At 38.2% G+C, this 116,562-nt stretch overlaps 2 protein-coding genes, 1 long non-coding RNA gene and 1 other non-coding gene across 9 annotated transcripts in view; 1 reads left to right on the forward strand and 3 right to left on the reverse strand.

Annotated features, from left to right (window-relative positions):
* Positions 1-1,617, reverse strand: part of NR1I2 (nuclear receptor subfamily 1 group I member 2) — a 22,824-nt gene extending 21,207 nt beyond the window's left edge. The window contains exons 1-2 of one of the 2 annotated variants that reach the window (XM_086675337.1): positions 1,446-1,617; positions 1,319-1,374 (exon numbers count right to left, since the gene is read on the reverse strand). The gene's annotated coding sequence lies outside the window, so the exon portion shown is untranslated. Of the gene's footprint in view, positions 1-1,318 lie in introns of both variants that reach the window. The other variant, XM_086675336.1, reaches the window with a different exon arrangement.
* Positions 1,618-23,492: 21,875 nt separating this feature from the next.
* CFAP91 (cilia and flagella associated protein 91) lies at positions 23,493-108,257 on the reverse strand. 5 transcript variants are annotated; one of them, XM_086675341.1, is made up of 19 exons: positions 108,146-108,257; positions 105,328-105,386; positions 98,982-99,058; positions 98,314-98,471; positions 96,126-96,209; positions 94,273-94,329; positions 80,561-80,742; positions 66,151-66,328; positions 61,448-61,605; positions 59,025-59,207; positions 57,994-58,136; positions 49,782-49,898; positions 48,363-48,434; positions 46,695-46,841; positions 44,999-45,220; positions 40,466-40,614; positions 39,791-39,882; positions 27,754-27,915; positions 23,493-26,599 (listed from the first exon to the last, which is right to left on the reverse strand). In XM_086675341.1, exons 4-18 carry the CDS (start codon positions 98,445-98,447, stop codon positions 27,755-27,757), a joined length of 2,079 nt encoding a protein of 692 aa, XP_086531467.1. In that variant the 5' UTR covers positions 98,448-98,471; positions 98,982-99,058; positions 105,328-105,386; positions 108,146-108,257; the 3' UTR covers positions 23,493-26,599; position 27,754. The 5 variants fall into 5 exon arrangements, with proteins under 5 accessions (XP_086531467.1, XP_086531464.1, XP_086531465.1 ...); XM_086675338.1 differs by lacking the exons at positions 105,328-105,386; positions 108,146-108,257 and adding an exon at positions 104,206-104,429; XM_086675339.1 differs by lacking the exons at positions 105,328-105,386; positions 108,146-108,257 and adding an exon at positions 104,157-104,378.
* Positions 35,694-35,827, reverse strand: LOC112850592 (small nucleolar RNA SNORA70). The gene has a single exon (XR_003222698.1). It is a non-coding gene; the product is annotated as a small nucleolar RNA SNORA70 (small nucleolar RNA).
* Positions 39,665-50,765, forward strand: LOC147577431 (uncharacterized). Its single transcript, XR_015240287.1, has 3 exons — positions 39,665-41,416; positions 41,945-42,044; positions 50,318-50,765. It is a non-coding gene; the product is annotated as an uncharacterized LOC147577431 (long non-coding RNA).
* Positions 108,258-116,562: the final 8,305 nt, after the last annotated feature.

A 116,562-nucleotide genomic window follows, 5' to 3' on the forward strand; every position in this document is an offset into this window, starting at 1 on the left:
TGTGGTTGTTTATTATGTTTGTTCCATAATAATTGAAGAGTAAGTTGATAGTTTGAGACTAGGAGTTAGCAAACTTTTCCTGTAAAGGGCCAGATAGTTAACATTTTAGGCTTTGGGGGCTATACTGTCTCTTTTGCAACTACTCAATTCTGCCATCCTAAGGCAAAAGCAGCTGTAGGTGATATGTAATTAACGAGCATGGCTGTGTTCTAATAAAACTGTATTTACAAAAATAGTTGGTGGTTCTGATTTGGCTTGTAAGCCATAATTTGCCAATCCCTGGTTTAGACTGTTCATTATACAACTAACACATATTTTTCAAGTATATTTTAAAAATGAGTATTTTCGGTATATGGAAAAATTAATCTTTCCTATTAGATAACTAATTAAGCAGTAGCCTCTGGGGCCTTGCTTAGAATATTTGGACTCTGGTCATATCATTAGAGATCAAAGGCCCATCCCAGTGGAAATAACCCAGTCACCTCGGCTGTCTTGGTGCTGACCGTTGACTTTCCCAGCAGCAGAGCCTCACAACCACCCCACGTAGGAGTGGTATAGTGCCTGTCACAGCTGACTCACTGAATCAAGGTTCAGTGGCCTCAGAGGTGACTCCTGACCATCCCCAGATAAGGTATTGTCTTAAAGCCTCTGACTATAGCCTCAATCAGGATGGGCTGTAGTATGGGAAGAAGGAGGGCTTCTACAAGCACATGTAGGAGAGGTTTTTGTCCTGTGGGACAAGGTGTGTACTCTGGCAAGTAAAGGTAGAAACCTCACTGGCCCAAAGCCAACTAGGCCCTAGGACTGGGTAGGGGTTTGGAAAAGCCCCTGAGGGACCCCTCACTGAGGTGGTGAGGCCCTACGACTCCTGCTGCCGAGTCTCAGCCTGGTCCCAAGGGCTGCCAGTTCCCTCAGCGGCCTACAGGAACAGGGCTGAGTCGTTCCCAGCTCCCACAGTCCCCGCACCTTGGTATTTTCTGGATCTGGAGACTCCAGCCCTGCAACGGAGAGGGGGCTGATTGTATGTGTGACTCATCGTGGCTGATACAAGATTGACGTTTCCACTGTGATTATTTCTTTAGGAGATACTTGCATGATCAGGGAGCATGGTTAATGGAACTCTGTATTAAATGATTATCTTCATGTTTTTTTCCATCCTGGAAATGTGAACAGCAGCAAGGCCAACGGGATATACAACCCTCTCTGATGCTGCTCTCAAATGTTAAGATACAGTTGTGCTCCCACACTGCTTTTGCAGAGAGCTGGGGGGTGGGTGTGCAGTCTGCCCCCAGCAAAAGAGAAAGAAAGAAATCCATACCTGCTTGGTGGCAACTTCTTTGCTGTGACTTCTCCTTTGGGATCCACTTTGAATAACTAGGAACAAAGGATCAATCAAAACCTCTGTACCCCTGAAGTCGCTGCCTTGGTGAAGACTGGAACATTACCTTAAAATTATGCTTTTCGCAGTAGAGCACAATTTGCCTGGGCAGAGGCTGTGGCTCCTGTTGAAGGTAAGGCAGTGCTTCCTCTTCCCTAGTTATGGGTTATTTCCTAGGATGTGAGCCAATCTTGTCTCTCACCTACATTTCAGTCCAGGTCAGATGTAGGCTCTGAATGGCCCCCATCTGGCACTCCTAAGTCCCAAGTCCAGAGCTCCAACTAGCAAATGAACCTACTACCGTATTTACTCTCATTATGTGCCCCTACTTTTTTCTCTCTCATGTCTTCACTGTAAAGCACAGGAGAAGGTGAGGAATGTTGCTAGTGTCTGCTTTGTCTAACTGATTCTGAGGAAGTTCATGCATCTGAGGGTGTCTGTGCTGTACCTCTCGGGGAAAGTTAATTCACAATTAGATCTCCTAATGCTTTGTCCTTTGTCTAAGTAAGCCACCTTCCTGGACATTGTTACTTGGCATGAAAGTGAACCAAGTACTGGATGATGAGTGAGGGCCAGAATGTTTATGTAAGAGAGGGACACACAGGGAGAGAAGAAAAGGGAGGAATGAGGGGTTTGAGCCCATAGCAGGGTGTGTGACCTGCAGCTCCACCTCAGGACTGATGGCCGACCAGGAGCCACAGAACGGCCTCGGAGAAAGGGTCCAAGGCTCTGTCCTCCTCCGGGCTTGGCCAGAGCCAGCAGCTCCTCACCAGTCCACCTTATCTTTCATGTTCCCTGGCAGCAGCCTGATGGCATTCTAGCTCTCAAGGGAAAAGAGCAGACAAAAGCCTAAAGCAGTGGGTTTCACAAGCTATGTTTCTTCTACTTGCTTTGTTTTAAAAGGTGTTTTATGACTGACGTGGAGAGTAGACCAGGTACGTGCTTCTGACAACAGTAAAGCTGGGTCATTGGGGGAGGAAGAAGGGGAGAAAGAGGAGGAAGGAGGGGGAGCTGATCAATTATATGGGTAGGGATAAGAACTGGGGATGTCCAAACAATTATCACAGACTTCCTGGGTAATTTGGACTTCTTTATACTTATTTCTGATTTAAATTATTTTTATCTTGAATTAGATGTTTTAATCAAGCTCTCCTGAGATAAGAAAAGCAAGAATAAGTATGAGTCTGTTTTCGTTTTTTAGTTGGACTGGTTTCTTCTCTTCCACTCAACTTTCCCCTCCCAGGAGTGAAGAGGATTGGAGTCTAGGGTCAACATTCATCAAGGGGTTCCTTGCTTTGCTCTTCCCAAGAAAATGCAGAAATAAGATGGTGCACACATCTCACTGTTAGTGACCTTCAGCCAGCAGTGGTGAATAGGACCCATGGTCCTGGGGACTCCTCTCTTCCACTCCAGTTCCTGTCTCTCCAGGGGATTCAGCTAGGGCTGGGGAGCATTGGATTATAAATCCCACTTCTTAGGAGGTTGACTTGAGTCTTACTTAGACAGGGAGGACCTAGAAGGGCTGAAATACTGGATTGAGTTCCCAGTGGAAGCAGCCTGTCTAGTGTGCCCTGGCAGCTACATTCAGGGCCTGGTATCCTGCAAAGCTATGACCAGTGGGACACAACCACAGTGGGTGGGAAGACTGAAAAGTGTTAGGAACTCATTCCAGGAAACTTTGATCTCCAAGTTTAAAGGAGGCCTTTCTGGGAGCACAGAGTATTTCTAATGCAGTGAAAATACTCTTATATGATGCTATAATGATGTATACATGTCAATGTACATATATCCAAACCTATAAACGCACAACACCAAGAATAACTCTAATGTAAACTATAGACTTTGAGTGATTATGATGTGTCAGTGTCAGTTCATTGATTGTCACAAATGTACCATTCTGGTGGGGGATGTTGATAATGGGGCAGGCTATGAGGCTATGTGTGTGCAGGAACAGAGACTAAATGGGGAATCTCTGTACCTTCCTCTCAATTTTGTTGCGAATCTATACCCTAAAAAAAAAAGTCTTTAAAAAAATAGGCCTTTTTGTAAAAACAGGCATTTCTGTGTTCATGGGAAAAAAAAAAAAAAAAAAAAAAAAAAGGGCAGGATCCCAGCTCAGGTGGGGCAGCTTGCCAGAAGTCCTTGGGTTGTGGGCAAAATACATAGCTTTCATCATCTCTCAAATCTCTCCTGGCTCACAAGGGCCGGCCTTATCTCACTTAGAAAAAATGGTGAATTATTTACAGCAGAAACAGGGAACTAAGAACAGGTTATAAAACCACTGAGGCAAAGAAACTATTCTCAGGTTCTGCAGGGATCTTCTAGAAGGGTCTCTTGTGAGCTCATGGACCAGAAGACAGGAGGAAGGCTGTGGAACTGCCTGGCATCTGCAGTCTGTAAGCACTGCTTCAACATTAGGCATGCCTCTAAGCTAAGAAAACAGCTGGATGAGACACCGTAATTATTAAGGACAGCGTACAGATGCCCCACAACTAGGGTCTGAATCCATCTCAAGCACGGCTGGAAAGTAGGAGAAATTTGAGTCTCTGACCTCCGTTCTACACGTTGTCTGTTGCAGCAACCAGAAACATGGAGCTCCTAAGCCACTCTTCAGAGGAAAACAGATCTGATTAACCTAGGAAGTATCCTTAGTGTGAATTCACGGAATGTGTTACCTGGTCAAGGAATATTTATATTTAGAAAGAACAACAAAGCTAGTCTACTAAAGGAGTGTTTCACTAGAGGAGGAGTCTGAGGACAACAGGTGTTTATCAACCAAGCAAGTGGTCCTTCTCAAAACCTCTTAGGATTTCTCTGGGATGTGCTCAGGTAGGTGGTGAAAGCTTAGGGTTTTCTCAGGTCTTTTCTGAACATGTGTCCTGACCTGGACAAGTATGTTTCTTTCTAAATCTTTCTTTGTATTTCTGTGGTGTTGGTTGTTATTTCTCCTCTTTCATTTCTGGTTTTGTTTGAGCGCTCTCTCTCTCTCTCTCTCTCTCTCGTCTAGTTTATAAATTTTGTTGATTTTTTTTTTCAAAGAAGCAGATCCTGGTTTCATTGATCTATTCTATTTTTTTTAAAGTTTCTATTTGTTTATTTCTGCTCTAATCTTTATTATGTCCTTCCTTCTACTGGTTTGAGGTTTCATTTGTTGTTGTTGTTTTTAACGTTTTTTGTTCTAATTTTTAAAAATATTTTATTATTCATTTTTGAGAAAGAAAGAGAGAGAGCATGAGCAGGAGAGGAGCAGAGAGAGAGGGAGACACAAAATCTGAAGCAGCTCCAGGTTCTGAGCTGTCAGCCCTGAGACCGACATGGGCCTTGAACTCAAACTGCAAGATCATGACCTGAGCTGAAGTCAGACGCTTAACTGACGGAGCCACCCAGGCACCCTTGTTTGTTCTTTTTCTTGGTCCTTTAGGTGTAAGGTTAGGTTGTTGGAGATTTTTCTTGCTTCTTGAGGTAGGCCTGTATTACTCTAAACTTCCCTGTTTTTTTTAAAGTTTTAATTTAAATTCCAGTTAGGTAACATACAGTGTAATATTAGTTTTTGGTATACAATATAGTGACTCAACACTTCCATACAACACAAGGTGCTCATCACAAGTGCAGTCTTTAATCCCCACTACCTAGTTAAGCCATACCCCTGCCCATCTCCCTCTGGTAACCATCATCAGACTAGCAAAGGGGAAAAAAAAGAGAGAGAGGCAAACCAAGAAATGGACTCTTACCCCTTAGAATCTCTTTTGCTGCATCCCAAAGATTTTGGACCATCGTGTTTTTTCATTTTAATTTGTCTCTATGTATTTTAAAAATTTCCTCTTTATTTCTTGGTTGACCCATTCATTGTTTAATAGCATATTATTTAACCTCTATGTATGTGTGTTCTTCCCAGATTTTGCTTGTGGTTGTTTTCTAGTTTCATAGTATTGTAGTTGGAATAGGTGCATAATATGATTTCAAACTTTTTGAATTTTTTGAGATTTGTTTTCTGGTTTAACACGTGATCTCTTCTGGAGACTCTTCCATGTACACTTGAAAAGAATGTGTGTGCCACTATTTGAGAATGTGATGTTTTGAATCTCTCTCTTAAATCCATCTGATCTAATGTGTCCTTAAAAGCCACTCTCCTTATTGATTGTCTGTTTGGATGATCTAACCATTGATGTAAGTGAGATGTTAAATTTCTTGACTATTATTGGGGGGCGCCTGGGTGGCGCAGTCGGTTGAGCGTCCGACTTCAGCCAGGTCACGATCTCGCGGTCCGTGAGTTCGAGCCCCGCGTCGGGCTCTGGGCTGATGGCTCAGAGCCTGGAGCCTGTTTCCGATGCTGTGTCTCCCTCTCTCTCTGCCCCTCCCCCGTTCATGCTCTGTTTCTCTCTGTCCCAAAAATAAAAATAAATAAATAAATAAATAAATTTCTTGACTATTATTGCATTACTATCGATTACTTCCTTTATGTTCATTATTAGCAACTTTGAGTGTTCACATGCTGGGTGTAGAAATATTTACAATTGTTATATATATCTTCTTATTGGATTGTTCCACTTATGATTATGTACTGTCCTTCTTTCTCTTGCTACACTCTTTGTTTTGAAGTCTATTTTGTCTGATAGAAGTATTACTAACCTGGCTTTCTTTTTACTTCCATTTGCATGATAAATGTTTTTCCAACCCTTCACTTTCAATCTGCAGGTGTCTTTAGATCTGAAATGAGTTTCTTGTAGGCAGCATATAGATGGGCCTTTTTTTTTAAGTTATTTTTATTTATTTATTTAAGTAATCTCTACACCCAATGTGGAGTTCAATCTTGCTTCTTTATCCATTCCATCACCCTATGTCTTGTGATTGCAGCATTTAGTCCGTTTACATTCAAAGTAATTATTTATAAGCATGTACTTATTTCCATTTGCTATTTGTTTATGTTTATTTTTGTAGTTCTCTGTTCCTTTCTTTTACTCTTTTCTCTCATGATTTTCCGGTTTTCTTTAATGATGTACTTGGATTCCTTCCTCTTTATTTTTTGCATATCTGTTACTGGTTTTTGATGTTACCGTTAGGTTGATATGTAACATCTATGCATATAACACTCTATTTTAAATTGATGGTTGCTTAAGTTCGAACCCATTCTAAAAGCATTAAAGTTTTACTCCTCTTCCCCCTACATTTTAGGTACATGGTGTCATGCTGTACATCCTTTTTGTGAATCCTTTGACTGAGTTTTTAGATATACTTAATTTTACTTTTGCTTTGGTGCTTCCTACTTTTCTTACTCTTGCTTATGGTGTTTCTTTTCCATTCAAAGAGCCCTCCTTAACATTTCTTGTAAGGCTGGTTTAGTGGTAATGAATTCCTTTTAACTTTTGTTTGTCCAGGAAACTCTCTCTTATTGTGAATGAAAGCCTTGATGGATAGTGTACTCTTGGTTGCAGGTTTCTTTCACTCAGCACTTTGCTTATATCATGTGTCCCTTCTGGTCTGTTTTCTGCTGAAAAATCAACTGATATCTTTATGTGGTTTTCCTTATATGTAACTGTTTTCTTTTGCTGCTTTATCACTACTCTTTGCCATTTTAATTACTTTGTGTCTTAGTGTGGACCTCCTTGGGTTGATTTTTGGTGGAGAGCTCTCTGTGCCCCCTGGACCTGAATTTTTATTTTCTTCCCCAGACACACAAAGTTTTGAGCTATTATTTCTCCAAATAACATTTTCTCCCCCCTTTTTCTTTGTCTTCTCTTTTTTGGATCTCTATAATGTGAATGTTATTATGCTTGATGGTGTAGCTGAGTTCCCCTAACCTATTTTCATTTTTTTTTTTTAATTTTTTTTTCAACGTTTTTATTTATTTTTGGGACAGAGAGAGACAGAGCATGAACAGGGGAGGGGCAGAGAGAGAGGGAGACACAGAATCGGAAACAGGCTCCAGGCTCCAAGCCATCAGCCCAGAGCCTGACGCGGGGCTCGAACTCACGGACCGCGAGATCGTGACCTGGCTGAAGTCGGACGCTTAACCGACTGCGCCACCCAGGCGCCCCCCTATTTTCATTTTTTATTACTTTTTTTTCTCTCTCCTGTTCAGCTTGATTGCTTTCCACTACTCTGCCCTCCAGGTCACTGATCCATTCTTCTGCTTCGTCTAGTCTATTTATTCTACCTAGGGTACTTTTAATTTTAGTTACTGAGTTCTTCATCTCTGATTGGTTCTTTTTTATATTTTCTGTCTCTTTGTTGAAGGTCTTACTGAGGTCCTCCACTCTTTTCTCAAGTCCATTGAGTATCTTTATGGCCATTTCTTTAAAATCTGTCAGAGACGTTACTTATCTCCATTTTGTTTAGCTCTCTTGCTGTGATTTTTGTCTTGTTCTTTCATATGGGATATATTATTCTGTCTCCTCATTTTGTGGTAACTCTCTGCATCTGTTTCTGTTAGTTAGGCAAGTCAGCTATATCTTCTGCTCTTGAAAGTAGTGGCCTTATGAAGAAGTGGTCCTGTAGTGCCCTGCAGTGCAATGCCCTATGTTCACCAGAACCTGGAACTTCAGGGGTGTTTCCTATGTGTGTTTGCATGTGCCCGACTGCTTGTGGCTGACTCATGTTTGCTTCCAGTCCAGTCGTCTACAATGGCTCTCTTTGCCTGTTGTGGGCAGGGTTTGATCCCTGTGTTGTTCATGCACCAGTCTGGCGCTGCTTTGGGCTTGAGTTGAGTCAGACCAGGAGTTTTCCAGAGATGCAATAGGGCAGAACTACAAGGCGCTCTTCCTGTGTTGTCCCCTGAGAAGCTTTCCTTGGTGAGTGGGGCCTGTTGTCAGACCAGATGTCTACCCCAGCCCACTGCTAGGGCTGCAATCAAACTGATATGTGTGGTTTTCTTCCTTTCTCTCTGTGGTGGGAGTCACTTTAGAGTGGACTGCCCTCTGTTGGGCCTGCTTGCATGTTTCCTGGCTTGCGGTGCTGCTTTGAATAGACTCCTGTTAAGGGGATGTTTGATGTGGCAGATCTGCAGGAGAATGTGGTGGTGGTGGTAGTGGTGTGTGTGTAGTGTCAGTGACATCCTACCCAGTCTGCTACATGAGGGGACCTGTGACCACCTGAGAAAACTCCTGCTGAGACTAGGGCTGGAGGAGGCAGTCTACAGAAGTGGGAATTCAGGGTGCATTGTTAGCAAGCTAGGTTAGAGTGTTCACACTGTGTTGGCTCTCACAGGTGTCCTTGTATCTAGGCTAGGGGGCAGGGGATGGGAATTGTGTCCATCAACTCTTTTGTTCTTGCTGAAGTTTCCCATAGGTCCCTGCCCCTGCAGCATACACGCTGAGATTAGTGAACAAATCTCTCTCCTATATATGCCAGGTGTTCTTCAAACTGCTGCGTCTATGCTGTATCTCCATGGGCCTGTTTTTTTGGTGTTTTTTTTTTTTTTTTTTTTATGCTGTCTCTTTAAGGACAGGGATTCAGCTCTTCCAGGAGTAAGTTCCAGGTGGTAAGCCCCACTGATTGTAAGAATGCATAATGTCAGGCCCTATGGTTTTCAAAGCCAAATGTTATGGGGATTCATATTCCCAGTGTGGGTCCCTTGTGCCTGGGTGCCTGGTGTGTGGTCTGCTCCTCTCTTGTCTCCACATCTGTAGGGCCCTTCCTCTCACAGTCTCATGGGTCAGTTTAGTTCCTGATCATGTCTTCTCCCTTTCTACCATTTTCAATGTGGCCTCTTCTCTACATTTAGCTATGGAGAGTCTGTTATGCCAGTCTCTGAGTCATTTTCTGGGTTATTTATACTGTTGTGGGTGTTATCTATGTGTATCTGTGGGATGAGGTGAGCCTAGGATCCTCCTACTCTCCCATCTTCCCCAGAAGTCCTGTGATCACTTTCCTACCATTTTTAAGTTGTCCTTTTCTTGATTCAGCATCTGCTTGGTTGTTATAAACCTTTGACTCTTTTCAAGAGTTCTAGCAAAGTTGGTTCTAACAGTTGGTATTTGTTCTTCAGTGTTTCTGTGGAGGAACAGGAGTTTAGAACTGTCCACTTTGCCATTTTTCTGATATTACCAATGCTAGTGGATGCCTCATTTCATAACTTCTTTGTGTACGTCTCAGTTCCCTTCTCTATACAAGAAAATGACACAGGTCGTTTGTAGCAAGGCTTTCCGTCTGAGAAAAGTGATCAATAAAATAAGAAAAGTCTATTTCAGAAGCCCAAGACCTTGCCATGTTGAGTTTTGTGTCCACATTGGTCATAATGGTGAACAACCTCTCCCAGAGGGAGCTATAGGCATATCTGTCGTTTTTGGTTCCTCTGCAGAGAAGTCATGAAGACATCTATGTTTTATTCAAGGAACTTCATTGTCTAAGCTTTTAATTTAATTCTGAGATCCATCCCAAATTAATTTTTGTGTTTGGTGTGATGTGGGTAACAAGGACTCATTCCCCTGTTTATTTATTCAGTTGTTCTAGCACCATTTGTTGAAAAGACTATCCTTTCCCCATTACATAGCTCTGACATCTTAGTCAAAAATCAATTAACTGTCAATGTATGGGCCTATATCTGGACCCCATATTCTGTAACATTTATCTATTTACCTATCCTCATGCCAACATTATGCTGTCTTTACAAGCAAGTTCTGGAATCAGCTTTATAGCAAATTTTGAATCCAGGTAGAATGGCCTATTAAACTTTGCTCAAAATTGTTTGGACTATTTCTTAGCCCTTTGTTTTACCATGTAAAATTTAAAATCAACTTATCAAAGTTAAAATGCCTGTGTTTTTGGTGATTGCTTTGAATATAGATCTATTTGGGAAGAGTCGACGTTGTAATAATATTGTGTGTTCCAGTTCATGAACATTGTATGTCTCTTCATATATCTCTTCATTCATTATATGTCTCTAATTTTTTTCACAGTGTTTTGTAGTTTTTAGTGCAGACGTCTTCTATGTCCTTTGTTAAATTTATTATGTATTAAGTATTTAGGTCTTTTGATACTATTGTAAATAGAATTTCATTTTATTTGCATCTTCCAATTGTTTGTTGCTAGTATATAGAAATACGTATTTTTCTGTATATTTCCCTGTGTCCTATGACTTTGTTAAATAATTCTAGTAGAAATTTAGTATTTCTTAGGTTATTCTGTGTAAACAATTACGTTTTCTGAAAAATATGTTTTTAGTTTTACTTTTTCCTTTCTAATCTTTATGCTTTTGTCCTCTTGCATTATTGCACCCATTAGAACCATGAATGCAGTGTGGAATAGAATGGGGGGAGGGGTGAATATCTTTGCTTTGTTACCAATCTTGATGTGGGTGGCTTTCAATATTTTACCACTGGCTGTGATGCTAGCTGGAGGATTTTGTATAGATTCTTTTGTTAGATTGAAGAAGTTCCTATTTTTAGTTTTTTGAGAACTTCTAATCCTAAATGAGTATGAGATTTAGAATTTTCTTCAATTATTAAGGTCATAATGCTTTTATCTTTTTTTCTATTAACATGGTGAATTATATTGATTTTTGAATGATGAACCAACCTTTCATCTTTGAAATAAATCCACTGGTCCTGATGTATTTTCCTGGTTTTTGTGTTCCATTTGTGTAGTGCTGGATGTGATTTGGTAACATTTTATTAATGACTTTTGCGTCTATATTCATGAAGTATATAGACCTATAACCTTCTTTTCTGTCTTATTTTCTTTAATTTTTTATAACTTTATTTTTCTTTGTTAGGTTTTGGTATCATGATTTTACTGGCCTCTTTTTTTTTTTAATTTTTTTTTTTCAACGTTTATTTATTTTTGGGACAGAGAGAGACAGAGCATGAACGGGGAGGGGCAGAGAGAGAGGGAGACACAGAATCGGAAACAGGCTCCAGGCTCTGAGCCATCAGGCCAGAGCCCGACGCGGGGCTCGAACTCACGGACCGCGAGATCGTGACCTGGCTGAAGTCGGACGCTTAACCGACTGCGCCACCCAGGGGCCCCTTTACTGGCCTCTTAAAATATAATGGGAAGTGTTTCCTTCTTTCTTTTCTTTTCTTTCTTTCTTTCTTTCTTCTTTTTAAAGTTTATCTATTTAGTTTTGAGAGAGACAGGAGCAGGGCAGAGAGAGAGGGAGACAGAATCGAAAGCAGGCTCCTTGCTGTCAGCATGGAGACTGATGTGGGGCTTAAACCCATGAACTGCAAGATCATGACCTGGGCCGAAATCAAAAGTCAGACACTCAACAAACAGAGCCACCCAGGCACCCCCCTCCCTTTATTTTCTGAGTTTGCATAAAATTGGTATCAGTATCCTTAAATGTTTGGTGAATTTATGTGATTGAATTTATTTATTTGGTTGGTTGAGGAATTCACCACTGAAACTATCTGGTCCTGAAGGTTTCTTTTGTGGAAAACTTTTTGAATAAAAATTCAATTTACTTAGCAGGTACAGAGCTATTCAGATATTATATTCTATTGTTATATCTGTTTTGTTAAGGACTGTTTCAAGGACTTTGCCCATTCCATCTAAGCTCTCAAATTTATTGTTATGTTTTCCAAATATTCCCTTATTCTTTTAATGCCTGTAGGGTCGATAGTGACATTTCTTCTTTCATTGTAGTGATACCCCTTTTCTCATTTTGACATTTGTGTTTTTTCCTTAAAAATTTTAAATGTTTATTTACTTTAGAGAGACAGAGCACGAGTTGGGGAGGGGCAAAGACAGAGGGAGACACAGAATACAAAGCAGGCTCCAGGCTCTGAGTTGTCAGCACCAAGCCCAATGCAGGGCTCAAACCCACGAACCGTGAGATCATGACCTGAGCCAAAGTCAGATGCTTAACCAATGAGCCACCCACATGCCCCAAGAGTTGGACACTCAACGAACTGAGCCACCCAGGCACCTCTTGTGTTTTCTTTTTTAAACTAGTTTTGCTAGAAATTAGTTTTATTAATCTTTTTAAAGAACTAAACTTTGGCTTTGTTATCTCTACTGTTTGTAAGTTTTGTTTCATTGATTTGTTCTTACCTTAAAGTATCTGCCTTACTACTACTTACTCTGGGTTTATTTTTTCTTTTTGTATCTTTCCTATGTGGGAACTTAATTGGTTTTAAACCTCTTTTCTAACAGGAGTATATAAAATTATATATTTCTCTCTAACCCCTGCTTTAGTTGCATCCCATAAATTTCAAAGTCTTATTTTTTCAATCTAAATAACCTTTGATTCAAAGGTCATTTTTCTAACTTTTCTTTTCTTTTTCTTTTTTTGTTTTTGCTCCAATTTCCAATGTAATTATTTCTGTGGCTAGAGAATATATTTCATAAGATATCAATTCTTTGAAATTTTTTGAGACTTTTTTTATGGCACAGGATATGGCCTATCTCAGCAAATATTCTATGTACACTTGAAAATAATATATATATCCTGTAGCAGTTAGGTGTAGTGTTCTAATTAGCATTAGGTCACGGCTGTGAGTAGTGTTCAAATCATCTAAAACTGTACTGAGTTATTGTTTAATTGTTCTATCAACTACTGAGAAGAATGTGCTACCTTTACCATGTAACATCACAAGATTTCTCCCCTTTTTCCCACCCTAAATCAAGCCTTTCTCTGGCTGATGGGTTGGAAGACTGCCATTCATGCTGACTGAGCTGGGTGGGAGTTGCTGTTCTTATCAGAATCTTCAGCAGGTTTTAAATTTGTTGACCATCTCTGATGGATATCTAGTGCCCTAAAACGGGTGTTTTTGACAATTTTGTCTAGGTATAGCTATCTACCTATCTATCTATCTATCATCATCTATCATCAGTAGAGGATATTGTGGAGAATTGCTGACCTCTTCTATCATAATTAGAAGCTGACTTTATGGTTATGTTTTAATATGTCTTTAACTTTTATTAAAAATAGTGAGAACATTTCTGCATCTCCTCTAAAATCTGTTGGAGGTTTCTTAAGTTGTTGAATGTTGTTTGTGCAGATAAACTCCCTTCAGGATGTAGTATAGAAGGCCCCTGCTCCCTTTATGACTTACTTGGTTCGGTCTATGGCCAAAGCACCCTGACTGCCTGATCTGGTCTGATCTCAGAAGCTAAGCAGGGCCGGCCTGCCTAGTTGTTTCCTTCCTAATATTCACCAGTTGAATCACAAAAAGTTAAACCTTTGTTTGCTGGAAATGAATATTACAAATTAAAATTTTGTTTTTGCAAACTGATTTATTTCATACCATAAAATACCAAGACATCACATCATAAATTATTTGCTTTTACAAACATTAAGTATGTAGAATTTCATTCAGTAAATACTTAGAGATTACCATGTGCCAGAGACGGCCAGGTACCAGGAATAAAACAAATGTATTCAGGAGGCACTGCTCCTGCCCTCCCTCCCCTCAGAGCTAACCAGCCAGTTGTTAAGAGAGATGATTATGCAGGTAATTACAATCAAGTGTGATATCTGCTACTGCAGAGGAAGTACAAGTGTTATGGTTGTGCCCAGTGCCTGAGTTTCCTCCCACAATTGTTTCCCCTGTTTTTGGAATTGTTGAGGAGTTAGAAATAAAATATCATTAAAACTAGAGACCTGCCTCCCATGGTAAATTTCTGAATGGTAAATACTTGGGGAGGGACGGTTTCCTTGGGAAAGATTTCTCCTATTCTAAATCTTGAATGTACATTAGATCACTTGGGAAGTTTAAAAAAAAAAACAAAAAAAACACTTGCCTGGCTCCACTTCTAAAGATTCTATCTTAATTGGTCTGGAGAGGTCTAAGAACCAATGGTTTTAAAGTACTCAATGACTTTAGCATGCAGCCATGATTGAGGACTATTATAGCCTGTTTCCAGTTTCCTCAACATTTGACACCTATAACAAAAGAAGCCTCCTTCAATGGTTTTAGTTAAGTTTTCTGGGAAATTCTTCTTCACAATACTTATGGCTTCCCTCTACTGCTCTGATGTCTGGTAGAGACTGAGCCCTTATTGTCAATATTCCAGGACTCTAAAGAACATGGGGGCACTCATTCCTCTCACTCTTCCCCAAGTGAGATGGAGAAATTCATCTAATTGGCTAGTGCTTGATATCCCCTGAGCCACTTTCTGCATAGCAGATGTAGTTACTTTGCTATACCCATTTCTCTTTTGCTTCTATCCTATAGTAATAACAAAAATAGCTAAATGGTACTTATTGAGTGCTTACCATATGCCAGCTGCTGTCCTAAGCCTTTTACATGAATGAATTCATCACATCCTCATACCAACCCCATGATGTACATTCTATGGTTATGCAATTTTAGCTATGAGGAAGCCAAAGCTTAATGAGATCAAGTAACTTGTCTGAGGACACACTGTCATTGGACTGAGATTTCAATCCAGAACACTGGGCTCTTAATCTCTATGCTACTTTACTGCTAAGAGGCTAGCCTAGCCTTTGTTCCACAGCAAAGCCATTTGCTTTCAGATACTCTTGCCACTCAGCATTCTCCATTCCATTGGTGACTGGGTCTGTAAGCCTCTGCAGCTTGCTGCATAAAAGTACTTACAAGTTGTCTTAGTAGGTGCAACTCTCCTCACAAGTGGGCACCACGGTCCACAATTGAGAAGAGAGATGGGTGTTCCCTTGAACCAACATATACTCTAATTTGTCTGGGATCTCTGTACTTAAGGATTTGGAATCTCCAACAATTTTGTGCTTAACAGTTTCTCATCCCAAGGAGATCCTTTATTCACACTACACACTTCTTCCTTGGATTTTACCTTGCCTATTCTTAAAAATGTTGAAAAGAGGCAATGCCTTTGGTAAGTGGCACAAGGATTCACTATCTGATTATGCATCCATGAGAAAAGTTTTTTACCTTAGAATTCAGTTTATGGTGATGTATATTGCTATTGATTGTACTAATCTGGCCCCAAACCACTGCATGGCTCCAGTTGTTATGATCACATAGCTTTAAACATCACTCAAGGTGTTTTATTCTCAAGAGCAAAAGTTATTAAAATTCAGGTGGTTTAACTAAAGCCATTAAAAGTAGAACATCGCTACTAACAGAAAAAAGTTTTCCCCTCCTGGTAAACTTCAGCTAGCTAATGAGAATTCTGTAATACCTTGTATTTTCCTTTTTGTCTAAATACAAATCTTAGTTTTAGAAGACTGCATAAAGATTGTTTTAGAAAATATTCTAAGTTGGGGCACCTGGGTGGCTCAGTCAGTTGAGCGTCTGACTCTTGATTTTGGACCAAGTTGTGATCCCAGGGTCATGGGATCAAGCCCTGCATCAGGCTCTGTGCTGAGTGTGAAGTCTGCTTAAGATTCTCTCTCTCTACCTGCCTGGCTCATGCTCACAGTAAGATAAAATTAAAAAAAAAAAATTCTAAGTTTTATTATATCTTCTTTATTAGAAGCCACTTTAAACCCTTTTTCAAAGTACATATTTATTTTAACTTTAGTTCATTGCTATATAGTACGAATGGGGAAACTATAGCTCATGGGCCAAATCTGGCTGCTGCCAGTTTTTATAAAGTTTTATTGGAATACAGGCATGTTCCCTCATTTATGTGTTATCCAATGCTGCTTTCATCTTATAATGGCAGAGTTGAGTAATTACAACAGGGACTGGCCCACAAAACCTAAAATAGTTACTATATGGCTCTTTACAGAATAAGTTTGCTATTGTCTATTGTATAGCAACCCTCCTCTTCTATTCCATCATGCCTAATTTGCTTCTTCTCATTTTGTCTTGTGTTCCTGATTTTTTTAAAAATTTTACAGGTGAATAACTTTTACCTCATTCAGGTTAGCATTTTTAAGGAACAAAACTCAACTGCCTCCTCACTTGTGCAGTACTTTTCTGTTTGTCAGTGATCCTCAGGGAAAAAAAAACATTACCCTGATCCTGGTTGTCCCCATACAAGTAAACCTTAGCCAGTTTGTATGATCAAGTATTTTTTCAGCTCAGAAAATATTTTATCACAACTTTATTTTTATTTTGTTTTCTTTCTTCTTCAAGAATTCCTACTGCTTGTAGGATTGGTCATCCCAAGCTAACCTCTTTGTCATTTTCATCTCTTTACCCTATACTTCCCAAACCATACTGGATAACTTGACAAATTTGTCAGCAACATCACCTCTTTTATTCTCTGCTGTGTTATTTTTGTTCTTTTAACTGCATCCAAATTGTGTTTCATTGAGTTTTAATCTTTTTGTATTTTTGTTTTCATTTTAGCCAGCTTTTTCTTCTCAGCTTGCATCTGTTGGTGTCTGCTCTTATTCTTCCCTGCTTCGGCTTCCTAACAGTCATTTCTTTTTGCTTCCTTAAAATCACCAAGCAGATAGTTTCTGAAGCTCTTTTTGTTTCCTATAAGTAAGATATTTTCTAAGATAGGCTTTTATTCTGTTTTCAGAGTAACATGCATATGAGGCCCATGTAGGTTTTTTGTTGATGCTTTTAATTTTTTCCTATTTATCAATCTTTAAATGAGGAGGGATCCTGATGTTTGTCAACACACAGGATGGGCAGATTGCTTTTCAACAGCACTCTCTCTATGGGTGTTGCATGAATATTCTTCTTAGCTCTAAAGCTCAATGGTAAGTTGATGTGCTATTGTATGGATATACCACAACTTATTTTTCTATGCCAATGTCAATAGATGTTTGGGTTTCCAGTTTAGGGGCTATAATGAAAAGTACTGCTATGTACATTCTTGTCATGCCTGTTGGTGTACATACTCATATATTTCTATTGAGTATATATTTCTATTGAGTATATATCTAGGAGATGAAATGTCAGGTCTTGGGGTATGCATGCTTTCCAACTTAGTAGGTAGGGCAATGCACTATGAATAGCAAGCCAAAACTATGTAAGAAATATTCAGTAACATTTCTTTGATTCGGCAAGCCAGAATATCCTCCTAGTTAACAAATGTTGAAATGACAAATGAGAAAATTTTCTCTTGAAGTAGAGCATCCGGGAAACACCAAAGAGAAGAAACCTCCTTCATTTGATTATTATTACTGAAAATCATTTAAAATTATTCAAAGTTTATGGAAAATAATTATCTTTTCTCATGAATTACACATTGATAAATCCGTAAGATATGCACATCTTGGGAGAAGTACAGACTATTGGAATTCTTTATGATGATTTGTACAGCTTGTTTTTTAAAAGATCATAATCTGTAAAAACAACCAAACACAAATGTTTATGATTATGTCATCTTTTTTTTTTTTAATTTTTTTTTTTTTAGCGTTTATTTATTTTTGAGACAGAGAGAGATAAAGCATGAATGGGGGAGGGCCAGAGAGAGGGAGACACAGAATCTGAAACAGGCTCCAGGCTCTGAGCTGTCAGTACAGAGCCCAACGCGGGGCTCGAACTCACGGACCGCGAGATCATGACCTGGGCCAAAGTCGGCCGCTTAACCGACTGAGCCACCCAGGCGCCCCGATTATGTCATCTTTTAAGAAACAATCATTATCAGACCAATATACCCAAAAAATTACTGTGATGCAATTACACAGAGCCTTGGCTCAGAAGCTAGACATCCCAAGCATATCCTAGCTCTGCCACATATGAGTTTCATGATCCAAATGTCTCTTAACTCACAGGGTCTCAGTTTTCAAATTACAGCTTAAAAACTTTACATTAATGGAGTTATAATTGAAAACTTAATATGTGTACACTGTAAAAAAAAAATTCACACTACAAAAGGATATTAATAGCAGGAAAGTATGTCTATTTCCCCCCAGTTCCCATGCCTACCAACAAATACTTACCAATTGCTTATTGATCTTTCCAGAAATATTTGTGTATATTGAAGGCATCATGCATGTATATATATGTTTGTGTATATGCAGATATATCTAGCTTTTAATTACAGAATATGATGCATATAGGAAAATAAAGAAAACCAATGTGCAGCTTAGTGAATGTCATGTTAAATACTAATCTGTGTAAATACCATACCGGTCAAAAAATCGTATATGTTCCCACTTACTCCTTCCCAATCACAACCCTCTCCCTAAAAGTTATCACTATTCTGAATTTTATTTGATTTTTATAGTATTCACTTCCTTGCTTTTCTTTATATCTTTGCATCCTAATTATGCATTCTTACATGCCACAGTTTAGTGCTAATTTTGAAATTTACATAAATGGGGGCGCCTGGGTGGCGCAGTCGGTTAAGCGTCCGACTTCAGCCAGGTCACGATCTCGCGGTCCGTGAGTTCGAGCCCCGCGTCGGGCTCTGGGCTGATGGCTCAGAGCCTGGAGCCTGTTTCCGATTCTGTGTCTCCCTCTCTCTCTGCCCCTCCCCCGTTCATGCTCTGTCTTTCTCTGTCCCAAAAATAAATAAATGTTGAAAAAAAAAATTAAAAAAAAAAAAAAAAAGAAATTTACATAAATGGACTCAGTGTAGATTTATTTTTTGGATTTGGCTTCTTTCAATTCTTATTCTATTTGTGAGATTCATCCATGTTGTATTCAGTCTGTTTCATTCATTTTAACTGCTGCATAGTAGGAATTGACAAATTTTTTCTGCAAAGGGCCTGATAATAAATATTTTAGGCTTTGTGGGCCAATAAAATCAAGGATATTATGTCAGTACTCAATGAAACAAAACAAATGTTCACAAATCTCTCACTGATAAAATTCAAAGGACAGTAATAATTGACTATAGTTTTTTTTAATAATTTATTTTGAGAGAGAGAGTGTGCGCATGTGCACAAACAGGGGATGGGCAGAGAGCTAGGGGAGAGAGAATCCCAAGCAAGTTTTACATGGTCAGCACAGAGCTCGATGTGGGGCTTGATCTCACCAATTGTGAGATCATGATCTGAGCCAAAATCAAGTCAAATGCTAAACTGAGCCACCCAGGCGCCTCATGTAGGTTTCTTTTCTTTTTTTTTTTTTTTAACGTTTATTTATTATTTTTGGGACAGAGAGAGACAGAGCATGAACGGGGGAGGGGCAGAGAGAGAGGGAGACACAGAATCGGAAACAGGCTCCAGGCTCCGAGCCGTCAGCCCAGAGCCCGACGCGGGGCTCGAACTCACGGACCGCGAGATCGTGACCTGGTTGAAGTCGGACGCTTAACCGACTGCGCCACCCAGGCGCCCCTTTTTTTTTTTTTTTTTTTTTTTAATACAGGTCTACTAATGAAAAAAAAATGGAAGTCTCATCTAGGGGATAATATTTTGCCTGAGATTCAGATCATCAAAACTGATTACATATCATCATTAGCAGATAAACATTTGCAATGAGGCCCTCCCGCCCCCATCTCAGCTTTGAAAATGTCTGTCACACAGATAGATGCTGCCAATACTGATATCAATCCATGAACATAGGCTTTTATTGTGCATATTTATTGCTTGGAAGGCATTTACAGAACTCAATTAGATTCTTCTCTTGATATTTCCCTCTAAGCATGTCATTCATTACAATGCATTTTAATCACTTCCAGTTGAAGGTTAGGTAGACATCCCTCCATTGCACAGGTAAAGAGACTGTGAAATGGGAAAATTTCCTTTGCACTTGTTTCAAAGTCCAAAAAAATGCTCCTAGAAGTGTATATAAGTAGTATATACAAGTCAGAAATCCATAAATGGATTAAACTGTCCACAGGCACTTGCATTATCTAGGAGGAAGATAAAAGTGTTTTTTAACATTATCTTTGATAACTCAGTAATTTAAACTCAAAACACATTCGCTGCAAATATGTGTGGGAATTAACTTCTTGTTTTAACTTTTGATAGCACAGGAAGCATATAAAGCAGCTTGCCATTACTTTGTGATTCAATGTTAGTTGTCACTGAAAAGACTTTACCATAGTGTTAAGTTCTACATATAAACTCTGTTATGCTTTATGATTTTAGGTTGGACTCATTAAAAAATACTACCAAGTCTACAGCAAAAGCTAATTTCCAAAGCCATTCAGGATTCCATAATAGTGGATAAGGGTAGTTTTCTTAGAAAAATCTCAATCTGAGCTCAAAAACTTACACTGAAACTCACCATTGCTAAGCCATCGAGTATCAGTGAGGTAGGGCAAGTCAAGACATGCAGCTATTTATGACTAAAAAAATTTTTCATGTTGCAATAATTAGCAATGGTTAAATCCATGTGACTGAGTGAGGATCACCATTGAGACAGCTGGTTAAATAACACATGATGGATTCAAACATGTTTTCACCAGTAAAAGTTTTATCCACCAAAAACCTAATGCGGATGTTCTGAGGGGAAATTTGGCCTTACATTTGGTGTTCCTCTCAATTGCAATCCATCATGATAGCCCATATGGATTTTAAGAACCTTCTTGGTTTCTGTTTCCCCTAGTAAATTAAGACCCTTCTGTCTTTGGCAAGCCTGAGCCCCAGCTTATGCCCAAACTTGGCTAATGCCCCAAGGCAAGAAAATGGCCAGCTATCTCAGATCACTTAAGAAGGACTTTTCTCTGTCCTTTTAGTTCTAGTCCCTTCAATTTCCACAGCTCTCCAATGTCTTTAAAAATGATTTTTATAATGTCTTATTTTCTCTAATTGTTGCAGCTACCTACTACATCCTACCTAGAATCAGTAAACATGTCTATTTTCTGTTTTATTAAATTCTGTTATTTTAGTGTATTCTTTCTTTCCTTTTGCTTTTTTGTATCTACTTTGCTGTTATTTTTCTAATTTCTTGAAAAGAATGCTTAGTCTTTATTTTCATCTTTTCAGATAAATGCCTTTAAGACTACAAATTTCTATGTAAGCACCACATTAACTGTGTTCCAGAAGTTTGATACGTACATTTTTGTCATTTTTCAAAATATTTTCTAGTTGTTATGACACTTTCTTTGAACAGATTTATATCTGTAATTTTCAAACATTAGAATTATCTTGTCATTGCATTTTTATCAAAGAATACACTTTGTATGATTTCGACTCTGAAAGGGTTGACACTTGGTTTATGACAGTATACAGTTTTTGTAAATGTTGTGTGTGTTCTTGAAAATAATATGCATTCTGTAGTTGTTAGATGTAATATTCTATAAATGTGCGTTAGGTCAAATTTCTTAATTATGTATTTCAAATCTTCCGTTTTTTACTTTTTTCCCCTTTATTTGCTCCATCAGTTCCTAAGAGAGATTAAAGTTTCCTAGCATTACTTTGGATTTGTCTGTTTCTCCTTGCAGTTCCATTAAAATTTCTTTACATAGGTTGAGGCCATGTTATTAGATACATTCATATTTGTGACTCATACTCTCCCAATGAATTAAAACCTTTATCTTTATGAAGTGACCCTCATTTTATCTAACACAGCTTTATGCCTTAAAGTCTTCTTTGCCTGATATTAATATAGTTGTATCACCTTTCCTGTGGCTGATGTTTTCATGGTATTTTTTTCTCTCCTTGTAAGGATTCTGTATTTTTATATATGCCTCTTACAAACAGCCTTTTTATTCAGTCTGAAAAATTCTGACTTTGAGCATTTATTTACATTTAATATAAATTCGTGATGAATCAGTGATAAATACCTACCATTTTATTTGGTGCTTTCTACTGGTTTTTTTCCTTTCTCTCTCCTATCTTCCTTTTGTATTGAGTGGTGGTGGTGGGGGGGGGGGGGTGGTTAATTCAATTTTCTCCTATTAGTTTCAATGTCCTACATCTTTTTACTATCCTTTAGGATTCACCTTAGAGGTTACAGAATGTTTCCTTGAGTTATCAAAGATAATATTAAGTAACACTTTTATCTTCCTCCTAGATAATGCAAGTGTCCTAGGACAGTTTAATCCATTTATGGATTTCTGACTTATATACTACTTATGTTGTATAACTGTATTGCTATTTTTTATTGTTTTATACAGTCAATAAATATTTATCTACATGTTCTTCATTTACCTCCAACTTTCCAAGTGGGATAAATTTTCTTCTGTTTGAAAAACACCCTTGTGGGGCGCCTGGGTGGCGCAGTCGGTTAAGCGTCCGACTTCAGCCAGGTCACGATCTCGCGGTCCGGGAGTTCGAGCCCCGCGTCAGGCTCTGGGCTGATGGCTCAGGGCCTGGAGCTTGTTTCCGATTCTGTGTCTCCCTCTCTCTCTGCCCCTCCCCCGTTCATGCTGTGTCTCTCTCCGTCCCAAAAATAAATAAACATTGAAAAAAAAAATTTAAAAAAAAAAAAAAAAGAAAAACACCCTTGTGTTTTTCCTGTGGCAATTTCTTCTAGTGACAAATTTTGTTTCATTTATCTGAAAATATCTTTCATTGTCATTCTCAAAGGATATATTTGCAAGGTATAGAATCCTATTTTATTACACTATTTCAGCATTTTGACAATATCATTCCATTATTTTCTAGTTTTGCTTCTGATGAAAAGTCAACTATCAGCTTAATTATTGCTCTTCTGAAGGTAATTCAACTTTTCTTCTAAAAACCTTTAAGATATTTTTTCTTTTGTTTTCAGCAGTCATATTAAAATATATCTAGGTATAGATTTTTAATTTTTTTCTGTTTGGGGTTAAGAAGGGTTCCTAAATATTGAGTCTTTCACTGGTTTTAGAAAATTCACATTTCAGGGGCACCTGCGTGGCTAAGCTGGTTAAGCATCTGACTTCAACTCAGGTCATAATCTCATGGTGAGTTCAAACCCTGCATCAGGCTCTCTGCTGTCACTGTGGAGCCTGCTTCAGATCCTGTCCCTGTCTCTCTCGGCACCTCCTCTTCTCACTATCAAAAATAAACACTTAAAAAAAAAAAGAAAATTCACATTTCATAAGATTTCCCAACATATTTCTTCTTAGCACTCAAATATCTAAAATCAGTGGTCGATGTATGTCTACTATCTTTTTGTCTCTTCCTAAGGATTAAGTTATCCTACATCAATCCTTGCATCTCTTCTGTGGTTTCCATCTCTTTGTTCCTGTATTCTTTCTTAAGTAAGTTCTTCTCATCTATTTTCTAATTTACTGGTTTTCACTTTAGCTGTATTTATCCTGCTCTTAATTCCATGCATTGAATTTCTCATGCTGACTACAGTATTTTTAGATTCTAGAATTATTTTCTGCAAATCTGCTTTATCATTTTTATCATTTACAGTTCTCTTGAAAATTTCAATATTGATTTTTATCTCTTTACACATAATGTCTTAGTTCAGGCTGCCATAACAAAATACCATAGAATGGGTAGCTTAAACAACAGAAATTTATTTTTTTCACAGTTCTGCAGGCTAGGAGTCCAAGATGAAGATGTCAGCATGGTCGGTTTCTGGGGCCAACTTTCTTCTTGGTTTGTAGATCACTGCCTTCTTGCCATGTCCTCATATGGCACGGAAAAAAAGAAAAAAACAAAAAACAGAAAAAACAAGCTCTCTGGTGTCTCTTCTTATTAGGGCATCATTCCCATCATGGGGGACTCACCCTCATGATCTCATCTAATCATAATTATCTCCAACAGTCCTTATCTACACATGTCATCATATTGGAGGTTAGAGCTTCAACATCTGAATTTGGGAGGGACACAAGTCCATAGCACTCCACCCCAGCCCTCCCCTCCCCCAATTCATGTCCTTCTCACATGCAAAATACATTCATTCCATCCCAATAGCCCCCAAAGTCTTAACTCATTAGAGCATCAACTAAATCTCATCTAAATATCCTCTAAATCACAAATCGGGTATAGGTGAGAGTCAAGGTATGTTCATCCTGAGGCAAAATCCTCTCCAGCTGTGAATAAGTCATGTACCTCTAAAATATAATGGCAGAACAAATATAGAATAGATATTCTCATTCCAAAGGGAGAAATCAGAAAGAAGAAAGAAGTAATGGGTCCCAAATAAGTCCAAAGCCTAGCTAGACAAATCCTATCAGATTCTTAAGCTTGAAATTAATCCTCTCTGCCTCAATGTCCTGCCTTCTAGGTCTGTGGGGATGGCAGCATTACTCCCATGGATCAGGAGGATGGCCCAATGCTTTGGTTCTGCTGTGTCCCATTGTCCTGGCTCTTGGTGAGGGTCCTATCATTGCACCTCTGCCTGGATCAGGTCCCACGGTGGTCCCACTCTTAGTGTTCTACATCAAGGCCATCTGACCTGTTGAAACTGTTTGAAGAATTGTGTACTTTTGCCTCATAGTAGCTCTATCGGTTCATCCTGTCAAAGCCAAGAGGTCTGACAGCCTTCCTTCATTTCATCCTGCCTCCATCTCCTTCAGTTCAAACTGGCAGTATTCCTGCTCTTATAATCCAATAAGCTCTTTATCAAATAGCTGTTCAACCACACCCTTAATGTTCTTTTCAGAATACACTTTCTCATTTCTTCGAAATATGGATAGACTGAGAATTTTCCAAACCTTCAAGTTCTTATTCCTTTTTGTTTAATAATTCCTTCTTCATTTCATCTCCCTTCAATATTTTACTATATCAGCAGTCAGGAGTAACCAAGTCACTCCTTCAATACTTTGTTTAGAAGTCTTCTCAGCTAACTATCCAATTTCATAGCTCACAAGTTCTACCTCCCACAAAACACTACAACAAAGTTCAGCCAAGTTCTTTGCCACTTTATAAATGATTGTGTTCCATCTAGTTTCCAGTAACACGTTCCCTATTTCTGTCTGACACCTTACCAGAATTGCCCTTAATATCCATATTTCTAGTATATACTGCACAACTCTCCTGCCTCTGGCCATTCTCTAGTTTCAAAGCTGCTTCCACATTGTTGAACTATTTGTTACAGCAGCTTTCCACTCCTGGCACCAAAATCTGTCTTAGATCAGGTTGCCACAACAACATAGACTGGGTGGCTAAAACAATAGAAATTTATTTTCTCACAATTCTGGAGGCTAGAAGTCCATAGTAGTAAGCATAGTTATTTTTAAATCTAATAATTCCAATAGTTTAGATCCCTTTAGGTTTGTTTCTATTACCTGTAATTTCTGCTACTGCTTGTTCTCATGTACCTGGATATCCTTGATCATACTCTGGAAATTGTATATAAAAACCTGTTTTTGAAAAGAGGTCTAGGATGATGCCATCTTTCTACAAAGAGAATTTAAGTTTTGTTTCTGACAAGTTTTCTGAAGCAACGGGAATCAATGATCTCTTTAATTCAATTTCTGCAACTGAGATTTTTTTGGAGCATTCAGATGACTGGAAGCTAAACTGTAGTCTTTGTGAGGGACAGTTATTTCCAATTAATCCTTACTACTGGCACACAGCCTTGTAGAGTCCAACCTAAATGGAAGAGGCTTACCAGGGCCTCCAGTATGACTCCAGTTTTTGTCCCCTTAGTTTTACAAAGCTGGGGAAAGATTCACTCAGCTTTTCAGCCAAATTTTCTAGAATTTGCACATTCCCTCAGGGGAGAAAAAAAAAGTGGCTCTAAATGCCAGAACCAACTCTCTGAATTTTGCTCCTAGATATTTGCCCAGCAATTCCTCACTATTAGGTCTCCATTGTTTTCAAGCTAATTAAAAATATTTTTAACTCAACAGTCTACGCCTACATCCTTAAGCATTATTAAATAATCTCACATCTGTCCTTCCCTCCTTCTGACAGAGAAGGGAGAGAGAGTAATACATACTATGGGGGCAACTAAACATCATGTTCCAAACATTGTTTTAAGTTTGTTTTTGAGAGAGAAGGGGGGGGGGGGGGGAAGAGAGAAAGAGAGACTGAGCACAAATGGAGGAGGGGCAGATAGAGAATCCCAAGTGGGCTCCTCACCGTCAGTGCCGAGCCTAATGCAGGGCTTGAAATCACGAACTGCGAGATCATGACCTGAGCTGAAATCAAGAGTCCAATACTTAACCGACTGAGCCATCACATGCCCCTTTGTTCTAAACGTGTAATAAAGCAGTAAAGAGATCCTTTATACTCAGAAGTAAATGCACACATATTTAATTTAAATTATGTAAATTATTAATAATATTAAATTTACATGTAAGAAAAATGACTATCCAAACATTAAGGGTAATTTTATAACAATAATAAGATAGGCAAAATGCTATGGTCCTTGAATTTATATTATATAGATGTATGGATAACATTCCATGTAAATACATGGTTTATATCTTCAGTGATTTCAGAGGTTATTATTTATTAAAAACAAAAGGTTTTCTGCTATAATTTACAGCCATAGCTAGGTATTTAAGAGTCCTTTATCTGCTTTCTGTCTGCTTTCATTCTTAACTGCCCCCTCATCTCAACATTCCTTCCATGATCCTCATTGGTTGAAACTTCAGGTCCCAATAGATTGCCCTGCAGATGGTCTGTTGGTCACGTAAGTGCAGGCAAACCTGTAGTGAAGGGAATTATTATATAAGATTATGTTAGTAGCAGAGCTGGCCAACACTCAAACCTTCTGAACGCCAGGCTCAAATGTGCCCCTAAGCCTTGTGCCTTCCCTATCCTGACAGCATGCCCTCAGGCCAAAGTAGCAGATGACATGCTTCCATCAGAGGAGGGTTGAAGAAGGTATAGGCAAAGGGTTCACTTCCTTTCTTATAAAAATTCTCATGAGAATTTTACTTTCAACTGACTCTCTAACACTTCTCCTAGTAATTCGGTAAGACAGTTTGTCTCAAATATGTTACTAAGTAACACTGCTTGACCCCTGATTGGTAACTAGCATCTAACTGGAAGGAATTATAAATGAACTATTAATACCTAATAGGAAACCACAGGTTTGTGTGCTGACTTCTTTGACTAGATGAATCCATCAGGTGGACCCTAGAAACTATGCCTATGGAATCGTTACAAGATATACTGGCCCCTGAGGCATGTAAACCAGGCAGGTCCTGCACCTACCGAATGTGAATTTCTTTTTCTTGCACCTGAGCTTTGTAAGCAGGGGACTAAAGAAAATAGCTAGTGTTCTTCTATGTGGATTTGGCAAGAGCTTCCATAGGAAGAGAAATACTGGATGCTGCCCTGCTTGAAGCTGTGGTTCCTGTCTTGCATCTTTCTGGATAGATAGATACTCAAATCGTATCAAACGATTGCCTTGTGACTAGGAATGCTTAGTTGAGCCTAGACCAACTCCTGGTGGGCTAGAATTGGGTAGGCTCTGCCTAATGCTATGCTTACAACTAGCATGATAGGATAGGTAGTTTGTCTACTCCATAAGGTTTTTTTTTTTTTTTTACACAGACACATTTTACAGCTTATTTATGATGGAATACCATCATATACTATGAGGACTCAAAAAATAAAACAGAATCCTCTTTTCTGGTCACAAGAGTCCAGTTGCTATAATATCAACTCTATTCTCTAATAATTTCAATAGCAGATTCCATAACCTAGATGGAATGGGCCAATTAAAATGGGAGTGTTTCACTTTCTTAAACAGAGGACAATCTTTCCACATTACGGTTTTTAGAGTATAGCAGAAAGCTGAATGATGCTGCCTCTCCTCCTCTCTGCTTCCTTTCAGATGAAAAATCAAACTCACCTTAGTTGTTTTTCTCATTTTGAGTTTCTTCCTCTAGTAACTGGTCAGTGTCTGAGACCTCGTCTTGCTGTTGCTCAACAAAATTCTTTTTGAGCATGGCTTCTGTGTGTCTGTGGATGATCTGATGGGCTGCAAGGATATGCTTCTGCTGTGCGTTCCTCACTGTACCAAAGTGACAAAAATTTTTACTCAGAAAATCTGAACAAAATCATTCCCAGAGACTTTCAAGAAGGCAGTGACAGAAATGACAATTTTGTAAACCACATATTCCCTTACTTAAGGCTGATTGGATTAAGTGAAAATTAACTGCTGTTTTAGAAGTATACCTTCTATAGGTAACCTGACCCAAAGTTTATTTATTTAAAGTTTATTTATTTTGAGAGAGAGAGAACACAGCATGAGTGGGGGAAGGGCAGAGAGAGAATGAGAGAGAGAATCCCATGCAGGCTCTGCACTGACAGCACATGGAGCCTGATGCAGGGCTTGATCTCGCAAATGGCAAGATCATGACATGGGCCGAAATCAAGAGTCAGACGCTTAACCGACTGAGCTACCCAGATGCTCCAAGATCCAAAGTTTATTATTGCTGCCCCTCTGTACCCACCCTCCAGTTCAGTCTCACCATATCCCTCCCCACCAGGCTTGCCTCTATTCCCTTCCTCCTCAGCTTCGCTTATCTGGAATATCTGTGCTCCAAATCCAACCCTTTCTTCAAAGCCCAACTCAGGTCCCAGCTCCTCCATAAGTCTCCTCTGACTGCCAGCCACGTTTACCATTGCCACACTTGAGTTTATACAAATCATGCAGCACTGAAGCACTTGATGTGAGTTCCATTTTGTCTTTTAACTAGATTGTAAATGACTTAGAGGTAGAGCACTTGTCTCATACTTCTCTCTGAACTTTTGTTCCTAATATGGGGGATACCTGTTGAGTGACGATGAGTTTCTAAGCCCATGGCTATATAAGGCGGTCCCAGCTCCATATCTTAAGAATATTTATTATTAAGAATTAGTACATTAAGCATCCCATTTCCCTTAGATGCCAGGCATTGTTTTAAACAGTTGGCATATATTGATTTAAACCACTGCACAACCCTAAAAGAGAGTATTATTAATATCCCCATTTACAGATGAGGAAGCTGAGACACAGAGAGATTAGGTAATTTACCCCAAATCCTACAGCTAGTGAAGGACAGTAAGAAGTACTGTGGATTCTGTGCTATGCAGGTATCAGTGAGTTTACATAGGATAAATCACACAGCAACTTACCCTTCACAGTACTATGGTTGAAAGAATGGGTACTTTGGAGTCACACAGACCATTGTTCAAATCTGTAAGTCATATAATGTCTCTAAGCACTAATTTCTATAATTGAAAAATGAGAATACACCTACAGCTACTGTAGGTGTAAGAAACTGAGATAAGTCACTTAAATAATTAAGCTTCTTTCCCTCAGAGCCTGGAGAAGCTAGGGGAGAGAGTCACAAACTAGTAACTATTAAACACACTATTTCCCTGCCTCTTTCAATTCCCTCAGGTAGAATTGACTTGAAGCAGGCTGACCTTTGGACCTAGGAAAAATAAAAAGGAGTTGCATATTTTCTTAAAGATCTAGAAAACAAATGATCCCTTCTATCAGGTGACACAGAAATATTACTTTATCTGAAAATGAAATATTATCATCACTATTCTACACGGTTGACAGGAATATGAATTAGAACAATCTTTTTGTGGGGGCAATTTGGTAGTATCTAGCAAAATTAAAATGCACATATCCTATTTCCAGTGCTGTACTGCTAGGAATTTACTGTCAGAAGCATGACCAGGATATATGTAAAATATGTTGATTATAGCACTGCTCGTATAGGAAAACACAGTGAAACAAACTAAATGTTTATCACAGAGGGTACTGGTTTAAAAATTATAGTACAATTATGTAATGGGAAAATAAGATATTTTCTTGTTCTCTTCAAATGCACTCCACCATTCCTTTATCCCCATTAGGTGATATGAAATGTTATACCAAAACCTGTACAGAATTTTCCTACACAACACAGAAACATTTGGAGGTGTTATTTCACTTCTTTTTTTTTCATTTTTTTGACTGTAAACATTTGAGGCTTACAAAGATCATTTTACCTTTTTAAAAAAATTCCACCATAATTAATATAGTATTACATTAGTTTCAGGTGTACAATATAGTAATTCAACAATCCTATACATTACTCAGTGCTCATCACGTCATGTACTCTCAATCCCCTTCACCTATTTCACCCATTTGCTCACTAACCTCCCAACTGGTAACCATCAGTTATCTATATTTAGAAATCCATTTACTTCTTTTTTTCTTTGTTCATTTGTTCTGTTCTAATGTAACATATGGTGTTGGTCTTTCTCTGGCTGACATATATCACTTAGCATTATCCCCTCTAGACCATCCATGTTGTTGCAAAATTTCATTCTTTTTTATGGCTGGGTAATATTCCATTGTGGATATACACCATATCTTCTTTATTCATCTATCGATGGACACTTGGGCTGCTTCCATAATTTGGTTATTGTAAATAAGGCTGCAATAAACATAGGGGTGCATATATCTTTTCAAATGAGTGCTTTCATATCCTTTGGGTAAATTCTCAGTAGTGGAATTACTGGATCATATGGTAATTTTTTTTTTATTTTTTTGAGGAACCTCCATACTGTCCTCTACAGTGGCTATACCAGTTTGCATTCCCATCAACAGTACAAGAGGGTTCCTTTTTCTCCACATCCTTGCAAACACTTGTTTCTTGTTTTTTGTTTTTGTTTGTTTTTTAGCCATTCTGACTGGTATGAGGGGATATTTCACCATGGTTTTAATTGCATTTCCAAGATGATTAGTGATGTGAGCATCTTCACGTGTCAATTGACCAACTGTGTATCTTCTTTGGAGAAATGTCTGTTCATGTCTTCTGCCATTTTAAAATTGGATTGTTTTTTGGTGTTGAGTTGTAAAAGTTCTTTAGATATTTTGGATACTAAACCTTTATCAGATATGTTATTTGCAAATATCTTCTCCCATTCAGTTGGTTGGCTTTTAGTTTTGTTGAATATTTCCTTTATGGTGCAGATTTTTTTTTTTTTTTTGATGTAGTCCCAGTAGTTTATTTTTGCTTTTATTTTCTTTGCCTCAGGAGACATATTTAGAAAAATGTTGCTTTGGATGATGTCAGAGAAATTGCTCCCTGTGCTCTCTTCTAGAATTTTTATGGGTTTAGGTCTCACATTTGGGTCCTTAATCCATTTTGAGTGTATTTTTGTATATGGTGTAAGAAAGTGATCTAGTTTCATTCTTTTGCATGTAGCTATCCAGTTTTCCCAGCACCATTTGTTGAAGAGACTTTTTCTTGCCTCCTTTATAAAAAATTAGTTAACCATATAATCATGGGTTTACTTCTGGGCTCTCAATTCTGCTCCATTGATCTATGGGTCTGTTTTTTTGTGCCAGTAACTGACAGTTTTGGGTATCCTGATATCCGGGATTGTGATACCTCCAGTTTTATTCTTTTCCAAGACTGCCTTGGCCATTCAGGGTCTTTTGTGGTTCCATACAAATTTCAGGATTACTTGTTCTACTTATGTGAAAAATGCGATTGGTATTTTGATAGGGATTGCATCAAATATGTAGATTGTTTTGTGTAGTGTGGACATTTTAACAATATTTGTTCTCTCAACCTATGAACATGGGATGTCTTTCCATTTCTTTGTGTCTTCTTCAATTTCTTTCATCAATGTTTTAAGGTGTTTAGGGTATAGGTATTTCACCTCCTTAGTTAAGTTTATTGCTAGATTTTTAATTCTTTTTGGTGCAATTGTAAATGGGATTTTCTTAATTTTTCTTTCTGCTACTTCATTTTTAATAAATATAAAATAATATATTGGGTTTGTATCCTGCAACCTTACCAAATTCATTTATCAGATGTAGTAGGTTTTTGGTGGAGTCTTCAGGCTTTTCTTTATATATTATCATGTCACCTGCAAAAGAAAGTTTTTCTTTTTCTTACTAATTTGGATGCCTTTTCTTTTATTGTCTGACTGCTTGTGGCTAGGACTTCTAGTACTATGTTGAATAAAACTGGTGAAAGTGGACATCCTTGTCTTATTCCTGAATTTATGGGAAAGCTCTCAGTTTTATACCACTAAGTATAATGTCAGCTGTGGATTTTTCATACATGGCCTTTACTATGTTGAGGTATGTTTCCACCCAACCTACTTTGTTGAGGGTTTTTATCATGAATGAATGCCCTACTTCATCAAATGCTTTTTCTGCATCTATTGAAATTATCATATGGCTTTTATACTTTTTCTTGTTGATGGGATGTATCACATTAATTGATTTGCAAATACCAAACCACCACCAAAAAGAAATCCCACTTGATCATGATGAATTTTTAATGTGTCGTTGGATTTGGTTTGCTAATATTTTCTTGAGGACTTTTGCATCTATGTTCATCAGAGATATTGGCCTGTAGTTCTCTTGTTTTGTAGTGTCTTTATCTGGTTTTGGTATCAGGGTACAGCTGGCCTCATAGAATACATGTGAAAACTTTCCTTCCTCTTCTATTTTTTGGAATAGTTTGAGAAAATAGGTATTAACACTTATTTAAATGTTTGCTAGAATTCACCTGTGAAGCCATCTTGTCCTAAACTTTTGTTTGTTGTGGGCTTGTTTGTTTTTATTACTGACTCAATCTACCATGCTGGTGATTAGTCTGTTCAAATTTTTCTTCCTGATCTAGTTTGGGAAGTTTATATATTTCTCAGAATTTATCCATTTCTATGTTGTCCAGTTTGTTGCCATATAATTTTTCATAATATTCTCCTAACTCTTGGTATTTCTGTGGTTTCAGTTGTTATTTCTCTTTTCTGATTTTGAGTCCCCCAGCCACCTTTTTTTTAAGAGAGACAGTGTGGGGAAAGAAGAAAGAGAGAAGGGGAGAGAGGAAATCTTAAGCAGACTCCATGCACAGGGCAGAGCTCAACACATGGCTAGATCTCATGACCCTGAGATCATAACCTGAACCAAAATCAAGAGTTGGATGCTTCACCAACTAAGCCACCCATGTGCACCATTCTCTCTCTCTCTCTCTTTTTTTTTTTTTTTTTTTTTTGTTGTTGATGAGTCTGGCTAAAAGTTTATCAATTTTTTTTTAATTTTTTCAAAGAACAAGTTCCTGGTTTCCTTGATTTCTTCTTTAATCTTTATTATTTCCTTCTGTCTACTGGTTTTGAGTTTTGTTTGTTGTTATTTTTCTAGGTGTAAGGTTAGGTTGAGATTTTGTTGCTTCTTGAGGTAGGCCTGTGTTGCTATAGTCTTCCTTCTTAGAACAGCATTTCCTGAATCCCAATGATTTGGGGTCATTGTGTTTTCATTTCCATTTGTCTCCATGTAGTTTTTAATTTCTTGGCTGATCCATTCATTGTTCAGTAGCATGTTATTTAACCTCTGTCTAGGTGTTCTTTCCAGGTTTTTTCTTGTGATTGATTTCTAGTTTCATAACATTGTAGTTGGACTAGAAGTATGACTTCAAACTTTTTGAATTTTTAAAATTATTTTGTGGCTTAACATGTAATCTATTCTGGACAATGTTCCATGTACACTCGAACGTGTATTCCGCTGTTTTAAGATGAAAAGTTCTGAGTGTCTCTTAGATCCATTTGGCCCAATGTATCATCCAAAGCCCCTGTTTCCTTACTGATTTTGTTTGATGATCTATCCATTGTTGTAAGTGGGGTGTTAAAGTCCCCTACTATTATTTTATTACTATTGATTACTTCCTTTATGTGTGTTAATAGCTTCTTCACATATTTGAGTGCTCTCATGCTGGGTATAGAACTATTTACAATCGTTGTATCTTCTTGTTGGATTATCCCCTTTATGATTATGTAGTGTCTTTCTTTGTAGCTTGTTATAGTCTTTGTTTAAACATTTTTTTAATGTTTATTTATTTTTGAGAGACACAGAGAGACAGAGCATGAGTGGGGGAAGAGCAGGGACAGAGGGAGACACAGAATCCAAAGCAGGTTCCAGGCTCTGAGCTGTCAGAACAGAGCCCAATGCAGGGCTTGAACCCATGAACTGTGAGATCATGACCTGAGTCAAAGTTGGATGCTTTGGCTGGACACCCAGGTGCCCTGGTCTTTCTTTGAAAGTCTTTTTGTCTGATACAAATACTACTAACCTTTCTTTTTACTTCCATTTGCATGATAAATGTTTTTCCATACTTTCACTTTCAATCTGCGTATATCTTTAAGTCTGAAATGAGTCTCTTGTAGGCAGCATATAGATGGGCCTTTTTTTTTTTTTTTAAAGCTATTTGTTTATTTATGTAATCTCTATACCCAATGTGGGGCTCAATCTTGTTTCTTTATCCATTCCATCACCCTTTTGATTGGAATATTTAGTCCATTTACATTCAAAGTAATTATGGATAAGTATGTACTTATTTCCATTTGTTACTTGTTTACAGTTATTTTTATTGTTCTTCTCTGTTCCTTTTTTTTTTTACTCTCTTCTCTCATGGTTTGCTGATTTTCTTTAGAGATGTACTTAGATTCCTTTCTCTTTATTTTTTGCATATTACTGTTTTTTTTATTAAAACATTTTTTTAAATGTTTATTCATTCTTGAGAGAGACAGAGCATGAATGGGGGAAGGGCAGAGAGAGAGAGAGAGAGAGAGAGAGAGAGAGAGACAGGATATGAAGCAGGATCCAGGCTCTGAGCCACCAGCACAGAGCCCGACATGGGGCTTAAACTCAAAAACTGAGATCATGACCTGAGCCAAAGTCAGATGCCTAGCTGACTGAGCCACCCAGGTGCCCCTCTATTACGGATTTTTGATTTGTTGTTACCATTAGGTTGATATACAACATCTATGCATATAACACTCCATATTAAATTGATGGTTACTTAAGTTTGAACCCATTCTAAAAGCATTCTAAAAGCACTCCTCCTCCCCCTACATCATAGGTATATGGTGTCATGTTTTATGTCTGTGAGTCCTTTGACTGATTTTTATAGATGTACTTAATTTTACTGCTTTTGTGCTTCCTACTTTTCTTACTCTTGCTTATGGTGTTTGCTTTCCACTCAAGGAGTCCTCTTTAACGTTTATTTGTCCAGGAAACTCTCTCTCCTATTGTGAATAAAATCCTTGATGGATACAGTATTCTTGGTTGCAGTTTTCTTTCATTCAGCATTTTTCTTATATCATGCCTCCCTTCTGGCCCTTCTTCTGCTGAAAAATTAACTCATATCCCTATTTGATTTCCCTTATATGTAACTGTTTTCTTTTGCTGCTTTATCACTACTTTTTGCATTTTAATTTTTATGTGTTGACCTTCTTTGGGTTGATTTTTGGGGGGAGCTCTATATGCCTCCTGAATTTTTGTTTCCTTCCCCAGATTCAGGAAGTTTTGAGCTATTATTTCTTCAAATAACATTTTCTTCTCCCACCCCCTTTTCTCTGACTTCTCCTTCTTGTATCTCTATAATGTGAATATTATGTTTGGTGGTGTGGCTGAGTTCCCTTAACCTATATTCATTTTTTATCACTCTTTTTTCTCTTTCCTGTTCAGTTTGCTTGCTTTTCATTACTCTGACCTCCAGACCACTAATCTGTTCTTCTGCTTCCTCTAGTCCACTATTTTTCCCCTCTAGTGTACTTTTTATTTCAGTTATTGAGTTCTTCATCTCTGGTTCTTTTTTATATTTTCTCTCCTTGTTGAGGTCCTCCACTCCACTGTGTACCTTTATGACCATTAATTTATTTTTGACAAGTAGTAGGATTTATTGGTGGGCATGAATAAGGAGAGGGCAGTGCTGAGGTTCTCAAGAGTGCTGAGTCTACCATTTTCCCAGGGTCCAAAATTTGGGATGTATTTGATGCTAAAGCCATCTGAGATGTCTTGAAGGTCCCTTAGGGCCACCCATACAATCAACAGGCTATGTAATCACACACTGCCAAGGAGGTACTCTTTGCAGCCATTGTACACTGGGCTCCCATGGGAAAAGAGCACATTATGACCATTACTTTTTTTTTTTTAATATATGAAATTTATTGTCAAATTGGTTTCCATACAACACCCAGTGCTCATCCCAAAAGATGCCCTCTTCAATGCCCATCACCTACCTTCCCCTCCCTCCTACCCCCCATCAGCCCTCAGTTTGTTCTCAGTTTTTAAGAGTCTCTTATGCTTTGGCTCTCTCCCACTCTAACCTCTTTTTTTTTTTTTCCTTCCCCTCCCCCATGGGTTTCTGTTAAGTTTCTCAGGATCCACATAAGAGTGAAACCATATGGTATCTGTCTTTCTCTGTATGGCTTATTTCACTTAACATCACACTCGCCAGTTCCATCCACGTTGCTACAAAGGGCCATATTTCATTCTTTCTCATGGCCACGTAGTACTCCATTGTGTATATAAACCACAATTTCTTTATCCATTCATCAGTTGATGGACATTTAGGCTCTTTCCACAATTTGGCTATTGTTGAGAGTGCTGCTATAAACATTGGGGTCCAAGGGCCCCTATGCATCAGTACTCCTGTATCCCTTGGGTAAATTCCTAGCAGTGCTATTGCTGGGTCATAGGGTAGGTCTATTTTTAATTTTCTGAGGAACCTCCACACTGTTTTCCAGAGTGGCTGCACCAGTTTGCATTCCCACCAACAGTGCAAGAGGGTTCCCATTTCTCCACATCCTCTCCAGCATCTATAGTCTCCTGATTTGTCCATTTTGGCCACTCTGACTGGCATGAGGTGATATCTGAGTGTGGTTTTGATTTGTATTTCCCTGATAAGGAGCGACGTTGAGCATCTCTTCATGTGCCTGCTGGCCATCCAGATGTCTTCTTTAGAGAAGTGTCTATTCATGTTTTCTGCCCATTTCTTCACTGGGTTGTTTTTCGGGTGTGGAGTTTGGTGAGCTCTTTATAGATTTTGGATACTAGCCCTTTGTCTGATATGTCATTTGCAAATATCTTTTCCCATTCCGTTGGTTGCCTTTTAGTTTTGTTGGTTGTTTCCTTTGCTGTGCAGAAGCTTTTTATCTTCATGAGGTCCCAATAGTTCATTTTTGCTTTTAATTCCCTTGCCTTTGGGGATGTGTCGAGTAAGAAATTGCTACAGCTGAGGTCAGAGAGGTCTTTTCCTGCTTTCTCCTCTAGTGTTTTGATGGTTTCCTGTCTCACATTCAGGTCCTTTATCCATTTTGAGTTTATTTTTGTGAATGGTGTAAGAAAGTGGTCTAGTTTCATTCTTCTGCATGTTGCTGTCCAGTTCTCCCAGCACCACTTGTTAAAGAGACTGTCTTTTTCCATTGGATATTCTTTCCTGCTTTGTCAAAGATTAGTTGGCCATACTTTTGTGGGTCTAGTTCTGGGGTTTCTATTCTATTCCATTTAATTGTCTATCAGTCATATTGCTTTTCACCCTTTCCTTTAGCTCACTTGCTGTGATTTTGTCCTGTTCTTTCATTTGGGATATATTCTTTTATCTCCTCATTTTGTCTAACTCTGTGTTTCTCTGTGTTAGGAAAGTCAGCTGTATCTCCTGCTCTTGAAAGTAGTGGCCTTACAAAGAAGAAGCCCTATAGTGCCCTGCAGTGCAATTGTCCCATGTTCACCAGAACCTGGTGCTTCAGGGGTATCTCCTATGTGTGTTGCATGTGCCCTACTTTTGTGTCTGAGTCATGTTTGCCTCTAGTCCAGTCATCTGCAATGGCTCTTTTTGCCTGTTGTGGGCAGGGTTTGGTCCCTCTGTTGTAATTTGGCCAGTCTGATGTTGCTTTGGGCTTGATTTGGGTCAGCTCAGATGTTTGCTGGAGCTGCAGGGTGCTCTCTCTGGGTTGACCCCTGGGGGGGTTTTGTTGGGTGGGTGAGGCCTGCAGTCAGACCACATCTGCCCATTGCTGGGTCCACAATTGAATTGGTGTGTGTGTGGTCATCTTCCCCTCTTTCTGGAGTAGGAGTCAGGTGAGCAGTGCTAGCCCATTGGGGCTGCTTGTACAATGCCAGGTTTGTGGCATTACTCTCGATGGACTCCTGCTGAGTGAAACAGTTTGGAGAAGGTGAATCCACAGGAAAACACAGGGGTGGGGTATGTTGTTAGCAAGCTAAGTGAAGAGTGTGTATGCTGTCCTGGTCCTTATAGGTGTCCATTTATTGAGGAAGGGAATGATTGAGGGAGGGAAATGGCACCCGTCAGCTCTTTTGTTTTCGGATCCTAAAGATCCTTGCCCCCAGCACATGTTCTGAGATTAGTAAATAAATCTTCCCATACATTCAGACTACTGCTTCTATGCTGTATCTCAGTGGGGCTGTATGTTATGCTGTCTCTCTAAGGGTGGGGACTATTTCCTATTGCTCTCTGGCTCTCCTAGAACTAAGCCACTGATTTTTAAAGGTGTTGAGCCCTATTGATTATAAAATGTGTGAAGTTAAGCCCTTCTGGTTTTCAAAGTCAAATGTTACAGGGATTCATTTTCCCACTGTGGGTCCCCCTTCCCTAGGGCACCTGGTATGGGGTCTGCTCCTCTCCTTTCTGCACATTTGCAGTGTCTCGCCTATGGACAGTCTCATGGGTCAGTTTGGTTCCTGACCATGTCTCCACCCTTTCTACCATTTTTGATGTGGTCTCTTCTCCACATTTAGCTGTGGAGAGTCTGTTCTGTCAGTTTTCAGGTCATTTTCTGGGTTATTTACACTGATGGGTGTGTTATCTAGGTGTATCTGTGGGACAGGGTGAGCTTAGGATCTTCCTACCTAGTCATCTTCCCTGTAAGTCATTTCAGATAAATACATGTCTGGTTGCACCCCTCTCTGATAAACTGGCACCAATAGTCTAAAAGCTCCAGAAGAGTATTCTCTTTGTAAGACAAAATTTTTTCCCCTTCTCTATTGACTACAAGCATCAATCTTCAAAACATGCCTCTTTTGACAAATAATAAGATATTTATACTTGGACACAGTCCTGGAAAAAAAGAGAAGACATCTGTAGTACAGGCAGAGCAGCAGAGTAGATTTAGGACCTTCAAGCATCCCAATTTTCCAATACCAACCTTGCATGTGTCCCACCTGCAAATGGCTACTACAGTTTGAAAATCCCATATTGTCAGCATTTGCTTTATGTTTAAATTTATTTATTTTTTTAAATTTTTTAATGTTTTATTTTTGAGAGAGAGAGAGACAGAGTATGAGCAGGGGAGGGGCAAGAGAGAAAGGGAGACGCAGGGCTCAAACTTGCGGACCGTGATATCATGACCTGAGCCAAAGTCAGACTGAGCCACCCAGGCGCCCATTTTATGTTTAAATTTTATTTATTTATTTATTTATTTATTTATTTATTTATTGAGAGAAAGTGCATGCAAGTTGGGGAGGGGTAGAGGGAGAGAGAAAATCTTAAGCAGGCTCCACACCCAATGTGGGGCTCGATCTCACAACCATGAGATCATGACTTGAGCTGAAATAAAGACTTGGCTGCTTAACTGACTGAGCCACCAAGGTACCCCCACATTTGCTTTATGTTTAAAAAAATAAAATCATAAAATACACCTCTTTTGGGAACTTGGGAAGTTCCTCTTAAAGGAAGGTTTGGCTTTTGATGGTCTGTCACACTAACAAGAACTGCACCCCATCTATACTAGAGATGGTTGTCTTCTGGAATCAGACAGCATGAAGAAAACTTGACAAGCTCTAAAATAAGAAAATTCAGTGATACTTATTTTAAATCTCGGGATATTGAAAATAGTTTATATCTTTAAAAAATCATAAAGTGAAGCACTTACAGTGGCTTACCTTTTTCTTAAAAAATTTTTTTAATGAGAGAGAACAAGCAGGGGAGGGGCAAGGATAGAGGGGGAGAAAGAATCCCAAGCAGGCTCCATGCTGTCACCGCAGAGCAAGATGGGGGCTTATCTCACAAAGTGTGAGATCATGATCTGAGCCAGTATCCAGAGTTGGATGCTTAACCGACTGAGCCACCCAATCACCCCTGGCTTACCTTTTTCTTTGACAAAGTCCTTTTGGACCTCTGGGATCAGGAAACTATAAACCAACTCAGCAACAATCTCCTCTGACTGAAGCTGAGTTCGACTAAAAAATTAAAAAAAAAAAAAGAAAAACAACAAATTATTTCCTTTGTTGCCTTACTTGAGCTACTGATTTATACTCAGTTTTTTCTTGCTTGTATAAGAAACTCCACTGTTCAAATCCCATCACTGCCTTTTCCTTGATTAAGTACTCTGAAATCTTACACTCCTGATGGGCTTGTTGACTCCATGCAAATTCAGATTTGACGTTGTCCTCCATTTAGCCTGCTTGCCGGAAAGGGAATGTTAGAGATATAACTTATACAAGAAGCCAAAAACTTTGGGGTGAAGTAATATTGCACATACTTATTCACATTGCTTTCATGCTCTGTGATATTCTGAAAGTAACTAATATGGAAGTGATCCAGACTACAGAGGATAACTGAAAATTCTATTTCTAGCACTCCTGCCATACAAAGGTCCAGGCATGTTGACTTCTGAAGAGTTATGCAGTTAAAACAATGGACACTGAAACAGGAGTTATATACTTGTTTCTCCTTGGTGGTAAAATCATAAGCTCTTGAAGAATATGTATGAGTAACAGCAAATAGACTATCCATTCTGCCATCTGTTCTCTCGGTACAAACCGGCTCTCCATTTCATAAGCAATGTCATTGATTTCCTCAGCCATCTTCTCAATTTCTGCCCTGGCTTGTTCTTCTGCAGTATTCTCTTCGGTATTCAGTATTATGTCTTCCAGATAGGAAGTTACAGTACTTTGGTGAACTTTAACCACCTGCAAAACCAAAAATACCCCCGTTACCGAGAACAGGAATAAGTAAATAAGATCCAAAAAATGCACGAACATTGGTTGACCTTTTTTTTTTTTAATTTTAGCACATCTATTTTGTTCGTTAAGTCAACAGTCCCCTGGTTGATCATTCCTTTTGTTTTGTTTTGTTTTTTTAACTTTCTGGTCAGTCTGTTTCTAGTCCACCTACCTGCCCATTCTTGGCAGCCCCTATCCATCTAGCCCATTTCAGAATTATGGGTCTTACTGAGGGTGGGCAGTACAACACTGCAGAAAGATCATTGGCTTCAGTCAATAACCCCGTTTTGGATCCTGGCTTTATTCTCACCAGCAGTGGCAGTGTGACTTGATCAAACTGCCTGGCTGTGGCAGAGACTAAGAGGTATTTCCCAACGTCCTTTCTCTCCTTCCTCTTACATAACAAAGCCTGTGAGCCAAGAAGTGTCTAGAATAAAGACTATATTTCCTAGTTCCTGTAGTTCTGGTTGAGGGAGTACATGCAGAAATAATTTGTGCACTTTCTAGGAAGGATTCTTAAAGGGAATTTGTTTTTTCTTTTCTCATTTCATGGGGATGTAATGCCGGAGAACCAGGAATCATCTTAAACTGCCATGAAGGCCATGCCTTAAGGACAGAAAAGCAGAAAGCTACAAGGATCCTGGAACTCTGATGAATTTTTGAACTATCATACCCTGGACTGCTGCTGCTTTAAGCTTTCTGAAATTGTGAAATAGAACACACATTTAGAAAAATGCACAGTGATAGATGTACGGTGTAATGAATTAAGGTAAATCCAGTACCCACACAGCCACTGTGAGAATTCTAGGAGGCTGCTATTGGTTCTTCCTGACCACAGCCCCTTTCCACTCATGCTTTTATGGAAAACACTCCCACTTCTCTACAGTTTTGCTCCTTAAGTATGCAACTGTAAACAGTACAGTTCAGTTTTGTCTGTTTTACCGGTAGATGCACAGGAAGTATCATAAGAATCAAGTGTGCCATACTTAGTTTTATATGCATACTGTCTCAACAGATTTTGAGCTTCTTGGGGGAAGGATACCTTTCTATTTTGTGTCTGAATATTTCTTTGCACCTGAGATAATGCTTTGGGACTCAGTAACAACTCAGTCCCTGTTTTTCTTGAGTGGCACTGCAGCAGGACTCTGAGTATGTAATGTTTAGTGTACCTACGCTTGTAAAACACCAAGTCCATAACCTTAAATCCCTAGACCTTCCCTATGGATGAGACCCAATGACCAGTTTAATACAGTATCAACCAAGCAAACAACCAACCAAAATATATTTGCTGTCTTAGGTGCAGAGATCTATGCTGGTGTTGTGGAACAGGCCAAGGGATATACAGTATGCTTGCTCTCATGGAGCTCACAGTCTTCTTCAGGAAGCCAATGATAAAGGTGAGTCTTATAACAGTTCAGAGGTGGCAGGTTTAATGTGGCCCACCTCTAGCAGTATACGCACTTGTGTGTTTACATGTATCTTTATAAATGTGTCAGTTTCTGGACCCGTTTGTGTTTGTATGTGCTTAAATGAAAAAGGAAACATATAGGTGGCTGTATGTGCATTTACATGTGTTTCTCCATGTCTTTGTTAATACTATATACCCTGCATTGTGCTTGTCAATGTCTTTGAATATGTGCATGCAAACATGTGTCTGTGTTTCAATATGAGTCTATGACTTTCTGTATCTACATTTCTCAATATATGTTATTTTTCTGGAAATACTTAATGTATACATTTCTGGGTTTTGGTATATTTATGTGCAAGCATATTTGTCTTTAAAAGGGCCATATGGGGGCGCCTGGGTGGCGCAGTCGGTTAAGCATCCGACTTCAGCCAGGTCACGATCTCGCGGTCCGTGAGTTCGAGCCCCGCGTCGGGCTCTGGGCTGATGGCTCAGAGCCTGGAGCCTGTTTCCGATTCTGTGTCTCCCTCTCTCTCTGCCCCTCCCCCGTTCATGCTCTGTCTCTCTCTGTCCCAAAAATAAATAAACGTTGAAAAAAAAAAATTAAAAAAAAAAAATAATAAATAAATAAAAGGGCCATATGAAGGGAGATTAGGAATTTAAATGATGGATGGTATTTGAATCTGAGGTCCACAAATAGATACACTGTTTACATAAATGGTCTTTAAATCAGGCTGGGTCATCTTAACCCTTCCTAGAAATGGATGACATTTCCTGGGGTCATTCCCACTTAGAACTACCTTCCTTGAAGCTCTTACCTCCTTCTTCCTTTCTGTGTTTTTGAGCATACTGGTTTCTGTACCCCTTTCCTTTTTATTCTCACCCCCAGGTTGATTCTTCTCATCCCAGCTGTTTTTTCCTTAGTGATATTAGGTAGGGGTAGTAAGTTTTGCCGATAATTTCGAAGTCTCAAAAAGCAACTCTTTTTGAAGCAAAATGTGTTAGGATGGTAGGAGGCTAGAATATGGATTATAGGCTCATACACATTATAGATGATCTGCCACTCCAGTTAAAAAGCTGCACTTGACTACATGTAACTCAAAACTTAAGTTGTATAGAAGGAGAGCAATCTGTTTGGTTTAAAAAAAATTGAAATCCACACAGAAAATACTATTCACAAATCAATCCTAATTCTATGAGAATTGGGTAAATCCTGAAAATCTTAGATCAAATAAGATCTCAAACGGATGCATATTTTTTAACTGAGGAGCTCAAAAGTATGCCCACATACAATTCAGACAGTCCTCCTGGACAAGAAATTCTTTATGTTCCAAGTTTGCTCTTTCTCTCTGTCCCATGTGTCCCACATCTAGTCCAAGGGAAACTCTCACACAGCCTTTGCCTTGACATATTCTGGGTGTGCTGGCCACCCATACAGCCTCATCTGTGTCCACCTCCAAAGCATCTGGTTAGCCCAGCTCCCCTCCTCTCCATTCCTAGGGGGTCAGACACCCTAAATGGAAGAATACTTATAAAGCTCTCCAGTGACTACAGAAAAAGAAACCAACCTCTGGCTGTATTTTGGTGTCTGGGTGTGTTGGCAGGGGGATAGCACAGCACAGTCCCTTTTAAAGAAATCTTCCTCGGGGCGCCTGGGTGGCTCAGTGGGTTAAGCGTCCGACTTCAGCTCAGGTCACGATCTCGCGGTCCGCGAGTTCGAGCCCCGCATCGGGCTCTGGGCTGATGGCTCAGAGCCTGGAGCCTGCTTCCGATTCTGTGTCTCCCTCTCTCTCTGCCCCTCCCCCATTCATGCTGTGTCTCTCTGTCTCAAAAATAAATAAACGTTAAAAAAAAAATTAAAAAAAAAAATAAAGAAATCTTCCTCATAAATCCCCTCCAATTTTAACACTTGAGCTTTTATATTTTTTTATGTTTTTTTTTTTTTTTAGAGAGAGCATGAGTCGGGAGGGGCAAGGGTGGAGAGGGAGAGAGAATCTCAAATAGGCTCCATGCTCAGTGCAGAGCCCAAAGCGGGGCTCAATCCCACAACCCTGGGATCATGACCTAAGACAAAATCAATAGTGAGATGCTCAATTGACTTTATATCTTGAATTTATATCTTGCTCATTATGTACTGGTCAGAATTCTAATTTACCAACCTGGTACTCTAGTTTGTCTTTTTTTTCTTTTAAGTTTATTTACTTTTTTTGAGAGAGAGAGAGAGAATGAATCCCATGCAAGCTCCCTGCTATCTGCAGGGAGACTGGCATGGGGTTCAATCTCACAAACCATGAGATTATGACCTGAGTCAAAATCAAGAGTTGGAGGCTCAACCAATTGAGCCACCCAGATGCCCCTCTTGTTTATATCTCTAGCCAAAACCTCTTTTAAATTCCATCTTGTCTATCCACCTGCTGAAATGATACCTCCACTAGAATGTCTCAAACCTAATATAAATCAACTTCCTGTTTCCACCCCTGCCCCTAAACTAATTCCACTCGGAAATAGTACCATCATCTTCCTAGTTACTTAAGCCAGAAACTATACATCTTCCTTGACTTCCTGTTTCTCATTGGCCCAAACTACTTCAAGAGCCTCCTTCCTGATCTCCTGTTCCCACTCTGTCTTCCGTCCAAACTGTTCTCCACACAGCAAGCAGAGTAATGTTTAAAATGCGTCACTGGGCCTCATATGTTTCCTTCATGAAGCTTACTATATTTTCTAATTCTACACATAACTGCATGTTATCTAAGTATTTAAGCCCTAGAAGAAAAAGGACCATGACTGGTTTCCAACTGTGCCTAGCATATTGCAGGAACTCAATACATATTTGTAGAACGCGATGAAAAACAAAAAACAAAAGGCATTTCATATCATGAGTTTCATTTGGTTTGACTCAGCTCCATACACACAAGCAGCTTCCAGACATCCAGCTGCCCCACTTACCTCCTTAAATATCTGGTCCTCCTCCCGCAGGCGCCTTTGCTCCACTTGGCGCCGACCACTCTCCTCAGCTTCTCGCATCCTCCGCTGCCGCTCGGCCAGCATGGCAAAAGCATGGATCCTCCTCTCTTCCTGTAGTCTCACCAGCTCTTTGGACAGGAAGTCAAACATGTCTGCCAGAACCCTTCCTTCCAGTCCAGCCAAATGGTTTTCAACCAGTGACACCTGAAAAACATTTTTAATGATACAAATTCTACTACTCACGATGATTTGTAAGGAGGGTTGCTGGACTAGCCAGATCTCTTGGTCACTTCACTTTCAGAATGCACTCAGTGTTTATTATCACTAGGACAGCCCCATCCCAAGTGTTCTTACTATGAAAACTTAGGATACAAACTAAGACATGAGAAAGTGGATTGCTCAGTCCGTCACTGATAGATTATAGTCCTCAAATTATGAGGAGGACTTAGCAAAACATTTCTATTAGTATCCACACAAATTGGTTTTTTTTGTCTTTCACTTTTATCCAGAAGGTAAAGTGCTTCTATCTTCCCAGACATGAAAGGAAATGTTAAGGTTTTTATTTAAAAAATTTTTTGGGAGTTCAATAAAATAGTGTCCCCTAGAAATTCACTCAGATACCTTTTAATTTTTTAATGCTTCATCCTTTGACACAAGTTTGGGGAATTTTAAGATCCTGAATAACATGAAAGTAGAAAACTGTGGTACTTTTTATTCTTTTAAATAACTTGAAAGTCATTAAGAACGATCTTTGAAACAGAGTAGGAAAAAGCCTACAGGGCACTTTTCCATCCAGTTCCTGGGTCTTCCAGGACATTGTGTTCCCATCTGAACAGAAGTGCATCCCAGCTCTATCATTTGCAGGGCTCTTCTTCTTTCTCTGGTCCCTCTGTTGGGTCTCACAGCCTGTGGCTTTTTTCCTCCCTCCCCCAAACTGAGACCATCCACAAGCCTGATGTCATGTAAAAGCAATAATGTACTCATTTCTAAGCTGCTTACCATTTGTGCCCAATTCCACATGGCACAAGCATTAATGTGCATTACTAAGGGTGGGTCATACTAACTTCACTTTCATATAGCACTATACTGTGCAAATTGATTCTTTTTCATATTGATTTATGGATTAGTGGGAGAGATAGTAAAAGTATGTCCACTCTGTAGTCAGCACCATTAAAAACTCTATATATAGACAAATGCCAGAAGAAAATAGGAAAAACATTTACAGTTGTTGGGGTAGAGCTGCAATTACCAGCTGTTGTCAGGTGACACTGATGACATCACAGAATACCATGAGATATTAACATATTTAATATGCAGTTTAACCAGCCTGAGCTATGTACAGCTCCAGCACCCAAAGTGCTGATATTTTAAAATAAATCTCATGTCTTTTTTTATTGCATTTATTATTTTTTATTCTGCCAAGCTCCCACTGAAATTTGGTAGAATCACCAAATATTTTTTAAAAGGGTTTTTCTTTTCTTTTTTTTTTTTTTGCAAATATAAGATCATGCTCAGTTCAGTGAGGGCATAGCCCATTCCATTTCTGGACTGCAGCAGCATTGTTCCAAAGTGCTGACTGTGATAGAGTGATGGGATTGGGGGGAATGTTTCTTTTTTGTCATTTCATTTACTATTATTATAATGCCACTTGTGCAATAATAAAAATCCAGGAGACAACCTTGTGCTCATGCAAGTTCCTCTGTCGCTGTAAGGCCAGGGTCACTTGCTTCTCAGCTTTCTTCAGCAGCCTGTCATCTTCTTGTAGCGCATGGCTGGTGCGCAGCTCCTGGATCAACTCCAGTCGCTTTTCCTTGCCTTCAAACATCTGTATCAAATCAAATCAAAAAGAGACTTGCAATTAACGTCCCTTGTGCAACACATCAGGACTCATCCAGGGACTGGTGAGGCACTTGTGAACAGTGGGTTCAGTCCTGCGTTCTGGGACTACAGGGCAGGGGTGCTCCAGAGAGCTAGAGGTCAGCTCCCTTTTCTACACCTCCAGCTGCTCAGGTAGAGAAAGAGCTTAGTTATCAGTTGTTTACTCATTTCTTAAAATGTCTCTCGAAGACAAGGTGGTTACTACAGGAGTCATATTAAACTAGAACTGGAGCGCCTGGGTGGCTCAGTTGGTTAAGTGTCCAACTCTTGATTTTGGCTCAGGTCATGATCTCACAGTTATGAGACTGAGCCCTGAGTGAGGCCCTGCACTGGGCATGGAGTCTACTTGGGATTCTCTCCCCCCCCCTCTCTCTCTCTCTCTCTGACCCTCCCCAACTTGAGCATGCATTTGTGCACATGCACACGCGCACACACACACATTAAAAATTTTAAAAAAGGAAACTAGAACCTTCCCCTCATTTTCTGTGCTCCTTCCCTAAGATGCCTGAGGATGGTATTTTTCATAGCCATGTTTTCTTTTCCAAGAGATCTGCCCCTGGTTTGTAATACGGAGTCAGCTGTGACATTTTTCCGGGGAAATTTGCAAAGAGAGTAAAGAATAATGCTCAACACAAGATGCTCACCCAGCTTCCCAGACTTACTAATTATAACTGAGTCTCTTATGAGTTATAGCTGTGTGAGGAGAAAAAAATTTTTTTGCTGGTGCTTTATATTAGTCCACTTTAAAAGTGAAGTATGTTTGTACAAATAATGTGGTGAAAGCTTTATAGTCAGGAAGACCAGAGTTGAATTTGCTCGCAGTTAACATAATCTCAGACTCAAATCACTTGCCTATAAAATGAGGCAACTGATAGAAAAAAAGAGAGATGATATAAGTAAAGCAAAGAAAATATAATGTGAGCTTATACTATGGCTTTAAAACTGTAGTTATTATTACTTTGCTATTTATTATTCAGGTGTTGCTAGCTATATGCCAACTCAAATAATTATGACTTTGTGGAAAATTAGGGAATCCACTTGGTTTGTGATGCCTTAATAGTAAAAATTCAGGGGCACCCACTGACTTAGTTGGAAAAGCATGACACTCTTGCTCTTGGGGTCGAGTTCAAGCCCTATGTTGGGTGTAGAGATTAAATAAATAAACTTTTTTAAAAAGTCAAAATTTAGGTAGGAAAATGGCTGGATTTAGCAATTCTAAGATATTAATTTCACTTTGCCCTGGTTACAACTGTGACCAACAGCAAGCAGGTCCTTTCTCTCTTTGACACTGTGCCACCCACTTGGACAAACTGGAACAGAAGGGAATGGGTAGGTAACTTGAGAGTATAGAGTTCCAGAGGACAGCAGGGTGCCAGAAGGAATTCACCCCAAGGAACCAAGCACATATGCATTCTATAAATCCATCCTCAAAGGAGAAGCACAGGACCAGTGCTTGGACCCTACACACCGTGTTCTGAACGACTCTTCCCCGGAGTAACTTTTGAAGGTAGATCACAGCCATCTCTATATCTTCTTCTTCCTAAAAGAACAAAGTGAGAACCAAGCAGCTTGAGAAGAGCAGCAGTCAGCACAAAATATTTTTTGAAGACTCAGATCAAGCAAAAGGGACTGTGCTAGATGCCAGAGACTTAAAGAGAAATAAATGAGGTCTATACTCTCATTGAAAATATAGTATTTTAAATGCTACTGGATTGTTAAAATTCATTCTTTTATAATGATAAGACATCATTACAAATCATTTCAACAGCAAAAAATTCATGCTATCCCTACAATTTAAGCCATTTTCATTTTTCTATACTCCTTTCCAGCAAAATCTTTCTTGAAACAACAAGTATTGCTTACACCATCCCTTTTGTAATAGTTTTTTCATGTTTGATCAAGAGTAGACAAGGAATAAAGCTAGTTCGTGTCAGAGTCTAGAGTAAGGTGTTTCTCACAAGAATTTAGATAAGCTGGTAAAATCAGAATGGACAAGAATAGCCATCTACAAAAATCACCTTAAATAACTGTGTCAAAAGCAGAAAGCAGAGTCTGCAAATCTAATTAAGGTGCCTCTAAATGCAAAAGAAAGCATGTCTTTCACACATGTGAAAGACAATGTGTTAACCACAGGCAGTGATTGGCATAAAGTCTAGCAAAGGGGATGTCCAGAAGCACATCCTGGCAGTCCCTCCACGCAGGTGACCCATCAGAAGCCCTAACGAGATCTCCTGTCAACTCCCCTCCCTCTGACAACCTTCTCAGTACAATCTGGCTTCTTGTGAGAACTGCCCTATCCTGGGAGATGATGGGCTGACCTGCTAAGAGGAATGCCCCCATCTACCAGGCAGTTATCCTTCGGTCAAGCAGGACGTTTGGATTGTGGCATCTCTAGCAGTTTCTTGGAGGTGGGGGCTGTCTAGTCTGAGTCAGTCCTAAATCCTGACTGACTCTGGTACCTCATCCAAACAGAGTTTGGAGATCTACGAAGGTGAGGTATGACTCTGGTCAAGGTGACCTCTTTGAGCCAGTCCTACCTCAGAAGCCAACCTGTCCTCATGACATCTCTGGCACTTCACTCCTCTCTGACACCAGCTGTCATCAGCCACCTCCCCATGTGGGCAAGATGGTTATAGTAACTGATCATCGTTCAATCTTCTTTTTTTATTTGACATACATGAGGATTACCTTCTGATGCTTATTTTTCTTGGAAAGATTTTGTTGTGCTTATTCATGTGTGTTTGATGTTTGAATCATAAGAATAAATGCCATATAAGTCATATCTTGAGAAGGTAACCCTGTTAAATTAGGTTTGTTTTTAACTCAAAGTATCTAAGAACAGACAGCAATACTGAATTTAGCATTTCAAATCAAGTTTCAAACTTACAATGGAACTCATTTCCAAAGTTGGAGTTGGAAGGCGAGGTTGAGGTAGTGACTTTCTTTGAAGAAAGCGCAGAAGTTTCTTTGGTTCAAGAACTTTATTCTTCTTATCCAATATTGCCTAGAATAATAACACCAAGTAGTGTCATTCTTTACCTTTGCATTTTCTTCCATTACCAGATCTAGGCCACAGTTCTGAAGATCAATCAGAAATTATCTTCTCTATGGTTATGCTTAGACAGTTTGAGAAAGTCCAAACCCAGGTGCTTCTGTGACCCAAGGGATGTTATGATATTCCTAAAGATCAACTAACTGGATAAACATGGCACATATTCTAGGTTTATCCATTTTAATCAAAGATTTGGAGGACTTAAATTATTTTTTTTGAGATTTTAAAAGGTTCTCTCGTATGTATGCAAACAAAACCCCAACTCCTATTCTTTCATAAGAGCCTATTGTCTGTTTAGAATAAGTGCCTGGGCAATAGAAAATTTCCCTGTGCCATAAATGATGGAAATATTTGATGTTTTGTTGTTATAGGGGAATTGAGGAGCATTCAAGGGCAACTGTCTCAAAGTGAGGAGCTTTCCTTTGGCAGTGAAGGCCTGCACATCATGATTCTTGAAAATGAACTTGTTTCCTTGTGAAAGTGTGTGTGTTCTGATTTCAACATACGTTTTATTTGTTTTACTTTTGATCACCAAAAGTCCCCCAAATTATATGTAACAAAGGATTTTGTTCACTGGTTCTATATTCAGCCACAGGAGGGGATACTTTTAACTTAAAAGTATCAAAAATTCTAATCTCCATCATTTAAAAATCATACTTTAGAATCACATTTTTCTGGGGCTCCTGGGTGGCTCAGTTGGTTAAGCATCCGACTTCAGCTCAGGTCATGATCTCATAGCTTATGAGTTCAAGACCCGCGTCGGGCTCTCTGCTGACAGCTCAGAGCCTGTAGCCTGCTTTGGATTCTGTGTCTCCCTCTCGCTGCCCCTCCCCCACTCACATGCTGTCTCTGTCTCTCAAGAATAAAATAATAGAATCACATTTTCACCACATAATTTTTACATTAGTTTTCCCACAGAAAACATACAGAAGTGATAAAACAAGCACAAAGCCAAAACTTGAAATTAGTAAAAATATGCAAATTGAGTAAAATTTGAAACCATATGAAATTACTGTGGTTGTAATAGAACCTCTGAGTTTCTACAAAATAAAACTGACACAAAATATATATAACAGCTCTAATATATAACAGCTTTACAATAACCACAACTACTGAATCAATAAAAGCAACAGCAATCAAAAAAATAATAATTCTAAACACAGGCATCTCTTCAGTGATAGGCCCTAAATAGCACCACATGAAACCACTTTAAAACCAGTCATTCATAATATGTTGGTATCGATCTGGGAAAACAGGCACTCACATACACTGCAGCAATTAGTACATCATTTATGCAAGAAATTTGTCAATATACATCAAAACTATAAATGCAGGCATATTGTGGGCTAGCAATTCCATGTCTAAGAATTTTCTTCTAGATATGTTCACACATGTACCAAATTATATGCAAACAAGATTACTCAATGCAGTATTACTTTTTTTTTTTTAATTTTTCTTTCAACTTTTATTTATTTTGGGGACAGAGAGAGACAGAGCATGAACGGGGGAGGGGCAGAGAGAGAGGGAGACACAGAATCGGAAACAGGCTCCAGGCTCTGAGCCATCAGCCCAGAGCCTGACGCGGGGCTCGAACTCACAGACCGCGAGATTGTGACCTGGCTGAAGTCGGACGCTTAACCGACTGCGCCACCCAGGCACCCCATGCAGTATTACTTTTAATACAAAAAACTTGAGACAATATAAATAACAAGAAGGGATTGGTTAAAATATGGCACATTTAAGCAATGATATATCATGCAAAAAATAATGTAACATAATTATGGGATGATCTCCAAGATATATTAAATAATAAAAGCACAGACAAAACCATGTGTATTATATAATAACATTTGTGTAAAAAAAAGTTTAAAAAGATACTTGGAAGCACATAGCTGGGAGACAGGGATAGAAGGTTTACATTTAATACTCTCATAGAACTCCTGAATTTTGAACTATGTGGATATTTTTCCCAGTCAATAAATGAATTCTAAATATGAGAGAAAAGAAAGAAAAAAATCACTTAAATTTTGAAAAAAAGCAATTGGATGTTTACAATTAAAAATGTTTGGTCAAGAAGTCCAATCAAAAGTATAATAAAACTAACAAAAATATTTGAGAATTTCTTCAATCTCAGTCTTATCATTGTCTTGAAAAATAAAGTTCCCAGGGAGAGAGAAAGGAACATGAATGAATATGAGAATATCAAGGAAATGCTCTTACCAAACAATACATTTTAACCTGCGTAAAAGACAAACTGGCTAGGCAACTGAGTTTAATCCATAGTTTTCATAAATGAAAGAAAGAACTGATTGTTACACTCTTTTAACCTACTTTAAGATGTAAGTAATTTGACAAATCTTCAAAAATATATTCCAACCTAAATTACTACCAAGAATAGCCTGAAAATATTGTACTGTGGAAATTCTTTTATGCCATTCTAGATATTTTTCTTCCATGATTACTGTGACATAGCCCATAAAGTATTTTTTAAACCTTATACCACCTGTACCTTCATGTTTCTATGATTCTGAATTCTCAAAATAATGTTAGCCATAAGACTAAAAGCAGATACACTGTCTGGACATAAACCTGATATTTAGTGATTCTCTTCAATTCAAACCAATATTCTAAACTAACAGACTCCATACAATGGCATCTCATCCCAAATCCAAAAGGACATATAAAAACAAGGACAATAAAATAATGTGAATCCTATGACCCCATCAGCTACAACAAACATTAAACACAGCCCAATGTCTAGCCAGATTAGAATAAATCCCACATTATGCCTATTTACTTCAGTTCCTATTGCTTGATAACAGATGTCAGGCTATCAAAAACATTAAAAGGTATTCCAAAGGAAAGGGGAAAAAAAAAAACCCACAAAAACACAGTCTAAAGAGAGAAAGCAATCATCAGAACTAGATTCAGATAGGACATAAATGTTGGAATTATCAGACAGAAAATTTAAGATAACAATGATCAATATTATGATAAAGGCTCTAATGGAAAAGGTAGATGACATGCAAGAATAGATGAGTAATGTAAATAGAGACAGAAACTCAAAGAATCAAAAGGAAAGGATAGAAATCAAAACACTATAACAAATGAAGAATGCCATCAATGGCTCATCAGTAAACTCCACATAGCTAAAAAAAAAAAAAAAAGAGAATCCAGGAATTTAAAGATAGGTCAATAAAAACTCCTCAACCTGAAATGCAAAGAGAAACAAACAAATACAACAAAACATCCAAGAACTGTGAGACAATATCAAAAGGAGTAATGTGTACAACTGGAATGCGAGATGGAGAAGAAAGAGAATGCAGAATAAATATTTGGAATAATAATGGCTGGAAACTTTGCTAAATTAATGACAAACACCAACCTACAGATCCAGAAAGCTTAAAAAAACGCCATGAAAGACACATACCTTAAACACACACGCACACGCACACACAAACACCACAGGCATATAGTATTTAAATTAGAGAAAACCAAAGACAAAGAAAGAAATCTGAAAGAAGCCAGAGGAAAAAACACCTTAGCTACTGAAAAACAAAGATAAAAATTATAGTGGAATTCTAGTCAGAAACCATCCATGCAAGAAGAGAATGGAGTGAAATCTTTGAAGTGTTAGGGGGAGGAAACCCCACCAACCTAGAATTCTATACTCAGTGAAATCGTTATCCAAAAGTGAAAAGATCACAATTTTATATTTAACTGCTTCAAAGGATACTATCAAGAAAGTAAAAAGACATCCCACAGAATAGGAGGAAAACTGCAAATCATTTATCTGATAAGGGTAGGCCTCAGAATATATACAGAACTCCTATACCTCAACAATAGACATTAAAAGTAATGTCTATAATAAACAATTAAAAGACAACCCAATTAAAAAATGAGCAAGGAATCTGAACAGACATTTCTCCAAAAAAGATATACAAATGAAAGGCACATGAAAGATGCTAAATTTCATTAATCATTAGACAAAAGCAAATTGAAACCACAGTGACATACCACCTCACACACACTAGGATGGCTATAATAAAAAGATGGGCAGTCACAAGTGATGGCAAAGATATGGAGAAATCAGAATCCTTATACATTCCTGGTAGGGATGTAAAACAGTGCAACCACTTCTGAAACAGTCTGGCAGTTCCTCAAAAAGTAAAACATAGTTACTATGTGATCCAGTAACTCCATTCCTAGATCTAGAGCCAGGAGAGCTGAAAAACTTATGTCACTCAAAAATCTGTACACAAACGTGCACAGCAGCATTGCTTAGATAAAAAGGAGAAACAACTCGGGGCGCCTGGGTGACGCAGTCGGTTAAGCGTCCGACTTCAGCCAGGTCGCGATCTCGCGGTCCGTGAGTTCGAGCCCCGCGTCGGGCTCTGGGCTGATGGCTCAGAGCCTGGAGCCTGTTTCTGATTCTGTGTCTCCCTCTCTCTCTGCCCCTCCCTCGCCCGTTCATGCTCTGTCTCTCTCTGTCCCAAAAAAATAAATAAACGTTAAAAAAAAAAAAAAAAAATTAAAAAAAAAAAAAAAAAAAGGAGAAACAACTCAAATTTCTATCAACTGATGAGCAGATAAACAAATTGTAACACATCCACACAATGGAATATCATATAGTCACAGAAAGTAATGAGGTACTGAGACCTACTACAAAATGGATGAACTTTGAAAACATTATGCTAAGTTAAAGAAACCAGACACAAAAGGCCATACATTGTGTGATTTCATTTATATGAAATGTTCAGAATAGGCAAATCCATAAATTGAAAGATTAGTGGTTGCCAGGGGCTATGGGGAAGAGGGTAATTGGGAGTGACTGCTAATCGACATGGGGTTCTTTTGGGATAATAAGAATGTTCTGGAATTAGATAATGGTTATGGTTGAACAATCTTGTGAGCATACTAAAAACAATTGAATTGTATATTTTAAAAGGGTGAATTTTATGGTATTGAATTATATCTAAAAAAAAAATCATAAAAGAGAAACGAAGACTTCTTGAGACAGACAAAAAACTGAAGGAGTTCATTGCCAGGAGACCTGTCCTGTAATAAATGGTAAAACAAGTTCTCCAGGCAGGAGAAAAATGACATTGGTTAGAAACTTGCATTTCTATAAAGAAAGGAACAGTGGCACAGAAAGAATACATGAAGGTAAATTGAACTATTTTTTCTTATTTTTAATTGATCCAAAATATAACTGTTAAAGCAATGACAGTAAAAATGTATTGGGTGATTATAGCCTATGGATCAGTGAAATGAACGACAGCAATGCCACAGGGACTGTAGAGAGGAACTGGGAATAATCTGCTATAAGGCAAATGCTCTACATGGAAAGTGATAATATTACTTGAAGGTGGACTTAGATTATTTTATATGTAAACTTATATACTAGTTCACAAGACAAGCCTCACTAAATTTCAAAGAATAGGGATTCCTGACCATAGAGCAAATGAGTTAGAATTTACTTCAAAAACGAGTTAAAACTCCTGCATATTTGGAAATTTAAAAACTTAAATACTCACAGGAGCAAAAACCATAACAGATGTTTTTAAAAAGTTAGATACTAATAAACACTTCATATCAAAACTAATGAAATATACCAAAATCAGTGTTTTGAAGGAAATGTTTAGCCTTAAATACTTTACAAAATTGATGAGTGCCTGAAAATTAATGAGCTACATGCCTACTTTAAGTTAGGAAAAGAACTACAAAGCAAAAAGAAACAAGAGAGAAAGACATAATATGAATAGGAGCTAATACAATTGATAAAATATCTGTAGTAAAGAAAATCAACAAATTTGGAGGTTCATTCCTTGGAAGAACAATACCAAGAAAATTAATAAGCCTCCAGTAAAGCTGAATAAGAAAAAAGAGTTAAAGCACAAATAAATAATATTATGACTGAAAAAGTAGGCACGGTTATAGATAAAACAAACGCTAAGAAGATTATAAAATAATACTATCAACGTATGCCAAAAAATTTGAAAAGTTAGGTGAAATGGACCTTGTAAAGAATGTAATTTACCAAAACAATGCAGAAAGATCTGTAAGTAGTACGGAAATGAAGGAGTGGTGAAAGCTTTCCCATGAAGGTAACATCTCAGATAATAATTCTTTTTTTTTTTTTTTTTTTTTTAAATTTTTTTTTTCAACGTTTTTATTTATTTTTGGGACAGAGAGAGACAGAGCATGAATGGGGGAGGGGCAGAGAGAGAGGGAGACACAGAATCGGAAACAGGCTCCAGGCTCTGAGCCATCAGCCCAGAGCCTGATGCGGGGCTCGAACTCACGGACCGCGAGATCATGACCTGGCTGAAGTCGGACGCTTAACCGACTGCGCCACCCAGGCGCCCCTCTCAGATAATAATTCTACCAAACTGAAGAAACAGATCATCTTAAGCTTAAACTCTTTTCAAAAGTAGAGAAGGAATACTCTGCAGTCATTTAAGAAGACCTGTATAACTCTGACACCAATACTGTACAGAATCAAAATGAGAAAGAAAAGTAAGGCCATTTCACTCACAGATATAGAATCAAAATTCTGAAAAATAAACGAGTAAATCAAATCCAACAATGTATTAAAAGTAAGATAAAACACCTTGACCAGGTTAGGCTCATCCCCAGTATGTAAGGATAGATTAATGTTTGTTTAAAAAAAAAAAGCAACTGGGGCGCCTGGGTGGCGCAGTCGGTTAAGCGTCCGACTTCAGCCAGGTCATGATCTCGCGGTCTGTTGAGTTTGAGCCCCGCATCAGGCTCTGGGCTGATGGCTCAGAGCCTGGAGCCTGTTTCCGATTCTGTGTCTCCCTCTCTCTCTGCCCCTCCCCCGTTCATGCTCTGTCTCTCTCTGTCCCAAAAATAAATAAACGTTGAAAAAAAAAAATTTAAAAAAAAAAAAAAAAAAAAAGCAACTATAAATGTTCCTTATTATAATAATAATTTTAAAAAGAAAAATATATAATTATCTCAATAGATACAGCTGAAACATGTGATAAAATACAACATGAACACATGATTAAAAGCTTCAGTAAATTAGGAACGCAAGAGAACTTCCACACCCTAACAAAAAGTATCTACTAACACATCTTACAGAAAGTAAGAGAATAATGAATGCAGAGTTCAAATGGGTAAATGGAGACAGGGGGATGAGGTGGGAAGAACCACATAAATACACATGAATTACTGTTAAGGTCCTAATTTTTATAGTGAGTATGGGCTCCCATGGATTCTTATTCCACTACCAAAACCAACTGAACAAACAAACATACGTGGACCAGTGGGGAGATTATGTCGTGGACCAGAGAGTCTCAGTGTAGTTCCTACAGATCAGCATTACCTGGAAACTTGTAACAAATGCAAATACTCCAGCCCCACTTCTGACCTACTCAATCAGAAACTTTGGGGTTGGGCCCAGCAACACGTGTTTTAACAAGCCCTCTGGGTGATTCTGATGCCTGCTAAAGACGGAGCAGCACTATCATAAACCACAAATTCTAGAGTCTATACACCTACAGCCCAATTAACAAATGGGAAGCACAGCTGGTGGCTCCTCTGTACTTGTTTTATGGGGACAACCATTGCACTTTCTCATTTAGTTGAGCTTTAAACTAGATCAGAGAGGCCTTGAATGTGACTCCCTGTTACCCTGGTAACAAATCTAAAAGGGAGAAAATGAGGCCTAGTACACTATTAAAACCAGCAGTAATTCCTAACACTAGAAACTTGCTACACCTCAACGTGGTCTCAGATATTATGGAGATCCAAAGTCAGAACCACTTTTAGGAAGTAACATGACTTCTGCCAAGAAATTGGAGAACAACCTCCAAGAGATTTTCCTACAGTTTGAAATGAGGAAAAGAAGCATATTCATTCAGCATAGCAAAGGCAACTTCCAGAAGAGAAAAATCTAGGGAGGAGAAAAAATGTAGAGTTATCCGTTGAGAACTACTGGACATTGCAATTTTGGAGGTATAGTATTTCACTGCAAAAGTCCCACTAGAAGCATCTTGTCTATGAATAAGGATTATTATACCTTATGAACCTCTGCCAACTCATGTTCCATTCTTGCTGCCCTCTTGAGAAAACCAGCTTTCGTGGTAGTGACTTTTGGCTTTGGAGGTCTGATTCGGGGTTGTGTCACAAAATCTGGGAGACATGACTCAAGTTCAACTAATCCTACAGGAAAGAAGTACATGTTTTTTAGTATTTGGTGATTAAATTTACCATTTTGAAAGCGTATTGTTAGTTTTAGGAGCTATTTGCCAAGTGGTTTCATTTAGAGTTATTGATGAGGTAGAGCCCACATAATTGGAGTGGACCCAAAACGTAAAGCAAATTTCTGCATAATTAACTCATGTTCTCAGTGACTTAAGATTGTAAAATGAGAATCCATTCTAATACAATATTTCCCTACAAAAATGTAGTAAATTCTATGATAATAATCAAGAGAAAATTAATGGTCATATGATACATGGGATCATCATTCTAAAGTAGATGTACACAAATTTATCTTATTCTGCTCTGGAGATGATCAGCCAGAGACACAAGTTCAAGAGTGTGACCATCAACTCATGATCTTGGCCATATACATGATGCTTCAACTTGTCAACTAAAATTTAAATAATCTAAATAAGCTTCTCTTGGACTTTGTAAGAGGTACAGCTCTATGAATTTATCCCCTGGTTATCCATTTCCTTGCCCACTAGTTTTCTAGCACTTCTTAAAGGGCTGATTTCGTGATATATTTCTTGTTTGCTTTGAAAATCTGATATAAAAGCTTTTTCAGTTTCATTTTTGTATAACTTTATTAGTGACACTGAACAAGTTTAAATGTTTAGTAGTTAAGCATTGATACACTGTTATATAGTATATCCATTTATTTGAGTCTTAGCAGTTTTTATTGGTTTGTATGAACTCATATTAATAATATTGAATGTGTTCATTGCTATTTCTTGAAAATATTTTTACTTGTTGTTTAGCCTTTAATCCAATACTTCTTTCTCTTCTAGTACTTTAATCTAATACTCCTCTTATACTGGACTTGTTATCATGTAAACATCTTACCTTCATAGGTGTTGAGATAGTGGTTTTTTACTACAAAGTCCTCTGAGTTGTTATCAGGGAAACGACCAAGGCGAGACAAAGGCCCATAGACCTGGGATGCATAGTCAGAATAATCCTTGATGATATTTCTTCTCTCCAACTTCCCTTCTATATTCTTTCCCTTTCCCACAAGTTTCCTGATTGCTAGAATAAAACATACCTCTGTGACTATCTCCAAAATATAGTTCTAAACAAATGCATAATAGGCCAGTTTTGTTTTTGTTCACAGAGAAACTACTGAACTGTGCAGTCATGAAGACCACTCACTGCAGACAGAATATAACACTAAACACAGAGGTTAGTCCTCTGTGTGGCCCAGATCCTCATGAGACAAGCGGGAGTGACAGAAATTGAGGCAATTAGTGTCCTCAATGGGTACTCGTCAAAAATCTTTTATAACTGGGGCACCTCGGTGGCTCAGTTGGTTGAGCGTCCGACTTTGGCTCAGGTCATGATCTCCTGGTTCGTGGGTTTGAGCCCTGCATTGGGCTCTGTTCTGATAGCTCAGAGCCTAGAACCTGCTTCGGATTCTGTGTCTTCCTCTCTCTGCCCCTTGCTCACTTGCTCTTTATCTCTCTCAAAAATAAATAAACATTAAAAAACTTTAAAAAAATTGAATAACTGCATTCCAAGCTCTGAGGTAAGAAGGTGTATTCGGCAAAAGTCTTCCAGGCTTACAAACGAAACTCAAAGTAACTGAAAAATATATGTTCAGGGGAGATTTGGAGAATTATTTTCTCCTAGGAGAATAATTGCAAGGGAGGGAGACTACAGGTTCTTCAGTAATCTGACCATCTTGGTTAACAATAGAATAAAGCACAATATATCCCAGCTTAGAGCTCTAGAAGTGTTTGGCAGTCAGAGGGAAAAGGCTGAGCCGTGCACATTCAGAGTTCATTCATCTAAGGAGTCATGCTTGCTACCTCCACCGGCTCCTTCTCTTTCAGTCCTATCACAGAGCCAGCCAGTTTGAAGGCTCTATGCTGTGTGCTGTCAATGCATGCAAAGTCATACTGTGGGACTGCAAAGTCTTGTTGCAAGAGGCGGCTGCATGCACCACTGCTGACTTGTGGGTGTTTATGTTTGATCCTCAGTGCTTCTGTGTATAACTTGGGGTTTAGAATTAAATAAAAATAGTTAACATTTTATTATTTACCTACAAAAGTTAGTCAACTCATCATTAGTTATACCAAGTACTGAAAAGAAAAAATGTTGACAATGTCTAACTACATACCTCGAAGCTAGTTAAAAGTTATTTTCTCACACACACACACATACACACACACACACACGACAAGTTCAGGGGCATATAAGTGAGAGCAGATAATAGGTGCCTCACTTATGATGGGAGGGAGTGGGGTCCTTGAAGGCCTCCCTGAGGAAGTGACATTTGAGTTCTGTCTTAGCCAGGGTTCCCCCAAAGGCAGAGCATGAGACAAAAGCAGTTGTGCAAGCAGTTTATTTGGGAGGTGATCCCAAAGGGCAGGAAGAGAGGGACAGGGGGAGTAAAAAAAAAAAAAAAGCTACTCAACCCATTGTTAGTATTGTGAAGTGCTGAAAAAAAAAAAAAAAAACAACTGTTGAACATGTATACCTAGCATCTAGTTAAAAGTTAAAGTTCACTAAAAATAATTTTATGGAATTAATTTTTATAACTGTTTTACTTTTGCTAGAAAAATAACAAATTTGATTTTTTAAGTTGTAATTACATTCTGTTATTATACATTAAATTGATAATTTGCATATATAATTGATACATTACAATTTTATAAGTAAATTATATTAAAAGTTACTAAGCAAATAAAGCTATAAAGCTAAATCCTAATAAGTTAAATTTTTTTTAATTTTAATTTAGTTTTTATATAGTCCTTAAAAATTTTTTATATAGTCATTCTTAATCATCCACTGACTACTCCTTTTATATGTACAGATATAACACATAAACAGATATACAGTATATCCATGGTCTTAAAATTTCATGGGAGGGGGCAAGCAGGAGAAAATATGTCTACATGTCTCATTTAAGGGAAATAATTTAAAAAAAGGTTGAGAAATTGGGCTCTCTGGGAACTCAACCCATGAATATGAGAAGCCCATCCCCTACTCTCCCTCTCTCTCCCTCTCTCTCCCTCTCACACACACACACACACACACCCACGCGTGCGCGTGCCAATAATGTCAGTAACTTGACTACCTGTTAGAACATTACTACTTGGTTTTCTTAGAAATTTTCCTCCAGTCTTCTACTTTTGAAAGTAACTCTTTTCCTTTATTCATTTAATAACACTAGGACTCATAAGAATTCTATCTAAATCAGGTTTGGTCAAAGATTCAAAGCAAAGCCAACTTTCCCATTCTCTTCATTGTTCATATTGCACCTTTACCTGATACATGTCTGTGCTGAATCTGTGCCAGTTTTGCCTCCTTTGCTTCCTGCAGTTTAGACCACTGGGCATTCAAATGCTTCATGTTCACTTCATTTTGATTCTCATCACGCTTCTTCAGCAGCTCTTTTAGGACTTCCAGGCGAATCTCCTGCAGTCTTTAAATTACCAAACATAAAGAAGTATGTGGTATCTCCAACAGAATGTTCTACTAGAGAGAAAGGGAACGCCTGCCATAAACAGGATCTTCTCTTTGGGCTGGTATCATATTCACGTATTTTAAAAAGACCACTCTGGCAAAAGTGTCACAAATGGAGTAGGTGCTTGGGGAGGCAACTCAACAATAAGTCTCTCTATAATAGGGCTATGTCTGGGTGTAGTTCTGAAAGGCAAAAAGAAGTATGCCAGGTAAAAAAGAAAAAAGGGGGGGCGCTCTCAAGGCAGATGAGCCTAAATGAACAACAAAATGTATGTGCACAGTTCCAGGTTGACAGATATTGGCTAGAGGGTTAAGTAATAGGAGTGACGAGAAAATGAGGCAGCATGCTATCTTAAGGAATAAATGTGAAAATGCCAGGGTCTGGCATATACAGACACTCAGTCAATCTTTGCCTCCCTTCCCCTTGTCTTCACCTTGTTCTCCCAGAGCTACCTTGCTCATTTGTATATAACCATGTATAAATGACTTCAAAATCTGTACCTCAAGCCCAGGTATTTCTAAACCAGAATTCCTGTCTACTTGAATTTCCAGCTATCCCCTGACAACCTCAAAACCGCCTGCTCATTTTGTTCCCCCAGAAATCTACTGTTTCTTATATCTTCTTCCCTCCTGTAATGACTCCTCCTCTAAAGCACTTCTCGCATCCATTCCCTAGCTCATGTTTTTGTCAACCCTCTCCTAACTTGGACTCTAGTTGCTAATCTAGTCTCTCTTCCTTCCAATCTTGCTCCACACAGCTGTCAAGATTTTCCTTCCTAAAACAGAATTTGAACATTTTACTCTTACTTAAAAATTCATAGACTAATTCATTTAGCCACTCATTTGTCAAATATTTATTAAGTGCTCACCATATGCCAGGCAGGAAACAAACAATGATGAACAAGATAAAACACCTTCTATCAAGAAGCACTGTTCTATTGGAGCAGGCGTATCAACTAGCATTTTATAAGACAAGGAGATACATACCAGACCAGAAGAATGAAAAGACTGTGGGAGAAGAAATGACAGAGCATCTATGTTTAGCACTATTCCCAGTAGATGTGGGGAAGGTTGGGAAGGCTTCCTTACAGGAGGCATTAACTCTGTAGTCTTGAAGATAAACAAAGATTGAGATTTGCCACATTGACAAGGAAAAAGCGACGCCTAAGCAGAGGAATCTGAATGTTCAAATCAAAGGGCTAGAGACAGAGCAAATAGGTCATGCTGGCAGGGCTTCTCAAAGTGAATGTAAAGGGGAGGGTGTGGAAGTAGTGACAAATGAAAATGGAGAAACAGGTATTTTTTAAAAAATAAGCCACACACCAATAGTCACCTTTCTCTCTGGAGTTAGAAATCCAAGGTTTGGTTCTCAAGTTCATCACTTACCTCAATTCCTTCAGTCATAAAATGGGCATAATAGTATCTATCTATCCATCCCATAAGGTTGTTGTGAGTATTAAATGAATTAATGTCTATGTGGCAGGACAGTGGTTCCCAAACCTAAACATGCATCAGATTACCTGGAGCCCATGGCCTGACTCAGTAGGTCAGAAATACCTACTGAGGAGTACTGGGGAGGGGCCTGAAAATCTGCATTTTTAACAAGTTCCCAGGTAATGCTAATGCTGCTGGTTTGTGCACCACACTTTGAGAACTACTGGCTTGGAACAAACATGGCTCCAGCACGTGGTAACCTCTCCACAAATGTAACATGCTCTACGAATATCATCATCATCACTAATATTATCATCTACCTGATGGCTTCTTACCCTTCAACACCCAGCTCAGAGGCTACCTTCTCTCAGTTTTCCCAAATCTCCACTCACTCCAAACAGAACTAGCCAGAAACATTTTAAAGGTTTTTAATGTCCTTCTGATAAGAATATACCTCTCTAAATTGCAGCACTAAATTTAATTTTCTACAGACAGGATTGGGTACCTGATACCTACTTTGCCCCAAAGTACTTTACATTCTATTAGCTGCAAGCTTTTACCAAAACATCACACAGTCTGGATTCAGGGTTAATAGAAAGTGTTGTAAAAAGACAAACATATTTTGAATTCAGAACCACGTTGAGTCTAACTCTCCTGGTTCTTAACTCTAAGCAGACTGTCAGGGACCATGGTAGCATTGCTATGAGTAACAAAGTGCCTTGGCGCAGCCTGGAACAAAGAACAACCTCAATAAGTTCCCTTCCTTTCCTTTCTTGCTGGGGAGCTGGAATTTGGGGGTTTTCATCATTTCTACACCTTCCAAGGACAGCCTCATTACTGAAAATACATTAGTTAAATGACTGAAAACCAGAAGTACCTTTGTATATTGTTGTTTATCCACCGTGAGTTCATTTCCTAATTGAGGAATTCCACAATTTGTCTTTTAAGTAGAAAATGCCCCTGTTAGCTGTAGCTAGAACCCAAGATGTCCTGACTGTGAATCCAGTATGAGAGGGAATAAGAGACAGTATTAGCTAGGAGGCTGATGGATATGAAGAGGGCCAAGGCCTAGGCAAAATGGCATCGGGAATGAACAGAAAGGGTCAGTTTGACTGGTGCAGTCACTCTGGAAAACAGTATGGAGGTTCCCCCCAAAAATTAAAACTAGAACTACCCTACGACCCAGCAATTGCACTACTAGGCATTTATCCAAGGGATACAGGTATGCTGTTTCAAAGGGACACATGCACCCCAATGTTTATAGCAGCACTACCAACAATAGCCAAAGTATGGAAAGAGCCCAAATGTCCATTGATGGATGAATGGATAAAGAAGATGTGGTGTACATATATATATATATAAAATGTGTGTGTGTGTGTGTGTGTATATATATATATAATGTATATAATATATAATATATAATTATAATATATACTTATAATATTATAATTATAATGTATATTATAATATAATTATATAATATTTTATATATAATTATATTATATATAATATATATTATAATATATACTTATATAATTATATGTTATAATTATATATAATATAATTTAATATATTATATATAAAAATATATATAAATATATATTATATTATATATTATATATTACATATTATATATTATATATTATAATTATATAATTATATATATATAAAATTATATATATAATATATATAATATATAATATATAATATATAATATATAATAATATATATAATTATAATATATAATATATAATGTATATATATGTTATATATATAACGTATATATATGCTTTTATATATATAACGTATATATATGCTTAGATATGTATTATATATATATATATATATATAATGGATTACTCGGGAATCAAAAAGAATGAAATCTTGCTATTTGCAACTACGTGGATGGAACTGGAGGGTATTATGCTAAATGAAATCAGTCAGTCAGAGAAAGAAAAATATCATATGACTTCACCCATATGAGGACTTTAAGATACAAAACAGATGAACATAAGGGAAGGGAAGCAAAAGTAATATAAAAACAGGGAGGGGGACAAAATGTAAGAGACTCTTAAATACGGAGAACAAACAGAGGGTTATTGGAGGGATTGTGGGAGGGGGGATGGGCTAAATGGGTAAGGGGCATTAAGGAATCTACTCCTGAAATCATTGTTGCACTATATGCTAACTAACTTGGATGTAAATTAAAAACATAAATTTAAAAAAAATAGTAAAAACTACTGAAAAATTTAAATGCTAAAAATCTCTTTTTAGTTTACTATTGTTAGAAATAATTGGAACAAATATACGCTTGAATTAAAAGAAAAAAAATAAATAAAAAGGGAAAAAGAACTAATATATGGTACAAGGCAGGTATACCTTTAACACATGTGAAAATAACCAGTTACAAAAGACCATATACTTCATGATTCTATGTATATGAAATTTCCAGTAAAGACAAATACAAAGAAACAGAAAGTAGGTGAATATTTGTAAAGGATGGTGGAAGGGGGAAATGGAAAGTTTCTTTAATGGATTAGAGTTTCTTTAACGTTTCTTTCTTGGAGTGAGGAAAGTGTTATAAAATTAGATAGTGATGATGGAGATACAACTCTGTGAATATAGTAAAGATGACTAAAATGTGCATTTTAAAATGGTGAACTCTAGGATAGGTGAACTGTATCTCAACAAAACTGTTAAAAAATAAAAATAAAAATAGTCAGTTTGAAAGACATTTGCAGAAAGCAGTGGGATTCTGAAATAGTCTAAATTAGATTTTTCCTAAAGAGAAAAGGGAAGAGAAGAATCACAGATGCTTTGAGGAATTGTTCAAATCTGTTAAGGGTTCCACGCTTCACTTTACACACAAAGAGGGCATTATACACTTTTATGTTATTAGAGAGAAAATTATAGAGCTATTATTCCTGAAAGAACCAGCAACCCAATTTACTATCTCTACAGGTGGAGGGTTGTTATAAACCCACATATTTGGGAAAATTCTTTACAGATAAAAAGTATTTACGTTACTCCACCAGTGCAGGTGCAGATGTCTGGATAATCTAGAACTTACTTTTCAATCTCCTGCTCTCTGAAGGCCCATTCCTTCCTCTCCATCGCATTCATCATCCTCCTTCTCTTCTCAAACTGGGAGGTGTCACTCAGACAGGGAAGAGTGGCTTCCCAAGCACGCTTCTCCCGGGCACGTTCTATCATCTCAACTTCAGCTTGTCCTGCTGGGAGCCCTCGACCTGGATGGTAAAGCAAAGCAAGTTAGAAACACATGGACAAACTCATGTACCTTCCAGTATTTAATTTACTCCCTTTCAGTTCCTATCCTTTTTAAATTCAAGGGTTAAGACAGGATGAAATGATATTGGGAAACATCCTCACACTGTGCTTCACAGCTTGTTATCTATCCCCTGTACTGCCTCTTGTTAGTTACTCAGCCAGAAGACATTTTAGTTACACATAACATGCTAGAGAGTATTTGAAGAATATTCTGTGACTACTGAACAATCATACCTTGGAATGCCCTATATTAGACAAATCAATGTTTTGAAATGCAAAGAAATATCAAAGTAACTTACAGCTGGTAAGTGGCAGAAATCAGGATTTGAACATAGCAATCTGACCCTTGTGGTCTTATGTACTACTCTATACTTCCTCTCTATTAGAGAAATAAAACAAAAATGAATTGTACAGACAAGTCGACAGTTAATCACACTCAACAGTGAGGTCGAAAGCTTTTCCTCAAAGATCAGGAACAAAACAAGAGCCTACTCTTATCACTCCTATTCAACATAGTACCGGAAGTCCCACCCAGAGTAATCAGGCAAAAAAGAAATAAAAGCCAACCAAATCAAAAAGGAAGTAGTAAAATGGTCTCTATTTGCAGATAACATAATCTTAGATATAGAAAAATATAAAGACTATCAAAAATGGTTAGACTGACATACTAATTCTGTAAAGTTGCAGAATACAATATCAACATACAAAAATCAGTTGTATTTTAAATACTAACAATGAACTACCTGAAAAAGAAATAAAGAACATAATCCCATTTACAAAAATAACAGGAATAAATTTAGCCAAGGAGGTAAAAGATCTATATGCTAAGAACTATAAAACACTAATGAAAGAAATTGAAGATGACAAGAATAAATGGAAAAATATCCCATGTTCATGGATTGGAAGAATTAATATTGTTAAAATAGTCATACTATGCAAGGACATCCAAAGATTTGATATAATCCCTAATAAGGATCCCAATGACATTTTTCACAGAAATAGAAAAACAATCCTAAAATTCCTATGGAACCATAAAAGAACCCAAAGAGCCAAAGCAACCTTGAGAAAGAAAAAGGTGAAGGCATACTTTCTGGTTTCAAACTATATTACAAGACTACAGTAATCAAAACAGTATAGTACTAGCATAAAAATAAACACATAGACACAAAAAGAATCAAGAGCCCAGAAATCATAGTCTACTAATATTTGACAAGGAGGCCAAGAATACTCACTGGGGGAAAGATACCCTCTTCAATAAATGGTAATGGAAAAATAGGATATTCACATGCAAAAGAGTGAAACTGAACCCTTATCTTACACTAATCACAAAAATTAACTTGAAATGGATTAAAGACTTAAATGTAAAGCTCCTAGAAGAAAACATAGGAAGGAATCTTCTTGATGTTAGTCTTGGCAATGATTTTTTGGATATGACACCAAAAGTACAAGCAACAAAAGCAAAATAAATAAATGGGACTACATCAAACTAAAAGGCTTCTACACAGCAAAAGAAATGAGCAACAAAAGGAAAAGGCAAACTATGGAATGGGAGAAAATATTTTCAAACCATATATCTGATAAGGAGTTAATATCCTAAATACATTAGGAACTCCTACAAATCAATAGCAAAGAACAAAATAATGCAACTAAAAAATGGACAAATGACATGAATAGCCATTTTTCCAAAGAAGATATAAAAAAAGGCCAGTAGGTACATGAAAGGTGCCCAACATCACTAATCATCAGGGAATTACAAAAGAAAAATATGAGATATCCTTTCACATCTGTTAGGATGGCTGTTTTCAAAAAGACAAGAGGTAACAAATGCTGACAAGGATGTGGAGAAAAGGGAACGCTAGCACACTATTGGCAGGAATGTAATTGATACAGCCGCTATGAAAAACAGTATGGAGGTTCCTGAAAAAGCTAGAAATATAGGTACCATATGATTCACTTCTGAGTATATATCTGAAGGAAATGAAATTACTATCTCAAAGAGATATCTGCACCTCCGTGTTCACTGCAGCATTTACAGATGCCAAGACATGGAAACAACTTAAGTGTCCATTAACACATGAATGTTATAAAAAATGATATATGTATAATTCCTATATAACATATTAAATATAATAAACATATATTGAATAAAATTAATATGTGATCAATTTTATATGTAATATAAAATATATAAAACTCAGCCATAAAAAAGGAAATCCTGCCATTTGCAACAACATGAATGATAATTTGAGGGCATTATGCTAAGTAAAATAAGTTAGACAGAAAAACACAAATACTGTATGATCTCACTTATATCTGGAATCTAACAAAACTGAAATTCCTAGAAACAGAGCATAGACTGATGGTTTCCAGGGGTAAGAGGCATGGGAGAAATGGGTGAAAATGGTCAAAGGGTACAAGCTTTCAGTTATTTGATGAGTAAGTTCTGGAGATCTAATGTACAGCATGGTGACTATAGTTAACAATAATGTATTATATACTTGAAAGCTGCCAAGAGAGTAGATCTTAAATGTTTTACACACACTAAAAAAAACAATGGTACTATGTGAGGTAATAGGTGTGTTAACCAATCTTATTGTGGTAATCATTTTGCAAAAAATATGTATATAAAGTCATGTGGTGTGTCCTAAACTTGCACAGTATGTCAATTATATCTCAGGAAAGCTGGGGGGAAAATGAATTATACATAAGTAACAATATGATAATCTTTTATTTTTATTTTTTTTAATTTTTTTTAACATTTATTTATTTTTGAGACAGAGAGAGACAGAACATGAACGGGGGAGGGCCAGAGAGAGAGAGGGAGACACAGAATCTGAAACAGGCTCCAGGCTCTGAGCTGTCAGCACAGAGCCCGACGCGGGGCTCGAACTCACGCACTGCAAGATCATGACCTGAGCCGAAGTCGGACGCTCAACCGACTGAGCCACCCAGGCGCCCCTTTTATTTTTTTTTAATTTTTTTTAACATTTATTTATTTTTGAGACAGAGAGAGACAGAACATGAACGGGGGAGGGCCAGAGAGAGAGAGGGAGACACGATAATCTTTTATTTAATATTTACATCCATGATATTTTACTGTATCATTCTGCAACTTGCTTTTTTACTCAACTTTGTTTTGGGGATGCTAGTCATACACAGAGATCTAACTGCATTCTTCCACTGTAGGACTCTACCACAATTTAAGCTATCTTCTCAAAAGTGATGTTTTAAGTTGCTTCTAATTTTTTGATTACACATAGTAACGCTGCAACAAACATCCTTGTACTGGTCTCATTATGCCCATATGCAAATTTCTCTATGATTCTTAGAAAGGATCTAAAGTCTAGCAGCTAGATCATAAAATATCATTTAAAATTTTTCTGAATATTGCCAAATTTGCCTTCCAGAAGTATAATTTTGCTCAAGCCTTCTGAGAGTCCCCTGGTGCTCTCCCACAGCCCATGCTTCCTTCCTTCCTCCCACATTGTTTCTGCCGAATCTCAGTTGCTTTTTGTAGTCCTAACAAATACTTAGTAGTAGTTCACAGATTTTTTTTAAGTATCACTGAAAGTGCAATTTGTGGGAGTTGTGTTGTGCTTGTTGCTTTTGTATGATTTCTGGGAAGAAAAGAGGAAAGATGCTGATTTACATAGGCACAGCTATACTGGGATTACAGATTTGGTTTAGAATTGCTTGAAGGTATAAAATGTTTAGGGGAGAAATCCTATGTATTTAAGCATGACTCTCCCCATTTATAAACATGGTATGCCTCTCTTTTTATCAAATCTTTGTTCATGTGCTTAAGGAATAATTTACATTTTTCTCCATAATACTGTGCACATGTTTTTGTTAAATGATATTCCTAGGCACTTTGTTATTGTCAATATTAAGAGTATGATATTTTCAATATTTCTACTTAGATATTGTTCATATATAGGAAAGCTACTGATCTTTGCATGTTGATTCTATATTCAGCTACCTTACTGAAATCAGGTTCTTAGTTCTGGTAATTTGTTACTTCATTTGATTTTCTAAATGAGTACATTGCGCAGAAAGATAGTTTTGTTTCTTATTTCTAATCTTCATGCCTCAATTTTTTCCTCTTACTGCAGTGACTCAGTATTTCTCAACTAAAGTGATATTACTGCCTTATTGGGCAAAAAATTATTTCTTGTATGGGACTGCCAGATACAGTACAGGATGTTTAGTGTCCATGCCAGCCTACCTCCCAAAACCCATCTCGTGTGCTAAATACCAGGGGCACGTCCTAATCATCATTACATTTAAAAATGCAGAGCAAGAACTTTCAGGGAGATAGCAGAGTAGGAAGATCCTAGGCTCACCTCATCCCACAGATACAACTAAAGACACCCCCATCAGTGTAAATAACCAGAAAAACACTAAAGACTGGCAAAACAGACTCTCCACACATATGTTGAGAAGAGGCCACATCAAGGAGGCTAGGAAGGCAAAGACTTAGTGGAACCAAATAGACCCGCATAACTGTCCACAAAAGGGAAGAATGAGGTGGGTACAGAGATAAATAAGCACCCCAGGCACAGGGGCCATGCACTGGGAAGACAAATCCCCAGAACATTTAGCTTTGAAAGCCAGAGAAGCCCAGCTTTGTGAGTTCTTAAAACCAATGGGGTTTAGCACCTGGAAGTTAAAAAGTCAATGGGCTCAGCTCTGGGAGAGCCCAGGGTGAGAAGAAACGGAGTCCCTACTCTTAAAAAGACAGCATAACAAACAGTTCCACTGAGATACAGCACAGAAACAGCAATTTGAAAAACACCTGGGGTATCCAGGAGGTAGATTTGTTTACTAATCTCAGAGTTTGTACTGGAGGGGTAGGGATCTTTGGGAGACTTCTCTAGGAACAAAGAGGCTTACAGGAGCCATTTCCCATCCCCAGTGTGGATATATGGACATCTGCCAGTACCAGCACACCAGGAATAATCTCCACCAACCTTGCTAACAGCACACCCTGCCCAACAGTCTTCTGCAGATCCACCCCCTCCAACCCAGCTGGCATCAGCAGAGTTGTTCCTGGCAGCTGCAAGTCCCCTCCTTGGAGACTGACACAGACCTTGCTGACAACACTCACTCTGATCCTGTGTCTCCTGTGGAACAACCCTCTGCAGGAGTCCATCCAAGGCTGGCATTGCACAAGCAACCCAAACACGGTCTACCACCACTCCAAGTGACTCTTGCCCCAGGGAGAGGGGATGATAGCAACACACACCAGTCCAAATGCAGCCCTAGCAGTGGGCTAGGGACAGATTTCTGGACTGACTGCAGGCCCTGCCCACCAACAAAAGCATCTGAGGGGACAACACAGGGAGAGCACCTTGTAGTCTGGTGGTACTGCAGCTCTAGCAAACCCCTGGTCAGACTCAACTCAAGCTCAAGGAGACCCTGACTAGCCAAATTACATCACAGGGACCAAGCCCTGCCCAAAACAGGCAAAGAGAGCCACTGCAATGGCTGGACTGAGGGCAAATATAACTCAGCCACAGCAGGGCACATGCAACACACATAGGAGACACCCCTGAAGTGCCAGGTTCTGGTAAACAGGGGACATTATACTGCAGGGCACTATAGGACCTTTTCTCCATACATCCAAGACTTTCAAGAGCAGATGTTGCTGACTTTCATAATACACAGAAAACAGACACAGAGAGTTAGACAAAATGAGGAGACAGACAAATATGTCCCGGATCAAAGGACAGGACAAAGTCACAAGAAAGCTAAATGAAATGGAGATAAGCAATATGCCTGATAGAGAATTTAAAGTAATGGTCATAAACATACTCACTGAACTGGGACAAAAGTGAAGGACTCAGTGAGACCCTCAACAAAGAGACAGAAAATGTAAAAAAAAGAACCAATCTGAGATGAAGAATTCAATAACTGAAGTTAAAAATACACTAGAAGGGGAAAATAGTAGACTAGAGGAAACAGAAGAACAGATCAGTGACCTGGAGGACAGAGTAGTGGAAAGCAATCAAGCTCAACAGGAGAGAAAAAAATAATAATAATAAATGAAAATGGATTAAGGGAACTCAGCCACACCATCAAGTGTAATAACACTCATATTATAAGGATCCAAGAAGGATAAGATGGAGAAGACGTGGGGAGAAAATTTTATTTGAGAAAATAACAGATGAAAACTTCCTGAATTTGGAGAAGGAAACAGAAATCCATTCAGGAGACACAGAGAGCCCCCAACAAAATCAACCCAAGGAGGACCACACCATGGCGCATAGTAATTAAAATGGAAAAAAGTACTGATAAAGAATTTTAAAAGCGAGAAGAGAAAAAAAATTAGATACATACAAGAAAAACCGCATAAGACAACTAGCTGACTTTTCAGCAGAAACATTGCAGTCCAGGAGGGAGTGGAATGATATATTCAAAGTGCTAAAAGAAAAAACTTGCAACCAAGAATACTTTATTCAACAAAGCTATCATTCAGAATTGAAAGAGAGAGTTTGCCAGACAAACCAAAGTTAAGGAAATTCATGGCCACTAAACCAGATTTACATGAAATGTTAAAGGGGACTCTGTGAGTGTAAAGGAAAGACTGTAAGTAGGAGTAAGAAAAGTAGGAAGCACAAAAGCAGTAAAATTAAGTATATCTATAAAAATGAGTCAAATGATTCAAAACAAAAGGATATAAAATATGATACCATCTACCTAAAACATGGCAGGGGAAAGGAATAAAAATTTAGTGCTTTTAGAATGGGTTCAAACTTAAGTGACCGTCAACTTAATATAGACTGCTATATGCATAAGGTGTTACATATAGACCTAAAGGTAACCGCAAATCAAAACCTGGTAACAGATATGCAAAAAATAAAGAGAAGGGAATCCAAGTATATCAACAAAGAAAGCTAGCAAACCTTGAAAAAGGAGAACAAGAAAGGAACACAAAACTACAAAAACAACCATACAACTAACAAGATGGCAATAAGTACATACCTATCCAAAATTACTTTGAATGTAATGGGACTAAACACTCCAATCAAAAGACATAAAGTGACAGAATGGATACAGAAGCAAGGCCCATCTATATGCTGCCTATGAAAGACTCATTTCAGATTCAAAGACACATGCAGATTTGAAAGTGAAGAGATGCAAAAGCATTTATCACGCAAATGGAAGTGAAAAGAAAGCCGAGGTAGCAACACTTATATCAGACAAAATATACTTTAAAACAAAGACTGTAACAAGAGACAAACAAGGAAAGTACATAATCATACATCCAACAAGATATAAGAATTGTATAAGGGAACCATCCAACAAGATATAGGGATTGTAAATATTTATGCACCCAACATGAAGACACCCAAATATATACAGCAGCTTAACAACAAACATAAAGGAAGTAATCAATAATAATACAATAATAGTAGGGTACTTTAACATCCCACTTACATCAATGGATAGATCATCCAAAGAGTAAATGAATAGGACACAGTGCTATGAATGACACATTAGACCACACGGATCTAACAGACGTATTCCATCCTAAAACAGTGGAATACACATTCTTTTCAAGTGCACATGGAACATTCTGTAGAATAGATCACACATTAGGTCACAAACAATTCTCAACAGGTTTGAAAAGACTGAAGTCAAAAGTCTAGCACCAGACAGCTTCACAAGTAAATTCTACCACACATTTAAAAAAGACTTAATATCTATTCTTCTCAAACTATTCCAAAAAAATAGAAGAGAAAAGAAAGCTTCCAAATTCATTCTATAAGGTTAACGGTACCCTGATACCAAAACCAGATAAAGGCACTACAAAAGGAGAGAGACTCTGAGACACTGAAAGGGGGGTGGGGGGTGGGCGGAGAACGAACTACAGGCCAATATCTCTAATGAACGTAGATACAAAATCCTCAACCAAATATTAGCAAACCAAATGAAACAAATCATTCACCACAATCAAGTGGAATTTCTTCCTGTGATGGAGGGTGGTTCAGTATTTGAAAATCAATCAATATCAAATCAACATCACATCAACAGAAAGTATAAAAACTATATGATCATTTATCATTTCAACAGATATAATAAAAGCATTTGACAAAGTACAACATCCATTCATTATAAAAAACCCTCAACAAAGTAGGTTTAGAGGGAACATACCTCAACATAATAAAGGCCATATATGGAAAACCCATTGCTGAAATCATACTCAATGGTGAAAAACTAAGAGCTTTTCCCCCAAGATCAGGAATAAGACAAAGATGTCCACTCTCACCACTTTTACTCACCATAATACTGAAAGACCTAGCCACAGCAAAAAGAAATAAGAGGCACCCAAATTGGTAGGAAAGAAGTAAAACTTTCACTAGTTACAGTTGACAAGATATTATATAGAGAAAACCCTAAAGACTCCACCAAAAAACTAGAACACATTAATTCAGTAAGGTCGCAAAATATAAAATCAATATATAAAAATCTGTTGCATTTCTATACACTAAATTATTAGTATAGCAGAAAGAGAAATTCAGAAAACAGCTCCATTTACAATTTCAGTAAAAAGAATAAAATATCTAGAAATAACCAACGATGTAAAAGACCTCTACTCTGAATATTATGAAACACTGATGAGGGGCACCTAGGTGGCTCAGTCAGTTGAGTGTCTGACTTTGGCTCAGGTCATGATCTCACGGTTCATGAGTTTGAGCCCCACATGGGGCTCTCTGCTGTCAGCACAGAGGCCACTTTGAATCCTCTGACCCTATCTCTCTGCCCCTCCCCTACTCGTGCTCTCTCTCTCTCTCTCTCTCTCTCTCAAAAATAAACATTTAAAACACTGACAAGAGAAATTGAAGATGACACAAATGGAAAGACAGTCCATGCTGATGGATTGTGAGAACAAATAATTGTTAAAATGTCCATACTACACAAAGCAATCTACAGATTGCTAATGCAATTTCTATCAAAATACCAATGGCATTTTTCACAGAACTAGAACAAATAATCCTAAAATTTATATGGAACCATAAAAGACTCCAAAGAGCCAAAGCAATTTAAAGAAAAAGAACAAAACTGGAGGTGTCACAATCCCAGAATTCAAGATACACTGCAAAGCTGTAGTTATCAAAACAGTATGGTACTGGCACAAAAACAGACCCATAGATCAACAGAACAGAATAGAAAGCCCAGAAATAAACTCAAAGTTATATGGTAAACTAATTTTCCATAAAGGAGGCAAGACTACACACTGGGAAAAAGACAGTCTCCTCAACAAATGGTATTGGGCAAACTGAACAGCTACATTCAAAAGAATGAAACTGGACCACTTTCTTACACCATACACAAAAATACACTCAAAATGGATTAAGGACCTACATGTAAAACCATAAAAACCCTAGAAGAGAACACAAGCAGTAATTTCTCTGACAGTGGTTACAGCAACATTTTTCTAGATATGTCTCTTGAGGCAAGAAAAACAAAAGCAGAAATAAAACTACTGGGACTACATCAAAATAAGAAGCTTCTGGAGTGCCTGGGTGGCTCAATTGCTTGAGCGTCTGACTTTGGCTCAGGTAATGATCTCATGGTTTGTGAGTTGGAACCCCATGTTGGACTCTGCACTGACACAGAGCCTGCTTGGGATTCTTGCTCTCTCCTCTCTCTCTCTGCTTCTCCACCACTCACACTTTCTCTCTTTCTCAGAACACATAATCTTTAAAAAAGAAAAATAAGAAGCTTCTGCACAGCAAAGCAACTAACAGAACTTAAAGACAACCTACTGAATGAGAGAAGGTACTTACAAATGACCTATCCAATAAAGGGTTAGGGTGTCCAAAACATATAAAGAACTTATATAAGTCAACACCAAAAACACATATAATCCAATTAAAAATGGACACAGAAGACATGAACAGACATTTCTCCAAAGAAGACATACAGATAGCCAACAGACACATGAAAAGATGCTTAGCATCACTGATCATCAGGGAAATGCAAATCAAAACCACAAGGAGATATCACCTCACACTTGTCAGAATGGCTAAAATAAACAAGAAGCAAGTGTTGGCAAAGATGTGGAGAAAAAGGAACCCTCATGCACTGTTGGTGGGAATGCAAACTTCTGCAAAAACTGTGGAAGACAGTGTGTGTTTCCTCAAATAATGAAAACTAGAATTACCATATGATACTGGGTATTTACCTGAAGTACAAAAAAGCACTAATTTCAAAAGGTATATGTGCCCCTTTGTTTACAGCAGCAATGTTTATAGTAGGCAAATTATAGAAGCAACCTAAGTGTCCATCCACAGATGAATGGATAAAGAAATGGTGTGTGTGTGTGTGTATAAACATACACATACACATATACAAGAATTGGTGTACACACACACACACACACACACACACACACACACACACTGGAATGTTGCTCAGCCATAAAAAAGAATGAAATCTTATCATTTGCAACAACATGGATAGAGCTAGAGAGCATAATGCTAAGTGAAATAAGTCAGAGAAAGACAAATGCCATATGATTTCACTCATATGTGGAATTTAAGAACCAAAACAAACCAATAAAGAAAAGAGACAAACAAAAAAGACTCTCAACTATAGAGAACAAACTAGTGGTTACTAGCTGGGAGGTTAGTGGGGAGGATAGGTGAAACAAGTAAAGAGGATTAAGGAGTACACTTAATCATGATGAATGCTGAGTAATGTATAGAGTTATTGAATCACTACATTATACATCTGGAACTAATAGAGCGCTGTTAATTATACTGGAATTAAAAAAAATTTTAATTTTTTCCAAAAATTATAGTGCAACAGCAGGACAGTACAGATAAGTATGGCTGTTTTCTAATAAAACCTCTTTACAGTCACTGAAATTTTAATTTCTATAAATTTCACGTTACAAAATACAAAATTTTTTCATCCATTTTAAAATGTAAAAATCATCCTTAGCATCCAAGCTATATAAAAAAAAAGCAATAGGCCAATTTGATCTGTGGACCACAGTTTGCCAATATTGACCTAGAATTTTAGTACTTGCTTCTTTTTTAAAAAATGATTTTTAGAAACTCGACATCTAAAATTTTTAATTATATATTTTTCTCTTTTTTTGTTCATCATGTTCTTAAACCCTGCTTCTTCTTTTTGAAATCATTTTTCTTCTAATTGAAGTATATCCTTTAATCTTCTTTTATTCAGACTGATAGCTAACATTTACAGATGCTTATTTATATGTGAAGCACTGGTCTAATAAGTACCTTACATAAATGAATTTGCTTCATCTATACAATATCCTATGGCATAGATCCTAGGAAATGTCCTATCCCATGAAAAGTCTTTATTTCACCTTCACTCCTGAATAATAGCTTGGCTGGTGAAAGAATTCTAGATTTGCAATTCTTTTCCCACAGCACTTTAAAAATAATACTACAAAATGTCAATCTGGTGTTTGTCCCTTTGTAGGTAATCTGACTTTTCTCTCCAATAGCTTTTTCAATGTCTTCTTTTTCCTTGATTTATAGGTATGAATTTTTAAAATTTTATAGGTATGAATTTTTAAAAATTTTTCTGCCAACACTTAGCAGGGATAAAAAAAAATTTATCCCTCAATAAAATTTTTCAACCGGTGGGCTTACATCTTTCTTCAAGTCTGGGAAATTCTCAGCCATTATCTTTTCTTGCATTGCTTCTCTACCACTCTCTCTCCTTTCAATTTCTGGATCTTATAATCTAATCCCCCAAGGCTCTTACCTTTTTTTTCTTTTTAAAATCTTATTGTACTTTTGCATGTTGCATTCTGGAATACTTGTTCATTTAATCATTCATTTCACTAATTTGTTCTTCAGCTCTGCCTAGTTTACTACTGAGTTCATTTTATTTCAAACTTCATAGTTTTCCTTTCCAGTGATTCCAACTGATTCTTTTTTCATAGCTCACACTTTTGTTTTCATGTTCCTCCCCCTGTTTATCTCTTTGAGGATATAAAAAGTACTTCCTAAGTCCTTTTCAGATTGTTCCATTTGCTCTGTTTGCTCAAGAAATCATTCTTTCTGGTTTTTTCTTTTTTTTGATCACTACTGGCATCTGTGTTCTTTAGATGCTTTGTGATTCTTGGGTTGAGATCATCTGTAGATTTCTCTCATGAGTACCCTGGGCAGTAGCACTCTTTGACCTGGACAGAGAGAGAGCTCCCCAGCCTCATTCTTCAGAGCCCTACCCAGCATCATAGTTCAACAGACTATGCCCACCTGGAGCTACTCTACTCTTAGAGACCCTGGAATTCCTTAAACAAATGGCCCAAGCCTGCTTCCAAAATCTACATGGACCTCTTCCCAGGATTCAGACTCCTGAGGGCAGACTATATGCTGTTGTTTGTTCACCCTTAAGCCCAAGGGGTGGCCAAGTGGCAGGGATGTGTACACTGAGATTGGAAAAACCAGGTAAGGTGATCACATGCACACATGACAGGCCCCTCGTGATGTAGAACAGCCAGAGAAAAAGGCAAGCCACAGGCAGCCTCTCCCCTTGCTGCCACCTTCCACCAAAGAATCCCAAGGAATCTAAGAATTTTAAACTTGTCCTTTCAACTTATTATAAAGATATATTTGTAAAAAATACAGAACATATTTTACTTAACAAATATTAACTTGATTTATAATTTTTAAACATCTATACATATAGTATGTAGGCCTCCATTTAAACTCCTACTCAGGGCCTCACAAATGAGGGGGCAGGCCAGACTCATAGTGGTTTTTATTGACACTTCAACCTCTGTGTTGGAAGGCACTGGGCTTCAGTACCACCTGCGGACAAGAGAAAAGTCTTGCCTCCTCTAGTCCGGGCAGGTAACTTGGATCTAGCTCCCCACCATTCCCAATCCCTGCTCACCATCATAGATTCCCAGCTATTTCTTTCTTTTAGGAAGTAATCTCCACTTCTGATGTATGGAAATTTTTTACCTTTTTTAAAAAAAGTGTGGTTATGTGCTTATTAGGTGTGTGTGTATTTTAGGTATTCAGAGCAGAAGGGAAAGGTTTCAGCATATTTTTAATCTGCCATCTACGCCTAAAAGTAGAGCCCCTGCTATAAAGTATGGAAGTCAAGAATGCTTCATCTGATATCATAAGGTGAGCCAAGAAACAAGAATCAAAACTAGAGCTCAGATATGGAAGTCTTCATTGCCTATGACACAGACTTGATCACAGCAAACCATCACAGCTGGGAAACAAAAGTAATCTCATTTTAATAAAAATCATAATAGTGTACCAACTATCTCCACCAGTTGGCCTCTCTGGTCCTCAGTTTCCCAGCTACAATCAAGTGAGTTCAATAAGCTAATGTCTAGTCATTTAAAAAAGCCCCTTTTCTTATTAATTTTTCTAATTTCACATAATACAGGCCTAGGTCAGATTTTAATACCATCAAAGAGTGACTTTCTGAGCCTGAACTATATTAGCATTTCAGAGATAATATCAAAAGAAATCATCGAGCTGCTTGGGTGGCTCAGTCAGTTAAGCGTCCAACTTCAGCTCAGTCATGACCTCACAGTTTCTAAGTTCAAGCCCCACATCGGGCTCTATGTGACAGCTCAGAGCCTGGAACCTGCTTCAGATTCTGTGTCTCCCTCTCTCTCTGCCCCTCCCCTGCTCTCTCTCTCTCTCCCTCTCAAAAATAAATAATAAACATCTTTTTAAAAAAATTAAAAAAAAGAAATCATCCAAACTATCCAATAGGGTATGTAAGAGAGCTTTGGTAAATTGAAAGATATTTTGTCAAAGTAAGATAATATTGTTACATATGGTGGAATATACATTCAGTATTATACACTCAAAAACGGTTTATGTGTAAAGGAGTAAGGACTGCTCAATGAAAAGGAACTGATTCACTAGGAAAAACTGAGAACAGGGAGGTGAGTAGTCAGCAAAGCAACCACAAAATTAAGCCAAAATAAAACTTCAGTCTTCAGGGATAAAGTATAATAAGCCTCCTTGCAATGAAAAGGGCATACCTCTCTTTGAACAAAAGTATCAGAAAAAGTATGAGTCTATGAAGTAGCTCTGTTGAGCAAGACATTTTAAATAGCAACACTTTATACCATAGTTGCTTCTAAGTACATCATTTCCAGCAACTCAATAGCATGCATGGTTATCAAGACAGGCATCTACAAATATCCAAGACAATTACCAACTCACCCCAAGTAAGAGTAGCCAGGGTCAAGAGCTCAGGGATTGACTCCTGACATACTACATATTCTGGAGAATATGGATCTGTTTGAACTTCAGCATCCCGATAATCAGTCTGAGTGCCCACAGTACACTTTGAAGGGATAGATGGGTACTTAGCAGAAGTAGTAGGAAAAGTATATGGCTCTGTCCTAAAAGGGAAAATTATTTTAAAAATTAAAACCTGATCCAATCACTTACAATACTACATAGTCAAGCAGAAATGAATCCTTAGCTTCACTAAGCCTATGCCCCCTTTAAACATGCACAAATTCATGCACCCAGTGTAACCAGGACTGTGGCCAATTATCTTGAGTGAACTGCCTTGCTATTCTCACCTCTGCCAAGAAACTGAAGGGATATAAATGCCCAGGTCTATTCATAAAAGTGCCTGTTCATCTGTATATCATTGGGCAGGGTTGAACATAGAGTTATAAAAGGTGGATCCTAGCTTATCATACAGTTACTTCTGAACATGTTTAGAATTGCTACTTCCTAGTTTCTTTCCGCTCTGCTTGTAGTTACACATCCAATTTTAGCTGTTTCCCTCTAGAAATACAGGAACAGAGAAAAAAGAAGAGATTCTTTCTAAATTTTTAAAAGATAAGGCTCTTTCTAGATGGACAATTCAATAATTAATGCTGGGATCTCTTGGTTAATTATGGAATAGTTATCTCATCCCTTAGACAAAAATTAATTCCAGATATTTTAAAGCATTTAATGTAAAAATGAGACTATAAAAGTAATAGGAAACATGAGTAAATACACCATCTTTGAGTGAAAGTGTTTCTCAGCATGGCTCAAAAGCCAGAGACTATAAAAGGAAATGATCAATAGAATTAAGGTTAAGTTGAAACTTCTACACCTCAAAATGTCATAAACAAATTTAAAATATGAATGGCACACTTAGGAATACGTTTTACAACATATATGATAAAAGTTAAATAGCCTTTCTACACAAAAAGTCCTTATAAATCAATGACAGTCAAATACCAAAAGAAAAAATGGGTAAAGAACAATTCACAAAACAAAAAGTAAAACTTCTAACACATGAAAAATTAATGAACATAACTAGTAATCAAAGAAAAATAAAGTAAAACAGCAAGATGATATTTTATTACATCACATAAGCAAAGACTGAGAAGACTGAAAATACCTAGCATTGACAAAGTTGTGAAGAAACAGGCATTCTCATAAACTGTTGACTGAAATACAAATAGACACAACCTAACTAGAAGGTAACTTATCGATCTAACCTTTATCTGACAGGTTATCTTATCCAACCTTTAAAAATACCCTTTTGGGGCATGTGGGTGGCTCAGTCAGTTAAGCATCTGACTCAGTTTTGGTTCAGGTTGTGATTTTGTGGTTCAGGAGTTTGAGCTCCACATGAGCTCAAGCTTGGGATTCTCTCTCTCCATCTCTCTCTGCCCCTCACCAGCTTGTACTCTCCCTCTCTCTCTCAAAATAAATAAATTTAAAAAGAAAAAAAACAACAACCCTTTGTCCCAGCAACTGCACTCCTAGGAATTTATTCTAGAAAATAACTGGACAAGTGTACAGAGATAAATGCAAATATGTTCATAAAGTCTCACGTGTAAGAGTAAAAAATTACAAACTCTTTTTTTAATAGCCAATTAAAAAATGGTTCAAACTAAGGTTATTAGGCATCAACCTTGGATCCATTATTTTCATCTTATTTTTTTATTCTGGCTTTTTAATTTATTTTTTGGTTTAGTTATTTATTTTGAGAGACAGAGAGTGAGCACATGAGCAAGCAGAGGAGGGGCAGAGAGAGAGAATCCCAAGCAGGCTCTGTGGTGTCAGCATGGAGCTTGATGCAGGGCTCAGTCTCAGGAACCATGAGATCATGACCTGATCTGGCTCTTTTTAAGTACAGAAAAAAATTTTTAGTTGATTCATTTAAACATATGCCTACTCTTATACATAATTTTTGTAACAAAACATATGATAGCACATATGCTTTAATATTTTAGTGCAGTGCTTTTTTCCTTTACTTTTGAGTTAGCTTCCCTCAATATCTTTTCCTCCCTAACACCCACAGCACTACCCTCTCTGTATATCCTAGATCTAGAATATATTCTTGAATTATCCTTGAATCTTGCTGTATTTTTACCCACTCTTATTCTTCTACACTCACACAAATACACACATGTAGAGTGTTATTTTATTGTTTTGCTAACATGGAATCTTATTATGAATACCTTTTTGCATGTTGCTTTTTTAACTAAACCATACTTCATGGAAATCTTTCTAATCTATTCATGTGGGTCTTTTTCAAGAAAAATCAAACTTAAATGATCACCATGAATAGAAAAACTACTTCAAAAAATATGGCATGCTTATAATGAAATTTATGCAGCTATTAAAAGTAACAATGAAATCTGTATTTATGAACATACAAAAATGTCCATGATTCAATGTAAAATAGAAAAAAAAGGACACTATGAAGCAATATGTACAACAGGACTACATTATTTTTATTTAAAACCTGTGTTTTGTGCATAGAAAATGCCTAGATGGGTATACAATAAAGTAACAATTATTTCTGGATAGTAGGATTACAGATTTTTTTCATATTTATAGTTTTCTAAATTCTTTTTTTTTTTTAACCTGGACATGTATTACTATTAAAATGAGCAAAAAAACAACATAGCTATTTCCATTTAAAAGAATATGTTTTCTAGTTGGTAAAAGAATTAGTTAAATTACATAAACAAAAAACTATAACAGCAAAAAAGAGGAATTTCCATTTTAAAAAACAGTCAAAGGTAATGAGAGGTGTTTATATATAAGCAAAACATATACAGCTTAGCTCTTAAAAAAATGCATTTCAAATGAGCTAGAAAGAAGTACCTATTTGGAGGTTCAACCTGTAATGAAATAGTACTTTTTTTAAAAATAGTACTTTAATTTGTTATTAATGCTGAATTCTAATGGTATGGAAATAATTTTTTTAGCAGCTGCTATGAATTTCTAAAATATGTAGATAATTTAAGTGTTTATAATTTCTTACGTTTTCAGCAGAAATTATTCTACTATAAAAATTCTTGTTGAGGAAATAACTTCAGGTTTATATCATCCCAGATCTTATGCATATTTTTATATAATACCATTAGTTTGAATCAAAAGAATAAATTGTTTTCTGAATTAAAAATTACATATTTGAGCCATCTGATCCAGTATGCTAGGATAAGACCTAATGAGGGACACCTGGGTGGCTCAGTCAGTTAAGCATCCAACTCCTGATCTTGGCTGAGGTCATGATCTCAGGGTTTGTGAGAGCACAGAGCCAGTTTGGGGTTCTCTCTCTCCCTCTCTCTGCCCCTCCCCCACTAGCACGCACTCTCTCTCTCTCTCTCTCTCTCTCTCTCTCTCTCTCAAAATAAATAAATACACAACAACAACAACAAATAAAATTCATGAATCCTTCTGACTAAGCTTTATGGTGACTTAAGACCCTTGTAGGTGGGTCAAAGGAGAGGATGCAAAGGGGGAATGCTACTTTGACAGAAGTCCTATAATAACTTAATACAGTTTCTTTCCTTTTTTTTTTTTTAATTTTTTTTTTTCAACGTTTATTTATTTTTGGGATAGAGAGAGACAGAGCATGAACGGGCGAGGGGCAGAGAGAGAGGGAGACACAGAATGGGAAACAGGCTCCAGGCTCTGAGCCGTCAATCAGCTCAGAGCCTGACGCGGGGCTCGAACTCACAGACCGCGAGATCGTGACCTGGCTGAAGTCGGACGCTTAACCGACTGCGCCACCCAGGCGCCCCAATACAGTTTCTTTCCTAACTACCACATAGACACCAGGAGCACGGACTATCTGCCATACCTGTAGTCTTCTAGATTTTCCCTTCCAGCCCAATGAAACTAAACACAATGAGGGGTTTCACAAAGTAGCAAATCCTGTTCTGTAATTCTGTAAACTCCAATGAATGTTTGTATTTTTTTAGACTTAATTTTTTCAGGGGCACCTGGATGGTTCAGTTAGTTGCGGCTCTGACTCTTGATTTCAGCTCAGATCATGATCCCAGGGTCATGGGATTGAGCCCCATGGCAGGCTCTGCGCTGAGCACGGAGTCTGCTTGAGATTCTCTCTTTCTCCTTCTGCCCCTACCCCATCTGCATGCATGCCCTCTCTCTCCTAAAAACATTTTTTAAATAAAAAAAAATAAATTTAAATAAAAAAATAAATTTTTTTAACAAAGATAATTTTTCACAGTAGTTCTAGGTTCACAACAAAATTAAGAGGAAGGTACAGAGAGTTCCCATATACACTTTGCCTCCACATATGCCTATCCTGCTCCACTATCAACATCCCTCACCAGAGTGGTACATTGGTTACAACCGAAGAAACTAAGGGGCACCTGGTGGTTCAGTCAGTTGGGCTTCTGACTTTTGCTCAGGTTCATGAGTTCGAGCCCTGCATCAGGATCTGTGCTGGCAACTCAGAGCCTAGAGCCTGCCTTGGATTCTTCTCCCTCTCTCTCTGACCCTCCCCCACTCATGCTCTGCCTCCTCTCACTCACTCTCAAAAATGAATAAACATAAAAAAAAAAAAAAAACCAAACTAAGGAACCTAAATTTACACATCATAATCATCCTACAGTGTACATTAGAGTTCACTCTTTGGTGTTATACATTCTATGGGTTGGACAAATCCTTATGTATATACGTATACATATATAACATGTATCCACCATTATAGGATCATACAGAGCATTTTCCCCACCCTAAAAATCTTCTGTGCTCCTTCTATTCATCTATGCCCCTCAACCCCCTGACAATAAATTATCCTTTTATAATCTCCATAGTTTTGCCTTTTCCAGAATGTCACACAGTTGAAATCATACACTATACAGCCTTTCCTGATTGGCTTCTTTCACCAGTGATATGTATTTAAGATTTCTTTTTCATTTCTTTTCATGTCTTGAAAGCTCATTTCTTTTTAGTGATGAATAATATATTACATTGTCTCCAAGTACCCTAGTTTTGTTTTTTTTCCCCCTCATCTCTGTATTTTGTAAATTTTACTACGATATGTCTTGGTGTTGGCCTGCTTTTCTTGATTTTGATGGCAGTTCTCTGTGGCCTCTAGATTTGGAGGTCTGTTTCCTTCCCTAGATGAGGGATGTTTTCAGCTATAATTTCCTCAAACAGACTTTCTCCTCCTTTTTCCCTCTCTTCTTCTTCTGGGACTCTTTATGATATGAACGTTATTATGCTTTATGGAGTTGCTAAGTTCCCTAAGCCTACTTTCATGATCCAATACTTTTCTTTCCCTCTTCTTTTCAGCTTTATTATTTTCCATAATATTGTCGTCTATATCACTGATTCATTCCTCTGCTTCATCCATCCTTGTTGTCAATACATCAAGTCAGTTTTGCATCTTGGTTATAGCAGTTTTTATCTTGACCTGACTAGTTTTTAGGTCTTTCAACCTCTGTGGTAATAGACTCTCTGATGTCTTGTATGCTTTTCTCAAGCCCAGCTAGTATCCTTATGATTGTTGTTTTAAATTCTAGATCAGGTATATTACTTATATCTGTTTTGATTAGATCCCTGGCCATGACCTTTTCTCGTTCTTTCTTTTGGGATGAATTCTTCCATTTTGGCATTTTGTCTAAGTCTCTGTTAGGAAAGCCTGTTATATTTTCTGCTCCTGAGAGTAATGGCTTTATGAAGAAGAGATCATATACTGTCCAGGACCTGGCACTTCAGAAAGTGTCTCTGGTGTATGCTGTGTGCTCTCTGCTTCTGTCTTTTGGCTGCTCTTTCTCTCAGGTCAGTCCTCTATAGAGTTTCTCCTTGCCTATACTGGGAAGTATTTGGACTTTGGCCAGAGTGTGGCAAGTTTTAACTAGGTGTGCTCTGGTCTGTTTGTTAAGAGAGACCTGATGTTATTTCCACTAGTAGTGAAGCTTTGCAGCACTCTATGATCAGTAGATTTGGTGCACGTGAGGGGTTTGTGCTGGTCTTTGGGTGGGAGGGTCCTCCTGCTCTGATTCTGAAAAACATTCCCCCTAGTAAAGAAGCACCTGCAGAGTGCAGCAGGGCAGGGCTTGGTATAAGTGTTTTGGGCCACCACTATTGGTGCTGTGTTGCTTACTGAAGTTAGTTTATGCTGAGGAGCAGGGAAGGGAAATGGTGCTAGCCCTCTCCCTCATCCTGGAGTGGGAGTTCACACCCACTGCTGTCTGGGAAGCCATCACAGAAGAGTGAACAATCTCCCCTCACGTGTCTCAGGTGTCCCTCAGATCCCTGCCTTCACCCTGTCTGTCCAAGTCATCTGCCCACCCAGCAGTGCAGTGTATCTGGGTTTTATCCCAGGCAGGCCAATTGAGTTTTAAAACTCCAAACTTTAGGGACATGGCATGGCACAGACCCATGCTGGTCCTCTAGGGGTGGGTCTTGTCACACTGGGGCTGGTGCAGGTTTGTCCCTGAAGAGCAGCTGCACCAACACATAGGAACTTGGAGTTTGGAATAAAGTGCAGCAAAAAGCCAGTGTCCAGGTCAGCTGCCTGCAGCAGGTGTCCCTGCACCTATGCTTATGGGCAGGGGAGCATAATGGCACCTGCTGATTCTTTTGTCACCAGAGAGGCAATGCCACTTCTCCCAGATGCACTCCAAGAAGGGGGAACCATCTCTCCCAGTGTGTCTGAGGGAATCCTCAGTTCGCACAGTCTGCTTCCAGGCTCTCCTCCCTCCTTCTCCCCAGGAGCACTGCCTCACCTGCCAGATTCCATATCAGCCATGGCAGGAAACTCTAAAACTTCAGTCTTTGAACTCTACTGGTTATAAAAACTATGATAATCAGCCCTTTTCATTTCCACAGTCAATGGCTTTGCGGAAATGTTTTCCTTGTGGAATCCCTTATGCAACACTCACTCTCTTTCTCTCACTTCTCTCCATGATCAAGGCTCCCTCCCCTCCACAATCCTTTTCTCCCCCAAATCACATCTCTGCACCTGCTACCTTCCATGATGTGACTTCTTCTCTCCTTCTAGTAGTGCAGTTTGTTCTGCCAGTCCTCAGATAGATTTCTTGGGTGTTCAAAATGATTTGATATTTATCTATGTTCAAGGAAGAGTCAAGCCTAGGGTCCTCCTACTACTCTGCCATCGTAGCTCAAAAAACCAGAGATTTTTAATTAATGAAGTCCAGATTATCCACCATTTCTTTTTTTTTAATTTTTAATGTTTATTTTTGAAAGAGAGAGAATGTGCATGCAAGTGAAGTAGGGGCAGAAAGAGAGGGAGACAGAGGATCCAAAGCAGGCTCTGCACTGACAGTAGAGAGCCTGATGTGGGGGCTTGAACTCATGAACTGTGAGATCATGGCCTGAGCCAAAGTAGGACACTTAACTGACTGACCCACCTGGGCAACCCTCCATCATTTCTTAAAAGGATTGTACCTTTGGTGTTATAGCTAAAAAGTCATTGCTGTACCCAAAGTCATCTAGGATTTTTCCTATGTTATCTTCTAAAAGTTTTACAGTTTTGCATTCTACATTGAGATCTGTGATACATTTTGAATTAATTTTTGTGAAGGGTGTAAGTTCTGTGTCTGGATTCCTTTTTGTTATTTTGGTTTTTTTGCATGTGGATGTCCAGTTGTCCCAGCACCATTTGTTGAAAAGACTACCTTTACTCCATTAGATTGCTTTTGTTCTTTTTGTCAAAGATTAGTTGATTATATTTATGTGGGCTATATCTGGCTCTCTATTCTAGTTCACTGATCTTTTTGTCTATTCTTTCCCCAATACCACTCTGTCTTGATTACTATGGCTTAATAGTAGGTCTTGATGTCAGGTAGTGTCAGTCCTCCAACTTTGTTCTTCTCCTTCAATATTGTGTTGGCTATTCCAGGGCTCTTGCCTCTTCATATAAGTTCTAAAATCAGTTTGTTGAAATCCATAAAATAGCTTTTAGGGATTTTGATTGAGATTACATTAAATCTATAAATCAGGTTGGGAAAACCTAATATCTTGACAATATTGAGTCTTCTCATCCATGAACATGGAATACCTCTCCATTTATTTAGTTCTTTTATTTCTTTATCGAAGTTTCAGTGTTCCCCATACAGATCTTGTATATATCTTGTTTAATTTATACCTAAATATCCCATTTTTTATAGTAGTGTAAATGGTTTTGTCTTTTTAATTTTAAATCCCACTTGTTCATTGGTGATGTATAGAAAGGAACTGACTTCTGTATATGAACCTTGTATCCTACAGCCTTACTATAATCACTTATTAGTTCTAGGTTTTTTTAGCCCTTTCTTTCTGATTGTCTACATAGATGAACATGGCATCTGCTAACAAAGAGATTTCTTCTTTCCCAATCTGTATAACTTTTATTTCTTTTTCTTGTCTTACTGCGTTAGCTAGGACTTCTATGATGTTGAAAAGGAGGGGTGAGAGGGGCCATCCCTGCCTTGTTCCTGATCTTAATGGAAAAGCTCCAAATTTCTCACCATTAAGTATGTTGTAGTTTTTTTGTACATGTTCTTTATCAAGTTGAGGATGTTTCCCTCTATTCCTAGTTTACTCAGCTTTTATCATGAATGGGCACTGGGTATTTCAAATACTTTTTCTGCCTCTATCACTTTGGTCATGTGATTTTTCTTTTCTTTTTTTTTTTTTAACATTTATTTATTTTTGGGACAGAGAGAGACAGAGCATGAACGGGGGAGGGGCAGAGAGAGAGGGAGACACAGAATGGGAAACAGGCTCCAGGCTCTGAGCCATCAGCCCAGAGCCCGACGCGGGGCTCGAACTCACGGACCGCGAGATCGTGACCTGGCTGAAGTCGGACGCTTAACCGACTGCGCCACCCAGGCGCCCCGGTCATGTGATTTTTCTTGTTCAGCTTGTTGATATGACAGATGACACTAACTGATTTCCAAATGCTGAACCAGCTTTGCAAATCTGGACAATCTTACATGGTCATAGTGCTTGGTCATTTGCTAACATTCGGTTGAGGATATCTGTGCCTATGTTTGTGAGAGATAATGGTCTGTAGCTTTCTTTTAATGTCTTTGTCTGATTTTGGCATTTGAATAATTCTGACTGCATAAAGTTAGAAAGTATTCTCTCTGCTTCTATTATCTAAAGAGATTACAGACAATGGCATCATTTCTTAAATGTTTGGTAGAATTCACCAGTAGATCCATCTGGTTCTGGTGCTTTATGTTTTGGAATGTTAGTACTTATTGATTCGATTTCTTTGATACAGGTCTATTTACATTGCCAATTTCCTCTTGTGTGAGTTTTGACAAGTTGTGTCTTTCAAGTGATTAGCTTTTCATCTAGGTCATCAAATTTGCAAGCATAGAGTTATTCATAGTATTCCCTTATTATCTTTTTTCATAGTAACCATCTTTATTTTCTTTTTAAAATTTTTATTTTATTTTATTATTCTCAGATTAGTTAACGTACTGTGTAGTCTTGGCTTCAGGAGTAGAACCCAGTGATTCATCTCTTACATATGACACCCAGTGCTCATCGCAAAAAGTGTCCTCCTTAATGCCCGTCACCCATTTAACCGCCCCTCCCCCATCAACCCTCAGTTTGTTCCCTGTATTTAAGAGTCTCTTATGGTTTGCCTCCCTCTTTCTTTTTATCTTATTTTTCCTTCCCTTCCCCTATGTTCATCTGTTAAGGCCTCCCAAATTCCACATATGAGTGAAACAATATGATATTCATCTTTCTCTGACTGGTTTATTTCACTTAGCATAACATCCTCTAGTTCCATCCACATTGTTGCAAATGGCAAGATTTCATTCTTTTTCATCACCAAAAAGTATTCCATTATATATATATACCACATCTTCTTAATCCATTCATCAGTTGATAGACATTTAGGCTCTTTCCATAATTTGGCTATTGCTGATAGCACTGCTATAAACATTGGGGTGCATGTGCCCCTCCGAATCAGCATTTTTGTATTCTTTGGATAAATTCCTAGTGGTGCAATTGCTGGGTCGTAGGGCAGTTCTCTTTAATTTTTTGAGGAACCTCCACACTGTTTTCCAGAGTGGCTGCACCACTGTATCAGCTCTAGCAGTTTTTTGGTTGTGCCAGATTTTCCATGTAGAGTATCATTCCCACCAACAGTGCAAGAGGGTTCCTTTTTCTCCACATCCTCACCAGCATCTGTTGTTTCCTGATTTGTTAATTTTAGCCATTCTGACCGACGTGAGGTGGTATCTCACTGTGGTTTTGATTTGTATTTCCCTGATGATGAGCACTGTCGAGCATCTTTTCATGTGTGTTTGCTATCTTGATTTCTTCTTTGAAAAAGTATCTATTCATGTCTTCTGCCCATTTCTTCACTGGATTGTTTTTTGGGTGTTGAGTTTATTAAGTTCTTTTTAGATTTTGGATACTAACCCTTTATCTGATATGTCATTTGCAAATATCTTCTACCATTCCATTGGTTGCCTTTTTAGTTTTATAGCTTCCGTCACTATGCAGAGCCTTTTCACCTTGATGAAGTCTCATTAGTTTATTTTTGCTTTTGTTTCCCTTGCCCAGTAAGAAGGTGCTATGACCAGTGTCAAAGAGCTTACTGCCTGTTTTCTCCTCTAGGATTTTGATGGTTTCCTGTCTCACATTTAGGTCTTTCATCCATTTTGAATTTATTTTTGTGTATGGTGTAAGAAAGTGGGCCAGTTTCATTCTTCTGCATGTTGCTGTCCAGTTTTCCCAGCTCCATTTGCTAAAGAGACTGTCTTTTTTCCATTGGATACTCCTTCCTGCTTTGTCAAAGATTAGTTGGCCATATACTTATGGGTCCATTTCTGGGTTCTCTATTCTATTCCATTTATCTATGTGTCTGTTTTGGTGCCAACACCATACTGTCTTGATGATTACAGCTTTGTAATACAGGCAAAAGTCTGGGATTGTGGTACCTCAGCTTTGGTTTTCTTTTTCAACATTACTTTGGCTATTCAGGGTCTTCTGTGGTTCCAAACACATTTTAGGATTGTTCTGGCCCTGTGAAGAATGCTGGTACAATTTTGATAGGGATTGCACTGAATGTGTAGATTGCTTTGGGTAGTATCAATGTTTTAACAATATTTGTTTTTCTAATCCATGAGCATAGAGTGTTTTTCCATTTCTTTATGTCTTCTTCAATTTCTTTATAAACTTTCTACAGTTTTTAGCATACAGGTCTTTTACATCTTTGGTTAGGTTTGTTCCTAGGTATTTTATGGTTCTTGGTGCAATTATAAATGGGATCGATTCCTTGATATCTCTTTCTGTTACTTCATTATTGGTGTATAGAAATGCAACCGATGTCTGTACATTGATTTTACATCCTGCAACTTTGCTGAGTTCATATATCAGCTCTAGCAGTTTTTTGGCCAAGTCAGGTTTTCCATGTAGAGTATCATGTCATCTGCGAAGAGTGCCAATTTGACTTCTTTACCAATTCAGATGCTTTTTATTTTGTGTTGTTGTCTGATTGCTGAGGCCAGGATTTCCAACACTACGTTGAACAACAGTGGTGAGAATGGACATCTCTGTCATGTTCCTGACTTCAGGGGTAAAGCACTCAGTTTTTCCCCACTGAGGATGATATTAGCTATGGGCCCTTTGTATATGGCTTTATGACATTAAGGTATGTTCCTTTTATCCCAACTTACTTGAGGGTTTTTATTAAGAGAGGATGCTGTATTTTGTCAAGTGCTTTTTCTACATCTATTGACAAGATCACATGGTTCTTATCCTTTCTTCTATTAATGTGGTGTGTCACATTGATTGATTTGTGAATACTGAATGAGCCCTGCAGCCCAGGAATGAATCCCATTTGATCATGGTGAATAAGTCTTTTAATATACTGTTGAATTTGATTTGCTAGTATCTTGTTGAGAATTTTTGCATCCACGTTCATCAGGGATATTGGCCAATAGTTCTCCTTTTTAGTGGGGTCTTTGTCTGGTTTTGGAATCAAGGTAATGCTAGCTTCATAGAATGAGTAAGTAAAGACTCCAACAGCTAAACATGAAAAGGGTATGGCTGGAGAAGGCCAGCTGGTCCCCAGACAAGTCCATCCCTACTAACATAAGGTGGAATTATCCTCACTGCTCAGAAATTCATCACGGCCATAATTCCAGAGCTGACTTCATTCAGGGATACTGATTGATTCTTTAAAAACTTCTAAGAAGGACAGAGATTATCTAAGATGTCAACTGTCAAAGTTTGTTATAGGAAATCCCTCATGTCACAGTTAATTTAGAAAAGAAGTGAAAAGGCCCAGTGTTCATGACTGTAGACCTCAGAACTCCCCATAATTAAATGAACAACTTTTAAACCTGATGTAATTATGACCTCCAAAGTAGATGATCCAGTGAGCCTACATTTAAAGTATTATCAAAGGTATCTTTAGGGATCTACTGGTCTCATATCTCTCCCTTTGCTCATATAAAACATTTCACTAAAAACAAGTCTGCAGCTGTCCTTGGGTAAAATGAACCACACAAAGTTGCTCTGTCAAGGGGGAAAGAAAGAAATCTATTCTCCATCTATGTAAGAGCCATAGGTATCCATGCAGTCTTAAAAACATCAAAGGAGAATTGGGATCATAACTGGCATTTATCTTAAGGATTACAAACATTTGATAACATATATTCTATTCATAAAATGCTATATAATAAGGGGTAACCATATCCTTTAAATGCTTGTTTGAAAGGCAAGCCCTATCTAAATTACGATTCAGAAATCTGAGACCTTAAAAAAGGTTTCTTTTCCTGATCATTTCATTTTTTTCTCTCAGACAAACATTAAGTTATACTGACACAGGAAACAGTAATAGCAAAAACAGTATAGCCCTAAAACAAAAGACTAGGAAACTGGACATTAATCCCAGATTCGGCTCTTATCCTTTACTTCTCTCTTACCTTGGTCCAATCCTCTTTGGGACAGAAACCATGTTTTATTGATCTTTGCATATTAAACATTTTTATTTTTTATTTTTGAGAGACAGAGACAGATAGAGCATGAGTAGGGGAGGGGCACAGAGAGAGGGATACACAGGATCCAAAGCAGCCTCCAGGCTCTGAGCTGTCAGCACAGATCCCAACACAGGGCTCGAACTCGGGAACCTTGAGATCATGACCTGAGCTGAAGTCGGATGCTCAACCAACTGAGCCACCCAGGTGCCCCTGATCTTTGCATATTAAATTAACTTGTATAGCTTAGATGATTATTAAATTATGAAGTTCCAGTATTCAAAACCTATTTCATGACTGATTCATTTTCTTGATAAAATGTTGAAGAACTGTTGCCAAATAAGTGTGTGTTTCAGGTAAGTAAAAAGGATATTTAAACTTTTATTTTTACCATAACTCATAATAAGAAGAAATACATTTTACATCATAACCATTACATACGAATGTATGTATGTACCTATCCAAAACAAAAGTTATAAGCAAAAAAGCAATTTACCCTGATGCTTTTGGTTATTTTCTATTCAATTTTGTTTTCTAAAATGCTGTTCATCACCCACTAAAATATTTCATGACTTTCGAATGATTTGTGATCCAGAATTTGAAAAATATTGATCTAGAGAACTATCTTCTGGAAATAAGCATGGGAACAAACAGCAAATAAACTAGAAAAAAAGTTTTAAAATAATGGCTACTTACTTGGTTACTGCAAAAACGACATTAAGTGGCATCTGTTGATGAAATGGAAGGAAAGGCCTGGCGGGAGAAAGAAGGACACAAACATGTGGGACTTATGCATTGTGTGCTCTCTGTGCCTTATTCCAACTCTCAGATTCGTCCCTTAAAATCAGTGAGCTTGAGGGGCGCCTGGGTGGCGCAGTCGGTTAAGCGTCCGACTTCAGCCAGGTCACGATCTCGCGGTACGTGAGTTCGAGCCCCGCGTCAGGCTCTGGGCTGATGGCTCGGAGCCTGGAGCCTGTTTCCGATTCTGTGTCTCCCTCTCTCTCTGCCCCTCCCCCGTTCATGCTCTGTCTCTCTCTGTCCCAAAAATAAATAAACGTTGAAAAAAAAAATTTTTTTTAAAAATAAAAAAAAAAAAAATCAGTGAGCTTGAATATCCCATAAATCTGTAATCCGCAAACCTGGGCAAACACAAAATCACTGGGCAGTGGGGAGATTTTTGTTTAAAATGCAAATTACCAGGTCTAGCCCAGGAGACTCAGTACATTTAAAGTAGAGCTAATGAATCTGCATTTTTAATAAACACTCTGATGTTTTCTCTGAAGATGGTAAAGAAGCCACACTTTCAGAAGTGATGCCTTCTACCTGGACTTCAGTTGGTCATTAGATCCCACTTCCTTGAGACATTCTGAAATTCCCAGTGATTTAGTTTTAAAAACTACCCCCAGAAAGTCTAGAAATTGAGTATACCATGTTAAAAATTTAACATTTCTCTGAAAAATCAGCATCACATAACTTCCATAAGGAGGATGCTCACAAATAACAATGCAGATTACAAATTTACTTTCTCAAGGAAGCCTATGTATGTATATCAAGATTTTTTTCTTTTTTTTTCAATATATGAGGTTTATTGTCAAATTGGTTTCCATACAACACCCAGTGCTCATCCCAAAAGGTGCCCTCCTCAATACCCATCACCCACCCTCCCCTCCCTCCCACCCCCCATCAACCCTCAGTTTGTTCTCAGTTTTTAAGAGTCTCTTATGCTTTGGCTCTCTTCCACTCTAACCTCTTTTTTTTTTTCTTCCCCTCCCCCATGGGTTTCTGTTAAGTTTCTCAGGATCCACATAAGAGTGAAACCATATGGTATCTGTCTTTCTCTGTATGGCTTATTTCACTTAGCATAACACTCTCCAGTTCCATGAATGTTGCGACAAAGGGCCATATTTCATTCTTTCTCATTGCCACGTAGTACTCCATTGTGTATATAAACCACAATTTCTTTATCCATTCATCAGTTGATGGACACAAGATTATTTTTCTAACCACATAAAACCTACAGGGAGATCCTCATTTTAATTTGACTATATGGATATCACATGAGCATTAATCACAAATGAAATGAAGTGAAACTTTCAACCATGTTGGTTTTGGCAACATTCACACAACAGATAGCAAACGTCACCTACGTGTCCACTTATAACAATTGCCCATGTACTATGACTGTCATGGTGTCTCTGCTGCATCTCACTTGATTTGATGACTTCATTTTGTTCTCAAATATACGTTCCTATTTACAGCTAATAGCTCTGAAGTCAGGCAGATTTAGCTGGAAATCCCAGATCTGCCACTTACTAACTTAAGAGACTTCAAGCAATTTACTTCTCCTGTCTTGGTCTCAGCTTCCTTACTGATAAATGGGGATAATATATCTTATCCTATATTTCTGTTGTAAAAATTGATTATATATATCAAGCACTTAAATTGGTGCCTGGCACACTGCATGCACTCAGAAGTGACAGCTGGTATCATTATCATAAAGACATTCTCTAAAAATACCAGGGCTCATTTTCATTAGTAATTACTTTTACCTTTCAAAGTATTTATAGCGATTCTTTCCAGTTACTTCAGGATCTGCATAAACCTCTTTGGCCATCTGAAAAGATGTATCTGTTCTAAAATGAAGCAGGAGAACATTATTAAAGTCTAACATGTCATTTCCAAACATTTCTATTTCATATTTTTATGTCTATAAAGTAGGAGATACACAGGGTATCTGAGACTGAGAGCAAAGTCTTCTCTAACATGCATCTGACTGACCTACATCTCAGACTAGATAATACAGTAAAACCTTAGATTGTGAGTAACTTGTTCTGTGAGTGTTCTGTAAGACAAGCAAACATTTCTAACAAATTTTACTTGATACATGAGCAATGTCTTGCAATACAAGAGGTACCAGATGACAAATGTCACATGATCACAACTGAGCCAATGGTTCTTCTCTCTCTCTCTCTCACTGCGGGGCTGTGGGTGATCCTCTTCCATGCTCAGCTGTTCAGTCTCAGGCCATGGTGTTTGGCAGAAATCAGTGATTTTTCAGAATGTTGGAAGGTGCCCACAACTGACACTGGTATTTTCTTGTCACTTCAAAACACCTGTGGACAGTAGCACCTGTGTGGCTCAAGTCGGTTAAGCGTCCGACTTCAGCTCAGGTCATGATCTCACAGTTTGTGAGTTCGAGCCCCGCATCAGGCTCTGTGCTGACAGCTCAGAGCCTGGAATCTGCTTCAGATTCTGTGTCTCCCTCTCTCTGCCCCTCTCCCACTCATGTTTTCTCTCTCAAAAATAAATAAACGTTAAAAAAAAAAGTTCAAAGCACCTATGGACAGTCCTTTGCTTTTCCATACAAGAGTAAGCCTAGGAATGCTTTGCTTCATTCTAGGTCAGGTTGCCTGCAGATAAAGACCCTTTCCTTTGCTGCCTTATTACCAGTTACATTAAATATAGTAAATGACAAAGAGTTTATTAATACTGTACTGTAGTCAATATCCATGTGAGTGTATACAATGGTGCCCATGCAGTAAAAGATTCCACTGAGCCAAGAGACAGCAGTGATTCCATTAGTGAAAGTCATCCTACACAATAACCCTCCTCTCTCTTGTCTCCCTCACACCAGCCATGAAGGTTTTCAAAGGTAAGTGCAGGTTAATTTGTTCACTTTTCTTTATATTTTGTATTTTCCTTATGATTTTATATTATATTACAGTATTGTAATCATTTTTATATGAATATTTTTGGGTTGTGGAACTAATCGTCTGAATGTCCATTATTTCTTATGGGGAAATTCGCTTTGATATACAAGTGCTTTGGATTACAAGCGTGTTTCCAGAATGAATTATGCTCTCAAACCAAGGTTTTGCTGTAATTACTTTCCCTGAGCCAGGAAGCCAGGAACCAACAAGAGGAAGTAAGAGTAAGAAAAGAATAGACATAGGCTATCCCACATACAAAAATGCACACTTTTAATTAATAGTACATAGGAATAACAGAGTTTTAAGAGACAATTTTTTATGTCCATGCTGAAAGGTAGCTTTTTAAAATTTACTAAGTTTGACTCAAATAATTGAAAGAATAAAGAATTCAAGAGACTTATCTCTGAAGGTGCTTTGGCTGTAAGTCTCCAAAAATATATATTTAGATACTAGCAGAAAGGTATAGTTGCAATTTCTAAGATAGATCAAAGAAACAACAAATTCAGCCCCCTCTACCTTTGCTGGCAAGTTGTTATTTAATATATATATTCACTCCAAGGTTCTGAGAATATCTACTAACTTATAAACCTATAACCATTGCCCCTAAATCAGGCTTGTTTTGGGTAGAGGGGTTAACATATTTTTTTCAATGTTTATTTACTTTTGAGAGAGAGAGAGAGAGAGAGAGAGAGAGAGAGACAGACAGGGTGTGAGCGGGAAAGGAGCAGAGAGAGGCAGACACAGAATCCAAAGTAGGCTCCAGGCTCTGACCTGTCAGCACATAGTCCGATGCGGGGCTCAAACCTATGAACTGCGAAGTCATGACCTGAGCTGAAGTCAGACACTTAAATGACTATGCCACCCAGCCCCCCCACTAGGTAGAGGGGTTAAGAGAGAGAATTGGGGGTCAATCAACCTAGGTATAACATCACAATTGTACTTTCAAAAAATGAAGAATAAAAAATTTTAAGAAGAAAAATAAATTCATTAAAAACATGAGTAGCAACTGAAGCTACCTGACACTTACATGGCAAGGTGCCAGAGGGCTTCTCTGTGTTTCTCCTCATGTCTCTTCCATTCCTGACGGATGAATGGTGGGACAGGGTCTGCCTTGCTCCAATACAGAGAATATCTTGGATAATGAATCAGGTTACTGAACATGGTTCTAAACCTGGGAACTTTTCTCTAATATTAAGACAGGGAGGTAGGGAAGAAAAGGACAAAATTTTACCATCAGATTTTCTAAAGCATTTTATTTATTATTGTAAATTTTTTTTAAAGGTACAAAACAGTGAATGTGGCATAGAAAGAAGAGATATTGTATATGCACAGACTATCTCTAGAAAGATACCCAAGAAACTGATAATAGATGACTACGAGAAGGGGCCTGAGGGTCAAAATTTACTTCACACTATATACGCTTTTGTACTACTTGAATTCTTTTAACACAGGCATACGTTACTTTCCCCACTGAAATAAATTAGGTTATAATGAATCCTTTATTCACTATTAATTAATACTCACACTGAGCCACAAGTATCAAGATGCCTTGTCCCCTAGGAGTCATGACAAAGTAATTTCTGCAGAATATAAAATCCACTGGAGATCTGATGACTAGTTAATCTGATCAGTGCAGTCAGTAAAACTAGATGGTTCAAGTTCATCAGGCTGCCTTAGTGAATGAATTAGACCTACCAGTCTGTTTCGAATCAGGTTAGCTTGGATATTTGCCTGTGTGTGGTCTTTCTCACTTGACACAATAAACAATGGGTCTGCAAAATAAGCAATAAGGTAGTATAAGGAATAGAACATACTCCTGGGCTGAGAATAATGGCAAAACAATGTAATTACTTAATTGGGAAACAAATTATAAAAACTAGATACTGCCTAAATCTGTAGCAACTCACAGCCCTGTTACTCTACCACCAGTGAGAGTCTATTAGATTCATCTCTTTTCAATGTATTCCAAAGTCAGTTTATAGAAATGGAAGGCAAAAAGAAGGCCTAATAAGTTCTCAAGCACCAGAGCTTAAACATGCGGTCTTCTCTCCTATGAACAAACCACTTTCTGGGTCTGGATAGGCCAGGAAATACTCTAAGATGAAAGACCATGTATACACTCACTACACCCATCTGCAAGTGAAAGAAATAACACATTTGGGCACTACTTCCCCTATTCAGGACAAAAGAAAGATACAAACTCTTCACAACATGGTACCTCAGAATTGATAAATGTAGTAAGTAAATGTCATTGTCTAACAAGAGATAAATAAAATCAGCTATAATTCACTCCTTGAATCTGTAAGTATGTTGATGACAGGACTAAATTTTTCTCCAAAGTTCGACAAAAGATTGCCATTATTTTAAGTATGTGCTTGTTAGATACATCTTTAAAGTGATTTATTCAAGCTTTATTGTACCATCCCTTAAAATTAAACAGTATGGCATTAAATTCATAAGCAAGTCTATTCAGAAACAGACTTGATTTCCCAAGTACACATCTCTTAAGAAACAAATACCTGACCAACTAGTCTAGATGACTTGGTAACATATTTCTTCTAATATGCTGGTATGGTGATTTATAAGTAATTTAATTTAAATTTAATTTAGATAATGTGAGTCAGTTCCTAGAGTCTAGTAATTCCTCAGTTACCCAACAAAAATGATATACTGGAAACAGACATTTAATATTCCCCCCAAGGTTCAAAAGCTATAAGAGGCTCAAGCTCTCTTTCATTCAAGAAAGATTTATTGACTGACTACTATGTTCAAGGTGCTTGGAACACATCAACAAAAAGATAAAGATCCCTGACTTCATGAGAGAGAAAGACAATAATAACAACATAACAAATTAGCATATTATATAATACGTTAGAGTTAGAGGGTAGTATTACTAAAAAAAAGCGGGGAAAGAACAGCTAAGGGAGATGGGGCTGCAATTTTACACATGGTAGTCAAGGCAGGCCTCACTGAGAAGGTGACATTTAAGGAGACTTGCAAGTGGGGAGTTAACTATACAGTTATCTGAAGGAAGAGAGTTTGAAGCAGAGAAAACAGCTAGAGCAAATGCCCTAGGACAGCGGCATGCCCGACATGTTTGGAGAACAGCAAAGAGACCAACATGATTGAAACACAGTGAGAGAGGGAAAAAATAATAGAGAAAAGGTCAGGGAAGTTACCCAGGGCCTACATCACAGGGAGCTTTGTGAGCCACTGAAAAGAATTTGGCTTTCATCTGAGTAAAGTGGGGAACCACTGCAAGATTTTGAGCCAAGAAGCGATAAAATCTCACTTACATTTTAAAATGTTCATTGTGGTTGCCCATGAAGAACAGACCTCACGGAAGCAATGGAAGAGGCAGGGAGACCTATTAGGAGGCTACTGCAATAAGCCTAGAGAAGAGATATGATGTTGGTTTGCACCATGGTGGTGGCAACAGAAGTGATGAAATAGGGCAGGATTCTAGATATATTTTTAAGGTGGAACAGAAGGGACTTATTAATGTGTTGGAATGGTGTGAGAGAGAGAGAGAGAGGAAACATGATGGCCTCAGCAGCTAAAGTATGGGGTTGGTATCAACTGATACAGGAAAACCTGTGGTGGAGCAAGTTTGAACATTAGGAAAGCATGCTTAGGTATCTATTATGTGTCCAAGTGGAGATATAAAGTAGGCAATTTCATATACAAATCTACAGTTTGGGATAAAGTCTGGACCTGTGATACAAACTTGGGAATCATCACCTTTAGATATTATCTTCTTTAGCTTCATCACCCAAATCCACCTCTATGACTCAAGTTGAGAAGGTGATGGAAACTGGGCTGATTTAGGAAGGGCAAGGCCAAATTTTATGGCCTAAAATTACAGACTAGTGAATTTGAAGGCAGGACGAATGCACCTGTTTAAAGGGAAGAAGGCTATAGCTTCAACACGTCTAATATATTGGGAATAGCATCGGACGAAGGGAAACTTCTATTCGTATTCTTTTTTTAAGTGATTTAAAAGATGTCACTGGGCCTATGGTTCCAACTGTGTTGTTCATCTTAAGTGAATTTAGCCTGCATTTCCCCTAACTCTAAATAATAAATTATAAACCATTCTCCTCTTATTCCTATAAGGAGTATGAAGACATGATCTATAGAAACATTCCTGCCATCTATAGAAGATAATTACACAATACTATGTGATTTATGACTACACATTCTGTGACATACCCTACAATTGTGATCATAATCATTGCTCAAAGGCAATAGAAAGACCCCTGAGATGCCGAGGTAATGGCACTCACCAGGCATCACTTGCTTATTCTTACACGAGTGTTAAGTGCTTTATGTGCAATATTCCATTTAATCCTCACAAAAACCCAATGAGGTAGGCACTAGGCCTCCATTTTATAGGTGAGGAAACTGAGGCTTCAAGAAGTTAGCCACTTACGGATGGAACAGTTAGAATGTGAACTCCAATTCTTCTGGCTCCCAGGCCTTACATTATCAAAAGCCCATGAATTTTACAGGGAAAAGTTTCTCATGGAAATCATGAGAAAGCCCCTCAGCCAATTTACCCATCTTGTAGAAACTGTTCTAATAAGCCTAGGAAGTTGTCACACCAAGTAATCATAAGAGACAGGAAGTGTTTCAAACCCCAAGACATAATGATTACCTTTAGGGAAAGGCATAATAAATTGCATATTCTGGGGGAAAAGATAGCAAGAAAGAGCTTATGATAAACCTAGAAAGCATTTTAAAACATTTTTGGAAGCTAGAAAAATTAAATGGATCATATATTTAAAAGGCTTTAACTATCAGGGCAATAGTGTAGCTACTAATCCATCAACAAATTTAGATTCAGGAAAGTGATAACATATGATGGTCACTTAGACATTTGAGAGACACAAAACATTTAGCAAAAAATTGAGGAAACTGCAAAATGGTATACAAATGAGGTATGATCTATAAAAAATGATGTTAACTCTAAAGTACTTTACAAATGTATCTGAATTAACCTTAATTGCTAGAGTGATCAGAGAAGTAAAAATTACATTTAATGAAGACACCCAAAGCTTCTTGGAGGAGCAAAAGCCTTGCAGACAATTAACTATGGTGAAAAGGCCATTGGGTTTGAGGGGTGTGGGTGGGTGAAGGGTGAAAAAACTTGGAAATGTGCTTATGTGTGTGTATCACTGACCACAACACCCACCCACTGCAGTTCTTTCTGTCAGGATGGAAATCTGACCCAAGCCAGTCAACTCATTGGCTGGTCAAGAACATATCTCATTTCTCCAATTTTCAGCTAAGATACACAAGGACTCACAGGTGAGCTTTATTTAGGATAAGAGGCCATGTAGACTGCCACCCCAGTCCCTGTCATAGTAAAAGAAATCCATAAACAAGTGGCTTTCTGTCAGATGGAAGGACACATATATGCACAGAAAAAAGCAGGGTTAGAGTTGCCAGATAAAATACAGGATCCTCAGTTAAATTTAAATTTCATGTAAGCAATGAATAACTTTTTATATAAATAGATCCCAAATATTGCATGGGACTAAAATATTACTTGTTATTTATCTCAAATGCAAATTTAACTGCACATCCTGTATTTTTACTTGCTAAATCTGACAACCTAAACAAGGTTAAAAAAAAAAATAGGTCCAAGAAATCAAGCAGAAGGGCACTACACCTTAGTTCTGACCTTCCCTGTCTTGGTTCTACTTTGTCCTGGCTATATTATGCTTCCTGTCCATTAATAGACGTGAGATTGCCCGTCTAATTGGAAGAATCCAAACTTTATTTGGCCTATTTTGAGTGGGTTTCTGTTCCTTGCAAGGGACACGGAAACATTTAGTAACCCCCTGCAGAAAAAAAAGGGGGGGGGGGAGAGACTTTTAAGGATAAAAGAGGAAACTTGATAAATTATTTGCCTGTCTTTACTAAATAAGTATATCCCATTCTCAAATTACTTTTGAAATAAACATGGTGTGTTTACGAGGGTTTACTAGATTTATTTTACAAGACGAAACCAAGAGTGAATAAAGAAAACCACAGGCCAGAATATGTAAGCAACCATTACAAAGCCCCTATACCAGGAAATGGGTAACCTATTGATTCCCAGTGAAAGAAGATCCTGGGAATCCCAGAGGAGATACCACACGGTTAAAAGCAATGCAAGGTTCAGGTGAAAAGCATGGGACTGCTGAGGGCAAAATCGGGAAAAAAAAATGTACCAACACTGGAATAGGTGCTGAGAAGGCTGCAAAAATGTGTTAAACAAGAACTTAAAAAACTTAAGGTCCAGTAGAAGAGACAGAACATAAACGGGCAAGCTGGGCATTAAAATAAACTGGGGCTTTACTGATCCAAAGGAACACAGTGGACCTAGTTTATAAGCAGTGCTTTGATAAATAACAATGTTTTAAAAGAAAGAGAGAAAACTGAAAACAAAGCCGAGATAAACTGGTACTTCTTTATCTACAAAGCCAAATTTGGAGTTGCCCAGAGAATGGGAAAGGGAAGGTCATTTTTGTCTGGCACTTCATACAATTAGAATGAGGGAATGTTGAGTGAATCTCCAAGTCTGCTAAATCATTGCATACATTTCTGGATAACAAAACACCCGGTACAGATTTCAGAAAGATTGCTTAAAGCTGTGCAGACTATCTAGAAAAGACGGTGGGGACAGTAAAGCGATTGCCCGCGGTGTTCCTCCTAGACGCAGAGCGCACCTGAGGCTTCCGACGCGCGCACAGGAGCACCGCCACCTGGGGAGCTCTGCGCTGCTCTCACCCAACAAAGGATAACCGTGGTGAGGGGATCGTCCCGAGGCTGGTCTCCCGTTCACCTCGCCCCTTAGCCGGGTATCACCGACCCAAAGCCCACCTAGGCCAGGAGTCGACAACTCTGGAGGGAGGTCCGGTGCCGCCCTTACCGTACAGAAAATCATATGGTCGACTGGAGGAGACGTTGCCCCAGGTCCCCGACTTCACCCCGCACCGGGTTTGAGACACCTGCGGGTTGGCCTGGGGCTCCTCGATAGTCACTACATGGTTCATGGTGTCGACTCTTCCCTCCGGCCAGCCGGGGACCAACTAGAAAAGCCTAGCTGTTGTGCGCACGGCAGCTATGGTAACCTCCGCCAGAACGCTGAGAGAAGGGGCGGGGCGAGGAGCAGGAGAGGATGGTCCGGACGAATGCGCGGGGAGGGGCTTGGAACGGAAGGGCGGGGATTGTGTGGGAAAGGACCAGTAGGGTGAAGAAAAGGGAGGGGCGGGGCGAGACGCAGGAAGGGAAGGAAGTGGGGAAAGGAGAGCGCGGAGGAGCGTAAAAGGGTGTGTGGGGTGGGGAGAGAAGAAGGATGGAAAAGAAGGGCGGGCTTGAGGAGGGAAGGGTGCCGGGTGGGGAAGGGCGTCCTCACTTCTCAGTGCACTTACAAGAGTACCGCGAGCCCTCGACCGCCCTCCTTGGGCCCTCGCCTCTGGCTGCTCTTCAAATCCAGCAGAGATTTGACCATTAAAATTCTTAACTCTTTCGGAAATCCCAGGGAAATCTCAATCTTCTAGTATAGTTTAGGTTTTTCATTTCCGACATCCCCTTTCCGCAGCGCTTGTTCTGCTTTTAAAACTATTAAGCAAAATTTTAAACATAGGCAAAGGTAAATCCACTTTTAATAACCTTCACGGACTCATCACCAAGAATCAACAATTAACATTTTGCCCATCTAGTTTCATCCCCTCGCCTGCTCCGTGTTTAACTATTTTGAAACAGATCCCAGACATTTTACCCTTAAATTAATCTGCATCTCAAACTGACACGGATTTTCTTAACTTCACCACCATTATCACATGTAACAAAATTAGTAATTCCTTTGTATCATCTAATACTCAATACATATTCAAATTAACTTGGCTGAATCCAAAATATCATTTAATAGTTGGGGGTTTTTTTTCCCATTAAAAGCATAAAAAAAAAAGTCTTCACACTGCATTTTGGTATGTCTCTTAAGTCTTATCCTAGAACAATAGATTTCTAATACTTTGAATGATTTTATTACCTGGGATTCTTCTATAAACTTTCTCTCACCAGCTCTGGTTATCATGAAATACAGGGATCCTAGAGGAAAGGCGTGATAAATGCTGGGCTTTTTCACTTTAATTATAAAATTTCAGAGAAATTAGTTGGTCCCCTAGCAACCTCCAATGTTAACCAGTAAGGTTTTGTTTAGTTATTATTAGCAATGCATACATTTTACATATCTGATGAGTTTTAATCCATTATTATTTATGATGCTCAAATTATCCTGTTAGGCTAGTGGCACACCTTAGAGTTGACTTCTTTATCCCTTTGATGTGATCTATAGACACATAGAATAAGCCTCCTGGGCTGCTATCCCTCTTTCCACACATACTCCTGGTTTTGTTTGCTCCTAAACTTCTTGGGGCTTTTGAACCAGCCATATACTTTGTCACTCCCAAGTCTTTGCTCAAACTGATTTCTTTGCCTAAAATGCTTTTTCCTATTTATGCACCCCAACTAATTTAGGTCTCCTTGAAGACTCAGTGCTAACCTTACTACATTTATGTAGCTTCCCCAAATCCCCCAAATAGATTGAGGGTTCATTCTTTCTTCCAATGCTATAGTAGCACCAATATCATGGATCACCTTGCATTAGTAATGGTTTGCAACTCTCCTGCACACAACTGTGTGTTCATTGTGGACACAGGCCTTCACATGGTCATTTGGTATCTCTGAAGTACCTGGTAAATAAAATCTTAATAAAACGATTCCTAAATGAATAAATACATCCACTTATTAAACAAATTTACTGTCAGGGTACCTAGGTGGCTCAGTCAGTTGAGTGTCCAACTTCGGCTCAGGTCATGATCTCATAGTTTCTGGGTTTGAACCCCACATTGGGCTCTGTGCTGACAGCTTAGAGCCTGGAGCCTGCTTCAGAGTCTGTGTCTCCCTCTCTTTCTGCCCTTCCCCCACCGGTTCTCTCTCTTTCTCTCTCCCCCCCCAAAATAAATTAAAAAAAAAAAACCAATTTACTGTCTACTATAAAATAGGTATTGAAGATTCTGAGATAATTTATACAGCTCATTGGATGGTGAAGAAAACAGACCCAGAAACAAATAAAATACAATGTTGTATGGTGTGATATTTTTCTGTCTGTGGGCATAGCTACATTTCCACTTTCTGTCCATTTTCCCCAGAATGCTCCTCACCCCTGGCCCCCCCCCCCCATCTTCACGCTGCTGACTTCTCATCGTTCAAGTTCTCAGCTAAAATGTCCCCTCAGAAAGACTTACCTCACTGAATCACATAAATTAATCTTAAGTAGCCAACAACCAGCCCCCTCCATAAATACACTGGAAGACATTCACCAATAAATATGTCAAATGTGATGAGATAAGTGACTATGTGAATGTCTTACATAGACTGTACTGGCCATTTTACAGGAGTTGTTCACTCTCTCCCTTGCTGGGAGGAAGCAAGTAGCCATGTTGGGGACCCTACATACCAAAGTACCGATCCTCTTGGAGCTGAGGGCAGCCTCCAACCCACAGCCAGCAAGAAACCAAATCCTTCACTCCTACAACTGCAGGAAACTGAATTGTGCCAACAACTTGAGTGAAATTAAAAGCATATCCTTCCCAGGGCATGTGGGTGGCTCAGTGGGTTGAGCATCCATCTCTTGATTTCGGCTCAGATCATGATCTCATGGATCATGAGTTAGAGCCCAATGTTGGGCTCTGCGTGGACAGCATGGAGCCTACTTGGGATCCTCTCTCTCTCTCTCTCTCTGTCTCTCTCTCTCTCTCTCTGTCCCTCCCCTGCTCACACTTTCTAAATACGTACATACATACATACTTAAAAAAAAAAAAAAGGATATCCTTCCCCATTAGAGCCTCAGATAAGACCACAGTTTCATCCAATATCTTGATTGTAGTCTTGTGAGACCCTAATCAGAGGAGCTACTTAAGCCATGTCTAGATTCCTAACTATAAAAAACTGAGATAATAAATGTGTATTCCCACTAGGTTTTTGCTAATATTGCTACACAGCAAGAATTAACATTAGTTAATTCCACTAATGTGGAATCTTTATGAAATTACATTCTGCGTCTTGTGGTTTACTTGTATAAAAGTAACTTTGATAATGTAGAGAGGCGTAAGTTAATAAAAAACCCATGTTGGGAGACAGTTTGCTGTGTTTCTGCTTGTCTTGTAAGGGGGATACTGTCTGCCTTGTTCCTTTGTGTAGGAAACAACCTTGGACAATAGAGATAGTGTGTGATTCTGGAATAAAGGGCAGGTTTGCTAACAACTTTAGAAGTCAGATGGTCTCCCTTTGAGCAAAGGGCATACATTCTTACTGCCTATTATTAAAGATTTGGGTTTCCTAATATCATTATTTTTTTCCTATAATGCAACCCAGTGTGTATGCAGATGTCATCTGGCCTTCGTTACATCACCGTGTGGGAATTGGGGCTCAGAGAACTGGCACAAAAATGCTGATACATTACTGCTATGGCTGTAAGAAATAAATTATCCCTTATCTCTAACCTAACAGCTGTCTGGCTTCTATTAGCGTTCATGGGACTGTGGTAGGCAAATTGGGTAAAATTTCAAAACCTTCAGAGTTCTTGAAAAGCTACAGAGCATAATGTATTTCACATCTTTAGCTGTGAAATTTGGAAAGCTTTCCCCCATCCCCAGAGACAAAGTGTAAATACTATACAAAATTACCTCCAAACTTATTAACTAGGGAAGTGAGAATTCAGGACCTGTAATTCTTCTGTCTCAGCATATGGTGTCACTCCTCTACCAACATCAACTACCCACCCTTGCTTGGTGAAGTCTCCATACCTGGAATTAGTTAGGCATGAAAAATAGCTAAGTACTTTCATCATGGAGGGATTTTAGTTGTTGCTTGTTACATTACTAGGGCTGTCATCCACAGAATGCTTGGTGCCATTCATAGGTGATGTTCCCATTCAGTACTTCACAATAACGTATTCACTGTACTATAAAAGAAGTCCATTACAGTCACCTTTTCAACTCTTGCTGCCTACTAATATAGCAATTACAATAGCACTAACAAAGAGCCCCAGGGGCTTAAAATAGTAATGTATTGCTGATTATAATCATAACCGGGAAGCGAGAATGTGATATGAAATGTACTAATCAAACCAGCCTCTGAGTTGCCTCTGTAAAACAGATGGTTGAATCTAATCTCTCTCTTTGTTTTTTTTTAATTTAAATTCAAGTTAGTTAACATACAGTGTAGTCTTTAGTATTGGCTTCAGGATTCATCCCGTGATTCATCTCTTACATAAGACACCCAGTGCTCATCCCAAAAAGTGCCCTCCTTAATGCCCATCAGCCATTTAACCCATCCCCCATCCACCTCCCTTCCAGTTTGTTCTCTGTATTTAAGTCTCTTATAGTTTGCCTCCCTCTCTGTTTTTATCTTATTTTACTTTCCACACGCCACGTACTCTCAATTTAATCTCTAATTACAGCTCTCTAAAATTGTGTTTTTCTTGGAGGAAGTGGGTTTTTGAGATTTTTCTTGGGGGAGAATGGGAAATACTAAATGTCATTGTTTTATACTCCTACGTTTCCTTTAATACTAAAACCATCCTGTTGCTGGGTAAACTCCAGAGACCTAGGGCCCTGGGGAACTGACCCAGCCAGACCTGAAGGAGTTGCTGAAGGTTCTTGGTCCTGTCACGAGAAGGAACTCAAGGACACACACTCAGCATAGTGGATGAGTAACAGAAGCAGGAAAGTTTATTAAATAAAAAAGTACACTTTGGAAATATGATAGCAAGAAAGAGAGAGCGATGCATGCCCTGAGGGTTTGGGTGTCTTGTTATTGACCTTTGCTAACTAGGAGTCAGAATATTTATTACTTGGGAAACAATGCTTCATGTTTTTTCTTCCTAATTTGGTCAGAGGTTTCTCTTAACAGCATCCACAACCTTGGCTCCGTCTTGTTAGATCTAGCTTCTTGTGGAGTGCTGCCAGGACAGGCTTCTGACTTTCCCAACAGCTGGCCATGACTTCCTCGGTGCTGGCCTCCAGGTATCCTGTTAGAACCTAACTAACTGCCTACTCTAACAATCCCACAAGTCTAAGACATTTAGACTGAGTAAGAAAAGTAAAGAATGACGTTAATGTAAAAACCAATCATTAACCTTAAAGCTTACCTCTTCATAAATTAAAAGGCAGAAGAAAAAGTAACCTACATGTGTGGGGTAGCTGTGCCATTCTGAAAGAAGAGGAGAGGCAAGTAGCTGGATATAAACAACTAAATATTTCACCTTGGAAAGGAATATCTTTTGGTCCTCTTTTTCATGGGCAGGAGAATACTCCATTCTGAAGAAGCAGTTGTTGGAAGGGTTTTAAGAGTCACAGTGCTCAGGGAGGAAACTAAGAGATTGTTAATATCTTGAACACAGCTCATTAAAGGAAGTGGGGGCAGGGTAAGAAGGGGCTGTTACCCAACTGCAAGTTAATACCTATACTTCTCAAGCTGTTCCAAAAAATAAAAATGGAAGGAAAACTTCTAGACTCATTCTATGAAGCCAGCATTACCTTGATTCCTAAACCAGACAGAGACCCCATAAAAAAACAGAACTACAGGCCAATATCCCTGATGAACGTGGATGCAAAAATTCTCAACAAGATACTAGCAAATCAAATTCAACAGCATATAAAATGGATTATTCACCATGATCAAATGGGATTCATTCCTGGGCTGCAGGTCTGGTTCAATATTCACAAATCAATCAATGTGATACATCACATTAATAAAAGAAAGAATAAGAACCCTATGATCCTGTCAATAGATGCAGAAAAAGCATTTGACAAAATACAGCATCTTCTCTTAATAAAAGCCCTCAAGAGGGGCGCCTGGGTGGCGCAGTCGGTTAAGCGTCCGACTTCAGCCAGGTCACGATCTTGCGGTCCGTGAGTTCGAGCCCCGCGTCGGGCTCTGGGCTGATGGCTCAGAGCCTGGAGCCTGTTTCCGATTCTGTGTCTCCCTCTCTCTCTGCCCCTCCCCCATTCATGCTCTGTCTCTCTCTGTCCCAAAAATAAATAAACGTTGAAAAAAAAAAAATTTAATAAAAGCCCTCAAGAAAGTCGGGATAGAAGGAACATACTTAAACACCATAAAAGCCATATATGAAAAGCCCACAGCTAATATCATCCTCAGTAGGGAAAAACCGAGAGCTTTCCCCCTGAGATCAGGAACATGACATAGATGTCTACTCTCACCACTGTTGTTTAACATAGTGTTGGAAGTCCTAGCCTCAGCAATCAGACAACAAAATGAAATAAAATGCATCAAAATTGGCAAAGAAGAAGTCAAACTTTCACTTTTTGCAGAAAACATGATACTCTAAATGGAAAACCAGAAAGATTCCACCAAGACTCCTAGAACTGATACATGAATTCAGCAAAGTCACAGGGTACAAAATCAATATACATAAATAGATTGCATTTTTATATGCCAATAATGAAGTAACAGAAAGAGAGATAAAGAAACTGATCCCATTTACAATCGCATCAAGAACCATAAAATACCTAGGAACAAACCGAACCAAAAATGTAAAAGACCTGTATACTGAAAACTATAGAAAGTTTATGAAGGAAATTAAAGAAGACACAAAGAAATGGAAACACACTCCATGCTCATGGATTGGAAGAATAAATATTGTTAAAATGTCAATACTACCCAAAGCAATCTACACATTCAATGCAATCGCAATCAAAATTGCACTGGCATTCTTCTCAAAGCTAAAACAAACAATCCTAAAATTTGTATCAAACCACAAAAGTCCCTGAATAGCCAAAATAATATTGAAGAAGGAAACCAAAGCAGGAGGCATCACAGTCCCAGACTTTAGCCTCTACTACAAAGCTATAATCATAAAGACAGTATAGTATTGGCACAAAAACAGACACATAGACCAGCAGAATAGAATAGAGAACCCAGAAATGGATCCACAAATGTATGACCGACTAATCTTTGACAAAGCAGGAAAGAGCATCCAATGGAAAAAAGTCTCTTTAGAAAATGCCGCTGGTAGAGCTGGACAGCAACATGCAGAACAATGAAACTAGACCACTTTCTTACACCATACACAAAAATAAACTCAAAATAGATGAAAGACCTAAACGTGAGACAGGAAACCACCAAAACCCTAGAGGCGAAAGCAGGCAACAACCTCTTTGACCTCAGTCGCAGCAATTTCTTACTCAACACATCTCCAAAGGCAAGGGAATTAAAAGCAAAAATGAACATTGGGACCTCATGAAGATAAAAAGCTTCTGCACTGCAAAGGAAACAATCAACAAAACTAAAAGTCAACTGATGGAATGGGCAAAGATATTTGCAAATGATATATCAGATAAAGGACTAGTATCCAAAAATCTATACCAAACACCCCAAAAAACCCAAATAATCTAGTGAAGAAATGGTCAGAAGACATGAATAGACAATTTTCCAAAGAAGACATCCAGATGGGCAACAGACACATGAAAAGATGCTCAATGTCACTCATCATCAGGGAAATACAAATCAAAGCCACTTGAGACACCATCTCATACCAGAGTGGGTAAAATGAACAAATCAGGAAACTACAGATGCTGGCGAGGATGGGGAGAAACAGGAACCCTCTTGCACTGTTGGTGGGAGTGCAAACTGGTGCAGCCACTCTGGAAAACAGTGTGGAGGTTCCTCAAAAAATTAAAAATAGATCTATCCTATAACCCAGCAATAGCACTACTAGGAATGTACCCAAGGGATACAGGAGTGCTGATGCATAGGGTCACGTGTACCCCAATGTTTATAGCAGTGCTTTCAACAATAGCTAAATTATGGAAAGAGCCTAAATGTCCATCAACTGATGAATGGATAAAGAAGATGTGGTATATATATATATATATATATATATATATATATATATATATATATGGGATAGTACTTAGCAATGAGAAAGAATGAAATCATGCCATTTGCAGCAACATGGATGGGACTGGAAAGTATTATACTGAGTGAAATAAGTCAGTCAGAGAAGGACAGATATCATATGTTTTCACTCATATGTGGATCTTAAGAAACTTAACAGAAGACCATGGGGGAAGGGAGGGGAAAAAAATAGTTACAAACAGAGAGGAAGGGAGGCAAACCACAAGAGACTCTTAAATACAGAAAACAAACTGAGGGTTGGTGGGGGGTAGGGAAGAGGGGAAAATGAGTGATGGGCATTGAGGAGGGCACTTCTGGGGATGAGCACTGCGTGTGGTATGTAAGCCAATTTGACAATAAATTATATTCACAAAAAAAGGAAAAAAGAATTATCAGTGCCAATATGGGGGTTATTGGATATTACTAGAGGGAAAAATCAGTTCAACATTTGTTTCTTTGCTTATTTAAGAGATCTTTTCTTTTTCACCCAATGCAGGGGCCAACGTGAGGGCCCACACTGTGCCCAATGCCAGCCCAAACTGAAAACCCTGAGATCAAGACCTGAGCTGAGATCAAAAGTCAGACACTGAACTGACTGAGCCACCCACACATTCCTGGAAAAGAGATTTTTCTATGGGAAAAAATACTTCTAGATTCTTTGTAGTAACAGGGCAAAATAAAGCTTTCTTGGGAATAATTTGTCTAAATAAAACTTTATGCTGTGTCTACCATATGCTAACTGCTGTTGGGGCACCAAAATGAGTATGATAAGATCAAAGTATGTCATCTGCAAATTCACAATATCTTTTTATGACAAAATCATTATTTTTTACTTAAAAGCAAGGACATGACTTAAGCTCTTCAAATAAAACTTAACTTTGTTCCATATCACCTAAAAGGGTAGTGAAAAAGGACATCAAAATTATTAAATTCATTTGCTACCCATGAAGCAGTGTTTTCCAAAGTACATTTAGTGGGATGTGACCAGTGTAGTTTTCCTTGTTTTTCAAATGTAGATAATTGACTTCTTTATCCTACTCTGTGCATGACACATTGTCATCATTGGTCCCTGCAAGGGACCCTTGCAGGGTCTTCATTTATCCCTATTCTCTTCCCCCATTCTGTCAAAAGCATGTCTTTTTATACATATGTATTCTTGTGTGTATTTTTGGTTTTCGTACCCCTTCTTTAATTTTATGTGAATGGTATTGGGCTATGTATCCATTCTCTTTCTTACCTTTTCTCACTACCCATACGCTTTAAAATTTTTTTCCATGTTATTTTGTGTATGTTGTCAATTTCTTCCAGTATGTGCACAGTACACTCCATTTCCCTATCCACCCCCACAGTCATGAATGCCCACATTGCCTCCAGTTCTCTGCCACAGAAGCATGCTGTGAAAATTATTCCCATATACGTTCCCTTGTGGACTTGCTGGGAAGTTCTTCTCAATACAGATCCAGAAATAGAATTGCTGAATCACAGAATATGCACCTATTCTTAAATTAACTGGATACTGACTAACTGCCCTCCAAAATGGCAAGACCATTCCACATTCCCAACAGTCACCTGGGAGGATTCCTGCATCCTTACTAGTACTTGGCATTATTCAGTTTGCTAATTTTTGTCAGTCTAATGGGTATAAAGTGATACCTCATGGTTGTTTTATTTTCTATTTCTGTGACTAGTACTCCTTTGGAATAGCTCTTTTTATGAGTGTTGGCCTCAGTTTTTCTCTTCTGTGTATTCTACATATTCTCTTGCCTTTAATAAGTAGGCAAACAAAAACAAGTTGTTTGAATATTTCTGCTTCTATATACTGTATGTTCATATCCCTTTTCCATTTCTCTATTGGGGTTGCTATTCTCTTATCATTACTTTCTATAAGTTCCTTAAATATTCTAGAATCAATCCCTTGTTGCATTTAGATATTTCAAATATCTTTGACCCATTCATCATTTGTTAAATTTGTCTATAGTTTCTATTAAAAGATAAACTGAGATATATTAAGATTTTTAGGAGCAAAAATTCGTTCAAAATGGGCAGCAGAAATGGTTAGGAATGCTTGCTGCACTACTGGAACACAGAGAGAGGCTTCTACAGAGAAAAGGTGGAAGAAAAGTAAGGAAATTATTGATTGGCTACAGCGAATATCCTAGTTGGCTGTGATTGGCTGTCCTTAGCCTTTTGATTTTGTAAACTTGAGGTATTTATAGGTTTAGATTTTGGTTTGCTTAGTGTAGACCACTGCAGCATTAGCGCCACATCAGTCTATTGGTTTGTTTAATTAATTTAACATGTCCTATGTAAAACCTTAAGCCTTTATTTTGATGTTAAAAAAAAAAAAAAAAAATATATATATATATATATATATATATATATATATATATATATATATATATTTACTTATGATGAACGAAGAACTCTCTAAAGACCTGATGGACAAGGGAAGCCATTTTAGATTTTTTTCTAAGTTAGCATGATGGTATATAAACTTTGTTCATACCAAAAGCCTGATTTATGGACTGCCACACATGCATTGTACATCTGCTTTGTGAATGAGTAGCACAAAGGAAAACCCATCCTGTTCTTGAGATATCAATCAGTGTTCTTGTTCCCTGCATTCCTTTATGACAAAATTCATGATTCCTGCTTATATGCTAATCTATCATCTTTTGAGATGTAAAGAAGTATATTCCCTGTAAAAATTGTTCATTCTCCAGAGTACTTTCATTCCTATGAAGAATGTGTTTCCTAGGCAGCTGTCCTAACTTGGGCTCAAATAAAACTCTCTTTCTTTACTTTTAGAGATTCTAAAAGTTTGTTCAATTTGTGTCGACAAAATTTGTGCTTTTGAAATGCCATCAGATGTACACCACTCCTCAGTATAAAGATAACCTCTACCAACTTTATATTAATGTATTTTGGAGCCCTAAGTAACAGAGACATGCTATTAAAGTTGGGATTTTTTTTTTAAGATTTTATTTTTAAGTGACCTTACACCCAATGGGGTGGGGTTCAAACTCACAACCCAAAGATCAAGAGTCAAACACTCCACCGAGTCAGCCAGGCAACCCTAAAGTTGGGAAGATTATTTTAAAAAGAGATAAGCTCCTCCACTATCACTACCTTTCATTGATTTCTTAGTTTGACCTTTCACATGTAGACTTTTAATGCATCCAGAACCCCACCCTTTGATGTGGTGTTTAATTTTCTTCAGTTTGTTTTCTTTTACCCATTGATTTGTTCAGCCATGTTTATTGTACATTACCTTCCAAAGTGATGTTGATGTTGCTAGTCTAAGAATCACTGTTTCAATAGCAAGATACTAAGTAGCAGTAGCAAACACCTAGTTGAAAGAACTGATAATAGTGGATAAAGGTGAGTCTAGGAGAATATAAGGACAATATGTTGTTATTAGTAAACATATCAATCTATAATGAAGTAAAAATCATGCTTATTAAAAGTTTTTAGATGACAAAATGGGGATGTTTTAGTAACTTGGAAAATACACATAGAGAAATTACTTCCATATAGCACGAGTTCACAGGGGCACCTGGATGGCTCAGTCATTTAAGCATCCAACTCTTGATTTTGACTCAGGTCATCATCTTGCAGTTGGTTCAAGCCCTGCATCAGGCTCTGTGCTAAGTGTGGAGTCTGCTTGAGATTCTCTCCCTCTATCTCTCCTCCTACCCCACTCACGTGCTCTCTTTCTCTCTCTCTCTCTCAAAGGAAAAAAAAATAAAGGGTATATAGCACCAGTTCATAGACATACATACGGATTCCCTGAGCTAAATCTCTGAAATACAGAAACAAACCTTGGTTAGGTGACACTGAAAGTTTTATTACCTAAAATATACTAGGCAGCTATTTGAACTATGCCTTGAAGTCCTGCTCTAAAAAATAAGTCCAGGGGCACCTGGGTGGCTCAGTCCGTTGCTTAACTGACTCGATTTTAGCTCAGGTCATGATGTCAGGAGTTGGTGGATAGAGGCCTGCCTCCAGCTCTGTGCTGAAATCTCAGAGCCTGCTTGGAATTCTCTCTGACCTCTCTCTCTGCCCCTCCTCCCACTTGCGCTCTCAAAATAAATAAATTTTAAAAAATAATAAGGTAAAAAAGAAATAAGTTCATTCCTTTTCCCCAACAATTTTATGCATGAAAGAAATCCCCACAATTGCAAATAGTAGGTGCCAGTTTACTTATATACCTAATTGAACTCAAGAAATGCCAAGGAAAAGTCATTTTTCAATTTTATTAACTGGTATATTTGCCCTATGATTAACAATTCATACTGAAATC

The sequence above is a fragment of the Puma concolor genome, chromosome C2 (genome assembly GCF_028749965.1).
Source record: "Puma concolor isolate L17-30 chromosome C2, mPumCon1.1.hap2, whole genome shotgun sequence".
NCBI classification, from domain to species: Eukaryota; Metazoa; Chordata; class Mammalia; order Carnivora; family Felidae; genus Puma; species Puma concolor.

What these genes read in the sequence shown, in the direction of transcription:
- CFAP91 (XM_086675338.1), bottom strand. Translation starts at nt 104,329, where the DNA reads ATGAACCATGTAGTGACTATCGAGGAGCCCCAGGCCAACCCGCAGGTG. An exon ending in ACCATATGATTTTCTGTACG is followed by an intron (nt 99,059 to 104,205) that starts GTAAGGGCGGCA and finishes CTTATTTTGCAG; the next exon opens with ACCCATTGTTTATTGTGTCA. An exon ending in GCCCTCTGGCACCTTGCCAT is followed by an intron (nt 96,210 to 98,313) that starts GTAAGTGTCAGG and finishes GCTTCATTTTAG; the next exon opens with AACAGATACATCTTTTCAGA.